The sequence below is a fragment of the Pagrus major genome, chromosome 5, assembly GCF_040436345.1.
Source record: "Pagrus major chromosome 5, Pma_NU_1.0".
NCBI classification, from domain to species: domain Eukaryota; kingdom Metazoa; phylum Chordata; class Actinopteri; order Spariformes; family Sparidae; genus Pagrus; species Pagrus major.
This window is the reverse complement of record NC_133219.1, coordinates 23106417-23217619: the sequence shown is the minus strand read 5'-3', so window position 1 is coordinate 23217619 and position 111203 is coordinate 23106417. Positions and strand designations below refer to the sequence as shown.

The window sequence follows — 111203 nt, the reverse complement described above, 5'->3', positions numbered from 1 at the left end:
TCATAGTGTGCAGGAGCCACTCTATCACAGCTGAAGGGCTTTTCTGTTGTCAATTAGGATCAACACAGGAACCACAAATGAGGAAATCGAGATGACCACATAACTCTCACAAACCATGAACAATGTCACTGCTTCTGAGGCACTACAAACCCCTGACTGCAGGGAGGTTCCTGAATGGTTTCCATTCCTTGTTGGTTACTGATTTAACCAACATGAAATGGAAACCATTATCCCATTGAATGTAAATGGTGTCACTCGCTGTGTGCCAGAATCAAACCAGCATTTTTCGGCGTTGCTGTAGAGACGTCTTAAATTAAAAAGCCAGCGCAGACAGCCACAGTGCACAGTGCTGGGAACTTAAAGTGCAATCTGTGCCAAGTCGCTGAATTATTATCTGAGCTCAAAACCCTAAATAACAGCAGCCTGCAAAGATCTGGCAGAGTCATTGAGTGTGTAGAGGGCCGTTGCTATAGGAAACCAAATGCATGCATAGTGGGCGGAAATGAGCAGATATAACCATGACGATAAAGGTTTTAGGGCACAACATTATATTACCCTTATAAAGTTACAAAACCAACAATAAAGTTAATGTAAATGTCTGGACACCTGTACAGGTTTTATAAAAAGAAAAAGTAAATATTTGTAAAGAAAATAAATTTAAAAAAATACTAAGAAAATACAAAACAGGAGTTTTTCTTAGTATCATGATGAAAATAACTATATAAATAAAATATCGCCATTTAAGGTACGCTAAGTGCTGCTAACTGTAGCTGCACCTAGCTCGTTAGCTCAGTTAGCCGTGTAGTGAGCGGTTCGGACATCATAATGTCAATGCTGCCGTTTATTCACATTCTGGTGATCATTTTGGTTGATTTTTTTAATGTTTTCTTACGTATCGCCCCTTTAATATGATCAAGAGAAAGTGGGGTTACAGCACACGTCTAAGAGCTTTTACACAGCAGTCAAACGAGAAAAATAGATGATAATACCAGCGAAGAATCACCGGTCATTAATAATCTGGGGCAACAATGTGTTTCTATATTATATAAACGTCTCCCTGAGAGGAGTGAGGTCCAGAGGGGCCTACGTGACATTTGGCCTTTCTTCATTACATTCAATATCTTTTATGTAAAGTTACTAAACATGTGGGTGATAATATATTTAATCAAAAATATGTTGACATTTACATTAAAAAAATTTCAAGAAATAAGTTCACTTTTGTCCTTTTGGAGTGTTCAGTGTGCCCCCTTGGCAGGAAGACAGGGGTCACTAGGAAAGACACTGTAGCATCAGAATGATTTTGAAGCTGTTATTTTAAGGTAAAAAAAGTTACATGATGTTGCTTTAAATGTCGATTACATTAAAAAGAAAAGAGCAGCGACTGTCCAACTTACTTGCTAAGACAGTTCATGGTGTGCCGGCAGTTCAACTCTTCATCAGGGCATCGATACATTTCGATTATTGCTTATTTAGCTATAAATATTTAATAGAGAAATAGTAAGATTTGAAACCAAGCTGCCTGCCATGTAGCCTGAGGACGATGCCCAATACGTCTCAAAAGTCTGTCTTCTCTATCTCTGATTAGACACAGTGATGTACAACGTGTATGTTGAGACTAATCTTGCTGCACCTGTACAGTGTGTGTGTATAAAGTATGCTATGACAAAACAAAGATTTCATCATGCACACGAACAAAGAGAAAAGGTGAGACACTCCTCCACTCATGCACATCCTTCCACAATAAAGACACAACTCAGTGGCATTTAGGTATTCTTTGTAATTTTAATTCCCATAATTTAGTTTAAATGCAGACATCTTTTTCCACTAAAATCTTAAATAAAACATTACAGTACGATATATGCAAATCAGAAGAGCTTTAAGATTTTGTAGAAGCAGGCTACAGTTTCTTTAGATTTTTTTATTCATTTATTTTTTAAACTGTTGAAGGACCGGACAGTTAGATAGCAGTAAACAGTAAAAAGACAACACAGAGCTGTAAAGCCTGCAGGCCAGCCAAGGAGCACATTCTATTACAAAACAGACCAGAAAACTAGAGACAGCACGCCACATCCAGATGAAGGTCTGAACTGATGCCCCTCCACCTCCGTGAGGTGGTGCTAGTTCCATAACAAACAGGAGAGGGCGCTATTACACCAGGGCAGGTGGAGCTACACGACCACAGAGTGACAGCACCTTCAAGAAGAAACCGTTTGTATTGCACATCCAGGGAGAAAGAAATGGCACGTTTCTGTTTCTCTAGTTTTTCCTTCGATAAAAACGTTACAAAACAGTTAGAATTGCAATAGAAGCACAGAAACTCCCTCAATGGCAATCACACCATTCGTCGATTCACACCGATCAGTTGAAAACGGACTGGTCTACAATGCTGTCCCTCTCTGCGGGGAGGGGAAGTGGCGGACTCCGCCATCTGGTGAACGCGTTAAAAACTAACAAACTTCCTAAAAAAAAAGATCAGCGCAAATTTTTACCTGAATTACTGGCTTTCAGGATACAATTTGATCTAAAAATGTGCTAATGGGAAAATGAGTTCAGTTCAGTTTTATCTGTAAATGGTGAGATAAACAGACTCAGCAAAGGTTTGGATCATTTAAAGGCCCCGAAAACCCTTTTTGTCAGTCAGCTTCTTCTTACGATGATCAGAACAAACCCACACAGATCTGATGAAGCAGATTAGCTGAGTTTGAGTTATTAAATCGTACCTATACACGTCTTCTTTTTTAACGTCTATTTAATTATTGCTTTTGAGTGATAAATATCGAATGTTATACAGAAATACGCAAGATTTGAAACAGAGTTTTCAGGGGCTACTTAAATATTTGCCACGTCTGATTAGCCGATTGATATAAATTCGAGCCGTAGTTGTCAGATATGGTTTAACGCTGCCATCAGAGGGCGATTTTCACTTTCCCTCCCCATCTTGAGCAGTGCATCCCTTTTGGCCTATCAGGACTGAGAATGCATGGAAAAAACAAAACAAAAAGAAACACAGCGCGAGTTACACAGGAGGAGGTCTGCCGAGCGCGGTGATCCAGCACGCAGCAGATATATCTGACGTGTGCCTCAGTCCATTTACACATAAACCTCACGACACACAAGAGCAACACATGTTCACCAACTCCAACCAGACGATACATAGTGTATTTAATTTAAATAGGCTCCTACAGTAACATATCAAACATATTTTTGAAGATTAACTAATAGATATTTTGTTAGCATTCAACAACACAAGGTTTTAGCTGCACACTCGTAGTAGCTTCTGTTGCGTGCTAACGAAATAATCAGTTGACATGGTCCTCAAATGTGACTATCAACTAAGCATCAGTTGTTTTTTAGCATTTCTAAAGAGAAATGAAGATACACTGAGAATTGAAAGCTAGCGAACAGAAGCTAATCTGGACGCTCTGGATGCTCCCTGTAAGACGACAAAGTGGCAACGTCTGGACGACAGTTTCCGTCAAGTTGGTGAAAGATGCAACATGTAAGAACTGGCCGGCTGCTGAATTCATACTCTGTAACTACTGTTAGCTTGTTAGCTCATTTAGCTGTGCAGGTAGCCAGACTACCTAGAGAGTGTTGGTGTTTACACCGCTAGTGCAAGAGCTCTGGACCGCTGGGAGAAAGAGGTTTTTTCCAGCCTGGGGCTAGCTAGTTAGCATGCTAACTTCATCAGACATCTCTGCAACGTCACTTCTTCACCTTCTGTTGAATGTTTTAAACTGAAACTCTTACATATTGCACCTTAAAGTAAAACTAGGTCATTTCTAAATGTATACTATTTGCTCTTGTGGCCACGGTGGCTGCTGTTACACCGGCTCACAATGGGACAATGGGGAGAAACATCTTTGATGTTTTGGGAAACAAGGCCAGACCTCTTGTGCATCAAAGATTCCTTTCAACACTGAAACTTCCTCCAGTCTCCTTTTACAAGAGTACAAAGAGAATTTGAACACACCGGCTCGGCTCGGTTCGGCCCCCTGTGTAACCCACAAGCCTGTGAAAGAGTAAAAAGGGTGTGAGCTTCAAGAGTGGTTACCTGCCAAAACAAGGAAACAAATGTCCTCACAGTCCAGTTATCAGTCACCAAGTGTAAGATTTAAGTTTCTCAACTAGATTCAATGAATTTGCCTTCGGTGAGCAGTCGTCCAGGTTTTAGCGAGATGCTGTCCTGCTCTCACAGCTCATGATCAAAGCGGTAGGGAAACAAAATTACAAAGTGTTTTCATCTAAAATTCAAAAATAAAAATGGTAATTTAAAAATCTGATCTATTGGCAACCGACACGTCAATCTACATGTTAAGAGGAACACACCGGGCCTTGGAGGGAAGCGTGGCACATGGCACCAGCGAGGCGAGACACCCTGTAATAAGACTGTTTTCTCAGTGTCACTGTGATCTCATAACAACTAGTCCCTGTCGCCCAGTTATCCCCCCGCAGTGTGTCCTCCGAAAGTGTCTGGAAGCTCGCCCAGGTTAAAACTCAGATATGGTAGAAAAATATATAGTCTTGATGAAATTTCTCTAGTCATTCTCTTCATTTACTGAATTGCACCCATACATGTAATGTTAAGTAGTAGCAGTGTAAAGTGACGGGGATCATGATTAGCACGACTACTACGACAAAGAAAAATGAGTCATATCGCGCGCACGCTTGCTCTCGCTCTCTCTAGACACTTCAGGTTATTTTTATTTTTTTTTTACTTGCACGTTAAAGTTCATGGTTAATAGTTCGTCTTTCATTGGCATCATTAGGCAACAGTTTTTTTTTTTTTCAGATACTCTACAATATGGTTACGATGTAAACACCACAGTACTTAATAATTTTACTGTATCTGCACAAAATAAAAACACAATGTTACAAGGCAAGTGGCTACTTAAGCATAGATTTGTTCATGAGAAGAAAACAAAAAAAATAGGAAACACACCACAAGAACGAAAAAGAAAGTTGCAACACCTGGCATCGAGTTTGTTCAAATAAAAAAAGCTTTAGACTTTGTTCATCTACAGGTCAGGTGACCCTGTTAAAAAGCTGGTGATGATCAGTACTAACCCCCCCCCCCCCGATACCATCTCATTCAAACATAAAGACCCCAAGACAGAGGTCTGCTCAGGCCTGAACCTGACTCTATGATATCTACCTAACCTTTAGCACTTAGATTGAAACACAGGTGATCAATACGCTAAATGCTTCTACAAACAACAACCAGCCCGTTTTTGAGGAGCTACACGTGTGGCTGGGGTTCAATCCCCTTTCTCTCCACCTCTGCATAACCGGCTGAGTTATAATACTACAGTTTTGATATGACACATAATAGCTGTCTGACACGACAAGGCTTTCGACTTTTTGGAGGCATCTCGAGAGCCGTGCCTCAGATTTGTCGCATGAGGGAGTATGAGACAGATAAAAACAAGACAGAACTCAGGGTGAGAGATCTGAACTGATCCGAACTTGGGACAGTGTAGAGGTCGATCATTGGCAGGGAGCCTTCGATATGAGGAAACGACTCCGGTAACTCAGCTTTAGAAAACAAAGGCATACGGATGAAGATATGTGAACACTTTTTGAGATGTTGTCAGCGTGTTTTTGTCTCGGATTTTTTTTTTTAGCGTTTTGGCTTCTGCCGCACCGAAACCACAAAAGAGCGACCGAAACGTTCTGTAGGAACATCTACACGTTCGGCTCGTTACTTTGAACGGAGACACTGTTTTTCCAGCAGCCTGTCGAGTGTGTGCGTTCATTGAGTGTCTGCGTGTACTCTGGGATTAAATATACTCTATAATATGACATCATGAAGAGGTGACGCACCCCTCCGACCCCTTTACGATGTTAAAAACAAACCATGATCCCCCCCGTCCCGCCCCCTCCCAAACTCTTTCAGGACAAGTATTTACAGTACAAATTACAGTATAATACATCATTAAAAAATATGAGATCCATCTTCTAAAAACATACAGGAGCTCTTGACAAAACAAAACAAAAAAAAAATCAACTCTTTAGCAAATCAGGTTTCTATGGTATCATGTGGAAAATAAAAAAAAGCAGAGTGACAGTCCCACCACCCTTCTCTGAGGCGTCCGTTCCGTTTGGCCCTAGTTGTACCTGGCTAGCATGTTCAAAATGACGTGATGGATGGGTTGGTTGACCACACGCACATCTTTGCTTCTTTTTTTTCTTTTTTTTTTACTTTAAAGCAAGCCGCAATACAACAAATCACACTCAATCCAGTATAACAATATGTACAGGTTTTTTTTCTGGCATTTTGGAACAGTAATAATAATAATAATAATAATAATAATAATAATAATAATAAGCACTTGACCAACTATGCTACCAGGCAGAATGATACACTGCAGGCGTGTTTGTCGGATCAGGTGTGCAGAATTAACCGCTTGATTATTTTTCGTCATGTGCTGTCTGGTTTTGTTTTTTTTTTTTGTTTAAACTCGTGATTTTGAGACAGATGATAACTGCCACTGCTTCTCCAACAAGCAGCATTGTTGTTAATCTCCCCGTTATTGTCATATGTACAGCAGATTGAATGGTTACGGTGAACACGGTGGTTACACGCTTTCTTATGCACCCGAAACGAGAATAAATAAAAGCCGATCAGAAACTCAAATGAGCCAAAAAGATCTCTGGACTACGGAGCCAGGCAGCATATGAACCAACCCCTCCTCACATCCACAGGACAACCAAGTCTGTCTGTAAACCTCTCAACTCCCGTCACCCCTGCCCTTTTCCCTCTCTTCACTTCGATCTCTTTTATCTGCAACCCCGACACTCGAGCTGTGATTTTTACCCAAGTTTCCCTCTCTCTCTCTTCGACTCTCTTCTTCTTCTTCTTCCCTCCCGGCCGTGCGCCCTCAGACGAAGGGCAGGATGCCGTAGACGAACAGGGCCATGACGGCGGCGCTGAACAGTCCGGCCACGGGCACCGTGACAAACCACGCCAGGAAGATGTTCCTGAAGAGGCGCCAGTCCACTGCTTTCTGGGAGCGGATCCAACCGACGGCCACAACTGAGCCGACCTGGCGGCCGCAGCCGGGAGGGGAGAGAGGACACAATCAGAAGCAGCACAGAACCAAAGTTTTAAAGAGGCAAACACAACGTGAGGAGCTGCAGGATGTTCAGGCTTTTTTCATATGTTTTGTGGTCTAACTGTTATATAAACTGTGTGTGTTCGCTCTTATGTGTCCGTCCAGCTCTGATGGACTTGACAGCTGATGAATGAAATGACCACTGGGCACTGGTGGAAGTGATGCAGTGTGCTGTGGCCTTTAACTCAATTAACAGTCAGTGGCGGAGTAAGTGCTCCGATTCTTTACTCAAAAATACTTCATTCAAAATACTAATCAAGTAAAAGTACAAAAGAATTAAAGGTGCACTATGTCACAATTTCATACTGTTTTACTTTGTTTATATTTGGCGGACCCTGCCACCTTTCTGGCTTCAAACAGTGTTCTGGGGACCTTATTTTCCTCTGAGAACAGCTTGTTTATTCTCATACTACTAATATAACTATCTATTATGGCTGGGTGATATTAAAAGAAACATTTCTATAATCTAGGCTGTCGATATTTAAAAAATCTCATCCAAACCACTTCAACAGAAAAGCCTGAACACGACCTTCAGCTCTTCAAGACCAGCTCGGTCCAAAATGTTAATTAGAGCAAGCCGATTGTAAAAGTTAAACACTACTTCAATTTTATTTTTGAGTTGTGGAAGTCTGACATCAGCAGTTCAGGTCTAACAAAAAGTCAGATGATTTTCCTCTTTGAGCTTCGAATAAAATTCTTAAAAATTCATCTTGAATGTTTTTTTTTTCTCATTTTCTGCTCATGTCAGACGTCCACCAATGAACTCTTCTCTCACCTTTTATTCAAGAAATCAAATCAGACCGCTGCTGACTAAGAGGACACATAAACACATTTGAGACGACACCTCGGTGCGTCGGAGCGGTATGTGCAGTGACCGGTTTCAGCTCTGTTTGTGACGAAGCAGGTGGGCGGGAGTTAACACTGTGCCTGCTCTTATACGGCCAGAGAAACATGAGACGGCTTCTGTCACACTCTCGACTAAATGTGGAAGGTCGGCTCAACACAGAGCAGTGCTGTTTGTAGTCCAGAGGTCAAAGTCACACTGGTGCTAGACCACACAAAAACATCTTCTGGACGACTTCGTGTTGAAAAATGTCTCAGATTCTCCCTCATTTGGATAATAAGCATTTTTCTAAAACTTTGTGGTCTTGATGTCTGTTTACAGCCAATTGTAGTATTTCAGGCATGCGACTGCAAAGCCTGAACTCAGTGCGACCTTGGTATTTGTGCTGCTGACTGCCTGTAGAGCTTTTTGAAACAACGGGTCATTGTACATAATCGCATCACGGCAGCGCCCCGCACACCACGGCCGGGCATCAATTTAGTTTCATCCGCACGTTGAGTGAAGAAGCCAAAAAAACGTTAAAGAAAAGTTCGACGAAACCAAATGGATGCCCGTCGCTGCTCGCGCACACTCGCATTCTCTCTCACAGCCGCCTCGGGGATGTTTACAGATGTTGTTGGTTGCTTTTCCAAAAAGGTCAGCGCCACTTTTAACGATGCTTACCAAAAAAAACAAGCTCATTAAAATTTTTTAAATACCGATCGTGCCCAACAACGTCTGTGGATCCCCTGCACACAACCACTAAATCGATCAAATCACCACCACAATTATATACTTCTAACCATCAGTAGATTTTGGCATAGCAGTAGATTATCTGAGGTTTTAGGGAAGAGACGAGGGTATTTGGAGGTGAGGAGTGAAAATAAGGAATGGATGGTGAAGTTGATGATGAAATTGATAATCAGCAATTAAATACCAGTTTTGAGTCTCGTGCAGTTTCCCTTCAGCAGACATGTTTGAAGTATTGATCTATCGAGTCTTATGCTTTTATGTTTTCACAGATGCAGACTTGTGTCACTGACATGATTGATTGTCAATAAGACGCCTGTGTTACGCTTAACTGTCTCCCCCCAAAACAGGCTACTGATTGGAAGGTAAAACATACTCTTATTCCCTTTCTAGCGGAGAATCAGATGACAAGATCTGTATACTCTCATGTTTGTGCAAAGCTACGCTAACTAGCTCCTGGCTGTAGCCTTCATATTCTTATCTGACTGACATGAGAATGGTCACTGCCAGGAGGTAAATGGGCATATTTACCAAATTGCAAAGTATACCTTCAAATATCTTTGTTAATGCTCAAGATTACATTTTTTGCAGAATATCATGATGTCACAGTAAAGTTGACCTTTTGGATATAAACCGTCATAATGTCTTCATTTAATCCTTTTAGACATGTGTGTCAAATTTGATCATAATGTTGAGTAGAAATGTGTTAATGTGCGTTATGAGGTCACAGCGACCTTTAACCTTTGACCACCAAATTCTAATGAGGTTATCCTCGAGTCCAAGTGGATGGTTGTGCCAAATTTTGAAGAAATTCCCTCAATGTATTTCTGAGATATTGCGAGAATAGCACGCCAGACATTACACCTCAGAATAAAGCATCCTAAAGTCTTTCAAAAGTACAGTTCAGTAGCTCCACAGTTGCTCCATATCTGATAAGCTCGCTTTGAATTTCATCAAATTTTCCATCCAAAGATCCCCGTAAGGACAAACTTGGAGGGTTTGCTACCAGAGGGAAACTGCAAGAGAGGTCAAAAGAGCAACTTAAGGAGTTGTGATTGGCTTTGGCGATTGACAGCTACAGGTGAAGCGATGAAGTAGAGCTCTGAGAGGGCTCTCTAGCACGGCTTCACTACCAATGACTCCAATACCTTGCAGTGGGTGGAGCTTATTGGGATGCCCACATTTGATGCAACAAGCACTGTTAGCGCACTCATTACTTCAATGCAAAATCCGCTGTGAAGACAGATGAGTGGAGAGACAGAGAGAAAGATGGAGACGGGGGTAAAAAAGTGGAAAACAAGTGTGACAGGTGGGGTCGGGCGGGGAGGAGGAGGAGGATACTGCCGGAGGGTGGGGGTGGGCACAGGAACCCACACATCAAACCATGCCAATGCTGAAAGGGCAAAACGGAAGAGAGTTGGTGGGTATGAAACAGGATGAGACACTGTGTTGATGGGGAGTGGGCAGGAGGGGTCCGATACTTCCAGTCTGGATCCGATGTTCCTGAAAAGAACAGGGGAGAGGGGCTGCACGCTGCTGCCCGGGGCCGTCTGGACACAATGTTTGATTGTCTTTTTAATGCAGTGAAAGTTTGGTGGGAATTAAAGGACAATTCTAGACAGATCTCCTACGGTCATAAAAACATGGATCTGATTGCAAGACTGAATTAAGTAGAGTGTGTCTTTCCAGCCCGGGGGCCCCGGGAGGCAGTGTGAGCGCCCTGTCCCCTGGAAGGTCCTGTAAGAAGGGGTTTGAGAGGCCAGCTGGAGCTGGAGCGGCCGCCCAGTCATCAGTCATACCTTGCAGTGTGTGGTACTGACAGGGATTCCGATATTGGAAGCCAACACGACTGTGAGTGCAGAAGCCAGTTCAATAGTGAATCCACTGTGGAGGAGGGAGGGGAGGGGAGAGGAGGAGGAGGAGGGGAGCAAAGAGACATCCTTCATTGTTTTGTCCGGGCCGTGCTGCTCAGGGCACCATAATCCAGCATCCGCATTTAAAAAGTACACTCGACACACACAGACAGACAAATATATGGTGATCACAATAAAGACAATATTTCTATAAGGTGTTAATGTTGGTAATTCATTGAGCGGTGAAGAAAAGTGGGGAAGAAAATCTTTAAAAAAAATGCACTAGCTGTTTGCTTGGGATAGAAAACTAGAGTCAAAGAAAGAGGAAAAGAAAACAGGTCGAGTGAGAAGGCAACTTGAATTTGAATCAGTAGCCGGTACTTTCTTTATTGCAGTTAAAGACTAAATAAAAACAGCAACCACTAAAACTCTCCCTCAGCACTGAGGTACCGTAAAGCTCTGGGGACAGACACTGCTGAATTTTAATTGGTCAAATCTGCAACATTTCAGTCCTGTCTGGGCTGTTCAAGGACCTCTGGTGCATCTCTCTCTCTGCTCATTTACTGTCAATGCTCCACTGAAAGCTGAGGGGAAAACGCCCTGAAGATTCTTATATAATATGTTTTTATAGTGCTGTGATAATCGCTATGAGTTTTTAGTACAGCTCTGGCCTTTTTCACAGCAGACATCTTGACTGGTCATAGTGGGTAGAGCTGCAATGACTACTTGATTAATTGTTAACTATCAGATCGATCTGAGTGATAGCAATATGTATCAGCACAGACGCGTCATCGATGGCAAGAAAACAGTTCGAGAAAGCGTTGGACAGTTTCATGTGTACGCATTAAATTGTCTATCCATTATTATCTTATGACATGTAGTCTCATTCGCCATTTCTCATGCTTTCAACCCAAAGTGTATGAATTCTCCATGTCTGCATGTTAAAGCGCTGCATGCATGCCGCTACATCAGGCCAATCAACCCGCACTAACCCCCCACCAGTTCATTAAAAAATAATCAATAATTAATTACCAACTATTTTGGGAATCAATTAATCACTTTGAGTCGTGTTTTTTAAGAATATCTGTCCAAATTCTGATTTCAGCCTCTTAAATGTGAATATTTAACAAAACAAGACATCTGAGGACGTCACTTTAGGCTTTGGGAAACAAACTGAGAGAAAATGACTGACAGATTTATCAATAATGGAAATAATCATTAGTCGCAGCTCTAATAGTGGGATGCTTTTCCTGCAGGTGGTCATTATATTAGCATAACTCAGTTCTACGAGGGTACGTGAGCCAGCATGCAAAGTGCGAGATCCCAAACCAGATCCAAACCTGTTTTTACTGCTTTGATACACAACACTCATTACGTGTTCACTGTGCCTGCTCAAACATATGCTCAGCCACAAACTAGAGACACACAACTGCACCTACACACACACACAACCACACACACACTTCCCTGTCCTTTCCTGTCCTTGCCCCCAAACAAACCTCTTTGTCAGACTGATGCATGGAAACAGACACTGGGAGGAAAGAGAGCCTTTAGAACAGTGAACCAGAGCAAATTTGTCTTTGAGTCCTGGAGTGAAAAGACTAAGCTGGTGATGGAAAGAGAAGATTAAGAGAGAAAGAAGGCAGAGAGAGAGAAAGAGGGGCCAAAAACCAGAAGAGAATGACGGGAGAGGGGAAAAATAATGAGATGGTGTGAGCGTGAGAACAATCGCGGGACTTAAAGGAAGAGGAGAAAGATTTAGAGGTGAGACGGTGATAGAAAAAAAAACAAAAACAAAAAAAACAAGACAAAAAGATGCAGTGAGGAGACGGAATGAGGAAAAAAAGGAAGAAGAGGGTTAACCACAAAAACAGAGATTTAAAGCAGAGGGTGAGGAAGGAATATGAAAACAGGAGGACAGACGGGAGAAGAAAAAGTGCAAAGAGAAGGAGTCAGGCTGGCGTCCCTCCCTGCGGTTGGAGAAGAGAGGCCAGGGTTCCCACTGTGGCTTCGCCCCTCCCTCAACCCCCCTGCTCTACTTCTCCTCATCCAGAATGCCAAACAACTTCCTGAAACCCTGTGTGATGTTCCTGCCAGGCAACAGAGCGCACACACACACACACACACACACACACACACACACACACACACACACACACACACACACACACACACACACACACACACACACACAACACACACAAAATAAATTGCTGGAACAATTAGACCTTAACATGTACGACGACCGGCAGGCATGGAGCCTGGCTTCTTTAAGCTGACACGAAACGCACAAACATCCTTGAGGTATGCACACACACACCCAAAAACACGCACACACACACACTCTTCAGCTTATGCGTGGGAAGATGGGAGGACAGCGAGAGAGAGAGAGAGATTGATCTGGAGGACAGAGGAGCAGCAGTCAGTGGTTCAGGATGCGTGATGTCTGCTGCTAAGGTTGTGGGACGAAGAGAGCCCTGGGGCTTCATGCGCTGTGGTCCAAAAGACTCCTTATTTATTCATAATTATTATGTAATAGGTCAGAGGGCAGAAGAAAAACAGAGGGTGCATCATCCCTACCTCATTCTCATCAGAGCAGGAAAGAATCTGTTCCAGCAAAGTTTGAGTTAGATTTAAAATTAGACTAGAAGACATCCTTTCACTCAAATCAAATATTTTGAAATGCGAAATCTTCACATTAAAGTAATGAAATCATGTGAAAAATAGTCTCCAATTACATACTTCACTTTATAGATGCAACCAACATGGAAGATCCAAATGCAACACTGTACTTGCAGGTCGCCCGTGTAGTAACAATGTGTTTTTGCCTGCAGCGGCAGCTCTGTTTGGGGAGCAGAGCGCGGTTAATCAGCGCACGCTCGACACAAACAGCCCTGATTAGTCAGACAAGTTTACTGTACCTGCAGGGAGCACTTGAGGCAATACAGCACTCTAACCCCGATTATACTGCCTTTGGTTCATGCATCGTACTGTCAGTTGAATTGCTTGAACATTTAAAGACAAAGTGTGTGCGTTCATACGGCTGCTGTGCACATGAACACTTACCGAGGAAGCTGTTGCACCCCACGGACTTGTGTTAGCGTGTCGAGGCTTTTTGGAGCAGGTCAAACCAAGCATGTTGGAAATGTTCACCTCCGCCACAAACAGTCGTTCGCTCTCTCGTCCACTCAACCATTTCCACACACACACACACACACACACACACACACACACACACACACACACACACACACCCTTCTCCCCGCTCCCCCGTGTGGTGGCTTTCTCACCTTGAGGGGGTGATGGGAGTCAGGTCTTTGCCCATGGTCTGGATGACGCGGCGGCCCCACACCCACAGGCCGGCGCAGATGCCTATACCGCCGTAAAACAGCAGCCAGACAGGAGTAGCTGCGTCCTGCATGACACCGCCCTGGTCATAGATCATCCACAGCGCCACCAGGGGCCCGATGGCATTACTGCAAAGGGGAGAAAAAAAGATTATAGTATTCATGCTGGACTGATCAGACATGAAGGACAACATGACGTCAAAGCAGCAGAGAAAAGCTGATTTCTGTATTTGTTGCTAATAACAAATTAGATTTTTTTGATTTGATTATCTAATAATCCAATAAGGCAAAAAGCTTCAAGGGAATGTGATTTGGCAGGTGCATTGGCTGTATGGGATGTTGTATGTCCTCTGTGAAGCTGGAGGCAGCACCTGACATCGTTTCCTCCGTGGGCGAATGAGCCGAAGCAGGCGGTGAGGATCTGCAGGAAGTGGAACAGCAGGAACACCTCAGACTTATCCTTCTCCTCGTTGTCCTCCTCGGTCATGTCGTCCAGAGGCACCGGAGCTGGAGCCCCTTCTTCCTCCACCCCCTCCAGCTCTGTCGCCAGCTTCATCTCCACCCCGCCCTCCTCTGCCTCGATCTCAGCCTCCGCCACGGCGTTACAGTACGATGAGTAGCTGTCGTAGCGTACCCTCTTCTTGGAGTAGGACACGCTGTTGCTCCTGCCGCCTCCCTCTCCCACCAGCTTTTCGCTGTCCTCGCGCGACTCCGTGCGCAGGAGCGGCTGGACGGGCATGCCGCATATGGCTGCCGTGTAGCAGGTGTAGCTGTTGTTGCGGCGCAGCAGGCGGTAATTGTTGTCAGCCGGGCCGGCGTTGGAGCCTGAGCGGTCGCTGTCGTCCATGCGGCCCAGGTGGATTTTGTGAAGCAGGTCTTTATAGAGACCCGAGTCCTTGTGCACGGTGTGGTACACCTGGCCATCGCTGCGCATGTGGCCATCGAAGCTGAAGCTGCCATTAGAGACGGGTGACTTGAGGCAGCCGTTGGTCATCGAGTGGGTCCGGCCTGAAGGAGAGACGATGAGGAAGTGTGTGTGAATGAATGACGTTCATCAAACCAAACAGTTGCAAATTAATACACAGTAGTAGCACATTTATAGTTTTACTCCAGTAAGTATACAAATAACCTCTGGGGGGCGCCAAATCACACAAAATGCCAATTTCTACATAATTCTGCTTTAATAGAATCATCAATTATTGTGTGAAATATGCTGCCTTTCATATTTCGCTTCCCTCTCAAAGCGCCTTTTCCTTGCAGAAGAGAGGAGGCAAAGGAATTGGAAGATCCTCCAAGATGGCGGAGGACGAATGATTTCCAGGTCACGGGGGTGAGAGGATGCGAGGCAGTATAAGTTAGCATAATGAAAAGCAGCGACAGAGCTACTCTAGACAAGAACAGATACAGTGATCTACAGCCACATCTCAAATCAAAAATAAAATCCTGGTTTTACCGTACACCCTGCCGTTCGGCAGGACGGTGCCTCCATTAGCCAGGTTGGTGAGCTCTCCGGTGGACTCGCGAGTGCTCCGTTCACTGCTGCCCCCCGTGAGCGGCAACACGGCCTCATCTGTGCCCTTGGCCCCCGGTAGCTCCTTAAAGACGGGGCTCTCCTCCTCCTCTTCAGGTATCTTGTCCAGGCTCTCGTCAGAGATCCGGGACAGAGCCTGCTCCTTCTTTAGACGACCTGGAGGAAATTAAACGATGACAGGTTTAGTTAACAAGGTCCTTGTGTACTAATTATGAGGAGAATACCACAACTTTATTTACATGACAAGGTTTCTATTCTATCAAATCTGAGTGATCATTTACAGAACAATCAAAATTTCAAGCGCTGGCAAAAAACACTCGGTTTATAGAAAGTAATCTGGAGGATTTCCAATTAGGGCGAGCTGATGAAATCAGGACACGAGTTTCACAAGTAAATCACCAACTCTGGCACACATCCTATGTTCTTTTCTTGAAATATAAATCATTTCAGGCATGTTTTTGTTGTATTGTTACTAACAATACTAATAATAATCAGTGAGAAACAGCCTGGTTTCCCGTCAGAGAAGGAGCAAACCACGCAGCAACATTCCACAAACAAAAGGAAAGCCATCAGCTGATCCGAACTAATCCCGGTGCTGATACACTTGATGCCCCCGCGCTCCTCAAAAACACCCCTCAGTGCAAACACATAAACTCAGCCACCACCTGTCTCATTTTGACGGCTGCAGTGACATCCAGATTAGCACCGAAAATATCAGTTATAATCCTCGCAGGCATTCAGAGGTCATGACACGGTTTAAGCAACAGGTGAAGTCGGCCTCACTCCAGTGCCGGGGGGGGGTTTGAGGGAAAGTTTCGAGAAAATGAATCTGTTTTAAGCCTCAATACCAGCACGTCTTTATTCTGTTACATATTACCAATTTACCAATTTGGAAATACTACCGGCACCTTCGGATCGGGGCTTAGGAGTTTGAAGTTTAGTCTTCTGGATTGCTGCAGTTAACAGGAGCTCTTATTTATCCGTGGTGACATTAAGTTGTATTTAACAGACTGGCTGCCTTGGTTATGTCCACCGCTCCCTCAGATATTCCACCTCCTGCTCTTTCCACTGTTTTATTTAACGTGTCATGTGCTTTGCTGCAGGCTGATTTTCCCATTAGGAAAACAACTCCCACCCTGATCTGAGAGCTTTCTACACTGCAGGCTATGATCTTAACCCTTTGCTTCTGGCCAAGCAGCAATAAATAAATAAATAAGTGGTCTAAACAGACCAACTGGGGTACTACACAGAGTTCACAGGGTTTTTTTGGTGGCTTTAGTGGCTCTGGCAGAGGCCAATGAGTAAACACATCCGCTGGCATCTCTTGTTTGGTGTCAGAGCACAGAGTGTGCAAGCAGAGGCTGCAGCGCTGTTGTGTTAGGCCCGGGTCAGAGCAGTGGGGTTTCAGATGGCGTGAGAAAGACTGGACACACACACACACACACACACACACACACACACACACGGACACACACACACACACACAGATACCTACTTGCTATTTTCCTCCTCATCCAGGGACATACGAATATCCAGACAAGACCTGCGCAGACTATCGACTCCGCTAAAGTGATGAGAAAGATGGCCCACACCGGCAGCATCTCCAACCCGAGCACTGCGATTAATAAACACAAACACACGTGTATAAGAAAATAACACCTCGCAAAGTATTATAATCTACTTAAACTCTTCTCATCTTCAAAAGGAATTTCGAGCAGGGTTAGCACATCACACACCCGTTTAGACTGAGATGATAATTTGATCATATGTTGGTGTCAGACTAAAAAAAAAAGACTTACATGGTGCTCCAGTATACAGGATGGAGAATGTGTTGATCCCAATCGTGGAGGCATAGAAGAGAGGCAGAGCTCGCAGCCCATTAGGGACACAGTCATCCTGTGTAGGAAGCACACACAGATTGTTATTACAGTTTCTGACACGATGATAAGAGCTCACATTTATGCATGTTGATCAACTTTTAGCTTCATTTCATGGTGATGTAATGAATCTTTGGTTTGAAAAATGCTGCAAATGAATGATTCCAGGTGAATCTGTAATCACAGAGCTGCTTGGGTTTAACGTGTATGAAGTTTTTTTTTGAGATTCAAATCCTGGGCTGCTGCTGCGAGGACACAGCCCCTGCACATGGGGCGCACACTCCACCAACTGAGCTATTGGGGCGCCCCGCAAAATCTTTTTCTTCTTATTATTATTATTATTTTTCTGGCCTTTCATTTGAAAGCACAGCTGAAGAGTGACAGGCAACAGGATGAGAGAGAGAGAGAGGGAGGGTGACATGCAGCAAAGGGCCACACAGGGCGAATACAGGGGCCACCGCTGCGACGACACAGCCTCTGCACAACTGAGCTACTGGGGCGCCCACCAAAATCACTTGTTGTACCTTTAATAGATGATAGAAATATGGAGAACTTGCATCCTGACCTTATTGCAGTGATTTTGTGATACTGATGACTAAATGTAACGCCCACTCCCCTTTTAAATATTTGTCAATTTATTAAACTTGCTCTTTCCTCTTCCCTCGTTAATCGCCCATGTGATGACGAAGCTGCAGTCGTTGTCAGCTCTTCATCGTGTCAAAGCGTCGCCGAGGAAGACAACGAGCGGTTAACTTCTCACTAAAAGCTTCCGACTGAAGTTCAGCTCAGGTCAAAGGTGTGAGCAACGTGCGGTTTATGAGGAGTTTGATATGCAGCGTGACCCGACCTCATTTCAACATACTAAACTGTCGTCCTGACTGTGCGTTTTGGAAAACACACCTTTAAATATAGTAGAAAGTATTATATTCCGATTTAGCTGATGCAAATAGCCTGCAGAGACAGAGATGAACTCATCCTGAATCTGACCCAGCTACACACCAACTCCACTCCGAATGACAAATCGTCCTATGAGTCATTCATACATAATCCTGCAGTCGTGACCTTAGGATGATCTACAACACTTTCCTCTTCCCGGTCTGCCAGAGATTGCCTGTTACATAACAACAGATCTGCGGGTGTTGCCAAATCAAATGGATTTTATCTGTGCTGGAGTTCTTCGGACAGGTTTGTGTCGACACGTCTGTGTCTGAATTCTGGTGTTTCAAACTCCCGGACCGACAGCTCGCTCTACATGCCGACAGTGTGAATGTGACGACAAGTTCAAACTGCATCATAAAATCATTAAATTATTCACGGACATCACGGGCAATAATCCACCGCATGGGAAGTCATTAAACCTTTATTTTTCACGGTCAGTATACCAGTGCTTTATAAACTAAATGTTAATATGGCACTGACCCAGAAACACAAAGAAGAACCTGAACATGTGATGAGGAAGGAGTGTGCTTATTTGCGTTTGTAATGTGAGCCCACCTTGTTGAGGATAAAGTGTCTGATAAGCATGAAGAGGAGTCCAGACATGAGTCCAGAGAGCAAGGGGGAGATGAACCACGATGCCACTGGAAGGGGAGGAGAACATGTGATCAGAAAACGACAGCAACGCACCAAAATCACCAAATCACGCAGTGATGCAGGATCACCAGGCAGCCCTGAGTGAGTCTGACAAATGCCCTTTTGTTCTTGCACATTTTTCCAAACACCGTCATCTGCACTTCATTTGTAACTTCCCAGAATAGTGGTGGAAGAAGCACTAGTGGATCTTGTACTTACGGAGAAGTAGCAACACCACAGCGTAGAAAAAACTTCATGCATTCAAAAATATTGAAAGTACTAAAAGAATACTTATTATGCAGAATGATGCATATCATATTATTGGATTATAATAATTGATGCGTTAATGTGTTTATCCCTTTATCGCTGAAGCTCGTAAACATGGAGCTCATTTTAATCACTTTATATTCCTCCATATCCGCTGGGTTGATTGTGAATTTCCACTCTGAGGATCAATAAAGCTTTATCTCATTCTATGAAATTACATCACAATTTATAATGTTCACAAAACCCTGCTTCCCAAAAAAGTTGGGACAATTATGTAATCCTTTTTGATATGTAGTGAGAAGACAATATATTTCATAGGTTTCTGTAAAATATGTGCTGATTCTGAACATGACGCCAGCAACACGTTTCAAACAGGTGGGGACAGGGGCAGGGGACTGCAGAGTACTGTCTTTCTGTTGGCTGCATTGCACGCTGCTCTACTGAGGCTCCTAACCGCGGAGCAAACGGTAACTCTTCGATCGCTCGCTGTGTAAAATTGGTCGAGGTAGCCGTCCTTGCTGACAACATAATCTGATGATTACTGTCTGTTTTAGAGAGCTAAACTCGACTGTAGCTGTGCTGCAAATATCTCACTGTGGCGATATTAAGTTTATTTTATACCCACAGCAGTACATGTATAGTGTCACTTTGTTGGCTTTACCAGCTGTTTGTATTAACTTTGACTGTATGTTTTGATCAAGATTATTTGACGCCTGCTAACTGATGCCAGGAGACAACAAACAAATATGACAACAGGATCGTTTTACTTAAAATATCAAAAGATATTTTGGCCTATGTAAGTGACTGAGTTGATGAAACACCAGATTATGCTAAAAATAAAGCATATTTCAAGGACTACATGTATGTTCTAATTCAAACCTTGAACCCATAAGCATTTTCCAAACTCTGAAGACCTTGTTCAAACTGCGTGTACTCTACATGAACATCACAGACACACACATAGGCCTCAAAGAGCTCAAAGACATTACCGATCTTGACAAGCTGCATCCACTGTACTCCCTTGGTGCCGATGGCCACCATGGAGAAGCCGATGGTGGCGCCAACAATGCAGTGAGTCCCAGAGACGGGCAGTTTGAGGAAGGAGGCGATTAGCTGCCAGACTGCTGACCCTGTTGAAAAAAAAAAAGGAAAAAAAACTCACAAATCTCAGCCATTTTTCATCCTTGAGTCGCCAGATCAAAAACGATTTCATGACAGCATGTGACATTTTCAGTGAGCGTCTGCACTCTGTTTCACTTTAGGCTTGTGCTGTGTGTAAATGTTGGCACACTGTGACCTGCCTTTAGAGTTTCTGTACAAACACATTATCCTCCATCACCTGTTTAACGTTGGAAATAAAAAAAAGAAGCTGTTCAATGTTTCGCCAACATTCACTTGTGGCTTTTCTGCTCCACCTGAATTTCCAGCGACACGGGAATCCCCTGTGCGTAATATCGCCTTATTTATTACCGTTTCCCAGCAGTCACTCTTTCATTAAGACGCCATTGTCTCGACGGGAGCCCCATTGTTTTCTGTTCTGCACGAATTCATTCACTGAGGTAATCTCAAGCTACCGTCGACACCCAACGACTGCTTGTTGTGCTTCACTGTAAAGCCACTGCGAGAGCGTTTTTTCTGTGAAGCAACTCGGGAGATGTTGACAATAACAATACAAAAACATCACATGAAGAGGTTCGTCTTAAAATAGACTCAATATTTTTTCACACTGTGTCAGAGCTGCTTTTAAACTTTTCAAGGACAAAACAAACTTTATAACATCTCTCGTAAAGACAAGTGGGTCGTAAAACAAGCACAGATGTTATTCAAGCGAACAATTGGCGAACTTCTACAAAAACAACTCGGCTAGAGTCATTATGTAACTTAGCAGTTTAGTTGTCAGGAAAACAGAGCTGTGTGTGAGCTCTGTACATCTGTAATCTTACAAATCTTACTGTGTGAATGCTACATGTATTAAGAAGTCACTATTGTGTTTGCCCTCAGGTCAGGATACGAAAGAAATGTGAGCGGTGTTTTCATGAACAAATGCGTGTTGACTGTGAAAAAGCAGAGTCTGTTACACAATAACTGAAATACATTAAATTATTAAAAGAGAAACATATTAGAGCTGAAATAATTCACTGATTAATCCATTAGTAGCTCGACAGGAAATTAATCTGCAACAGTTTAAATAATTCATCATTTATCAGTCATTTATTGAGCAAACCCTTCACAGGTTACAGCCTCTCGAATGTGAGGATTTTCTTGTTTCCTCTGATCTATAACATTGTAGCTTTAATATCTTTGGGTTGTGGACTGTTCTTCAGATGAAACAAGCGATTAAAAGTTGTCACCTTGGACTGTAGGGATTTTCACTACTTTTCAGACTCTCCTCGACCGTCATGGGGTTATGAGTCTCCAGTTTCCTGGAGGAATATTTTACTCTGCAGACTTTTCACATTCACACAGTGTTAATCACTGAGGTTTCCGTCGATTCATTTCAGCGCTGCAAGTGATGATTATTTTCATTTGCAGATTCAACTGTTGATTATTCTTGCAAGAGCCCAATGTGACAAATTCAAATGAGTCATGACTCGCTTACAGCGACTTAAAAACTCTGCAGATCCTCCCGTTTAGCAGCCTGTAAACAGCATTTTTTTCCCCCTTGAAAAAAATGACTTAAACCAAAAAAACGATAAATTAGTTGTGTTTCAGAAACAACAAGTCTTTCTTGCATGTCACAAAACAAAGTACAGCTTTTATTACCACATCTCAGACCTCGTCTCAGCAGTTGTCACCAGCCCGTTTCACTTAATAATGGAGCCGAGGAGCAGCAGTAACTCAATTACTCACTGCTGCAACTACTGTTTTACATTATTGAGTGATCTATCATTTCTTTTTATTCACTGACTTATGGTTTTGTTTAGAAATCGTGTAGAATTGTCCACTATGACTTCCCAGAGTCCAAGGTGGCATCTTTAAATTCCTTGTTTTGTCCAACTAACAGTCAAAAACCAAAAGATATTCAGTTCACTACCATTTATGACAAAGACGACGCAGCAAATCCTCCCAGTTACAACACTGAGATCAGAGAGTTTCTGGCACTTTTTCAGACCAAAATGATAAATCAATAGCTGCTGAAAATTCAGTCCGACTTACCGACCATGGCGCTGACCTCCCCTGCCATGAGTACGGGCACCGTTTCGTTGTACATGCTGACATCGATGATGCCCTTTCGAATCGTCTCGCCGACTTTGGCCCCCAGCAGCATCGAGCCCAGCGTCTCAAAGATGGATGCCAGGATGCAGGCCTGTTTCAACGTGACCACACCGGAGCCCACCGCCGTGCCGAATGAATTGGCCACGTCATTGGCGCCCACTGAGAAGGCCAGGATGAAGGCAATGATGAAGCCAAGAATGACCATCCACAGGAACGGTTCCAGATCCATCTTGATAGGATTTTACCAGACCAAAAATCCAAGTGGAGAAAAAACTAGCTTAAATATTCTTTTTTTTTTTAAAAAAGAAAGAAGTGCTCCGTGCGTTTGTAGCGGAGGACTTGGTAAGCCCGCTCCTTTTTCTTCGTCCCCTGGTTATAAAGAGTTCGAGGGGAGAAGCACAGCCGCTAACTAAGCGTTTGGAGCTCAGTCCAAAGATTGGAGACTAGTGATGGTGGGTGCAGGGAGCATTCCATAGCTTAGTGTGAGACAGTCTGTCTGCCCGGTCCTTCACCTGCAAGAGACACAAGAGACAGAAACAGATTAGTATCACGACTCATGATTACTCTTTTTCAACAGCAGTTAACATCTGGCAACACCTCCCTGTGACTTCCTCACAAAACCTAAAGACAAAGGAGGGGAGGGACCAGCAGAGAGAGAGGGAGAGAGAGAGAAAGAGGAGGAGAAGATAAAAAACACACCCAAACCTGAAGGATTCAGGATGACGACGCAGAACTGGATGAAAAAGCTGTGGGACGTCTCAGATAACCACAATAAGAAATCACAGTCTGCACTTCATGGGAATCAAATCAGACGCTTCCAGAGGGCCTGCTGACAGCGGCGAGACTATAAAAAGCCCAGAGTATCCAGAGTGAGAGGTGAGCAATGCTCCCGGCATCGGACTGGACTATTAACACCTTATCCCCTCACAACAGGGCAGCCGACGTCCCTGCCAAACCTGCTTTTGTTGCACAGGTTTACCTCTTTTCCACAAACCCAGGCGGCCCTTGACAGGAATATATAATTCACTGAGTTCCCTTAATAGACCACCACACTATTTCAACCACTTTCATCACCATCATGTCTGATGCAGTGATGCCAAGACTGATGATGACCAAATGTTTTACATTTGTTGTGCAACTAACAACCATTTTCATTGTTTATTAATCTGCTATTTTCTCGATTAGTTGTTCGATCTAAAAATGTTTCAGTGTTTCCCAAAGCCCAAGATGACGTCCTCAAATGTCTTGTTTTGTCCCCGACCCAAAGATATTCAGCTTCACGTCAGAGAGCAGTGAAAAAAAACTGAAAATACTCACATTTAAAAACCATGAAACTTCTCCAGTTGATTACTGACATTAAGACAGTTATTTTTTGGATTGCAAGTTTTCTTACATTGTTTGTTTGAAGGAACTTTAATATTTAATATTAATATTTTGTTTTATTTTGTGTTTCCACCGTCAAAACCACAAAATATTATGTCCAAAGTAGAATTATAAGAGAAATCTCCTCCTGCTTCTTTTTAAATTGGTTTACATCTGACTTACTGTGACTTTGCGTAAGGAAATGTAAACACGGACCCAGTGGCAGACGTTAAAAAAAAAGACTAAATAGAAATAGTTCATCTTCATGCCGATGGTCTCGTTTGCTCGTGTAGGTCATAAAGAGGCGTCAGTATTAAAATGAGAATGTTTTGTTACCAGTTAAAAATTCCTTGTAGTAGCTTTAAATATGCAAATAAGGCATCAGCTAATTAAATATGTGCTACAGAAATCTGAACTAAATTAAACTCCTCAATGAGTGTTTTCTGAAAGACGACAAGTTATGAGAGCATAATAGCCCAAAATCTCAGAAATCTACCAGTGCTTGAAAGAGATGATGTTTTCACCTGCAGTGTCTCCAGTGTGAACCAAGAGAGCGTTTCACTGACAACCAGGTGCCACATCACATTACCCTTCTGATCTGTGCTCGTTCAGCCTCAGTGTGACTGCTACAGCGCTCACTGGGCGACAGTCAAAAGGTTCACACCAGTGTTGTAACGAGATTTGCAGTACAAGTTCAAACTAAATCTAAGGCTTTGCTGCAGTACAAGATAAGAAAAAAAAAAAAATCTCAGTGCTTGGATTTATGTTAAGACTGCAATGCAGCAAGAACATCAGCAGTGATGCTTTACTGCTGCTGGAGGTGGGAACAGTTCGCAAAGCTGCACCGTTCAGGGTCAGGGAAGTCAACTGATAGTGTAGTAGTAACTTCTCTGGGTTCTCTTGCGTCTTTTGTAAAAAACAAACGTTTCAGCATTTTACTCCGCAGTCATAACGACAATGGATGCAACCCTTCAAAATCTGGGGGGTTTTAACAGCAAAGTAAATCACACGTTTCTCTGCAGACTTACTGAACAACTTTAGCCGTTCCTTTTTTGTGGACTTTAGTCAAACGTTTGACAGATGTTGAGGGAACATTTTCATGTAAATTAGCACAAGCCTGCTGCTTGTGTACGCCCTCAACTTCAGGGACATTAGCTCCTTAGCTCACCCTAAGAAATACATCTATAACTATTAAGATAATGAGCATGATTGTCCCGTGGATGGGTCAGTGGTGTAGATGATCATGATTTGAGAATACTAAAATACGATTAGTGATTAATCACTAACATACCCATTTGTAAACTGAATAAAAAAATAAGACATTTTTCAGGAAGTTAACTTCGTCCTTGAAGACGACTGTAACAGACGGGAAATGATGAATCGATTAATCAAGAAATAATAAACATATTAATGATGAAACGTTCCTGTGACTGTTGTAATAAGCGTGCTGGGCTCTGCACTTGTTGAGGTAAAACAGCTTCCCACGTCCCTGCTAAGTCCCACAAGGCTTATTTACATCACAACAATGACAACAAGCTCTGGAGGCAGATGATGAGGCCACCAACACTGAAAGCCTCTGGTGGTCCCTGAGAAACCTCTTCACCACAAACGACTCGGTCTGGCTTCTTTCTCCTCTTTTTTCTCCTGTCTGTGCCACATAACCAAAGTCATTTCATAGGGGTTAATGGCAGCACATTTCCTTCTATGGTTTAGCCAATTGTTAATGGGGAGCATTAAATGTAAACAGCTTGAAGGCCAGACGAGAACATTCTCTCGGCATGAACCGACTGTGTGCTCATCGCGTGGGGGCAGGCAGCTCTTTTCTAAATAGCCTGCGGCCGGTTACGGCTCCCTCCTCCCGACCAAGAGCTCCATCTGGAACAGTTGAGGTCAGAAACGTCTATCCTTTTGCCTTTGTTGAACCACAACACACACATTAAAAGACGATAATGATTTGTCTCTTGATCGGGTCCGTGCGAGACCTCCCTGACTCATCATACCTTAAGTGGCACTGAACATTATTACGTGGTTAACGGTTTAATAATCTAAAAATGTATCTGACACGTTACGTTTTCTTCACATCCCCAGCCAGTTCTCTTTTATCCAGAGAGCTCAGGGGGTGCCAAATCTCAAACAGACTGGGTAAAAATGATGTGATACTTGTCTGATGCCCGCGGGGAAATTCTCTTTTCACTAACCTCCCCTCCAGAAAAGGATCAGAGCGAAGGATCAGAGCGAGGGATCAGTGCCCCTGGACGTGAAGATTCAGTCTGAGACTGTCGGGCTGAGAGGTAACTGAAGTCATGAACTTTTTATTGTTCATCAGTGTGATGTGATTAAAAGGTTTGCCAAGTTAATAATTCATGACTAAAAATAACAAAACAAACCTAAGTGGGGGTGTCATCTTCATCTGAAGCTCTGAAATTCAGCTGATTTCTTAAGTGCATCATGTCACACAAGCAGAAACATTACATTTCATTAAACCTGAACCAATATACAAGTATTTCAAGGCTTTTGAGACATTTCCTAAATATTTTTTAAAACTCAATTTATAATATTTTGAATCAAATAACTTATTTTGACTCTCTACTTGTTTGAAAACCTCCAACACCTGAGAACTGCTGTACAAATATTACATTTGACAGTCAGTGTATTGAGGGTAGCAGACTTTGAAAGGACTATTGCGCTGCATGTGTAAATGTTTGAGCCGGGGAACACCTCCGCCACAAGACGACCACGCAGTCAAACATGGCCGGCCACCAAACAGAGCCGCAGACTGACTCCACAGAGGAAACGGTCAAACACGCCATCGATCGAGTGTGAGAAGGAGGCAGATGAGCATGAGTGACTCGAGAGTGGGTGTGCACACAAGTACCGACCCCGTTTAATCAGGTCTGCAGTTTTCTAAACCGGGAGAGTCGACGTGACAGCTGCAGCTGACGCTGACACCGACGCTGAAGCCGAAGAGTTGGTCCTGCTGGAATACACAAACACCAGCTCGCATACCGCCACACCCTGTTGTGCACTTAAAAACAATTTTCTCCAGTACAGTAAGAGGGGTCTGGTAGGAACCTGTGGAGTCATCCAATTGACTCAAACAGCTCCGACAAGGAAATAAAACACTCAACTAGTCTAAGGGGAATTTTAAAGAGAAACAATGTGCTCCAGCTTCAATAGCCTTCGTAAGGGTTACAGGATGTAGACCGTTTATGCAATGAAACCCAAAATGAAAATGCCTAAAAGCTCAGTTTGACCTTCATCCTAATAATCTGTGAAATTTTGATTTTAATAGATTCCCCTTTCTCGAGAACATCAATAGGCTTTTTAATAAGCTTCTACTTTAGCCTAAGTGCCACAAGAACTGCCAAATTTATAAAAATGATAATAAGCTAAACTTAATTTAATGCATTTAATGCCTCGGGGCAACTCCAGCGCCTCAACAACGGCAAGCAGGGGTATTCTTAATACTTAGAGAGCAATATGTAAGTATTTTGAGAAATGTCTTACTTGCTTTCTTGCTGAGGGTTAGGGTTAGGGTTAACGCAGGGGCAGACTGCACAGTAAGGCTGAAGATATACTTGCTTTTAACTGTCTGGGTACACATGAGGCATGGCTAACATATCCCGCGTCTGTTTGGAGGGTCGGTTGTTCACGTCCTCAAAAAATTAAAAGCTATGCGTACACAGGATCCAATATGCACATGTCTGGGGACGTGACAGGGTCAGGGGGTCAGTAAACACATCAGCAGCATGTCCCACCTAGTGGTATCCTCCAGTCACATGTGTCTACGCAAATGTGTGGTTCAAAAGCAAGTCCATCTCCGGCCTGAAGGTAAAACTACAGCAAGCAGCTGGTTAGCTTAGCATAAAGACTAGGAACAGAGGAAAACAGCTCGCCTGGCTCTGTCCAAACTTAAGCTAAGCTAACCATCCACTGGGTTTAGTGTCGTGTTCACCGTATAGACATAAGAGTGGTATCTATATGTTTTCATCTGACTCCGAGCAATGGAGCAAATGTTTCCCACAATGCTGTGTTTCTAGTGTTGTTTCATTTGCTGTGAGGTAGAAATGCTCTCTAGATATGTAGGGTTGTTCATTATTAATTATTTTTACATAGGCTGAGCACAGTGGGCAGAGTAAGGGACCTTGGGATCTTGCCATTTTGCATCTTAACAATACATTCAAATACAACACAGTACAATAGTTGTTTGCTTTTGGCCCGTGGCCCAGCATTAAGTTTGATTTACCCAGATGTCAAACTATTCCTTTAAGATGCATGCAAAACAGAAATAACTCCAGCTCTAGTTATTCCTTGTCGGATTCAAATCCAGGGCTTCTTACTCTTCATGCGACAAAAGTTGCGATAACTATTATTACGATCGCAACACCTCCTCCAAATGTGGCGGCTCCAGAGACAGAGGAACTACTTTAGCTTGTCCTTGGCCATCCTTGTCATCTGCAGACCACTCATCATCAGCCTGTGGACTTTACCCAGACTGCCACACACAGACACAAGCAGGCTGCATTCATACCCAAGCTGTTGAACTGAGTGAGGAAACGTCCAAACTGTGGTCAAAAGAACACCAGGCCTCCAAAACAAAAAACTGTCTGCTGCTCTCAACATCTGGTGCCTCAGCTGGCACATTTGAAAAACACATCAAAATGTCTGGTGCCCAGCTTCACCATGAGAAACCACAGCCTGGGAATGTTTATACATCGTCACAGATGAAGATGACCTAATGTCCTTGAATAGTGAGTGAGTCAACAACCCGGCCACGACTTGCTACATGCATCGATTTGTACATACAGCAACCGCTCAGAGAACACAGCATGAGCCAGAGATCCAGTTTCAGGTTCATGTGTGTGACTGTGATGCAAGCTGAGCAGAGCTCGTGTGAAATGCATTTCTTGCAAACAGATCGACATGACATGATCTTTAGTTTGTTGGAGGAACCATCTCAGGCTGCACAGTGACTTCTTCACACTGCTGGAATGAATGATTCATCGAGACCTTGAAACTCCTGAGAGTCCTTTGCAAGCAAAAACGTATAAAACCTTCACAAATTAATAGAGCAAAATAAAAAATGAGTTGCATAAACTGTTATGCAACCTGTGCGAAGGATATCGTTCCTCTTTATTCCCTACATACCGACAATAGTGAAGCTATTAAACATGACATGCACTAGATCTATACTTCAGTTCTCCTTCAAGGACGTATTAAACTCCAAAAACACCAGAAAACAAGCAGAGTCCTGCAGTGCCATGCTGCAGACTCACCAGCAGTGATTATAATGGCTCTGTGAGAATGCACCCCGTGATTATGTTCCTGTTTTGCTGGTCACTGGGATGCAGAAAAATAAACCGGAGACGAAACAGAAAAACGCAGAATTGCATGTGAAGAAAATTATTTGTGAGCTCGATCGATGTTTGACATGACATGCAGCCAACTCACCGACAGGAGGGAGAACAAACTACGTCTTTAATCCATGAGGAGGTTAATGTAAAGTTATTAATAAGACATGCACATACTTGATGTCAGCTGCTTTAGAATTCATTTTACTCTTAATTATCGTTCCAGAGTTTGTTTAAAAGACCACCATGGGATTAAAAATACTGGTGATGAGTCAGTTTCAAGCCGTTTGCTGGAGAACGCTGCGCATATTTATTCATTCTTGTTTCTGAGAGGGCAGCAGGTTAATTCGTCTTCATCTGGCCGGAGGCATCTGAGAACACAACGGGACGACTGTGAGTTTAGAACGTAACCAAACTTAAAGGTTTTGAGAGGATCCGTAAATAAGCTGACAGTGTGCAACATACGGCTTCCCTGTTCAGCTCAGGTGCATCATTTACAACAAGTGTGTCACGACTGCTGTCCAAGGTGCTGAACCTGAGACCACCAGGGGATGCGGGAGCTGCCTGAAGGGATTGCTGTTAATTACACTGCGACACAAGGATACCCACGATGTTTTCTTCATGTTAGAAGCATATCCAACAATATCTTAGCGTGGAAAAGGATACCTTGGATCATACTGCCTGAGTAATTCCAAACATTTATAACCGGATTTTAATTGATCATTTATCATGATATTCAAACTTGGTTGAAGATGGTCCGACGACTTTATAAAGAGTCAACTAAATGTTTTTTCCGAGGGGATGAAAGAGAGAGGCTATGGGAGGACGGGACAGCAATGCCACCTGCAGATAAAGAAACTGTGGCAGCAGTGTATAAACTAGAAAAAGCGGTGCGTCGACTAATGAGAAGGGCAAATTTCCCTTTTTATGATGACCTGGTAGCACTTGCCCAACAATCTCACCCATTAAGGTGGTTGAGTCTTTCACAGCCTCAACTTCAGGTGCTTCTACTGACAGGCCCGGTGCCACAGAAAACACTGTGGGGAGCAGCCGATCAGTTTTCTTACGTTAGCCTGTCATAACTTCCTGTAATAAGTCTGAAAGTCCAAACCTTCCAAAATAATGTCTTCACACTAGAAACGAACCTAACCACAGTTCAGTTTGATCCCGACCGAAACCACCGCTTTGGGTCAGACCGAGGTTCAGCTGTTTAGTGCGGACCGTGGTCCAGAGGAGGTTTCAAGTTTTCTAACTCCTTGGTGTTTACAACACACAAACTTTACTATCTGGAAGTGGCTCTTGCCCTGGAGGTAGAGCAGGTGGTCCACCGTTCGTTGGCGGGTCAATACCCGGCTCCACCTGTCCACACACTGAAAACACTGACCCCCAAACTGCTCCCAATGGGCAGGCCAGCACCTTCCCTGGCAACTGTGTGTGTGTATGAGAAAAGCACAAGTGCAGTCAGTTCATCATTCACCATCTTGTACTCAGCCTGAAATAAACTGTCCCATCTAAAAAAGCTAACCTAAATAAAAAACACTTGAAAGCGCCACACTCTGAGACAACATGCTCTTGAGGATTATTTCTGGCAGACACATTTTCTTCCTGTGGGTGTCAGGTGGCAAACAGCACAGATAATGAGGACACTGACACACAAAAGAAGAAAACACAACACGGGGACAGCGAGCCTAAATTAGGTCTTCATGTCGTCTGCGCTGGAGGACACATTTAAGGGACACTGTTTGATACATGTCGGGAATAATAACACTTCTACTGACAGCGTACTATCCGGCTGCATCACATCCCGAGCAGAGCGTTTTTACCTGTTACAGCATTGACCTCTGGAAGCAGACGCTGTGTGCCGTGACTGTAAAGACAAACTACTTACTGCGATCACTTCTCTAATTGTTTGCTGTCGCCGCTGTACAATGCTCATTAATCTGCCCGAGATGCCACTGCACCACAGCCACAGCTGGTGCAAAACACTGTGTCACGAGCTACAGTCTGCATTGACACGCGGCTGCTATCCACGCACCGATTCAACCCCCCCCCCCCTCCCTGCCTGCCTGCCTTCCTTCCTCATCAACTAACCCTTCCTCTCTAGGCACATGCTGAAAGGACCAGCGCTAGAACATACATGCAGCGTCAGATGATGAGTCACAGCAGCATCCTACCTCCGCTGCCTAATTGTTACACCTGAAGCATACGCAACTGCAGCCAGTACCTCCAAGGACACAGAACGCTCACATCTACCAGATGGATAACAAAGTTAACAAAACAGAGAGGCATCGTAAAGACAAAGAACTGAGAGGAAATCAGCCTGGAAATCAACTCCACTCACCTTCATGTCTCCTCACGTCAGTGGACGGTGAGAAAGTGGTGGAGATGAATGAATGTCAAAGACAAAATGACAGTGTTGGGGAGAAACACGGACGGACAGAAAAATCAGGAGAATAAAAATGGACCGGGAATAAAAAAAAAAAGGGGGAGGGCGGGTGAGCATGTGATTGATGGGGGAAAAAATGAAATTATGTGGAGAGAGTGGAAGAGAACAGCTGATGACAGGAGGAGAGGAGGAGTGAGAGGAAGGAGCAGGAGAGGCTTAGTGAGAAATCAGCAGGTTGTGGTGGTGTTGCAGGAGAGAGGAGGAGAGAGCGAGATAACAAGAGAGAGAGGGGGAGAGAGAGAGGGAGAGAGCGCGGCGCAGCCAGCTGAGTCTAGACTGCCTCTTAAAAGAAAGTATCCGCATTCACAGCGCGCGCCAGCCAATGACAACTGTCGGAGAGGAGAGAGCGTAGCGCTGACTGGCTGTGTGAATGCGGAGAGGTCGGGCAGATGGAGAGGAGGCAGCCAATGACTGCGGAGGAGGATAACCAACCGGGGGGGAGATGAGAGGGAGAGGAGGCGAGCATGTGTGTGGATGTGTTTGAGAGCCGGAGAAAAGCATGCCGACGGATCAAGGGCATTCGGAGCGCCAGCATTCCCTCGGTTGCTCTGGTCACAGATAGATCAACATGATACGCCGACATAAATGTTAATACACATGTTTCGAAGGAGAGCGACAGCCTGATAACTGAGGGAATGAGCTCCGGGTTACACAATCATCGATGATGCGGGTTAACTGCAAGTATTCAGCGCGATGAAACAAGAAGACACACTATCTCAAAACTGTCATTTGGCTCCGATCCACCCATCACTTTCTCTGCCACAATTGTCCCTTTCACAGACGTGCTTGAACAGTATGTCTTTATGTGACTTGGTTTCAGATGGCAGAGACGGGGAGCTTTCGTCGACACAATGATGGAGCAGAGTCGCTGCGGGCTCGCTGCTGACAAAATACAAAGCAGAGCCAGAGTCTTATACAGTATTTCATCAACCCTCACTGATATACAACGAAGGAAGGCAGCAACACTTCCAGCTCTTTAAATTGGTTATGACATCTTTATAAATGTTTGTTGAACTTTGGAAGAATTCACCAGAGATTTGGCTCAACCACACGAATCCTGTCATGCACTTTTCTGTCTTGACCTCCACACACACTGTTCAAACCGTATACTTAAAAAAACAGTAATTACTCACGTACACCTTTGAACGCCTGGTGCCACTGGGCAGTTCAGGTCCTGTTCCCGTCGCTCTCACAGTCTGTACAAGCACCAGAATAGGGGCGATAAATTCATTTGTCCGGTACCGTTCAGTGGTCTGATCTCGTGTTTGTTTGAGTTCCTGTGGTTTCTCCTCTATCGTCTCTCACTCAGTCTCTCCCCTCTCTGTCCCCCAACTGGCCCTGCCTGCTAAAAAGCCTATCTGCGTCAGCTGCACCTGCTGCCTCTGACTCTGTGCTTCGCAGCGGGGCGGCGCTGTCTCCTAGAACCAAAACACACACATACACACACACGCACAGTGTTGAGATCAGTCGGCCTGCACGGACAGGAGGGGGGTCGCTTAAGAATGACAACAAGGGCGCGCATGACTGCAAAGAGCATGTCGCTCTCAACACCGTCTTCAAAAGGTTCCCCACACATTTCCATAAATCCTCTAACCCATTCGGTTTTCTCTCCAACGCCGCAGGCCTGCATTGCAGCACTAAGTCAGGCTGTCAAGAGGCGAGTAACTCTGGTAATCCTTCAGATTGTTTCTGACGACCATTACAAGCACTCAGGCAATCCGTCAAAAATTCATGCAGGCCTGCAGCTAAATCAATAGTTCTCAGAAGACTTTTTTTGGCTGGTTTACCCTGGTAGAGATGAGCGATGATCATCCTGCTGACTTCTCACCATCGTTAAAGTCCCAGGGCTGCGGTAGATCATCTCGGAGCACAATCCCTCCTCTGAGACAAAATCGCCTTCTTAAGCTTCATGAATATTTATTTTCCCTTCATAGTTTATTTAGGTTTGACACAAGAACTGACAACACGTGGTGCCTAAGTCAGTTTCAAATGTAAATCAGGGTGTCAACGGTGTACTTGTGCATTTATGTTTGGATACACTTAAAATCTTACTTGTAGAACATCTGATTATACTGTAAACACACTGTGCAGTATGAACGCCCTTTTCAGTTAAAAATCTTGGCACTTCCCCTTTAAAAAAAAAGGTGCAATATGTAAGAATTTTATTTTAAAACATTAAAAAATAAAACTCAAATCATCAACAGACTGTGATACAATAACAGTTTTGACGTGATGTGAAAGACAATTATCAAGTTGCAAAGATATCTACTGAAGCTAGCGTGCTAATCACCTAGGACAGCCCCGTCTGTCTCGTAATACCACTTTACGCCACATTGAAGAGCCGATAGACAGTACAGCTCAGGCTCTGGACTGCTAACTGCACGGCTTACTAAGCTAACTAGCTAATGGCAACTACAGTTAGTAGCAGTTAGTCAAATTATACAGCTGTCCGATACTTGCATATTGCATCTTTAAGTGTTATCTTACATTCCAGTTTACCGCCCACTAAATACACACAATACTTTATCACCATTTCTGAGACCTCCGTCACATTATTCTATGATGTGAAAGCCACTTGGTGGTTTCCAGTGTCCTCTGTGGATTAATATGGCAGTTCAGTGAGCTCTTCGATCCAGTTTGAAGGGATGACAAAATCAGAGACACGTCAGTCTCACACTCCCGGACGAGCCTTTAGCAACGCTAAAGCAGATTGCGTTACAACAGCAAACAATCGAGCACCCCTCTGGCTGTCAGTGTTGAGTTAGCCTTATGTTTAAATACTCTTTTAAGGTCAGCTCTCTCTGGTTTCAGTGGAGACTGTGCGCAAGATTGCCTCCCTCACCCTGAAATGGCAAAGTGACTGTAGCGACTCCTCCCTGTTCGAGTGTCTGTACAAGTGTTTAAAGTGACTGAGACAGACGCGCTCTACTGTCCTTACACTGTTTGTGTTTTCTGGCGCTTCATAAAAGGGCCCATAAAAGGACACTAATCTACAGCAACACAACGACAGTAATAAAATAAACATAATGATTGATTCAAGACAAGGAAGTTCATATCGCCACAACAAATAGACTTGTTTTTTTCTTGTAAGCTAATACATCTGGGATTTGACACGATTCTCTAGAGACGTCCAGCTGAGCACTCACTCACACACACTCATAAAAACCACTAAAATAGCAGCGACACAAAGGACACAGTGCCCGATACAATATTAAGCTTTTAGGCCGGCAGAAACTATTAGTCATCTCTGAGAATAAACCATGCTCGCAACAGGGATTCTAATTGACCAATCAAAATGTGCCTCAAAGATTAATGTAGAGAGCCAGCGATTTTATTACCAACAGTAAGGGGGCTTGTTTTGTTGGCCGGCCCGTTACATCATAGGTCTACCAACACAATTAAGCTCAGTACCTACCAACAGTTGTGGCTTTTTCTGAGGCCGCAGTCCGTCTTTCTTCTCTTTCTCCCACCTGTCCCCGTGTTCCTGAGTGTAGGAGTCATCTTACCCTTGACCCTTGCTCTGTTTTCCTCCCCTCCCCGTGCTCGGCTTTATCCGGACAGTTCCAGTTCTCTTCCACGAATTAGCATCAGTACCCAATAGCAGAGTGTGTCTCTTTCACCCCCTGTCCTTCCTGCCCTTTCCCCCTCTGCTTACCCCTCTCGATCTCTCCTCATCTGAGGTGTGGAAACTGAGAAATGTTGATCTGGCCCTGTGCACGCAGAGTGCTGCCAGGACCTCCAACCTACCTACCTCTTTTCTCGACTGCTGAGGCTGGTAATCTACTGCTGGCATGCTCAGTGGTATTAAAATGTGTTACTGGGGCAAAGTGGGTGCCGGTATTAGTGAATGCTGATAAACGCAGTACGGATAATGCGAGAGACTTGGTGAGAAAGGACAGGTACCAACACGGTAAATTATGTTTTAGGCTACCTCCAAACTAATGTAGATAAATGCCCCCCGTCGTCTCCGTTTTGGCCCTCCGTCCACATCACTCTGTCGATGAAATCTTAATGAAAATGTCCTCCAACGTGGAGATCTTATAAGAGCTTATAAAAATAATGAATCCTCTGGTACGTTTTTATTTTTCATTGTCTTACAAAATTGAATCAAAGCAGAGTCAATGTGGCTTTTGATAGCGATTAAAGGATAAGTAGCCAAAAATGAACATTCAGTCATTACCTTATCCTCCCCATGATGGAAAGTCAGGTGAAGTTTCGTGGTCCACTAAACATTTCTGGAGCCTCACAGCAAAAATAGCGCTGCAGCATTCTCATGAACAACTTAAGTAGATGGGGAATTCTTTAAAAAGCTTAAAAAACAAACAAGTACATAAAAAGGCTCCATACAGCTCGTCCAGCGTAATCAAAGTCTCAGGAAGCTCCAAAGTGAGCTGAAAAGACATTCACACCCTTTCTATAGCTGAAATATTCCCCGTAGCTGCTACGCTAAAGGCATTAGCACACACACCTCACACAAACCAATGCAGGATCTCTGGGCTTCCAAAGACTTGGATTTTAACAGAAGAGCTGTATGAAGACACTTTATGTTTTTATTTGGTCCCCATCTACTTCAGTCACTACTAACAGAAAACTACCTTCTAAAGCGCAAATATAAAATACACTTCCACGTACTCTGAGGCACATTATACATGGTTTATTTTCACACTTTCTTTTTGAAAATGACCACAATGACTGAAAAGATTGATTGATACATATACTGCACTGAAATATTACTCATATCCATGTAGTTTTTTTAATTGTACTCGCAGTAAACGCAGCTCAAAGTGACTACATTGGCGTGTGCATGTGCTCCCTACGTCACAGCGTCACAGATTTGAGGGAAATGGGAAATAAATGAACTGATACATATATTATGTCTCTGTGTAACGACTGTATAACGGACTATTGCGACCTTGGATGGCTTCGTCCCCACATGTGAACAGATGAGTATGGAGAGAGAGGGAGAGAGAGGGAGAGAGAGGGAGAACACCCCCTCCTAAGCTGGATCTAGTGGCCTGTGCCCTCCTGCTCTTAATCCTGGCTTCCAGCACATGACCCAGCTAACAGTATTATGGAGTGCTTTGATTAGACCTGCTGCTGTGCGCACGTACTGGGAGACGTGGCGGCAGTGGGGGGGAATATGGGGTCCTTCGCTCTGCCACCACTTTGCAGGAATGCCAGGCCTCTGCACAGACACATATACATATCCACACACACACACTGTATTAAACATACGCTTAACCTCAGTGTACACATCCTACACACGGCGGAAGAAAAAAAAAAACGACACGAGGCTTGCCGGATTAGGCCTGCGAGTCAGTGAGTCAGCGGATTACCCCCGCTAGTTATTCTAGGTGAAAACTAAGAGTAATGCTCAAAAACGTGCTGCTAGCATTAGCCGCGGCCGCAGAAAGAGGTGCGAGAATGGCACTTAGGTAGGTCGCAACAGGGAGGGGAAGTTCACATGACGACTTCAGCAGTTGGCCTTAATCGCATCAAGGGGTCTCGAGCATTTAAGGAGCAGTGTTTTCTGCAGGAGAAAGGAGTTTCTGATGGTGTGGACTTTGACCTTTTTCAACTTTCAAGATCAGAATCAGAAATACTTTATTGATCCCCGAGGGGAAATTGCCTGCGTTACAGCTGCTCCCATTCAAAAGTCTTAAATAAGCAGAAAATAAAAACTATAAATAATAATAAAAATAGAATAAAAATATAAAAATTGTACATCTATATATACAGTGTAACAAATAATGCTACGGTTGAAATATGGGTTATTGCACATTATTTGTTGTAATTATTGCACATTAAATACAAAAGAGAGGAACAAAGCGTCCTCCTATTGACTCAGAGTGTCTGACACTCGGAGCGAGAAGGTGAATAGTTTGATGGCCACAGGCAGGAATGATTTCCTGTGGCGCTCTGTGGATCTTTTACATGTACAAGAACCTATATAAAACGCTGAAGGAAAGAAACAAAATTAAAAGTATAACAGTTCTCCTTTAATTGTATTTATACTATATTAATGCAAAGACTATCCTCACTAAAATAAAGGTAATGTTTTAGTGACACTAAGTTCTGACCGGTACTGGTTGACGCACCTTTATCACCCAACATTGTTTAATTAACAACACTTTCTGCTCTTACGACATCCTGATAAAGGGAGGGAAATAAAGCTGGTCATATTTGAAAACAATACTGTCGAGAGGAAACGGCTGCGGAATGCAGCACAGCGTGTCTTCACCGCGGGAGGTGAACTGTATGTCGTATTCACTCTGGGGAACATATTTCTGCTATGTCCTTACGATGTTTGTACAGCTAATAAAAGAGATTTGTGCGAGAGCCAAGATTTTAACGTCAAGTTGATGTCTGAGGCCGTCAAGGATATTATGTTGTGCAACAGCAGGATCCATTCGAGAGATTTCTAAACAACAAAAAGTCTTAAAAGACTCACAATGACAGAAGCTGAAGAGTCCACGGGCAGTTTTCCTGGCAGTCAACACATTTGTGCACCAACAAAATCAAAATCTTGAACGCAGAGTAAAAATATTGCTTGGCAGGAGAGCTGGAGCCCATGCTGCTACAACCGCTGCTACTACCTCTGGAGCATGAATGAGTTAATCTTAAAATCACACAGTACACACTGTGTGACCAGTGTTATCTATCACATGTTTGCCAGTTGTGTTGCACACTTACAGCACATGGTGCACAAACACAGATTGTACTCTTCAACTTGAAAAAGGAGCGGTGTTCATTTTTGCATTTGTGTGGCAAGTTTGCAAATCAGGTCACACCCTGGCAGGTTTTTCTGCTCCAGTACTCAACAAATACAATCTGTAAGGACAACTTTAAAATAAACTCTCCTCGTGTTTTATAACTCCACCTCTCTCTGTCCGATGAAATTCTCGCCTCCAAAGAAAAAACACACAATTTTAGACCGTTACAAAAATGTTTCAATACAGCTGTTGACTCCGGGCGGAGGTATTTTCGGGAACAGCATCGTTCGAGGCTGTGTCTGACATGTGCTACTTTATTTGTGTCTGAGTGCTGTCGCAGCATGCTCGACACTGAAGAAAACTCATTGTGACAAGTGGTCTGCTAGTGTTCCGGTGACGGAGGGTAAATGGGGAGGGGGGTCACCTCTAGTCTAATGCTCTTGCAATAAATGATTTCCTTGAGACTTTTCCACCCATCGCCTCAAATCAGAACATCATCTCGCCCCACCAGGAGGGGGCACAACGAGGCTCAAATCCCTGCGTTTCCCACGTGTATAGCTAGAATTTTAAAAGCGTGGAGTAAAGTGTTTCCATTGCTGTAAATGCCATTTCAAGTCTAAACTCTCCATGTCATGCGTCTGCCACAGCGAGAGGTTACTGCTGTCTCTTCCAGTTAGTCTTACTGCGCCTCCTGCAAGCTGTAGGCTGCAGTCGTGTTCATTGAAAACTTGCTGAGATATACTGCTGCCTCCACCATTTCAAAAACACACTCGTATCTCTTTATTTTTCTCTGCAGATGACTTTATAACAACCCAGTCGTTGCCGCTGCTTGAAACATAGCCCTATTATAGCAGAATTGAGTGTGCAGGGATCACTTTGTGTCTCCAATGAGATGCATCTTCTCCACTACGAGTTTCAATTTGCCTCTTTACTGCCACACATATGAACGTAATGAGGTAAAGATGAAGCTGTTGCAGAACAAAACAGTAAGAGCTTTCCACTGGCAAACACATGAGTGGGTTTAGCCTCTTTGATGGCAATTTATAACTACAATCTGTCTGACCGATATTGTGAGATGCCTGTGAGATGACTGTACCAAGTGTGACACAGACTAACCTGTCTACTTTAATACAATCAAATAAAATAATGCAGCTGTTTGTTGTTGAGGACCTCCCAGAGTTCAGTCTGAGTCCACTTCCAAGTAAACCTGCCTATAGCTGTATACTCAACATTCGGACGTTCCTCACACCTGATTCCTGTGACACTTGAATGGAAGTTTAAACTCGGGTTAGTCTACTGGTCTTAAAGAGAGAAAACATTCAGAAAATAGTCAAAATTGAGCACAATTGAATCTACAAAGTTAAATGTTGTCAGATAAAATATTGCTTATAATGAGTCTGACAGTAACATTAGCACAGATGATCGCTTTTTATAAAGCTATTCTGACAAGGTGGACAGTTTAAACTTATACATTCATAAAATGGTAATAAGTTTAACTGATTAGCATTTCTGCCCCTGACTATTGAGGGTAGCATCTTTAAATCGACTAGTCGTAATTGAGCACATCCCTCCAGGACGTCACTTAAAAGCTGCACTATATAGTTTTGGAAAATAAATTCAAACTCAGAAAGTTTATATTTATAATAATACTTATTCGATATGTTTCCATAATAAACAAGACAACCTCAGAGGAAAACTAGGTCCGTTTGAAGCTAGGAAGGTGTGAAACAGTATTTTTTCCCCATTTTCTCTTCCCCAAAACTACATAGTGCACCTTTAACAATATTTAAAAGTGGCTTTATATTGGCTGAAAATTTGCATATTTGGCCACATAGTAATAATGACAAACTGCTGATGACTCACATTTGAAAATGTCTTGACAACTGATCTACTGTCTGACAGCACTTTAGCTGCTTGACTTAACGTTAGCTTCACACGCCTTGACAGGACAGACGGCGTCTCAGCCCAAAATCCTGGAAGTCTCAATTCAGATCCTTTAAGGAATTGAGCTTAAAGCAATGACATGATGTGCTTGAAAGTTTAACTGAGAGATTCAGACATCAGCTGTCTACTGTCAATACGCCTGCCCCGCTGCCTGCTAGCTTTATGTACAAAGAGGTCACTCTGTCAGTCTTTTATGGAAAGCAAAAACACAAATCGTTAGCCTTAAACATTCTTGCCTGCATAAACTTTCACTTTGATAATCAAGACACTGTTAATAATAAGATAAGACCAACATGAAAAACCACCTTATCAAGCCACAAACAGGACGTGTTTATGTGTAAAGATTATGTTGACAGGTTTGTTGACTACCGTTCAGAGTGAAGCTGGGTAAGCCTTCTCAGCATTACCGGGGCGGCGGGTGTTGGTGGGGGGCTCCCTAACTGTAGATCCATAGCCCCGCTGGAATGTGTGAAACATTAAGAAGAAGTCACCGCCCGTTCAGTGCTGGGAACCCTGGAGATTTTTAACGATATTTAATCCTTGTCTGCCATCGTTTACTGGCCTGACATTACCTTGGAAAAGCATTTTTTTGCTGAAGGATAGGACCTGCGTGCACGCTCCACTTTCAGTGTTCTCCCCAGGGTTTCTTGTAGTACAGCAGTATTTTTGGTGCCAGTGCATTTTCCAGGCTCAGCTCCAGAGAGGTTCTCATTTCTATGTTTGGATTATCATAGATCCAAGGAGGACCGATTATACAATTTATCATTATTAAAAGGAGGGCCTGTATTAGACCACTAATCATATCCTCCACTCGCTTTGAACACCATGATTAATTCATCTTAAGGATGTTGCAGCTTGTTAAGGCGTAACGACATGATTCAGCGCAGTCGTCACAATGGTATTTTCTCAACACTGTGCAATTAAATGTCGCGTCGGTAAAAATTAAAAAGACATAATTCATTTAAAATACCTTCAGCTTGCAGCACATTCACACCACAGGACAAATCATTCAGTAAGAATATTAATTCAATTGAGAATATGTTACGAACCAGTCTGATCAGCGCCAGAGACGTTATATTAAACATGACATGTCACTTTCCGTCTATTCTACGGGGAAAATACATACATACTTCTGGATGTAGATTCTATCATATAACGTGTTGACACAGAAACACTTTCCCCGAAACGGCCAGAATGTGTGAGCACATGACCTCTACCTCATCAATCAGATTAGGTAATGTCACTGATCGGCACCGTGAGAAAAAAAGGGGCTATCGAGGAGAGCCTCAGAAGAGCTGAGGGTGCTTTAAGGGTTTTACTTCTGATTCTTTGATTGGGCAGCCAACTAAACTGTCACATGGCATGTCACAGTAACTACACTGTAACCCACTGAAGTGTTGTTTATGGACTAAGAAAAGCTCCACACTACAGTATCACTATCCCCTGATCTCTTGACATCCTGTCAACTGGCCTGACAGATGTGCGTCAGCCAAAAGAACATGGGTTTATTTTGAGTTTGCCACCTGAAAAACATGCAAACATTGCTTGACAAATGACAGATTTGTAGTAACAAGGAACTTACAGCACATACCTTCATTTCACTCTCCTCTCAAACAGAATCACTAACGCTCATACTTGCCATTGTTCTACCTAGCTCGCGAGGGTGGCCTCTGAACAGCTACCACTGGACTCCACCTGACAAACTGCCCCCACCCTCCGGCCTCGCTGCTTTCTGAGGTGTCACATATCCACCACTTGCTCGTGTTGCTAAAGGCAGTAGGGAGGAGGAATGATTTGGCTAGAAATAGCAGTGTCACATGAGTGTGAGCAGTGACCAGTCAGCCAGCTGCTCATCCTTACATGGAGCCCTGCCCCATCCGTACAATCAAACGCAAACAGGCGGTAGGTGAGGCTGCCAACACAGCAGCGAGGAGCAGCGCAGCAGACAGGTCGATCGTTCATCCCTGAGGGCCTGTCACACCTTTCACAGGTTAAAATGGACATGTGAGCTCACACCTGTTCAAACAGCAGGATTTTTGAAAAACCTCACACAGACAAAATAAACCACTGAGCCCCTTTTCCCACGAGAGAAAATGAAAAACACATGCCTTCTTTATAAGTTTATGCCTATACAATTCAATTTGTGACAATATTATTACGAAGAAGTTTATGTTCACACTTAAATCAAATAAATTGTCTCCATCAAACCGTATGAAAGATTGAGAGTGGTGAAAACAACGTTCTCCTGGAACTCCTACGCAAGGGCTGCGTGCCGTGCAGAAGATTCAGGTCTAATCGTTATAAACAAAGTGATTTCGCAAATGAATCACATTTTATTTTTACGATTTTGGCTTCCAACAGTTACAAGATAATCTAAGCGGTCGGTGCACTTTCTCCCTTCACTAAAAGCCCGACTCACTCTCAGCCAGGCTGCTGCACGTTTAGTTCAGCTCACCACGTGCTAATAAGACACTGTTGGTGAAAACCTGGTGAAGCTAGCCGATTTTGAGGCGCGTCCATCCCTGCTGTTACGGCAGCTCAGGACGAGAGTCGCATTTCAGCAATGCTCTCACATTTTAAACACTAGGGCTAAAACATGATGCAAAAATATGATTTGTGGGAATGATCATTTGTGCATTACGATTTTAATTTTTAGTTCATCAATGCATGATGTTTCTAAAGACTATCAAGTAATTGTCGTCACTATGATTTTTGCCATAATCGAGCACCCCTACGTTATATCATTGTCTTTAAACCTCCCACTCATAATGAAGCAACAACAGGGGAGAGAAGCAGTCCATGCTGCCATATTAAGTTATCAAAAAAATGATGTAGAAAACAATGTCTGACTTGTCTGAGTCACCCACACAGCTTTGCCGATCCTCCCCTGGGAGAAAAAGGGCCGACTCTATAGAAATTTGGAGGCAATTCATAGGTATTTACATGTTATTTATAGGTAACAGAGGCACAGGTTTGTCTCCACAGAGCCCAAAAATAACATGATGTTTACATGACACGACAGATCATCCCAAGAATAACTTTTCCCATGCTTCTCTCAGTAGTTCCTCAAGTGTTTTGCCATCAGAAGTTTTCCAAGACCTCGACCTGACCCCAAGCCTTTGCGGTAAATGGTGACTCATTAAAGTCAAGCACGACATAGGTGCCCCTGAACAAATGTACTCGAGTGAGAAGAACAGGAAAATAATGTCAATTCTACCTCCCATGTAGAAAACCACAATGGCTCACAGTTCGGCAGTAAGCTCGTCATTAGCATAGTTAACACCAGGCCAGCACCCAAACAAGAGACGCTCTGTGTGACAACGCTTTGATACAGACCCTGCCGCTTACAGAAGGCCACCAGAAACACTACAAAATGGCTCTCATGGCCTGAGTGGAGAGGACAAACACAGCCAAAAAACACACAATAGGTCAGAGTAAACGATGCAACTAGCACAAGCAGTCACACGCTAACTGGGATTATAAATGGCTAATTGTTTGCATGTAAATATGAGTTTCACTTTTACAGGAAGAGTCTAGAGGTTTAGTCTTTAAGGAGGCCATAACTTAAAGGAATAGAGGTTTTCCTCTATGCATCACCCACCACAATTTAAGTGAGGGTCGTTTGCTTCAAAGCAACCAAGATGGGGAGAACTACCGGGAAGCCTATGGCAGCCGGCGGGAATAAATGACTGAGTCGATGCTGTAAATGCTGATATTTGTCAAGTAGACGGAAGAAACCTCCAAAAATACCACAACCATGCTGTGAAGACAGTAATGAAGGACAAAGAGTTCGGGGCATTATGAGCTATTAAGGCTCACTTTTGGGTCAAAGAAGAATGCAGGATTTCGTGACAGGAGCTGACAGGAGGACAGGCAAGCATTATGGGGTGCCAACATTTTTTAAATCGCTTGTGAGGTTGCCACTGGGCAGGAGTTCCCCGAAACCAGCTGCATACATATATGTGTGCAAACCACAAGTATGTAAGTGTGTAAATGCGGCCTAAAGTATTTTTGTGTCCAGAAAACTTAGATCTGGTTAAAAACAGACAAAACCAGTGGTTGTAAAGTAGTCTAATTAAGACCTGAAATGGTTTTTGATTATTTTCCCAAGCTTTTAACGGTGCCCTGACCCTGAAGCAACGCTGAGAATAAAATCGTCAGGCGACTCGCGGAACTGTGATGTCTCAAACACTGCGATCCTGAAGTTTGTACCATTTTGTTTTAGGCGTATTCGTCCATCGCTGTTGGCTCACAACTTAATTAAGTGCGCGCTCTTCTCGGCTCCCTTGAACAACGACAGAAACAACCCTCGCTCCAGACCTTTCCTGCTCTCTCCTGTCCAGCGTGCTTGTTTTGACCTTTCTTAATACAAAATGAAAACACACGTTATCGGCACCGCATGATCAGTGACATGCTTAACGAGATTTTCAACAATAACATGGATTAAGCAACGCTAGTACAAGCAGACACACACACATGCACACACACACAGCATGGCGATTCCCACTCTCTCTGTGCTATCATGTGACTCAGACATAACAGTGTGATGATTGTGCTCCGAGGGCGAGGTGGGCCGATCAGAGAGACAGACTGTTCTCTGACTGTGACTCTGCCGGCCCCGATGCCAACTGCCCTTCCGCCCACAGGGATGCAGACACACCCACTGGCAGAAGGGCCAGCCTGCACGGTGCCCTACCGTCATGGAAACCAGAAAAGACTCCTATGCATTTTCCATACATTTCTTTTTCCTTTTCTTCCCGCTCACGTACATGCACAGCATCAAGGTCATTTCTTATTTGTGTTAGAAAATGGGAATTCACTTCAAAAATCTTTTGCATCCGGCAGCCAACTATACTTAAAAAACCTCAATATGAAACATAAATCCATTCATAAAAAGGCACCCATCAGTCATGCTTGCAGCTTTTATGTTATGCTTTGCTTCAGGCTAAATGCTAACACATCTTTGTTTACCATATTAGCATGGCAACATTTTCTGATTAGCAATGCTACATCTGATGATTGGAAAATTATTTGGTCATGTATTGGGGGAACTGCTCGAAAGCATTACTTTCATCTGATGACGTTCAACCTTTCGGCACTCTTCCTCCTGCAGGATAAAATGCTGCAGTCACCTGACTGGCATTTATGCAAACTGAGACAGGTGCTACAAATCAGGGCTATCAACTTCACAGGCCAATCCAAGGGAGACCTGAGACCAAACACGAGTCCGGTGTAGGAAAGGTCAGAGGATCATCAAAGTCATTAGGATTCATCCTCTAGGGATCATGAAAGTATGTACAAAATGGCATCTTAATCCATCTGATAATTGTTGGTATATTTCAGTCTGGACCAAAGAGGTGGACTGGCTGACATCGTCATCCCTAGGGGCCATGTCACTAGCATGACCGTAAATGTCAACAAAACAGTGAAAATTCCCATCTGAGCAGCCGAGGTGAGGAACTCCAACTGCTTGTTTTGAAAAAAAGTCCAAAGCTAGAAGCTAGACTGATAGCTGGGCAGACACTAACATACTGCAGACGTCTCTTTATTAGTGTATATGTCCTGAATCCAGTGAAAGAATGTCAACTAGATGTGACATTATTTAGAAATGCGGTCTCTGTTACCTCTGTCCATTGGTACACATCTACAAAGCATCAGTGATATCGGTGAGGTGAGCCGTCTGTACAGAGGCGGAAGGAAACTGCAAGACAACATCCTGCTGCCGTCTGCCAAAAGATTCAAAAAGTATCTGCTGCCAATGAGAAGTTTATATTTGTGACTTGATCATTCATTAGTTTGAGGTTCATTATGCAATCTTGTGTTGAATAATAACAAATCAATCTTGATTTGAACAATACTGGCCACCTTTACACCAAAATTAGTGCGTAAATGCAGGTTTTTGAAACACTAGTACACCTGTTAAAAATTGGCGGGTTGTCAAAGATCCAGAATTGGTCGAGCTATCACTAAGATACAAAACAAATACCCCTTTCACACTGGACAAAAACCCCCACTATTACCTGCTAACATCTGGCTGTTGTCTTAAATGTGAATATATACAACCTGCCTTTACCCGCCAACAAATGACTCCGCAGTAGTCGTGGGTTTTAATTGGCTCCAGCTCTGATCGGCCGTGATGGAAACACGACATCCGGGTAAACACGTTAATTTTCTACCCTTTTCAGGCACGATGCTGTGACATGGGTTCAAATTCAGGATGTTGGTTTGTTGACACTTCTCCATCCTTCCGTGACACAGTTGCAGTTGCTTCCTTAGTCAGTACCAAATTCTTGCCAACAGATAAGAACGAAGGGAGATGCTTCACTCCTTACTCATACCAGCCCCCGAGAAAGCGATAAGTCTAATTCAGAATGTTGTTGATATAGCCTGATGAAGAGAGTGGACACTAGTTTTGGTGTACAAATGGTAAAAGTGAGGCAGCAAATCCAGGATCCAGACTGTTTCTGAAAATCTGGCTCAGAATACATCTCTGCCATTATGTATCACACTGCAGATCTTGTCCCACAGTTTAATAGAGAAAACACGGCAAAAAAGTCTAAGCGACACCGTGCATAGAGGAAGATTGTCAAGTAATGTGGTGTGACCTGCCTGCTCATGGGAAGACATTTTTGTGACGGAGCAAGAGGCCTAAGGCAAATCTAACATCGACCTGGAACAAAAGGTGGAGTCACAGAGGGCAGACAGTTCTTAGAAACCGTCAACAGTCAGCACACGTGTACCGTGCAGCGAGATCACCTCCATGAAAACTGGTCTGACTCTGCTCTTTCAGCATCTTGTTGAACATGAAAACATTACACAACATACTTCTTCCGTGCATGTGAACTGCTCTTCCCTCCCCTCCCCTCCTTCCCCCGCTGACAGCCAGCTTCGACAACACACAAACTTTCAAAAAACACGAGCTGCCGACTCAACTGCTGTTTAAACACACACTGCTGCCGTGTGTCTGTTATGAAGCGTCTGGACTCATGGGTTAGCGTAAAAGAGAGCAGCTCTATTGACGGTGTGGCCGGAGCTGCGGCTGCACCCTGGCAATTTAGTGTGAATCACTCTGCCTTGATTTGTTTTTCTTTTTTCCGAGAGGATTACGCTGACAAAGGGAGGGTCAAAGTACAGAGAAAATATCAATTGAATCTGTCACTAATGTTGCCTGGAACCCACCTTAATTCCACAAGATAGCTGTAGAAAAATCTAATTAAGCCCCAGTCAAAGAATGGTGATATTCGTTTTCCCCCTCTGACAAAGCTGTCAGATGAGACAGCATCACTGCAGAGACAAGTTTAACTTGAATGTTTCTTGGAAAGCCGGTTTCTTTAGCAAATGCTTTAGCAAATTAAAAATTTAACTGTGTGGGTGCAGGAACTTGAGGAGCAGCAAATAAATTCCTGCGCCATTTAATTATCACTTAAGCACACTTCACAGACAGGTGGGTATGTTCTTTAACAATGTACAAGTGGGAGAGGCTGGCGACATGCTCCTTATCAGAGACGGTGGTCAACAGAGGCCCCAGACCGTGCCCTCATATGTTAGGATAAAGTAGACAAGGTGTGTAAAAAATAGGGAAGTCATTAATCAGTGTATCTTATCATTATACGCTTTCATATCTGTCCTACAACCTTTATGGCTAGACTAGATAGAGCAATCAGTGTGTTTCTGTTTACGAGCCCCTGCTGTGTAAAAGCACCTATGTTACATTTTCAAGAGAATAAAAAAAGAAAAACATGAGAGGTAGTGGCAGACCCCGGCAGTTTTCTTCTTTCTTATCGTAATATGCAGATTAATCATTAACTCACAGACCACATACTGGCTGCAGGAACGCTGGGAGCTTCCCCTGCCTATGTGAGCCATAGGATAAGATGTCATGAGCGTAGGGTAGGTGTAGCATAAAGAATAAGAGATGAAGACTGAGTTTGACAGATTGTAGCTTAGATAAAAGAAACACATGATGATATGCACCCATCCAATGACAATAACCACATAATAAATACTCACTGTACCAGGGCTCCAGACTGACTTGTCACACTGGTTGCAGTGGTGCGCCTAACTTTTTCATTTAGGAGCACCAGCTCATCGCTCAGGTGCACCCAATAACACATTTTAATTGAATTTCCCCACATATTAAGTAAGTGATTATCAACAGGAATACGGTGCAGTTAAGTGGTTTTCCTTGATGAGGGCTGACGTTGAAAGTTTTTGCTGGATTTCAGGAGCAATGAAAACTTTTAGTTGCACTTACGTACGTACAAAATAGTCGCGCTCTGGAGCCTGATAAACTTTAACTTTGTAGGGTCGGCACTACAGTGAAAGGCAACTAAGTACGTTTCTTTTGATACTGTGCTTAAGAACAATTTTGAGGTACCTGTGCTTTATTTAATTATTTACCATTTCCATACTTAATACTTCTACTCCAACCCATTTTAGAGGGACATATTGTGCTTTTACAAAATGCATTTATTTGCCTATAGTTAAGTTATTTACAAATTAAGATTTTACATAAATAAACAAAGAGTTTACACAATATAATACATGATTAAACATTAAATTACTCAAACAGTGTTAGTAAGTTGTTAAAATCAGCTGCCACAGTAACATGTTGCTCCCACAATAACGCATCGGTAATAATAAGAATAATATTTTGTCTGTATTGGGTATTTTACTTGAACTGTATGGTACTACATTCTGTGAAACACCTTGTCACTTTGTTTTTCAAAAGGTGCTATAGAAACAAAGTTTATTATCATTATTATTTACAGTGCTGTATTTCTCCTTCCACTCCAGTAAAACACTTATTTTGAAGGCAGTTCCTGTTATTCTTTCCTTCCCTCCATGTTGACAGTGTGTATGTTCCAGTGTTTGAGATTTTTGTTGTCGGAAAATAGTTATCTCTCAGCGTGGCAGAGGAAGCTGGTGGAGCCTGGAACATATTGTGTGGCACAGTAACCCCCTGGCTTGCTGCTGCAGGTGAGCAGATCATATTATTATTATATATATTATCATTTCCCTGTGCTGCCTGTCTGCCTGAAACAATTAAACCATCCAGTCAAACATGAGGGTAGACAACAAAAGCCTGAAGCTGGTGAAGGAGAGCCGGGAAGTGACCTGGGGCCACTTGTGAGATGTTTGGGACAGGGCTTGTCCCAACTTCTTATTGTTATTGGGCAATGGAGCGGCAGTGGCAGCGCACAGTGCGCATGCTCAGTCGTCGACCCGCCTTGTCGTCAAACAGTAAAGCTCAACAGAGTGAAATGAACTCGCGTGATTAACAGCAAAGTAATTAAAGCCTCGTTGGAAGCGGCGCTGCGGGCCAAGTGCTCGCCGTTTCTTGGCTTTTCCCAGTTTCCCACACTGGCTCAGACCGGTGAACACACCAGCAGACAGCCCGTCTGAATCACTGCTATTGTGGTTCTCTATCGGATGTGAAGTCACACACACACACACACACGCACACGTGTAGCAGCTCCATTCACTCACTCAGTGTGCGTGCTGGCGTGCGTGCGGTGGCAACAATATCGCGAGCACACAACGCGAAACGCAACATGTTCCGGTGATTCCTGTCAAAAAAAAATGCGTTAATACGAGTCAGGAGACTGCGTGTCCGGGAGCAGCTCATTTGAAAAATGATTTTTTTTTTTAAAAACGCACGGACATGTCTCATTTTACGCGCACACTTACCAGGCCCGTTCCTCCTCCGAATGCAGCCCCGCACAGACAGCTCACCGCAAAGGAAATGCGTGAGGAAAAGTGACTGAAGAAGATTGTAAAAAAAAAAAAAAAAGAGGAGGGGGTTGGTGGTGGGAGAAGACAGGGGCAAGCCAGACAAAATGTACTCACCAACGAAATAGGACACCACAAGGGGGGAAACGTGCCGCTCCTCTCCGCCTCCGCGCCTCTATATCTCTGCCTGTATGTTTCCCAGAAGCAGCGCTCCTCCGTGGGCTGCGTCGAAAATGTCACGGATTCCAGCAGAGGGCCGTGTCGTCCCGTCAATGGCTGTGGGTCTGCGCCTCCTCGACTCGGCAGGACTCTATGCGACCATGTTGCCCTGAATGTCGCCTGCTGCTGCCGCCGCTGCTGCTGCTGCTCTCATCCGGGCGTTTAGGGATTGAGCCGTCGTCTCAACGCTGCTTGGGATGACAGCTAGGGGATGAAGGAGGAGGAGGAGGAGGAGGGTAGCGTGAGACAGGGAAGGAGAGAGAGAGAGAGGGAGAGAGAGAGAGAGAGAGGGGGGGGGGGGGGTAGTGGTCAGTCTGCTGAGGGCATGCTGAGACCATATAGGGGGGAGAGGAGGGAGGGGGGGGGGGGGCATTTAATAGCACTATTTGCGTAAAAATATATCCAACTGGTCTCCGTATTTTCCTTCATGGATATTTATTCCCAGTTCGCAACTTTTGCTTTAAATGTCTTTCAGCAATCAAATAAAAGACAACCTGAGTGCACCTCCAGATCTAGTCAGGAGCAAACACACAGCTCCCCCTCCGCCACACAACAGCCAGCCCTCATCGTGGATCATTATCGTTATGGCGACTCAACAATAAAGGGTGTACTTGACCAGATCGTGCCCTGACCTCGCCCCCAGAAGGTAGAGACGTGGCTCGCGTGTGAAGGCTGTGATCACTGGGTCGGTGGTAATGTTTAATCCGTCAAAATGTTGCCCGTCTATTATGGCTGTGGCCACGTGCGCAAGGCATAAATGTGTTACGTAACCGGCGCAGCCAGTCAACAACAGTGGGTGGGAGAGAGGGGAGGGAGGAGGAGGAGGAGGGGTCGCTCGGAGGGTAATTAAACCGGCTTCAGCTGTAGGATATACGTTACAGCATATAGAGAGCAAAGGTAGGTTAGTCTGAGGCATTAACATGTGTGAATAATTCAAAATAAATAAATAAATTAGCAGTTTTCACCTTAATTTCCTTCATAATTTAATGGAAAAATCCACAGGTTAAAAATGAAATATTTGTGTCCATGTTGGAGTCCTGTTGTGTGTGTGATCTGAAAAATAATTCCCCTTTTGAACTTTATAAATGCTGCGTCTTGTTGAGACACGACTCCCCAGTCGGTGGTTAGGGCGGAACAACTGACTCCTCGCTGACTTTCACCCACGCCTAGCCACCTTATTATTTTATTCCACACTGGACTCAACAGTTGTGTAAAATGTTTTAATAAAACCTTTGCCACATTTCGCCAGACGGCACCAAAACAGTTATTCAGCCTGTTGGCCAACTCAGCTTACATTCACTCCAATGGGGCTTTTCCTGTCATTATAATCCTGTGACGTCTTGTAAGGGTCTGAGAGCAGATTTTCAGAAGTGACAGAGCTCTTTTAATGCTCACCCCTCTGAGGATAAAATAGAAGTTATTAAAAGGTTTTCGAGCATTTATATATAAGTTCATCCCCTGAAGGACTGACCAACGCTCACAAGCAGAAAAACACAATGTCAGAGAGCCATAATAATCCTGACATTAAACAACAGACTCTACAATGAAACTCAAGCATCTGTCCAACATCTCAGTTACAGTGTGGTTTAACTTACAGAGGTTTGTCAACAACCCGATAATCCTAAACCATATTACACCATTACAATAATCAATACACGATTTCTAATCACGCAAATTTAATTTAATTTTTTAATTTTTCTCTTTTTTAATGGACTAATGTAGTCTGAGAGTGCCCAGGTCAGGCCCAACCTGAGGGTTTTTTGCACCTCTCCATCCCATCTTTTGTTGCTCATGTGTGTATTAATCTGTATTATTTTGTATGTGTAAACCAATAAAACAAAACAAAACAAAACAAAGTTGTGGTTATCAGTTCAAGGCTGGACTTCTATTAGTATGGACATTTATCACAGAAGACCAGGAATTGCTTCCATACTTTCGTTCATTAATCAAGCCCTGAGCTGTCTCTTAAAGCCCACTCAGCTTCAGATGATCACTACCCAGCAGATATGTTCAGGAGGAGGGCTAGGTTTCTAATTGTAAAGAATGAGACGTCTTCTTCAAAGCAACGAGAAGGCTACAATATCATACGTCCAACACATACGCACAAAGTTGTATGACACAACTATATAAGACCACATGTTCATAAACCTGATCCCAGAACCGGTTTAAACTTGCACGAGACCAGAGTGATTGAATGAGGATTTGAGGGGATTGGTTACACCGATGACAGGGCTGGATCAAATTCTGGATGAAGATGGCGAGACTGCTTGTGGAAAGACGCAGCTGGACGTCACTGCGTCTGACTCACGTGGAGGTTGGTGTGGATCATCTCAATGGATGATGATTCCCAGGTCTCATCTGTGATCTCCTCCTCAAAGTTGTCCTCCTGTTTTGTCTCTCAAGTGTAGCAGCCCTGATCAGAACCGAACACTTTTCGGTGCCTCAGATGTTCTGTCTGCTCTTTAACAGCCGCGCAAGAAATATCACAGCTTCGTCACAGTTACAGGAAATTGATCCTCTTTGTTCTCGCTTTCCAGGAGCGTTCTCATACCAAGCTGAGTTTCGTTTGGCAACTGCACAATTTATTTTACGGTCTGTGTTGTTACAATAAACAATCACTGGACCAGAATATTTGAAATATGGTTGTTGTTGATGTTACTATGTTCTCAGTGACAATCAGATGTACATCATTTGATCTTTCCCTGGCATATATCATCTTCAACAGACATGTTTCTCAAAGACGTGTTTCTCAAAGACGTGTTTCTCAAAGACGTGCTTCTCAAAGACGTGCTTTCGGAGTTACGAAATGAACCTATAGATTGGCAAACAGACCTCGTATGTAAAAGCCATTAATAAGGTAAACTGCAGCTTTGCTTTTGTCACACAGGATAAAGCGTACATTCTCTGTTAGTCTCGTGTCAAGGCAGGCCTGGTTGGGAGGGGTGTTTACCACATTTTCTGAATACACTCCCACCTCCTCAAACAAACCTTTACTCTAAATGTGTCATAAGCTTCATGATTCAGAATAGTGGTGTTTCACATGCCAAGCTACATACACGAAGACTGTATTTTTGTTTAAGATGCGTTAAAGTTTTCTTCTTCACTCTCTCTTCCTTTAATGCCTTTCTGTACAAATTGTCCTAACTTTACTCCTCTATGACTTTTTAACACCCATATGCTGGAATCCAATTACATAACCTGCACTAAGACTGTCTCGTCCTCACCGGTACCGTTACCATAGTGTCAGCTGCTGTACATATATGTTGCTTACAAAGGTGATTGTAAAGATAGATGGCTCAACGTGAGTTTTGCTGGCTCACGAGCTGTGTGAACTGCAGCACAACGAAATGAAAACACACAACACTGACATGTTATCACCGTAGAGACACAGAGCAACATCAGTATTTCTTTCCGGCCACGTGATGAGTGAGAATTAATCTGTTTTTTAAGCTCCCCTGACAAGTTTATCATATATGGAGCCTTTTTCACAGTCGGGACGATCTGCATGTTGGCACAAGTAGTTCAGAGATGTAAATTAACAAGATACAGACACTAGACTTTCCTGCTAGATGTAAGAAATCATGTGAAGTAACTACTGTGAATTCACATGTGGCTTATTATCAGCTGTATAATAGCATTTCATGTGCGATGACTAGGCATATGACATATTACGTGCTGATAATGTTGTCGACTTTTCTGTTTGTTATGCTTCTGTTGAGAAAACTAAAACTTATCTCAGGATGGGGAAAAGATTGTGGTCTTGATAAAATATTGAAAAAGTGTTAAAGCATGAGACAGGATATGAAAGGGCCAAATGTCAGGGTCATGTGCTTTCTATGCACCTGCCTGAGCATCTATAAAGCACCTTTCTCTTTGTGGCATATTAATGTAATCTCTAGGAGACAGGCATTAATGGCATGACATGTTGTTCACTCGGTCAAACCAGCACACTTTGGGCCACAAATCCAGGTTATTTCTCCTCCTGTTTGTTCTGTTGAATCATTCACTCTAGATGTTCTGTTCATGATTTGTACATTATATTCTGAGTGGGCACCTGACGCTCATTTTCCCTAATTAAATTCCAGCATTTCTAAATAGACCTTAATGCAACAAATATTTGCTGCCATCTTGTGGTGAATCAGGATATAGCAGTCACACTCACTGCTTTTCATCTTGGCTGTCAAGTGAAATATTTATGTGGCCAAACTTTGATTTATTCTTCAATCTGCTGTTGTGAAATAGAAACCCAAATATGAAATAATTCATTGTCTAAATGTCACTTAATATCAGTGATGGAATGTAAAATAATGTACATGTATTCAAGTACTGTACTTCATTCTTTGCTAGAAAATTACTTTCGATACTTAAGTACATTAAAATCAGATACTTTAAGACTTTTACTCAGGTACTATTTGTACCGGTGACTTTCACTTTTACCAAAGTGATATTTTAACACTTATATCTTGAATTTGTGTGTCAGGGCACATTGTCCTGCTGGGGGGCCACTGCCATCGGGTAGTGTTGTTGTGATGAGGGGGTGCACTTGGTCCAAAACAGTGTTTGGATGGGTGGTGCATGTCAAGTGGCATTCACATGAATACCAGCACTCAAGGTTTCCCAGCAGAACATCGCATTGTGATGAGATGATCAATGTTATTCACGTCACCTGTCAGTGGTTTTAATGTTGTGGCTGATCGGTGTATATCAAACTGATATGTTGGATTCTTTATTCTGTACAAAACAGTTTGTGGTTTTTGGGGTTATGTAGCCTACCAGACTATTTTCTGGCTGGGCTCAGTGACTTCCTGAGCTAATCGGTGAGTTTTAGAGATGCTGTTAGGATGATTTTGTTACCTTAGGAGAGTGAAACCACTGTTTTATGTTAAGCTAAGCTAACTGGCTGCTGGTGGTAGCCTCCTATTTATATTATATATATATATATATATATATATATATATATATATATATATATATATATATATATATATATATATGTATATATATATATGTATATATATATATGTATATATATACAAATATATATATGTATATATATATATATATATATATATATATATATATATATATATATATTTACTTTTTATTGAAAAGACAACAGTTGACAAAGAATTCAGATAAACCAGCAGTAGCACATACAAAACAAATATAAACAAAAATAAAGCTACATAAGGACATCCAACAAGGAGAATACAAATAAATATACGTACAAAACATTTTATTGCAATTGGTGTGCATTGGTCTCTAAACCAATCACTTGTAAAGCACTTGGGAACTGCATTTTGATTTGTTTGAATAAAGTCTGACTGACTGATTGATGTTATACGAGCTGAAAAAAAGCAGTTCTGATTCTGATTCTGATTCTGATTCTGGATGTGTTTGATTGTTGTTGCGTGCTCCCTGCAGCCCTTTTTCTCAGGAGCTCATTGTCGTGTTATTCAGATCACACAATGAACAGTGAACCTGTGATCAGTCACAAGCATGTCCCCTCTGCACCACAATGAGCCAGGCTATGTTCAGTATGTGCAGCGTGTGCAGCTCAGCCTGTCATCCATCAGCTGTGGTGTCTGCACGCTGAGGCCCCCCCCCCACCCCCCCTCTTCCATTCTCCCTCTCGCGCACGCACGCACTACGCACACACACACACACATACAAACATGGCGGCCTCTGTTTCACCGCTACGCTCCTCCTTCAGGATTTGTAGCCCGTTAACGTTACACCATCACTGCTGCCGGGCCAAACTGCGGACGCACAGAAAATGCGAGAGTCAGCGGAGACACCTGCACCAGACGGCGACGAGGTAAACGGAAACACCGCCGCTCTCCTCCGTTAAATGTCCGGCGTTTTACTTTAGCGGAGGGACGAGCGACGCTTTCATCCGCCGGTGAGGGCGTGTGTGTGCCGTCACGTGTCGGAGGACGGTGATTGGCAGCGGGGGCTCACCGTTCATGGCGGAGAGGGACGCTTTGCTGGACGTCCCTGTAGCCGAGAGGTCAACTGCAGGTCCGGTAACCGCGGCCATGCTGTCGGTTAACGGCTCCGTGTTGCGTAACGCCGGTTGTAGCCAAACGTCTGAGCGCGGTTAGCTAGCGCTCACCTAGCACTCGTTTAAGCGTCTTAAAGGGTGACTGCACCACTTTTACACAGCCGGGTGTAGTGAAGGGTACGTGTCTTGTGGAGTACTGCTGCATACGTGAAAAAAAGTAGTATGAAGCCCTTTTGTGGCTCTGGAAGCTGCACGTAATCTGATAAACTGCCTCCAGTGATGTCACTCGAGGTGGATTGTGGGTAATGTATGCGCCAGGTTTTCAAAAGCAGTCCACTGGTCTGGTATTGCACTCCCGAAACCGCTGTTGGACTCGCGATGGCAGACATTTGGTCCAAGTCACAAGTAACCAGTGATGGGTAACAGTACTTTTAAAAGTAACTAGTTACTGTACTGTGATACCTACTGAGAAAAGTAATGCGTATAGTTACCAAAAATGAAGGTAAAACCCCTTTGCGACAAGCTGCGCATGTCTGTTATTGTCCAGACAGCGTCCAGACGAATATATTGACTCTACGGTCATTTTGTAGCCTTCTTTGCGGTCCACAGTCGGTCACTCCGCAGCCTGATAATAGGAATGACAGACATTTACAGCTCTTTATTTTGCTAACAATCTGACAGCGAACTGGACAGAGGCATACAGTATTAGGCACAGCTGTTTCAATGAAAACAATACAACACAGGCTCTTATATCTATAGTATATGATGTTTAAAAGTGCAACTGATGAACCCGTGAACTTGAATTTCACCGTGATGTTGTTCTTGTCCTTTTCGCCCTGCCATTCTGCTGTGATGTCATCTGTGTAACAAACAACTGATGTCAAACAAACAAAAAAACATAGTTTTACAAAAGGCAAAAAAGGCAGAGATTCATAATGATGTACCAGATGTGGATAATGAAAATACGGTTCACATAATCAAGTGTGACATTCAAACTTCACAGATGATGCAGTGGTGGTAACATGAGTATTAGTGTGTTTGGCTATTTTTTTCATTTTTTATGAATTTGATGATTGAAGATTTCACATCTGAGAAGTAAGAACCAGTGGCATGTTTCGTTCAAAATGACTGAACTTCATCACTTAATAAAAGTGTTGCTGATTAGATTACTATCAATCGACTAATTGTCCAAGCTTTATTTGAAATAATATGTCAGATGTCTTTTTGGTGTTATGCTTGTTTGTGATGTGTGAGCTGTGTATGTGCACTTATTCATGCCTTTATGATTTACCCCTCCAGACACCCGGCTGTGGTGATTTCGGGGACAGAGTTGGCTCGTCAGCTCCACAGAGAAATCCAGCGTGATGTGGAGGAGCTGGTCGCTCAGGGCAACATGAGACCCCACTTGGGAGTGGTCTTAGTGGGGGACGACCCAGCCAGTCGTACCTATGTTAAGAACAAGACCCGGGCAGCCAGCATCCTGGGTCAGACATGAGCTTTGCATGCATTCTTAACACTGTATGCATAATGTGTGTCATGCAGATCAGTGACCATCACATCAATCTACCTAACGCATTTCACATTTTACGCATGCATACAAATGCACGGATAAACACGTTTAATGTAATGTTTATGGCAACAGTTTGAACATGGAGTGTGTGGGATGTGTGTGTGCTCTCCAGGGATTTCCAGTGACACAGTGGTGCGGCCGAGCTCGGTCTCCCAGGAGGAGCTGCTGGAGCTGATTGACAAGATGAACCGTGACTGGAGGGTCAGCGGCCTGTTGGTGCAGCTGCCACTTCCCGGTAAACACAGGCGTCACAGCTGCACGCGAGTTTCCCTCACTGACATCAAAGTTAAACAAATGAGCTGGTCTGTACAGTTCAATATACAGTGATCGCATTTATGTAGCTCGTCTATAGTTATTGTTCCTTACATGACTGGCAATATTCAAAACATCAACATACTCTATGAAGTGGTGGTCAACAATTGGCTGGTTTGTGTTATATAATAATGATCTAATATTATTATTATAATAGATATTATGTACACATTTTTATATGTAATATCATTGAGTATCTGTCATTCTCCCTCGCCTCTGTAGAGCACATCAACGAGCGAGCAGTATGTAACGCCATCGCTCCAGAGAAGGATGTGGACGGCTTCCATATTGTGAATATCGGTAAGCTGTGTCTGGACCAGAGATCCATGGTGCCTGCAACTCCTGCAGCTGTGTGGGAGATCATCAAAAGAGCAGGTAAACTATAAAAAACCTATTCTGCTCCTTGGCTTATCCTGAAGGGGACACTGGAGATCTCTTGAATTGAATTAGATATAATGTCGTTATTAGTGTAACCTGTAACTTTTGTCTTTATCGCTACTTTAGTTTGGTCTGGTATTATTAATTTAATTAAGCCAGTTCATATATTACTCAATAGAGAACACATCCCAAAAGTGCAAGTTGTATTTCAGCCCTGTTAGCATAACTTGGCTCTGTAACGTATACTGTGTTCATATTTTACTTATCAAACCTCAGCACATGTTTTATCTTCAGTTACAATATTTTTAAAAGTCAACTGTGGAGACGGCGCTGCTTTCTGTTCACGTCTGGCCCAGTAGATGGCGCCTAGCAATCATTTACCCACCGACAAGGTCAAGTCAGGTTTATTTAAATAGCCCAAAATCTCAATCACATCGCCTCAATGGGCTTTACAGTCTGTACAGTGAACTGCATCTTCTGTTCTTAGACCCTCGATTTGACTAAGGAAAAAGTCCCCCCCCCCAAAAAAAAATCCCTTTTTAACAGGGGAAGAATATGGAAGAAACCTCAGGAAAAGCCACAGACGAGGGATCTATCAGGGCATGCAATAGATGGCGTGTGTACAGAACAAACTGACATTTGTTGCTTTACAAACCAGGCAGAGGGCGCTGTTGGTCGTGTACGAGCAGAGCTAAGCCGTCAATCAAACTGATGATTTGGTACGAGCAGTCATGGTCGCTGAGAGTCCTGACTGCAGAGGGAAAAAGTTTTTACACAGTCTGTCAGTAAAAGTTTAGATGACTTTTTACTCCCTTCCAGGATGTGGAGATAAAGAGTCAGTACAGTGTGGGAAGGCTCTATGAAAATGTTTTTTGGATGCAGTGTTAATAATGATCATGATACGGGCCCTCTATGCATGAGCGAGGGACCCTGACGACTATATTCACCATCAGCTGCTATCAGAGAATTTTTGCAGTTGCCACACCAAACAGTGTTGAAGTGGCTTTGGATGCATTCTGGGGGGTTGTAAAGTGTTATAATACACATTTTCTCCCTGCTGTACCGAATATTTATATAAATGAATAAAGTCCACATAGATGATCACTTTTCAGTTCAGGTTACATTGACTGATTACTAACTGACAACAGGACTGCACAAAATTCATATATTTAATACAGACTTCATCAGCTAACTGAGATATGGCCCTGCTATTTACATACCTGTCCTCCCACTATAATTCACTGTAATGACTGATGTGTCGGCTGACAATAGATGTGGTAAATGTCACTGGCGCGACACGGCGGTGCCAGGCTGTGGTGCAGCTGGCAGAATCACCTCCCTCCACATACCTGTGTGATCAGCCAAAGGTGAAACACAGCCCCAGGCTCTCTGTGACATTTATGTAAATTTTCAGTATTTTGTGGTTAACAAACGATTTTGCTCCTTGGAGGCTTAAGTTCTCCTTTGTCTCAGTTGATCAGTACAGTCAATCAAGCAAAATATATCTCAAGTATGTTCCTCTGAAAAATGTGTGCAGGTATTGAGACCGTGGGAAAGAACGTGCTGGTCGCCGGTCGCTCCAAAAATGTTGGAATGCCCATTGCAATGTTGCTGCACACCGATCGCAACCATGAACGCCCCGGGGGTAAGAGTGTGTGTGTGTGTGTGTGTGTGTGTGTGTGTGTGTGTGTGTGTGTGTGTGTGTGTCTGTGTGTGTCTGTGTCTATCTGTGTGTGTGCAGGCGAGTCAGCATTTTAAAATGATCAGAGTGCTGCTCTTTGTACGTAAATGATGTTGCGCCACCTTGACTTTTCCTGGAAGATATTTGATACTTGCAGCTTTGGTCAGGATGTGACCCACAAATGAATGCTTCATTGACTCCCACCTTTTTTAATGAAACAATAAATGCTGATGCACGTCCTGCTGGAAGAGATCAAAGAGGAAAAAACCAGGGAGTGTGAAGGAAAGGGCCAAACTGGGCGAGACTTTTGGCATTGTGCACTGTTAGCGGATGGATCGACTGTCCTTATAAGGGTGTAGGAAGAAGGGAGGGGATTTGGAAAGGCATAGAATGGAATTTGCTGTTAATATGAAGCAACACGATATGTTTCACCTGTCAAAGGTATAGCTGTATGACAGGTCAGATATGCACAAAGGTGGTAACAACTCAGCAGCAGCTGTATGCAACAATTTCTTATATAAAATTTTTATAAAGGAGTCGTGAAAATATCTCCATAAGTACAAATACTTACGGAGATTTTTCAGGTATCTGTACTTTACTTGAGTATTTATTTTTATAACTTTTTACTTTTACTCCCTAGATTTTAACACAAATATCTGTACTTTCTACTCTTTACATTTTCAAAATGCTCGGTACTTTATCAATTATTTTTATTTTGCGTCACGCTGCCTTCCCAACATCATAAGACCCATTTCAGTGTATATCACGCATGGTAGACGTAGCAAGATGGAGCGACGTTCAAGACGTAACAAGACGGAAACTGAGAAGGAGACTCCAATGGGGAGAAGAGGCGTCTTAGAGATCCGGCAGCTCTCTGCCTGTTTTTTCTTATTTTCTCTATTTTTTACCTACCCAAAATGTCAGTATTTGACATCCTGGGAATTAGAATCAACAATCAACTATCTCTCTCCAGAACGGCTTTAAAAGTTACTTAGTGTTGCTTTAAAGGAACTCATTTGAGGGAAAAAAAAGAAATGCTAAATTTAGTTTTTAAAACCGCCAACTTGCAGTGTTAAAGCTTATAAGCTTGTGTACACAGTGTACCCAGGTTCCCTTTGAAGCTACCATCAGATTTGAATAATTTACTATTTACAAAACCAGTTTAACCTGATAATATCTGACAGTCATGTCTTACTCACACTTTCCATCATTCATTTTATTTAAACTGGAAACCCAACAAGTGAAATCATGTCAAAATCTTAAAACTTGTTGAACTTGGATTTGTAACAAAGCCCAACAAGTATGATTTCTTATGCTGTTAGACTCTAGTATTCTTTGAAAGATGAAACTGTGTGAGACATAAACTGAGTGTGCACGAACACACAGTGACAAGGTTACAAAGATGATAAAGCCAAAAGCAAGCCACCTCTTATAACTGTTAACATATAATAACGAATATAACAAAAACACTCCGCCAAGCTGCAAAATATCCGAAAGAAAAAGATGTTTGAATCCAATTTTGTGAGATTTGAATGTTTCATTTTGAGGTCAGTCCTCTTCCCCCCTCGCCCACACACACACACACGACCCATTAGGTATGTGACCTGGAGGTGTGACGTGCTTTAACTTGCCTCTCCTTCCCTTTCATTCTTATCTTCCTTGCAGCCCTTGTTGTGTGATTCTCTCTTTTTTTACCCGCTCCACACCTGTACTCCTGGTCACGGTTATGACTATGCAGGATGTCCTTACCCATCTTAGATAAGATTAGGATTACTTTCATAATGTTGCTTTCCCTAATTGTGTAATTACTCACTACGTAAAGTCTCATTAACCCGCCGGTGACTGCCATGTAGTGCGGTGGAGGATGTATCACTGTTGTTTAATAAGTAATATATTAAACACACGCATTATACAAATACACACGTTTTTTTCTTTAATTTCTGTTTAAGCCGTGTGCTACTGAGGCGTGCAGATAGTTTAGATTATATGTGCTTTCTTTTTGAGATATCTTCCTCTGAATCTTGTGCTGCCAACTCAATCCAGTGGACGGGGATGGAATTTTGTTTGTACTGCTCGCAGCACTAAGAAATTAGATACCCCGAGCTGTTTTTCACAGGCTCGTAAAAACTTCTACACTTTTCTTTTTAACACTATCTCCTGCAGACTGAATGTACATCACTCACTGTCACCTCCTGAGCTGTGTCAGACAGATAAATCAAATGAAACAAACGTGCAGTTAAAGGTAGTAGTAGTAGGGTCAATATTAGATTGGATCAACTTTCTCGCTCACTCTTGTGAAAATTAACAGATCAAATTATGCAGTTTTAGTAAATCATCGAGATGCAAAATCATGAAGATGTAGAGATTCATCAACAGGTCCGAGTTTAAATGTTACCTTTTAAAGCTTTAGAGCTTTAAAGGCGCTCTTTGTTACAATTTGTAGCAGTTTACATATTAATCTCCTTTTTACCGGTCATATGTGAGCGGATTGTAATGTGACGTGAAAAAATGAGACCTTCTCTGTCTCTCTCGGTTGCCTGCACAAGCCTGTGGACGATTTGTTTAAGTTATTTAATGCTGCTGGACTGTGGATTCGTCTGTGAAGGACACAGACGGTATTTTCCACGAGAGTCCAAAGGATGTGACTTTATACACGTTCTCGAATGCCTCGTCTCAGTGCCTCTCCGCTAACAGAGAGCAACAGTAGCTAATGTCAGTTTAGAAATGTCAGCTAACGTGAACCAGCGACCCACCTCCAGCACAATAAAACATAGCCTCTTTAATTTCAGTATTTTTTTCATATAAAGGGCTGCTTGCTCCTGGTACTTTAACATGTGTGTGGAGGCAGTAAATGATATAGCAGCTGTCATTTTATAAACTGAAGATTGTCAAGTTTTGAAAATGTTGATAAACTTTATTTATTTAACAAGAGGTCTTTTTGTGATAGAGTGCCTTTGCTCTTTCACCCTTAAGATTAATGTCTAATTTAATAAAATGTCATTTTTGTACATTTTTCTGACAATAGCTGACGTTTTCTAAAGGGACAGTGACTACTTAAGTTTCAAAAGAGCTTGAAAAGTTTTGTCTGTTAATTATCCTGAGTAACAACGTTTGTGTTGCGTTTTTTTTAAATACGTGTTCACTGTTTTAAGCACCCGATATGAAATTTGATTCACCCACATTGTATGTGGCAGAAATCTCAGAGACGGTTATCTCAAAACATTGGCAAGCAAAACCATCTTGAAGTAGGTGAGATTTATTATTTGTTGTGATTTAGGTGAATTCAATTCAATTCAATTCAATTCAATTCAATTCAAAGGGGGCTTTATTGGCATGAAAGTTTTACAACAATGTTGCCAAAGCATCAAAACACAACTTGTCCAATACAATAACAACACAAACACAACACCAGATTGAATTCACTGTTTCCTCTCAGGAGATGCCACGGTGACTATTGCCCACAGATGTACACCGAAGGAGCAGCTGAAGGAGCTAACCAGCCTGGCAGACATCATCATTGCAGCTGCAGGTAATTTCACCCCAGGTTCACAACATATGAGTCAGCTGTAACTTACTCATCATTTTGAGTATTGATTAATCTGCCGATTCCTTTCTCAGTTAATTGTTTGCTCTATAAAATGTCAGAAAATAGTGAAACATTTCCATCACTATTTCCTTAACATTCAAGGTGACGCCTTCAAAACTGTCAAAAAGTCTAAGATATTCAGTTTACGAGAGAAAAGCAGCAAATTCTCACAACTGAGAACCTAAAACCAATGGATGTTTGGCAATTTTGCTTAAAAGAATTCCCTAAACAATTAGTTTTTTGACCAACTAAGAAATTAATCAGTTAGGCTTGGTGTTTCAGCTGTAGAAGACCAATACTGAAATAATGTCCATTAATTGCACTGCGTCGAAACGTAGAGCATCAATTTGTAATTTGGAAGTGCATCCTTCTTCCTTCCATATTATTTTTTTTAATCAGATTTTTTTCTTTTTTGAGTTTTGCAAAACAAAGGACATTTATAACAATCTGAGTAGTGTAGTGTTTTCATTTTCATTTTCAAATAACTGAATTAGCTTTTGTTGTTAACAGGATGATTTATAATGTGTGCACTCATGTTATTTTCCTTCAGTTTAATGAAACTTACTGAATTTTACTTTAAGGGAAGTGATTCTACCTTTTATGGTGTTACTAAAGTATACAGTCTTTAAACGAGTGTCGGATGTGATTTCATTATCTCGGAACTACCGTAGAGGGAATTCTCTGGCCTGGTAATGCAACCAGGAGGAGAGATTGTGAAAGTCCTTTCTTGCCAATACTTGAAGTGATGTCGACCAAATCTAAATAGTCAACACGGAAGTTTCTGTTTCACGGATTTAAACTTTTGTGAAGAACAATAGTGGACCGTGGCAGCTGGAATGTGCAACAATCAATCAATGCCAGGTAGGCGTTTCTGTTGAAAGTCTCTTAAGTAACCGGTTATGCCTTAGGGGGTGCTGTGTTGTATTTCCTTTATAATAAATGGGATTCTTCCTGATGACTAAGAGTGTCAGTTTCTTTTCCTCCAACTGCTTAAAGGAAGTGTGTCTACACTGTGCTATATGATTAAATGAACCCCAGCAGTCCACATTTGAGTGAAGTGTAGTTGTAGTTGTAGAAATTAGGTGTATGTTGGGGATTTAATTGCAGCATGTATACATACATACACTAGACTCGGGGTGTAGTTTGGGGTTAGCGTGTCACTGAGCTCCTCTGATGTCTGTGTGCTATAAATGCGCATTGATATTTTCTGAAGTTAAATCTGGTTCTTAATTGTTATTTGACTCAGACTTGCTCCCACTAATGAGTAGCTATAATTGCAGTCTGAGGAGTTCAAATTGACATCACTTCAAATGGAGTGGTTATCAACATAAACATACATGGCTTAATTATATTTGTTCCTTGTTGACAGTCAGCTGAGGTATCATCCTATTCTGCTATCATAATGCACGACAAGTGTGAGGTGAAGTGCTAATTGTCACGGTATTCCTCTAGAAGCTGTTAAAAGACAAGCATCGCCGCAGAAGACGAGAGAGCACGCTTAGTGGAACCTGCAGAACTTTTATCTCTGTCCTGATATGGGTTATTTACACTGGTATGGTGGTTGGGATAGGAATGTCATGGTGGATGCAGATGCCTTTTAACCAGCCAACCAAACCGCACTGAAAGAGTTGTCTTTCTGTCTTCCTTTTTTTGAGCTTTTCTTTTTTTGAGGCAGGGATTTGCATTTCCATAACAGTAGGGCTACTATCAAAGAAATCAGTTATTTAGTCATTAAAAGCTTTTTTTATGAATCACAAGAATAAGGAAAGGTTGGGTTTTAACCAGCAGTAACTTGACTCCCGAAACAGCTGAAAGCAAACACAATGAAACCGTAAAATGCAGCAGATATCTGAAAGTAGGAACAGCGACGCAGGAGAAAAGCTTAACTTCAAACCCCAAAGATTCAGTAAGAAGCTACAAAATATACAGGGAGCTGAACGCACAGAAACCTTTAAAAACACATTTCTCTCAGGTGTTCTGCACAGACATGAGTTGAGGCTTGGTCGGTGTGGCGGGCGTGTGTTGGCCCCACTCCGGAGCGGGTCCATGCGCCTCAACTCGGCGTTGTAAAGCTGGTAATGGAATTGCAAGTTGGCACAGCTCGGTTTGACTCGGCATGGCCAAGAGTGCGAGTGGAAAACATTCCCAAATTACTACAGAACATAAGGCCAGGTAGTTCTTCAGGACTAATGTTCACATCGCACAGAAAAGGGGAGGAATGAGGATGAGAGGCCCCCCATGGGCCCCCAAACAGATGACTCCAGCCATGATGTCCCTTGGTTTCACCACCATGATAATTTGCTTTCCTTGGTCTCTGTGCGTAGGTGTTCCTGGGCTGATCACGGCAGATATGGTGAAAGAGGGTGCGGCTGTTATTGACGTGGGCATAAACCGCATCCAGGACCCGAAAACGGGGAAACTGCGGCTCATCGGTGATGTGGACTTCGAGGGTAAATAATCAAAAAGTTTCTTCACAGGTTTTTCAGAAAGGGAGATTTCTGTAAAACTGGTCTTGGTCGTTGTTTGCGTTTCAGGAGTGAAGCAGAAGGCAGGTTTCATCACACCTGTTCCCGGAGGTGTGGGCCCGATGACAGTCGCCATGCTGATGAAGAACACTGTGACTGCTGCCAGAAATGCACTGATGCATTAAACACACACACGATGAAGCAGCTCAGTTTATTGAATGATAAACAGTAAAAATATCATATGCATACATACCTCAGTTCTCTTAGTTTTACACACACACACACACACACACACACACACACACACACACACACACACACACACACACACAGTTTGCCAAACATCTCACACACTTTTATTTAAAAATCCACAAGCTCAAGACTTCATACCTGCTGGGAAACTTACTTGATATGTACTTTGTTTATATTGTGAATTTGTTCATTTATTTATTTAAGTTATTTATTTCAGAGTTCACTTTTTAAGAATTTAGATTAATATTTTTTCTACTGAAGTTGTTTTGGTTCATTTTTGAACATCCAGATTCACTGGAAAATGAGTATTAAATAAAAAAACAAACAATGCTGTGCCGATACGATCTTTTCTCAGTTGTTGTTTTTGTTCCAATTTCTAGATGCACTTTTGACATTTGCCTTCATTGGACAGTCGACACTGCAGAGAACGAGACCTGTGGTAATTGTCCTTGGCTGAAATTGAACCATAGACGTTGGAGGTCATGTAGTACGGACCTTACAGATTAGACTGCTGGTATCAAAGGAGACATTGTCACAGCACAACACAGCATGCTGCTGATTAAAAAACCTAAAAGGAAATCTGTGAAATGCAAATCTGCAAACACAACCACTGTACATCTCAATATATTTCCAGTAGTTTTTCCATTCCAATTCCTGCTGACCAACGGACGCCTCACCACCAGCACCTCCAGGCACAACATGATCCCTCGCTGGCTTCACACCCACCTGATCTGCCAAACGCGTTGTATAATAGCACCCAGGAGAACTGCCGCTGGGTAATAAATCAAATTTCTTCATCCCATTCTTCCAGAGAAAGTGATTTTGCTGCCAGAAGAATTTCATGTGTCACGCATTCTTCCTGTAAAAAGCATCACTGACACTGGATGTCACAATCACTAAATGAAAACAAACGAATCCCAGTTTACGTACCTACAAGTGAAAAGCTATCATTGATGCTTTTTAGTAATGGTTAATAAATACAGTAATGCTTGATGTAGTTACAGGAATTGAAAAATGTTTGGGTTGCCAGGTTGTAGAAAGTTTGATCACTGGCTAGATTGTCTCCCATGTGTAGCAAGTTAGCCTGTGGTTAGTTATTACTAACGTGAATATGTTGTTTTTGATTAGTCACTTAGAGAGTTGAACTATGACTCTCACATTCATTTTACACAGATGTGCACTTATTCATCACACGTATCACTTGAAAAAGGAGAATGGGAATTTATTTTACAATTTTAAGCAAAGAGTTTGTCTAGCTGTTAAGATAATTAACATTCAAAGAGAACAGCGAAGTCAAGGTAGCTTAAAAGACAAGTGTCAATGATTTTCTACAAGCCATTAATGAAGATAATACAGCTCTTTTTCAGGTATGTTGTACTGAGATATAACTTTGGCCAGTGGGAAACATTTCTCTACACTGGAAGACCTTTCTTTGGGTGCCGTCCATTGAACAATGCTTCACTTCATCCTCACAGCTTCTGTCATGCGTGCCTCTGTCATTCTTATCTATACATCCTGTCCTCACTTGTTATGTTAAGTTAAAGGCAGCAAAAAATAATCTCCTGTAAAAACCCCAGTAAAGAAAATTGAGGCTTTCACAACATCTGTAATCAGCAATGAAGCAACCTCTTAAAACAGCAAAGGAGGTATTTGAGTGAAGCTATCAATCTGCCAAGGGTTTACGTGGGTTCAGAGGCTTCCAAAGAATAAACCACACTTATAAAGCTTCTGGGTAATCACGTGGTCCCAGCACCATCATCAACCTTTTGACTCTGTCTGTGCATGCAGAGAGTCCGCGCAAGAAAAAGGAAATGATGCAAATGAATTTTTTTGGAAGGAAATGTTTCTCATTTAAAAAAAAAAAGAAAATCTGCGGTTGATTGATTGGCTGGTAAAATCTTCTCGGTGATCGGGAGATGGTATATAAGCTGAGCAAAGAGCTGAAACACTCACTGCACTGAGCACTGAGCTGAGAACGTCAGACATCACAGCAACAGGAGACAAGATGTTTACAGAAAGACAGACACACCTGGAGAACGGTAAGTTTAGTTTACTCTGTGGTGTCAATTTTTGTAGTTTAAATTAGTTTGAAGGTGCATTAATAGTCCTTGATTATAGCAATAGTTTAAATGTGTTGTTTTGGTGATGTTATACCAACTTGCAGGCATTTTTTCCTCAGATTTGTGATCACATCAATGTAGGTTTTAGAGTAAAAAAAGACTCTTGCAGCAAAAAGACCCACAAGGCAGCAAAATAAATAATTTTAACAGTAAATTCATATTTTCTGTCATTTCCAGCCCTCCTCTCAGCAGTGGCAGTGCTGCTTCTCCTCACCACAGCAGGACAGTCTGCGATGCTGACTGACGAGCTGCAGACCACAGCAGCCCCAGTTCTGTCAAACTCTGCTGCGACCACACAGCCCGACAACAGTGAGTGCAGAGTTTTGTCTCAGCTTGAAGACGTTGAAGTGTTTTATCACTGATTTAACTGACAGCTGAGTTAGATAGATTATAATCTTTTGCACACAAGATTAAAGATTGTGCACGTTGTACAATTTTTCAGGACTTCTGAGTCTCCATAGAAATCCGTCTTGGGAATACGAGTATCAATTATTAATTAATCCATCACACAACAAATAATTGGTTGTTTTATCATTTATCCATCATTTTTGTACCCTTGTTAAATTATTCATTTATTGATTCTCACTTCATCTATCAATTAGTCAGTTGATTTTTTTAATGGCACAACTTACCCTCCATACTTTCATGTTGAAATGTGATCATTGCAGCTCCTCTCTCTCGTTCTCTCTGCAGGCAGCATGGAGGAACCTCTGGTTCTGCGCTCACACAGATCCTGTGGAAGCGAATATGCGAACTGGTGTGAAAACGGTGGAACGTGCATGTTCCCCCAAGACAGTGACAAACCTTCTTGCATGTAAGAAGCATTATCTCTCTGTCACAAACAAAGTCTGGCCTCCAGGCTCCCTGTGCCTCTTGTGTTTCTGTACAAACACTGCTTCATATCTACACATGTTGCACATGTTGGTTCGTGTTCACCGTTGGAATGCACTCACATATTTCCCCGTCTTCTCTGCAGCTGCACGTCCTCGTACGGTGGGAATCGCTGCATGTTCTTCACTGACCACACTTACTCTCTGCCTGAGGTAGAGCAGCTGATTGCCATCATTTTTGGGGTAGCCATGCTCATCTCTGTCCTGATCATCATCATTTACTGCTGCGCCTACAAGAGGTGAGTATCTGCAGGCTTTCTCCACACAATGGTGTACTTGTATGACGGAATAGGGGCATGTCATGTAAATAAGGGAGAATTAAAGCTTCAGAACATTTGAGATAAACATTTCTATGAACTTTTAGGGAAGTTCTTACATTATTTTCACTCATCAAGTCGTGGCATATTTGTCTGAGATGTCTTCATACCACGCACCTCAAGCAAAATGACCCATTTTCAGGTGTTTTCTCCTCAGTCTTCAAGTTTACATTTAAATCATAAAAAGGAGCTTTTCAAATTGGTATATTTACAGTCAGTTACATGTTTACATTTTTTGGCATTTTACTCACATCAAGAATAATAAGATAAAAAAAGACTACAGTGCTAATCCAGATGATTTTTCTTTTTCAGGTGTAAAAAATCAGCACAGCTAATCAAGTCGGCGCCGTCTGAGTCGTCAGTGTGACCCCTACAACTCGCTTTCCATCATCATCATCATCGTCATCATCATCTTCATCATTATCACCAACATTTTCAGTATTATCGTTCATTGGAAAAACAAATCACAACACTTCATCATATTGTGTAATCCCTCGCATTGACTATGATTTACAAAGTCATTTAGAAACCAAAGATTAAAGTGTGTCAGAGCCTGTCATGTTAAACAGAATCAGATACTTATCACCTCATCGTCCTTTAAAGAATGAGGAAGAGCAAATATGACTATTTATTGTAATATTAACTTAGCTTAAGTTAACTTATATTAAGTTAACGTATTTAAAGTGTTCCATTTATTTAATTTTTTGTAATAAATGAAAATATATATATATTTGTGTTGCCTGAATTTCTGTGGGTAAAAAGGTGGATAAACACACACACACACACACACGTTATCATTATCGTATTGGAGATAATGGAGATTTTTTTCTTAATTGTAATTGGTCAGGAATTGGCCTCAAGAGGTGCTTTTATTTTGGCAGGAGATACCATAATATAATTTATATAATATAATAATATTGAAATATAGATGTTTTTTTAAATTATACATGTCTTTTTTTTTCTTTTTAATCTGATTTCTAAAATGTGCTACTCTGCTACTCTCAGCACACAGTCTGCAAAGTAACCAGTAACTAAAGTAATCAAGTAAATGTGCAGCGTAGTGTAAAAGTACAATATTTGCCTCCAAAGGGCAGAGGAGTGAAAGTATAAAGAAGCTAGAAAATGGAAATAGTCAAGTTAAGTACAAATACCTCAAAAGTACAGTACTTGAGTAAATGTACTTAGTTACATTCCACCCCAGGTAATGGGTACTTTTACTTTTGACACTAATATTATTATGTATAATAACTACAATAATAATAATAATTACATTAAAAGAAATATCTCAGTACTCCTTCCACTACTGCCAAACACAACTAATGTCAGATGAAAATCTCTTCAAAATATCATAATTACTACTTTGGAATATAAGATTTTAAAATTTAAAATAAAAACATTGAAGCCATAGCTATTCTTTGACTACTGGTGCATGGTGTTTGGCTGAGTGAGCCACAGACAAACTGTAAAAGAGCTCTCCTAAAAATCTAATTACATAACATTTTCAAAGCATTTCATAAAGTCAGCATGTAGACGAGCTGCATGCTAAAGACCAAACAGTACAATTATATATTTGATCTGCTAGTTAATGTTGAAGATGAAACACAGAGAGCTTTTTTATGAACAGGCAACACTTAAAGTCACATCAATGAGGAAAGAAATGGCACAAAAATGATTATATGATAACTAAATGATATGTGACTGTTTACTGAAAAACAGCTCATTCATGTCATTTCACATCTTTATATTATTTGAGTAGTCAAATGTGTTTTTAAAATACTTAATTAGCAATATTTTTAAACAATAGTTATGACAGTCCTGAAATATTCTGACTTCATATTATAAATAAACATAATAATCTTTATAAATAAACAGAATGATTCATCCATAATAACCACTTTCACTTTTGAGACTTTATTTTTGCTGTTAACACTTCTGTGCCTTTACTTAAGTATGATTTTAATAATGGACTTTTACTTGTAATAGAGTATTTTTCACATTGTGTTTTAAATCACAAGTAAAGGACCTGAACGCTTCTTCCATCACTGTCTTTCTTCAATAGTACAAACTGTGAGTAAAGGCCAGACTCCCATCTGATTTTGCAGAAGTCCATGAGTGACAGGAAGATGAGTGAGACAGCAGCAGCCGCAGCCCTTCCTCCTGGTTTTTTAACTGGTGCCTTCAGGGTCCGTCTTTTTATTCGGACCTTTGATGTGTGAAATTGTCTGAACTACAGGAGTGTGTCACCACACCCAGACCGCAGGTTTGAGCCCATTGGTTTCCAGGTTTGTCTCCGACAGGAAGCGCATCGCCTGCCCTCTTCTTACCTAATAGTTATTTTGACAGTAAGTCTGAAGCGTCTCCAGACCAGCTCCTCTCCTCAGACGGTACCTGCGCCTCCTGCCAGCGGCTCTGAGATGGATCTGACCTGCAAACCTGCAGCGCTGCTCTCACTGATCGGTCAGTAGATCCTCTTTAATGTTTGACAGTCAGGCTCACATTGTGTTTGACTCTGCTGTAATTTATTGCGTCGATGAGGTCTGACGGGGTTCAGCTGTGGACTGAGATCAGCTCCACAAGCACAAGGAACCACTGAGAGCTGAACTTACAAGTAACTGAGTACATTTACGCATTTACCTGAGTGCAGTTCTGAGTATTGCTACCGAGTATTTTCAATTTATGTTACTTTATGCTTCTACTTCACTACATTTCAGAGGGAAATAATGTGTTTTTTACACCACTACATTTGTCTGACAGCTGTAGTTACTCGTTACTTTTCAGATTACAATGGATTAATGGATTAATCAAACAACACTCACAGGGGCCATTTATCTGCAAAACGAGTACTTTTACTTAAAGTACATGTAGCTGATGGTACTTCTCTACTTTTACTTGGTAATTTAAGTAACATTTTGAATGTGGGGTCTACTTGTCTTAGGGCATGGCACTGCTACTTTTACTTGAGTAAAGTATCTAAATATTTATACTTTTACTCAAACATATTGTACTCCTCTCACATTGTACTCTTTTTTTGCAGCTTGAATTGTGGAGGAAGAAGTCAAGTAAAAGTAGCAATACTCCATTGCATGTAAATGTAAAAATGTAACTTGAGTGAAAGTACTTAAGTAGTATTAGTTACATGTTCTTAAAGTATCAAAAGTAGAAGTAGCTTCCCAGTTATGCAGCAGAATGATACTGTCATTATCATATCATATATTATACTACTGGATTATTGTAAGTCAGTGGTGGAATCATAGGATGGATTTATAATAATAATGAGGTAATAATAGAAAGAAGTATTTATTTTTTCATAACTGAATAAACAAGCTGCTCTGAATATGGAGCTAAATCAGGGTCAAATGTTTTGTACTTGAAAAAGTAAAATTTGAAACTGAAATTTCAAGTTTTGATCTTGAATTTTGAAAAATACATCAACGTATTCAAAATAAAAATAAAAAAATAAATTCAGTTTCAAATCTTTTTTTCAGTTTCAGACTTTTGACCCTGATCTAGCGTGGGGGGCGTGGCATCAACTGAGAGGGGTGTGGCATCATGACAGACAGCTTAACCAAAAGGCTACAGACCTTCCCCTATCATGTTGCCTTCAGGGAACGTAGGATCTAAAACGATTCGGCTACGCCACATGATTGGCAGTGAAAAAACTACTGTCAGTGACAAACTTCCATTTGCACACCATGCACGAATATCCTGCACAGCTAAAACTGTTTTAATTTCCAAGGCTGTTTAGATGTGAGATGTGGAAGCTGTTTTAGACAGTACTGAGGACTAATTGTAGTACAGGAGCGACAAAATCACGCCAGATTGTGCACAGACACCCACACTTTAAGTACTGAAATGTCCGACACGTAAAGGATCTGATTTCCTCTGTTAGTACTTGTTAAGTCAGTCAGATGGACAGATATCCCCAGGTAAAAGGCCTGTTTCTTCAGGTCTAAGGTAAAGTGGAAGATTTCAGAGAAGAAACTTGCTTCATGCCTGTTTTAATGAGCTGACGTACATTGTGAGCGTGGAGCCTGAGGGATGCTGACAGACGCTGGCAATTAAACCACAAATGGATTATTATTTGAAAGCACATGTGGTCTGACTTAATCTGCCATTTACATCTTGTTTAGGTTCATTTTTACCAATAAAAAGCCAAATAACAAACATAAGAAGGTAACAATATATTCTATCTTATATAAACTGATGGAGGAGGTACTCAAATACTTTACCTACCGATACTACCATGTAAAAATACTCCATTACCAATAAAAGTCCTGCATTTGAAATCCTTTTACTAACGTGAAAAAAAGTACTTGTACTGAAGAAATATAAGATATGCTTAAGGTACATTTTACTGTTGGAACTGGCTGAGCTGCATCTAGTTTAAAATACTAAAATACTCCAGGGTGCGACTATATTGGTCACACATGCACCCAGAAACAAGTGAGGTTATCGCAGTTTCTTGTTGCATGTGATTTAAAAGAAGAAAGACATGTTTTTGCACCTTTTTCTTGTTTCATTTACACAATCTGTTAAGGAATTAAAATACAGTGTATTATTGGTCGCACCGTTAGGCACATCAGTGCAACCAGTGTGAAAAATGAGTCTGGAGCCCAGCCTTCAAAAATGTGCCTCATGTGTTGGACTTTTCTCTAATCTTTGTCCTTTTGTGGTATTGAATACTTCGGCCACATTTGGCATCGAGCAGATATATTAAAGGAACCACTGAGAAGGTCAGAGAGAAAATCAGCTTCTCACAACTCATCAGAAGACATCTGAAACGTCTAGACAGGACTCATTCATTCAAAACCCAATGATTGATAATCATCTGCAAACCGACCAGTAACTGCAGCGAGTGAAATAAATGTAACAGAGTAAAAAGTACATGTAGAGGAGTATTACTATGGCTGCATGATATGGTCCAAAAAGCACATTGCGATGTGATTAACATCATGAAAAATAGTAATATCATGATGATGTGACATCTGTTAGAGTCTGTATAAGTTATTTAACATCTGTAGATTTGCAGCGATACAGTATGTAATTAAAAGGCTGTTGTCACACATTTGACCTGTTTATCAAAAAAACTGCAGCCTCTATGATTTGGAGATTTTGATAATATTTTGATTTATTGTGCATTCATACTAAATGTGTGCATTACATGATTAAAAGTAGGCTACTTAGTTATTTTTTATTTTTTGACTATGAGGAGCTTTTTCATTTGGGATTTTTTTGTCTTCCCTATTTTTCGCTCATTGTTTAAATTGTAAATTTTAAAAGTTTACTTTACTTTAAAAAAGCCAAGAAACTGATCAGAATTTTCAAGTAAGAATTGCCAAGTAAAATCGACTAATAAACTGCAGAAAGTTGTGGAAATCCCAAAATGCCTCCTCCTTTTGTAACAATCCCGTCCATCTTCTACATTTATTCCTCCAGTTATCCATCACGATAGGAGCTGAGCCACTGATGACCTTTCCTGTAATATTGCTCTCCATTATGTGGGTCATATAAAGTCAGCTTGTTGTAGCCCTGCTCACCTTTACCTGAGGCACCAAACATTGGTGCAGCAGAATGTTGCAATTTTCAAACCGTCAAAGAGTCCAATTAACTTATGATTTTGCAAACTGTTGGAAAAATACAGGTGTAACTCCCATCCAAATTACCCCTCATGAGGTGAGATGAGTATCTGGATCCTGCTGGTTCTTGATGAGCCGGGGAGAGACAGTGAGTTAGTGATTAATGATATAAATGTGCACTTTACACCAATCAGCCACGTCAGAAACACCCAACAACCGGGCTGAGTCTTCTCACAGCAAACACCGAGGAAAATATCTCTGCAGCCATAACAACGGACAGACACCAGACAGAGAGCGATGGTTTTACAGCAAGTATAACCCGATTCATAACCAGTCATAACCAGACGCATCTTGCATCCACGTTCATGTGTTTTTCTGTCCTGCCTGCAGGAATGTGGGCGTCTGCATTATGGAGCTGTGCAGGCTGGTACAAGCATGTGGGCTGGGCAACACGAGCCACACCACATCACGTCCTGCTTGGAATAGTTTACACAAAGAACCTGGAAGCCAATCTGATGTTGCCTGCCAAAAAATGTTTTTTATTGTTTTTTTTACATTTTCCTTAATGTGTGCTGCCTTATCTAAACACACACATCAAACACAGATCAGTCCCCTCGCTCAGGTCAAATATCATGTTCAGCCAGTTTGTAAACATTACCTTGTCATGTGAAACTGACATTTGCACTTGTGAACTCTGTTTGTTTGCATGTCATCTGTGGTGCCAAACTAGGTCAATGTGGGAAAACACTTGTAAGATATGAATTCAGGGTTTTTCTCATCTGAAGTGGAAAAAAAAGTAGAAAGCCCCCTAAAATTGTTTAAATTAAACAATTTGAGAAGAGATAATCGCGTTCTCTCAACTGATCACAACTAAACCTGTGACAAGGGCTCACCTTCATTGTAAGGTGACTCACGACATGGGTTAAAGTCAACGTCCGTGAAAAACCTCCTCATCTTAAATCCACTGACACTAATGAGACAAATGTTCTCCGTTCAACAGGTGTCACGCTGCTGTGGCCGTACGTTCTCACCAAGAGCGTCTCATACAGCGCCTCTCTACCTGCAGGTATTCACCCAGACAGCTGTTGTGATTTCATTTCTTTTTCTACAATAACAAATCGCTTTATTTGTCAAGTATGATAAATGTGCAGGGATTGGTCTTTGAACTGTTTCCACAAACACATCATTTTAAGTGACAACCATAGATAATGTCAAGGAAAAGAAAGAATCGTGTGTTGTGACAGTAATGAATGAATCAAACCTAAATGAGACATTTAAGGAGCATTTTCAACTCAGTGTGAAGCCTACAATAGATTTGAGATATGAGAGGGTAAAGTGCTGTAAAGCTGAAACAGCAAGATGATGATTCTTCAATAAGTTGATCGCCTGGAAAAAAAGTAGCTATTCTGATAACTGATCAGTTGTTTGAGTCACGTTAAAATACCAAACAGTAGCTGGTACCAGCTTCTCCAGTGTGAGGATCTGTTGATTTTCTCTGTGCTATATTATTTGTAAACTTAAACTGTGTTTTTCACAATTTTCTGACCTTTCATAGATAAATAGATTATTCCATGCAATCCATCATGTTGGTAGAGTGATCAATAGTGAAAGGAAAGCATTAGTTGCAGCCCTTAATTGCTGACAATTTCAGCTCAGCCGTTTACTTTCTTTTCACAAAAGAAAGTCACAAAGTGCAAATAGAGGCACAATCTAATAAAAATACACCCCATTTAAATAAAGAGTAAGAGTAAAGTTACTGAATTAAACTGCAACTCACAGTAATTTTTATAATAATAATATATTTCTACTAGAAAATGGAACAACACAGTCACAGCATCAGGTTGCTTTTTTTATCGGCTTAATGAAACATGTGTCTGTCTCTGAACACGAGTCTGCATGTTGAACAAATGTGGATTCATCCCAGACGCTCAGCAGAGATCCACTCAGTGAAAATGCTGCTGTGAAAAGGTTTCCAACAGCTGCCTTTGTTTTTGGTTGTTTCAGGTCAGGGAGAAGCGCGCCCTCATGTGGTGAAGCGGTCGACACAGAACTGCGACAGCTCGTATGACAAGTACTGCTTCAACGACGGACAGTGCATGCTGCTGGTGGACATCAATGAACACCACTGCAAGTACGATCTTGTGTGTCAGTGTGTGTGAGTGTGCGTGTGTCTGCTGCTTGTAATCATCCTGTGTGATCATGAATGACTCGTCTCTTTGCGCTGCAGGTGCGAGAGGGGCTTCTACGGCCCCAGGTGTAGCAACCCGGAGCTCGTCGTTCAGCCAATGGGAGAGGAGCAGATAATTGTCGCCATTTTCTGTGTGAGTCTGCTGATCATAGGCCTGTCCGGAGTGCTGTACTTCTGCTGCAAATGGTAAGGCTTCAGACTGACAATCAATGTGTGTGTGTGTTTGTAATATCAATGACTTTTAATGTGACTTAAAGGATCACCCAAAAATTCAACAAAAACACAGTGTGCTCATCGATTACGAGGGTGACTCAGACACTTCCTTTCATCATGTAAAACTTGCAGGTGTAGCTCGTTTTACAAATGAAGCCCCTCATGACGTGAAGTCTGCCTCAACATCCTGTTTCATGCAGAGTCATGTCAAACCACAGACGATGATTGCAATCTCTTAAACCTGGTCACCAGTTCAGTTCATCTTAAGGATTTTTTAAGGATGGATGATGAGTCAATGATTTGGTTGTTCTGTGTTATTTTACAGGTATAAGAAAAACAAATTCCCACGTCAGCAGAAGCGGCAGGGATACAAAGGAGTCCAGACTGCTTAGAGGGCCACACACTCCCTGCATCCACCGCTGCTGGAAAAAGGCAAACCAGGATTTTCCCAGTTTCTTAGTGAAAACTTCAGCATCATGACGTTACCCGACGATCTTACACTCAGTGACTGGTTTACTGGATTGTTCCCTCTTGCAGTACTCTACGTCACGCGGCTTTGGATCACTTTATAAAGCAGGCAGATCAACACAAAGAGATTAAAATGTTCAGCCTGCTTTGTGTGCTGCTCCAGTGTTGCTTCAGCACCTGCTACCCTCATGTTTGAAAAGATGAATAGTGAGATACACAAAAGCAGTTTCTGTGGGTGAAACTATGACGGCGTAAAATTCACGGAGAAAGGCAACAAGCCGAAGCTTGGCATCACATTTGACTGAATTTGGCTGACAGTGACAGTCACATTGATGTAGCATCTTCACAGGCTCTTTTAAACCAGCCTCAGAGACAAATAAAAATAAACATATTAAAAATTATAATGATCACCTCTTAACCATTTAGCCGCCTTCATACAGTATCATACCTTTATGCCCGATATAGCTTGTATTTATTGTGACTTTTAGCCCTCTGTAGCTATGATGAATATCAAACCATTACTGTCATCAGTGTCATTAAACTGGCCACTGAGTATAACAGTTCTGTGTTTTATTATTTCTGTAGGCAGATAGTGTTCTCATTTTGATAATTTATTATAAAGTATTAATGTATACACTAGAATCTTTTCTTATTTTGGAAGCTCTGTTACTGCTACAAAAATGAAAACAACTTGAATTTTTTACTCCTGGATTCTTTTTTTGTTTCTTTTTATTGAAACGACATTGCTGTCCGAAGGCTACAACTGAAAATCTTCACATTTCACATTCTTTTCACGACTTGAGCAGTTTTCACATTTTTCTTCGGATGAAAACATCTCTCTCTACCAACACATTTCTGTAACTTTTGCAATGGCAGTATTACTGTAGCTGTACGTGTACCAGAAAAAAAAACATGTTTATTAAAATAAAAATAAAGCAAATACATTTCAAACTTGCAGCCTGTTCTCCCTTCATTTAAATACTGATTTTCAGCCCTGTAACTCTTTTCTGGACTTCATTTAGGACACAAATATGATTTTTTTTATAGTAAGTGCATGTAAAAATAAAGTGGATCCACTGAGCAACATTATTAAACAGTAAGTAAAAGTGAATCATCTGATGAGTCATTTAAGTTTCAAATGTAAGCTACTGTGGGACAGTTTGTATTGTCTTAAACTGTAGCTCTTTTATTTCAAGCTCTACCGAAAAGGCTTCATATATCCTCAAAGCCTCTAAAAAGCTTTTATTTGATTTGCAAATCATTGTATTGAATTTGATTTGTGTCTTACATAGTTTTTTCTAGAATAGGAGTTGTACTACTTAAATGAAGAGCAGCTGTTCTCGATTCACAGTTCCAGGGTAACTGCACGCTGGCTCGAAGGATGTGAGTCATTATTAAGATTACTATGCCTGTGCTTATCCTGCTATGACTAGTCAAAATGTATGCAGTGAGAAAGATCTACAAAACCTTTGAAACATGAAGGTCTAACACTGGCTAAAAAACAATGGAAGAACAGAGTATTTGATTCACTATCTAACCTGTTACTGTACTTTTTGAATATGATAAACTATGGTAGCAGTGGGAGCGTAAGACAAAACTGGGACCAAGAGTTTATTTGGAATTTCCTTCAAATTTGGTGCATTTGGTAATCTTTGTTAAAGAGACATACTAATTTCAGGTTCATAACATGCTTTAATGCACAAAAAACACATTGGTTTTCTCATACTGTCCAATGCAGTAGCACTATATTCCCCCTCTGTATGAAACTCTCTGTTTTAGCTCCTGTCTCTTTAAGGAGACACACAAACTTGTCAGGACCTTGACAAGATGTCAGGAGATGTCAAGTGTCATGACTCTACTTTTGACTCTACATTCATTTTTACTGACCCTTGGATACAATCACCTGAAAAGTATCAGTATTTTATGGTTGTACTTCTGTTGTACTTCTACTTTCACATCAAAAACTGTATTTTCTTTATTCCCAAATATCCACTTGACCTATTTTAGTGACACATTTAATCCAAAACACAGTATTTCATTATTAAATGGTGACAAAATGGCAAAAGCAGCTGTTTGTTTGGAGCTTATATGCCCGCACTAGGTCCTACAACAGCCAGTGTCGTGTTGACAAGTGACCCACTCTCTAGTCTTTCTTCTCTCTCCTGAGCTGCTTACACGCCAGCCTCCAGATGACTGATGCATCATGTAGCCAATGAGATTTCAAATCCAGCAATGTATAGTTTTTATACATTTTTTAAGCCCAAAACCAGCTTATAACCTTTCAAAATAGCCCCAGAAGGATTTCTAAAGACTTTGTGATTAAAACTTAAATATTAAATATATTAAAATTTAAAATAGCAGGATCAAATGCACTCACATAATGCAAATAAATAGTTATGCTTGTTGTAGGTTAGTCATGTCTGATCTAATGAGTGCAGTGTCCGGCGACAAGTTAATCAATAATCTTTGCTCCCTCATTAGTGCTTCAACCAGAGTCAATGAACCATTTTTAACACCTTGAGTAAGTCTTTATATGTTCTCTATGCTAATGAACAGCAATGATTACACATAAACATTAACTCACCCACAGATGCTGCTCTGTTTAGGACATACTTAAAAACACATAAGCATGCACTTACACACACAACACACCCTCTGAGCGGTCTCTGTTTTGTTCTAAATATAAAACCATTGGCTAAACATTCACAACAAAATCCAGGAAATGCTTCTCTAATCTCCACACTGTGCTCATTCAATGTTAAGACCTAATTACTGCATAAGTAATAGTAGGTTGCTCATGCAGTGAGTAATGTGGTTGGTGGAAGACCCATTAAGCACATCCTTGCGTGTCCTTTAACAAAACAAAGTGTCCACGTGTACCATGCACACATTTATTTTGTAACTTGAGGATGATTCATGTCATATTTTCACTGTTACATTTGTTTGACACGCTAGCAGCACGGCTGTAGGGATGGTAATGTAGGTTTGTCGGTCGGTCCACCACCACTGAAATATTTCCACAGCTTATTGGATGGATTAATGTGAAACTTTGTACAGACATTCATGATTCCCAAAGGGTGAATCCTAATGATTTTTGTAATTCTGTGACTTATTCTCTTACGCCACCAGCAGGTCAAAATTTCCATTCATCCAGTGATATATCTCATCATCTACTACATGAATTAAAAAAAAAAAAATCTACAGACATTGATGGTTCACAGAGAAGGAATCCTGATGACTTTTTACTCCAGCGTCATTTTGAGGTTGTTTGTGGCAGATTTGCGGAAACTCTCAGCAGGGTTGTAAAAAAGAAATATGTGTTTGGCTGTTTTAAAGATCTGGTAAGGTTTAGGCACAAAAAAACCCCTTGGTTAGGGTTAGAGAACATGGTTTGGGTTAAAACAGCACGTCCTCGTACCTAAACGACTAAATAGGTTGATTGCTAGAGAGATTGATAGAGAAAGTGCCTCCACTTTGTGCTGACTTTGTCGCTCTTGTCACCTGATTTCCTCCTTTCCTCCCCTCATAATCACTATGGCCACTAGAGGTCGCCACCTAACAATAAATGTCCGTATGGGTCAAACTAATGCTGCATTCCTGACAACGTTGGTGGTCGGAAATTCCTAGTCCGAGCTTTCCAGGTGCAAGACGCCAAAAGCGAGCAAAAAACTTGACTGACCATAAAAAATGATATCTCTTTGGCAAGTGTACCCAGACTCGAGCCCTCAGCAGTGCAGCCCTCTTGCATTATGGACTAAATAGAGGATGAAAAGCGACACATGACGTAACAAATGCCATTATACATTTTATACTTGGAAACATATCTATCCCTTTTATTCACTGGTCTTATACAAATACTGTAGTCTACAAATACACCCTACCCCCTTCCCATGGGTGCAGCCATTGTTGTGTGACGTCATACAACTGCTCCCTCGTGAAGTCGGGAACCTAAAGCCATCGAATACTTAATTGTATTTAATTGGTAATTACCACATATTAGCATGCTTTGTGCTAAACTGAGATGGCAAGCCTGCTAAACATTAGCATGTTAGCATTTTAGAAGTCACTGTGACGTCCCGCTAACAACAGTCGAATCTGGGTTGGCAACTGGTGTTTGATTTGCATTTGCACCTTGTTTATTTCTGTTCTCATTTTCAGCTTTAACTTAAACATTTAAAGAAATATAGTTGCACATGCAGTTTGGGTAAAAAACCTGAAAGTTATTGTAAACAAACATCTGGATCTGTGTTTGGGATTACCGTTTAACTCAAAGAAAGAACGAGAAAGTCGCACATTTATAACACTAACACGACAATAAACTGCATTCTTCAGGATGGCATTCACCTGACTGGCATCACACCAACTGGGACAGGTGTTACAAATCAGGGCAAACACCTCAAGAGGCCAAACACGTATCAACCGGTGCATACCGGAAAAATACATCATGGATTATCTCAAAGTACAGTATTATTCACCAGCCTTATAAGGTTGTTCTGTATCTGCAGGTGTGTTTGCACACTTAAAGCTTGCATCCAAGTCGTAGGTTATCCTTCACGTGTGCAATAATCCCCTTTATTGGGACAACTACTTTGTGAAAAAGCATGATTCAAAGTTTTATCCAAATAGTTACGGCTGTATTTGCGTGTCAGAAAGTTGTCTTCCTTCATGTCGTGAGCTACGTTGCGGTGTGTTTACAGTGGGCGGCTGTTATGAGGTGCTTCCCTCCAGCCTTGTGTCAGACTTTCCACATATTCGTATTACATATCCCCAATGCCATTACACATAATCCAAACAATTTCATTCCACAGCGCTTATAAACAAAAACGCATAAGGAGCTTGTGGTTGTTGCTGAGGCTGAGGAATGACATGGAAAAGTTCCCGGCATTCCTTGCAGGTTTCTATGGGATTCCTGCGGAGCACGAATGATGGGGCTGCCTCTGTCTACAGACACAACAACATTTTTAACACACCCTTCTGTAGCAGCATCCCCACCCATACCTTAAGGTCTCCTCATGGTTACAGCGTACTGAAATAATGACAGCATTTAATGAAACCACACACACAACACATCAGACGGGGAAAGACACCCTGTTGAACAAGACAAAACATACATGTAATATTAAAATAACAGATTTGTTTTAATCGTGTTTAAACCAGTGTGAAATCACACTGACTCATGACTCATCGCTCAGCAAAAACACAAAAATCAGAGGTGAATTTGCTGTTGTTTGTTCATGGAGTCATATCAACATATCTGGGATCCATTCTCACTGTTTACAAAATATCTGTACATGATACTATTTATCAATCACGTAAATCAGTTTTATGATTCTTATTATTGGTATCAATGCCATATATTTTTTTCATTGAGCTCTTTGTACCTTGAGTTAAGTGCAGACGTGACTCCTGATGCAGTTTATAAATAGCACAAGTCGTAAGTGTGTGTTGCCAAGCCTCGTAACTCCTCAAAGGGGGCACTATGTAGTCTTGGAGAATGAAATAAAACCCAGAGGTTTTAATATTTACAATATTAATGAGGTAATAAAACAAACTCAGAATTAATTATTTTCCATAACAGAATAAACAAGTTGTTCTCAGAAGAAAATAAGGTCCTCAGAATACTGTTTGAAGCTAGAAAGGTGGCAGGGTCCACCCAATATATGTAAAACAGTATGAAATTGTGTTGCCCTTCAAGGTCAGTTTGTTTAGCATAAAAAAATCAGTCAATAAAGATCTTTCTCTTCTGATTTAAATTTCTTCCCCTAAACTACATAGTGTACCTATAAGCCTATTAAACCCTCCTGTACCACTTTGAAAAATGCCCAAATTAAATAAAATATGAAAATATGATGAGCTTTTTTCATTTTCTGAGAAGTTTACATGGGTGTAGGTAGTCAAAATGTCTTATTACACTTAACATGAGACACAATAATCAAACAAGTAACGTTTTTAGACATCACATCTTATTTCAAGGCATCTTAACAATTTTCACACACACTTTGTATTCCTAGTTTCTTTTCTTATTTTTGAAGTGGCATTTTTTCCAATGTATGAGTTTGTTAGTATGTGTGTGTGTGTTACTGATGGACTAATGGGTACATGCTGTAATTGTGACCGTAGAGGAAGAGGTGCGGAAGCAATAACAGTTAAAGAAGCAGGAGCGAGTGTTTGTGTGTGTGTTAATGGTAACCAGAAACAAGTCAGAATACCTCAAACTGTTTTGTGTCTCAGTCTCGTTCAGACTTATTATTCCCCGACAGAAGCCTCGTCATTAGGCGCAAAATGTGTTGCCTGGGGCAGATTAATCACCAGACACACACACACACACACACACACACACACACACACACACACACACACACACACACACACACACACACAATCACACACAATCACACACCTCTTCTTCTAACTGTTTAAGCGTGCACATACATACACAAACACACTTAAACACACACACGCGCCTACACAGTTGCGTCTGTCTCTCTCTCTCACACACACACACACCCTTCTTACTCCTTGGAGTTGAGAGGCAGGCGTTGCTCTATAAAAGCTGCACCCAGCAGAGGTAAGGAGAGCAAAGCACAACTTCTATCAGCAGGGGACAAGCACACACACACACACACAGCTCTGACACACACACAGATTAGCACAGGCCTGTCATACACACCACACTCTCTTCCTGGGATATGAACACTCTCGTCCTCACCTGTCTCCTGTGCTTCGGTAAGTCTGGACTTGTGCCTATATTGTGTGTGTGTGTGTTAGTGTGTGTGAAGTGCAGACAGCAAATGTAAAATGGTTTGAGGACAGATAATCAGGGGCGTACGAAGGAAGAAATGTCTCTGCAAGTGAGGACTTGTCAGGCAGGACGAAGATATTCAGGTGTTTTAGAGAGATATTTGTGTCACATCTGACTCTCAAAATCTATTAATAGACCAAATTATTGTACACTGCCAAAGGTCAACATATTTCACATACTTCATTGAGTGATATAAATCATTGTTTTTGTCTATTGTGAACGATGTGTTCAGGTACAGTGCAGTTCTGGATGAGGACTGGTCTTACTGGTTTCAGTGCTAATACAATATGTGTCTAATTTGAAAGCTCAGATTGTTGTGAATGTGAATGGATGAGTCAGTTTGTAAAAGAGCCAAGATTTCAGAATACAGTGTTTAGAGAAAGTAACTAAGCAACCTTTAGGCTCCTGGTGAAGAAGAATAAATGCCATTTCATCAATTTCCAATTATATGTCTTCACCTTGGTTACTTTTTAAGCTGAATTGTATTTCATCTCAGGCAACAGTTCCTTTGAAAGAACGCAATAGAAAAAACACATGAAACTACACCATATGATTGAAACTTTGACCCTAATTGCTTCCCAGTTTATCATTTTGTTGATCTGTTATGAACTTTTTTTTCTGTGTGTCCTCTTGGTTTTACAGTAGTCTGCGGTGCTCTTGGTACTCAGGGATCTGGGACCGTGCTCTCCAGTGAACTAGCTGGGGTCACCGGGGGTCCGGCCTCTGGGGAGGGCCTCCAGCTGAGCGATGATGACGAGCTGGAAGTAGACGAGGAGCTTTCAGGAGGAGACAACGAAAACTTCAGCCTTCTAGGTACGACAGACAAACTCTTTTCTTCTTGGCCTTTTGAATTCCCCCTTTTAAATGGAGGTCAACTTGGGTTTAAGTTCATATGTTAGTAAATCTGTGATCAGCAAATGTTTTCTGAATACAAAAGAAAAGGGACAAAAAACTGAGCTAGAAGGTTAAAAGGTTTTCAACACATTATTTCTCCTAAAAGTGCAAAATAAAATACTTTTTTTCCCACTTGAGTCAGGTTTTAAATTAAATGAAACAAAGGATGCTTATCTTGCATTATCTTGATTTGTCATTAGTAAAAAAAAAACATTTAAGAAGGAATACTGATCTTAAAAAGATGATACATTTTCCAAACACACCCAGCCTGGCTATCCTGAAAAAAAAAAAATATATATATTTATATATATAAATATCTGAACCTTCAGTTTAAAACTCCTCTAAGTTTTAACTAAATGACACCATACACTTAATTACATTTGTCTCCTACAACAGACTTACATCCCAACAGAGATGAGAGAAGGAAGAAGAAAGGCAAAGGCAAGAGGAGGAACAAGAGCAGGAGCAAAAGCACTACTGCTTTCAACCCGGAGCACACGTTCCTCACCAACGGATACACGTCGACTCACAGCACCACAGATGATCCCTGCACCTCCATCTACCTGGGCTACTGCATTCATGGTCACTGCCAGAACATAGAGGGCCTGTCGGAGCCCGTCTGCATGTGAGTACAGCATCAGTTCAAATTGTTGACTAGATTCAGTACATCCTGTACGTGCGCACCAAGTTTAAACCTCTTTCAATTGACACTATGAGTTCAATATCTGATGTCATGTCTTGTCACTGGCTGATCAATTTGCTCTGTTAACTTTTCACTCTGCAGATGTATCAAGGGTTACGATGGGGAGCGCTGCGCGACCAAAACCCTGGGCGTTAAAAACACCCAGCCCAGTCAGATCAACCACACCGAGCTGGTGCAGACGGTCTTAGTGGTCATTGCTGTGGTCCTGTCAGTCATCAGCTGCACCGCCATCCTACTCATGACCTGTGCTCAGTGAGTATGCAAGAGACACGCAGCCGCATATACACACTACTACACATACTTTGATTTTAAAGAGGCACTAAAAGCTTTCAAAAGGCGGTGTTAGTGTTTGTGGGTGGGAAGCCAGTGGCGAAACTGGTGAAAACTCACAAGCGACGAGGTTTAAAGATGCAAGTGGTGACTTTATGTGTGCCTCAGTGGCAGTCTTAACCCTGATTTAGAAAAAAACGATAGGAAACAGTGAGAAAAGAAAATTTCTTAAGCAACATTTCCAATTGACCTCAGTTCAGTTTGTGAAAAAAATTTAAGAATCAAATTGCTCCAAACCCGTCGGTCAAGCTTATCGGCCTCCTGCAGTAAGCTGGCCACAGTAAAACTACACAGTTATTTTTACTTAAAAACCAGATCACAATATTCTGGTTATGATGTCAGCTATAATAAGGGAAGAGCCAGTGCCCTTGGTTTGGTACAAAAGACCTTGTATTCTTCTTTATTCTTTAAAGCCGTCATAGGTGAAGTAGTGAAGCTTTAAGCAAACCATCCACACCCTGGTGAATTTCAGTGTAATATAAATCACATCTGCAATCCACACATCCTGCCCAGGAACACTTCTTGGCATTCGAACACACTGACACATCAAAAAGCACATTAACACACCCAAACACACCCTCACTATACAGGTATTGCTCACCACCTTCGCAAATTGAACTCGACTTGTAGTGAAATCTGAAATTTCAACACAGATTGCATCACGTCGATTAATATACTGTATGTATTACTCATGATTTCTTTCAAATGACGATCTTTTACTTACTGTAATTGTGTGCCAAGTCATTTATTGTATAATTGCGGGTTCCTTATCAATATGTAACCAGATCACAATTGCTGGAATGTGGGACAAAGTCAATAGTCCATGAAACCATCAGCGGCGCAATTAAAGCTTTACAGCCACAGTCAGCCAAAGTGCTGTAGTGTGGAGGTGGAGCGAAAGTAGAACTTATTACTGTGAGAGTGAACTGCCTCCAGTTTCACTTCACAGCAAAGCAGAAAATAAAAAATGAAAAAAATGTTGTAACAGGGTTAATGTACAATGTACTTTATGGGCCCTAATCCTTGGAAATTACTGCCAAAATACAATAAAAACACACCTCGAGTTTCATTTGTCCGGGCAGGATCAAAGTCATGTAACTGACTCTGCTCTCTTTTCTGCGGTCATCTGATAATCATGAGTGCTACGCTCGGCTTTTGTACTCACGTTGAATCTCTTTTGTAGTTACAGGTCACATAAAAACTTCCTGGCATCCTACCTGGGAACTGGGGCGGAGCAGGAGAAGCTACAGAAACCCATCGGTGACGTTGTGGTGTGAGGGCATCAAGTTATGAAGAGGTAGGTGTTGTTGAGGTTTTGACCTACTTGTGAGTCCGCAAACACACTCTCACTGTACTTATTAGTGAGTTAATACTGCATTAAATCTATTCAATTCTGACACCGTGCCATTCAAAAGCACAATCATATTTTATCCCCCTTCAAGTAAGCCAGGTGCTAACCTCAGCTGGCTCGGCTGGTCGATGTCTCTAGTACACACGCTCAATAGGCCGCACAAGATGGAAGATCCGGGTATTTTCATACCCGGGGGAGTCGAGCTTTTTTGGCTTCAACGCGCCACTGAGCTGCTTTCATAGGAATAAATGGGGCTCTGTGTTCAGAATTAATGTAACGTCCTCGAGTCTGACCTGTTCATAACATATCCACTCTGTCTAGTATTTCCCTGCTGTTTTGGAGCCTGTCCTGGACTCTACTAGAGTTTTGGCTGACGTTAGCATCTCTATTCTGCTCTGTTGGATTTGTGAAAGCTTGAACTCCAGTAGCCTCAGCCAATGTCAAAAAAACATCAGTTAGTCGTCCCCGTTAACGTCTTTTCTCTTGTAAAGTTACCTAACCTGAGTCTTGCTTGTCGGTAAGCTAAACTAAGCAGCTAAAACATAAAATTTTTCCTTATAATACTTGTAATTCTGGGACAAACTACCGTGCTCTGGAAACCCAAAGCTTCCTCAAGCTGATGCAACATTAATGCCATTTCGTACAAGCTTGATCATGATGCTGTAATAAAAGAAATGTAATGAGGCGCTCCTGTGTTTCCGGTGACGATATTTTGGTGATATATTTCACGCAAAACTCTTGCTTAAGTCCTCAGAGGGCGGTGTCTGTCCTGCGCTCACGTGAGCCTTAAGCCAAACAGGAAAGAGTGGGCCCAGAGAGTGACAGAAGAGCCCGTCCGCCTGTTGTTGTTATTGAGTACAGCCGATTGCATCACGCAAAGAGGAATCCCCACTAGAGGAATTAACCTGGATTAGCCGGGGGGTGTTTCGGCCTGTCCCATCTCTGCGCTGCATACCAGCGTAAAGAAAAACCTCGGTCGTACACATTCACCAGTGTGTCGAAACAATAACAGTACTGACACACTGACACGACATGTGAAGACCTTGCTGTGAGAGCTTAGTGTGTGCTTACATGTGGCGAGATCTCACTGAGCATCACATGCACACACACGCGTGCAGACATTTAGACACAGACGTTAGCTGCATGACAAACAATGCAGGCATGCAGCATTCTCCTCATAACCTGTGTCACTCAGTGTCCTCCCTGAGAGAAGTTGTCTGGCTCACACATACAGTAAAGATTCACGCAAATGAGATCAATGCCAAACTGAAAGTTACAATCTCACTATTCTAAGCATTATTTTGATTCTTTGATGACTTGGGTCTCATTTCAGACAGTTCTGAGCAATATCATTTAAACCACTTTATTTCGGAGGTAAAACCAAAAGTGAACACACCCGACATCTTGCTAATAATCCAAACATGTTAAAGTTTAACCAGGATGTCTAGCTATAAATTGATGGATGCGTAGATTAATAATTTTACAGTTTCATTTTCTCTTTCAAATGATTTTCAGCTACCCTGGCGGTTTGTAGAGCTTCCATACCTCCGCCAAGGCCCATCAGTCCCCTTTAATTAAATCAAGCCTAATCCAATATCAGACTAAACATATTTGAATCTGCTAGATCTGGATTTTTATTTTGATCTGCATCCAACTGTACCAGCCACCTAAATACACCGGATGTTTTTCATCAAGATCCATGCGTTATTCCCTGAGAAATTAATGAAAATGTTGACAAACGCCCTATCTCGCAATATTAAAAGAAAATCCCTGAATCCATCTCTTTATCTGGATCCATACCCAAAGCTAATGAGCTCTATTCTGGGTTGAGACCCATCCTCCACCCAAGTTTCATGGAAATCCGTTCAGTATTTTTTGTGTAATCCTGGTGACAAACCAACAAACGGACACGGGTGAAAACATTACGTCCTTGGCCAAATTGCAGAATAAACTACAATAAACTTCATTAGTCAAATCTACATTTTTATACAACTTTATTTTGCTCCACTAAATTTTAAAGCATCTTTTTTTCTACATTAAAGATTTTATTTTGTACTGAAAACCAGAAAGCACACAAACACAACATACGCATAAAAATGACAGTGTTGGAAGTGTTGAATGAACTGTTGCATGCTTGATTTCTTTACTTTTATATGAAGTGCTTATTGTTTCTATGTTAGCATGTTTATTGACATCTGATTTCTCTCCATCTTTCCTCATCCAGCTGCCCGATTCAAATGCGACGCAGACCGGAGGAGTCTGAGGACCTGAGAGAGCAGTAGAGTGAATAGACTGCTTCAATAGATGCTGTAAAAATATAACAACACTGTCCTGTACTTGTTAGAATGTAATTTATTTAGTGTGATTATTTATGGCTTACGAGTGTATGACTGTTTGTATGTTGGACTATTGTTATGATGTCTCTTATGTGCGAATGCTGAGCATTCAGTCAATTTCTGTTCTGTAGGTTTGGTTTTATTTATTGCACTGCTGTTGTAATAGGTCAGAGAAACGCTCTTCATCTCACTCTGGAAAAGGGATGGAATTTGATCACCAATAAAGTGTCTCAGTGTTATATGAAAGTCTTATTTGTCTATGCATCTCTGCCTGAGTATTGTGTTTACATTCCCATCTGTGGATGCAGCCCATTCCTCAGCAGCCTGCTCGCACAAACACCTCGGCCTTTAAGCCAAACACAGATTCAGCAGACGAGAATAACCCTGAGGAACACAAACACATGAGAGACTGGAAAGTCTTTTTTTTTTCACTTAAGGTGTGTGTTACCAACGGAAACAACTAATTAATTTTAATAGTCAGCGTTTGGCTCTTGGAAGATAAATCAACTACACACACACAGCAACTGAACCGATCGCCGTGTTGCTATGACACTTCATTGTTTTTACCCGTTGAGTGACGTTCAAAGCTTTGTGAATGGGTAGAGGACGTACTGTTGCACAGGTGAACTGGGAAAAGAAGCTGGGGCGTGTCTCGTCTGAACTATTTTGGGAATGTCTTGGAAGTCAACTCCTAAAACAAATACAAACAGAGGCTTGAACATAATCAGATGGTTCAGGACAAAGGAGCCTTGAATAGACTGTTCACAATGAGGGCATCGCAGTTTCACTTAAACAGGGCGGTTTGTTAATGTGTAGCACACACTGAACTCAGGAGCAAGACAAGAAAAATAACTGAATAAACAAGCAGTTCTCAGAGGAAAATACGGTCCCCAGAACACTGTTTGAAGCTAGAAAGGTGGCAGGGTCCGCCAAATATAAACAGTATGAAAATGTGTTGTCCTTGAAGGTCAGTTTGTTTATTCAGATTATTAAGTCATGAACATGAAGAGAGTTTGTTCATTTAGTTTGTTTAGGCATAAAAAACAGTCAATGAAGATCTTTGTCTTCTGTTCAAATTTTCTTTTGCAAAACTACAAAATGCACCTTTACGGACATAACTACAAGAAGAAGATATTTCAAGCTTAAAGTTGACCTGAAAAAAAGAGTGTTAATCACCAAACAAACATCCAGCTGCCCTTTTAATGACACTGCACGCTGAAGATATGATTATTAGTTGGACTTGACTACATTCCTGGACCTGTTTAGAAGTGATCGGCAGGGAAATGTTAATTAAAGAATGCTGGCACTAAACAGTTTATGATTATATACAGTGTTTATGTGGTCATCAGTCCAGCATACACATATCACAATGACAGACAGATGCATGTGCATAATGCAGATAGATAAACATAGATAGTCATTTTTAATGTGTTTAAGTGGATATATACCCGCTATAGCTGTAAAGTCATAAAAATAACCTTATTCCATACTGTCTGATAATTGTATTCTCGATCAGCTTGGTTGTCCTTTTTATTGCACTCAAAATTTAGCCGAACATATTCGTTATCATTCGGAGCTTCTGGATCTCCTTTAATATATATAAAGTTACTTTTAATTGAACTGACTGGCCCATTGGGTCAATGAGGTTTAATTGTAAATTTGAACAATGACAGGTGCCAAATCTAAAAGGATTGGTAATTTGACACTCGATAATCACATGCCATGGTTGGAATTGGGGTTAACTCAAATGTAAAGGTATCTAAGAGGTCACCTGGAGGTCAGTGAGATTTCCAGTGAGAGGCTGAGAAGACTGTTAAAGGTGCAGCAGAATACCTGACTGAATACAGTTTTCAATTCTGTGAACTCTTTAGTTGGCTCTATCTTCCTCCGCCCTCATTCCATTCAGTGTTTTGATGTCGGCATCTAGTTTGTCGGAGAGATTTCAAAAGGGCTTTTAACATTTGTCATTGGATGTAATAACAAAACACGTAGAGATTTTGGGATCAGCACATCAGGCAGTCAAATCAATCAGCCCCACACTGTCTCTGATCTGTTATGGTTTTTATCAGGAATTTGACGCTACAAAAATGCGCGGAAATATCATGATTGACAGCTGAGCCCTGCTCGTGATATAATGATAATACTATAAACTATAACAACTGCTCTGACTCAGCTACCAGGATACAACCATTTACCATCACCGTTATAAAACGAGGTTTCACTCTGTGTTTGTGTTTGTGTAGAGTGGCGTCACTAATGAGTTGAGGAAAAGGCGAGGCAAGGTGGGCAACTCATCCAGCATCCACAGGTGATGCAAGCCCAGGTAAACATTTACTCTTGTGAGTGTGTGTGTGTGGGTGTGTGTGTGTGACGGTGATCTCCATGGTTGAAATGGCTATTAAAACATGCCAAAAACATTCATTGACACTCATGCATTCATCCATTTGACAAAATCAGTTTATAAGGGTGTGGTGAGCTTTGGTAGTTTCGGTGGCACTGAGGTGGGCCCGTGAGCTTTTGTGGGTGGCCATGGAAACAGAGTAAACACACAGGCAGATGGTTGGTCAGTGATAATTCACTTCAGCTCAAATAAAGGACCTGCTGGAATTTCCTGGGTGTGGTAACGTTTTCTTTCCTTCACCTTTACAAGGGAGCAGGTCAGTTGCCAAGCTAGGTATTTATTATTTTTTTAATCACATTCTCATCATCCTCAGTTGTGCTCAGTGCACAAGCTACACTGCAAATGTTAGCATGCCAACACCCTACAAAGTGTGTTAGTCCTGAGCTTGAAGCCTCACTGAGGTTTTTTTTATTGAATATCCTATAAATGAAAATAGTGAGCAATAATCATAGCTGTAGACAAGTACATACTGTGTATACTTTTCTTCATCTTTGTGGGGACCTTAGAAGTAGAAAGTAATTGAACACATTGACAAGAAATGGTGAGCTTAATAGGGCTAATTTAACAATATATATTTTATTTATGATTATAGTAATTAAGTTGCTTTTACTGATTACTTAAAAAGTGATCATATTAGGCTATGTAGAGCAGTGTTTTACCAACCTGTAGAGATCAGGACCTCACAAAGGGTCACAAGATGATTAGGAAATGATAAAAATCACATTAGTGCTTCACAAACTTATGTTGATCTTTTCAGACTTTCCACTAATCTCTGCTTTTATTTACTCAACCATTTTACCTGCACAGACTTAGACTGACTTAGACTGAGATAACCTGATGAACGTCTGCGCACCGAAATGTTGTTGTCATGAAACTTATTTGCAAGTGAAGTGGAGTTAAAAAAACATTCCAATAAAACTAAGAAAACAAAACAATGTTTGCTTAATATTATCTCATCATTCCCAACACGAGGTCCCAAGATTCAAATGAATCATCACGAGATGATTAAGAAGAGTCTAAAGCCAAAAGTTTGGAAACCGCTGCTGTAGACTTGTGTTTTTTTTTACTAGTCTGACTATAAGTTATGTGTAGATATTAGGTGTACCATTTTCACTGAATTATTGTAAATGTTGACACCAGGAAGATAGTCAGGTATTCATGCTGTCACATCAGCCAATGTGGAACAAAATAAGGAAAACATGAAACCAAACTTTTTACTATCTATGTATTTCTTATCAACAGAGCATTTTCATTTGTAGCCACCGTCATCATCTTGCCCACTTGCTGACTGAGGTCTCCGTTCTGTACATGTCTGCACAACTAAGCACAGCAGAGAGCACCACCTAGTGATGTAGCATGAACACTGTGTCTGTACCACATTACACTACCAGTTCATAGAGACTGGGTGTATAAAGGTAATCAGAAGGCTAAGCCGACTTCCGTGTGACACAATAAACCCACAAGAATTTAAAGTGGAGGGCAAATATCGCAGAAAGACAAAAGGGCTCCCTCAGCTCCCAGAAATGAAAGTGAACGACTGTATTTAAGATAAGAGAGACAAAGAAACTGATGAATAATCCTTCCGAGGCAAACATCAGCATTTACTGGAAGTGGACAAACTTGACGTGACTTCACTGTAAAGGTCTCCTTCAGTATTTCATTAAAGGAACTGATGCAGCATTGTGACATTTTGCACGTTTCCTGTTTGGGGTCTTAAGCTACGACGTGTGAATTTGTCTTGTGTGGTCTCAGATGTTCAAGAACTGAATGTTCTTTGCGTTGACAGCACTGAATCATGCAGGATGCAGTTTTAGCATCATCTAGAGATGACCTAAAGAAGTTGAAGAAAGGAAACGTGACTAAACGATGAGACATCAAAGGTTTTTTAATTTGAACACAGATCTCACACAACCTGAAACCACAGAACTGAAACATCAACCTGTGAGGAGCTATTGTTATGAAAATGCATTGTGAGAGGCAGAAAAAAAAACACATATTTATGCCCTTAAAACAGTTAAAAATGTCTTTGGTTTTGAGCTTTCAAACAGTAATAAGTTCATGCATGCAAATTAACCTTTGTCTCAAAGTATTTTCACAAGACTTGAGCTGAAGCCTCAATGCCAGTTTGAGCTTTTGGCGAAGGAAGTGGTAAATGTGTCTGGTTGATGGGGTGAATAACGTCACTTTGGTTTTTTGCTTTCATATAAACTCAGATAGCTCTGTGGTGTACATCTTGGAAAAAAGAATCATTTTTGTAATCTGGTCTGATTTTACTGCAGAAGTAGGCCGTTACCTCCTTACTCCTGCACTTATTGGAAGTCTATGGCTAGACTTTATATATGTATTCACATATTTGTGTTAAGCTGGAAAATAAAAGCACAAAAACAGTAGTTGAGCTTTTTATTTTATTTTATTTTTCTCCTTGGCTTTGGAAGTAATGCTTGATTATTACTGTAGGATAGTTCACCAGACATGCAAAAACGACTGCAGCAAAATCACAGCAATTAAAGACAAAGTTCAAACAATTTGTTTTTCTTTAGCTCTTAATTTTGGAAAGGCTAAAAAAAGACACACCCCTCCAATCTCTGTCATAACAATACAGTGTATATAATTAGGATAAATGGAATGTAGCATAAAAGCAGTGCAAAGATGGGCGTGGTGAACTCGGTCAAGAATACAGAAACAGGAAGGACTCATTATATTTCAGACTTCTTCATCGTCTTTTGGATCCAAGTGAGCTGCTTTTCTGAGAGAAAAGCGTAAACTCCAGGTTTATTAGCTACGCCACAAACCGGTCCCCCAAAAGAAGTGACTCCGACCAGCACTCCTTTGCACAACAGTGGCCCTCCTGAGTCCCCCTGGAGACAGAATAAATACATGACATGTCATTTTCAGGCACATACATAACAGTTAAGTGGTGATGATGACAGGCTGTTTACCTTCTGCTACACAGCATACGTACCTGACAGGTATCAGCCACCTTTTTACCACTTGATCCGGCACATATCATGCCAGTGGTGATATAAGGCCTAGCGCCATAATAGGTAGAGTTGCACTTTATTCTGTTGATCACAGTCACATTGGCAGACATCAGGGCATCTGACATTTTATTGACTTCGTTGTCTGTTTTCCCCCATCCAGCTACCAGACAGGGAGTGCCATCTGCTGGATATTTGATGGTCTTGCCCAACGGGAGCCATTTCACTGTTTTGGTTTTCTTCGCCGCCTTTTTAAGCTGAAATGATAATAATAAAAAATATTATCATTATTTCATTTTGTGTTTGTCACCTAAATAGATGATTAACTGCAGCCAAATAAAGTGGGCAAACACCTGGAGACTAACAAAGTACTCTCAAGATAAAGCAGACTGAAAACTTGTATCCTTTTTAGTATGTATTTTATTGTATTTTAACGTTTTTTTTCAATCTTTTGTACCTGTATTTACAATTACAGGATGTTTATGCAATGCCTCCTTCACCCTTCTACTGGACCTTTATATTATCTTTATTATCATCATTATTATTGTTAAAGGTAAAAAAAAACCCAAAACATTAAGCTCACAGCTACAGACATCAACAGCAGATCTGTCACTGGGAGGCCACTTAATTCAAGGCAAGCCATTTTATTTGTAAAGCACATTGCAACACTATATGAGTAGATCCTCCTGCTGAACAAAGACAGCAGCTAAGACATAGAACATACTCACTCGGGACATGGCCCATTGAGTACCTTAAAAGAGAGATAAGCCTAACTTTACATTGGCAAATATTTGATTTGGATCAAATTTGCTTTGCAGTTTGTATCTTTATATCCTGCCTAAACAAACTTAAGAAGCAAATATTGAGTTCAAACAAACTTCAAACATCTTGAGCCAATTTTTGAGCTTTTCTGTGAGGCAGTAATTCACTATGGTTACTGTGATGTCACCTTACCTTGAGCAACATGAGGTCATTGACATGAACCTCCGGTTCGTACCAGGGATGAGGAATCTGACGCTCAATTTGGATCCTCTGCCTGGAATCGTCTTTTGCACTATAGGAGTGCACCCCCAACAACACCTCCTTTTTCCCAGGGCTGCAATGAATGATTATTTTTAGTCATGATATATCTGCTGATTATTTGCACAATAAAAAATGATTCTTAGTTTAGTATCTATGTCAAAAAATTCCCAGAACCCAAAGAGAAGTCTTCAAATTGCTTTTGTTGTCCAACCAACAGTCCAAAACCCAAAGAATCTTCCATTACTATCATTAATGACAGAGAAGCAGCAAATCCTTAAGTTTAAGAAGCTAAACCAAGCAACATTTGCAAATGAGCAAATGACATTTTTTCTTGAGAAGTGACTAATTAATTATCAAAATAGTTTTCAGTTCATTTTCTTTCATTCACCTGATCAATAAGTGACTAAATGTTTTATCCTAGGAGTGCATAAACTAATGATAAAATTATGACTTTTAAATGAGCCGTACGCAGCAGCAGCACAGTGGGCAGCAGTCAGGACCCATTTTTGACCGATCAGTATCCCTCCACAGACTTGTCCATTCATCAGCAGAGCCATGAAAGGCAGCGAGTTGGGATCCACTTCTTTCCCATTAATAATCTCAGAGCCATGACCTAAAGCAGAACACACTCAGTTCATTGATTTAACAAAGGAGTGAATAAATGATCAGTAGTAAATGACTGTTCAGTCAAATAAAACACATCACTCTGCACCATCTGAACTGTAATATTGAACAACTACAATATATACTCACTTGACTGGACAATGAGGACGGCCACACAGGAGATAGAAACAATGAAACCCCTCAGGCAGAACATTTCTTCTTATCTCTGACTTTGATGTGATGATGAATGTGCTGAAAAACACCTCGATGCACACTTGCCTTTATGTGTTGAGCTCAGGATGTGGTCTGACCGTGGAAATATGAGTCAGCAAAATGGACGCAAGCATAACATGAGAATCTGTGGTAAGATTTTTTTTTTTTTTTTTTTGTCATTTACCAGTCATCATAACCATTTAATTCACAGGATGGGTGGTGGTGGCTTTTTTTACGTGAAGTAGCTCACATCGTCAGCGTGCCGACACTTCAGTATGGGTGGGCCAAGTGCGGAACAGCTACGACTGGAGGCTGTTGTCAGCCCCTTCGACTACACTTATGAGTGTCATGTCATGAATCAGTGGAATATATGAGAAAATGAAATATATAAGCTGACATGACACAGATGGTTGAGGTCGAAAGATCAAGAAATGAGAAAGTAACAGAGATGAAGGGTTAATTGCTGGAAGAATTGCATTAGATATATATGACGTGTAAGTATTCTGCATGAAATTGTCTATAAACGACCTTTGTTCAATATTTTATTGAGTTGTGTACTGGTCTACATAATTCCATTTCTTTTCCGACAATGTTAAAACCAATATTCACAACTTCCATATAACTTCCAGGATAGAGTCAGAGAGTGAGGAAGTAAATCAGACCAAACGTAACGTGAATAAAACTTAAACATTACCTCGTTCATGAACATTTGTGCCTGCAGTCACGTAGGTTTTCAGCTGCAATGGTGGTCTTTTAAGTGAGTTTGACTGCTGGATCGTTTTTGTTTATCCAACCCCAACAGTCTGATTACTTTACGGTACATTAGCTGTAAGCTAGCAAGTAATAACACGCAGACGATGTGTGTATCTGTTTTCTGCTTTCAGGTCAATGACTAAACTCAGCACTCACCAGAGACTCCAGTTCTCTCTTATTTGTCCCCTCTGCTCTCTGTAACGTTACTTTCTCCTCTAGATCGGCAGTCAACATTACAGTACATAAAGACCCCACAGTGCTGGTCACCTCTGCGGATCGTTGCCACAGTCAGATCCACTTTTTTTTCCCAAAGAGTTTTTTTGGTCCCACCAACAGTGAATGTCTCCAGAAAAGAGCAGAATCTGATGTGACTTTGGTTGTTTAATCATCCAAAATGTCTTTCTGTGCGCCGACCCGAAAAAATGTATACCACTCTCACATCTGTTCAGCCTATAGCTGGTTAGCCTAGCTCAGCTCAGTCCTAATCTTTGTGATAGCACCTCTAAAGCCCACTAACGAACATGTTATATCTTGTTTATTTAAGCTATCCAAAAACATGAGCATAAAATTACACAATTATTGTACAGATATGAGTTTTATCAATCTTCTCAACTCAATGTGCAGGTCTTTTCCTCTAATTTCCCTGCAAGTAGCAAAAAATAGTCGTCACGTCAATCATTTCACAGTATTTATTTATTCATATGACTCTTGGTTTCATTGCCAGCCACCAAAGAAAACAAAAAGTTGCTTACAGTACATTTATATTAGATAAGTTATAGTTCAACATCCCAAACAGAATGTGAATGCACCACAGATCTTGGAAAGGTTAAACCTAAGGGCTTGAGACGTGAAAACGGCAAGATTTGTGGCCACAAATACTTTATTATATATAGACTAAAACATGTTCGCGGTCTACGTAAATCCTCACTGAGTTTTAGACTTAGCTGATCAAGATTTCACTTTGAATCAGAATACTGTAAAAGATACTTTCCTTTTTTGAAATGCAAATTTTTGATTTTGGTCCAAAACATCCAAATCAGTGTGAACCAACAAAGGCCTAACTACATCAAGTATGAATTGTCAACACTATTATAATAATGTTTATATGTATCTACTAATTGCAGCAGCAAATTCATTTTTGAAATAACCTATGTCAGATTTTACTTGATGTAGTCATACCATTATGGGCCCAAACTTAAAATACTATATGAAAAAAAAAATACTGAAAACAAACAAAAAAAACAACAAAAAAAAGTGCAAAATAAAATAATACTAAATGTTTTTTTTGATTAACTGCATCCTAATGATTACCTTACTATGGCTTTTCTGCCACTTTCACATTAATGTTTCGCTTTTTGCCTCGATCTGAAATAAATGTTCACAGATTTAGCATCATTAAAATAATATTTTAGTCGAGGCTTCAGATCAGGTTTTTCGGTTTTAGCTTCAGCAATCTGGACTTTTTCACATTATTGGCCTTTTATTCCTTTTGAAATGAACTAACTAACTGACTGTGTGAGGTTTTTTGTGCAAAAAAATATGAAAAATAAAGAAAAAAAACATTTTAACTACTTTAACATTTCTTGGCTGATATAAACTCTGTGACCTACAGTTTAACAATGGAAGTACATTTAGAGAACATTTAACTCGTTGAACCTACAATACATCTTCATCTTGAGAGTAGGAGAGCTTCACAATATCGATCACACTATTTCCCATGTTATTCCAGCTTGAAGTAAACCACCACAATAATTGATAATGATAATCAAAATGAGTGAAGGTATGGCACTCACATTATGCCAGAAATTATTAAATGAGAAACTGAAGTCAGTTTTCTGCCAGTTTGGTGGAAAAATGGCTGAATATTACAATAAAATATGACACAAAATAATGTTAATCGGAAATAAACATGATGTGCCACCACAGGCTGGGTATAACGTAACAGTATAGTTGCTCACCAGAACTCCAAAAACCAATACATAGGATGTTTTGAGGGAGTAATAATTTTCCTCTACAGTCCTCATAATGATTGTCGTGTCATGTTTTTAGTGCCTTTTACTTACATATCACACTATTAGGCTGTTTGAGAACTTAGATGTTGCTGTTGTTTGAAAATTTGTTCTACTCCAGTACAGCCTCCTGTCTTTACGCTGCTTGTAGCATGCATGCTGTAAAGTTCATTCCCTCACTCCCCAAATCAATTCGCCAACTGAAAAACACCCCGAGATGTCCAGATTGAGTTATACCAAAACCAGGCTTTTACTTTGAAGCAGCTACAGGAAGTGGTAATTTGCATTTATATCACTGCTCCTTAAAAACTATACTAATAAAAACAGGCGTCAAAACAAGGCTTGAATCTTTCAAATCAATGCCGGGACTGGAGCGTTAAAAGTATAACAACATCCAAACAACAGCAACTTTTAACAGATGTAGCTACAAAACGGTAGGAAGATGAACGCAGCAACTTTTTCTGTTGCCTACTGAGGACTTTAGTTGATGAGAAGGCATCATAATGCTTTGGGTCTGCTTGCAGAAGCTAGACAACATGGCTCAGCACAGGTCAGCTCTGGAGACATCAGCAGAGTTAAAGCATATTATACCATGCTAGCAAAAAAATACTGTTATTGTTCATGCAAAAATAGAGGAGAATGGAGCATATCTATCACTCAACAGGTGAGTGGACCATCTGGTCAGTCTCTCAAACACTTGTTTTCTGACCAAACTGACCAATTGTGTCCGATTCTGTATTTTGAGATCTGCCCCAGGTAAGTAAACTTACCATTACATACCACTTGTTATATATTCATCTTGTTCAGGATATTTCATTTGTGAACAAATCATGCCATCCATGAACAAGGTTATTAAAGGAATAAATAGGCTTTTCCTGTCATCTAGACCTCAATCTCAAGGATTTTTTATGTGGGATCTAGAATACGTTTTCTCCCTTTTTTAACCAACTCCTCTGGTTTTCTGCGGAAACAGCTCAACAATTGTCTCCTCAGCTGAAAGCTCCACTTGTGAGACGTCATGAACTGACTCTGACTCTGACTCTGACTTCAGTTCACCTGGAGACGAAAAAAGAATGGCACATTAAGGACATGGGAGGATAAATATTTGACATGCTTGTATGTTCTGAGGAGTATTTTCAGTATATTAATTATCTTACACAAGCAAGGAGACTTACATTTTTTCAGGATACGATAAAGAATCCACAGTGGAGGAGCCAGAGACACGAGCTTGAGTGACTTCAAAATGACAATGATAACGTTGTGCTGACTGCCAGAGTCCGCTAAGGAAGCTAAGGAAGAGGAACGACAAATATACATCACATATAACTAAGTAACGCAACTTAACACAAACCATGAGAAGCATCACAAAGTAATCACATGTAAGTCCTTCCTACCTGGTTTGACTTGTAAAGCTGTAGGTTTACTTCGAAGCGTCATATCTCTACCAGTAACATTGTCAGGCCGACGAACAAAAGCGGAAATCTCTATGAAGTACTCTTTGGCTGATGTTAAGTAGGAGATGTTGATGCTCATGAAGGCAGAGCCGCCAGTGTAGGGGAAGACGAGCGTATCACACTTGTTGGTGCATGTGGTCACGTTGTAACTGTGAGGTGTCATCTGCATAAATGCGGAGATGTTCCAGCTGAGAATCACGTGATCAGAGCCCACGGAGTCCACCGCCACTGGCTGCGGGGAAACTGGACCTGTGAGGGAGAGTGAAAACAAGTCACCCTGTAGTTAGTTTGGTTCACTTGGACAGGTCATGTGATGAAGTCACAAGAGTGTTTCCTATAGCGCTGCCCCATATTTACCAGTTTCTAAATTGTACCTCCAAGAAGCATTACTCACCCTGACAGACAAACATGTGTGGTTCATCACAGTAGCGAGCCAGCAGCTTGTTGTCTTCCTTCAACATGGCCTCCAAACTCGCACAGTCAGCATCATTTTCCCTGAACCACTGACTATAGCTCAGCTCTTCCCCATTCACCCACTTCCAGCCACTGAAGGTGCTCTGATGCTGCAGGCCAAGCCAAAAGCTGACTTTGTTTGCAGCCGTGGCATTGAGGAGAGTGAAGTACTGCTCCTCTGTGCTCAGGACTGTAAGGTCCACATAGTGCCTCTGACAGAACTCCCGTGCTTGGAACCAGGACATCGGTCTCTGGAGCTGGAAGTTATGTGAGAGGATCTGGCCCACCGCTAAGTCATGGCACACCACTGAGTCAGGAGATATTAATGAAAGGAAACAGATGAGTTATTAACAGCTTCAGTACATTGTAATCCAGCTGTATTTCTGGCCTGATTTCCTGGTAAAAATGACCACAAAGTGACACAAAAATATTACAAAGACACCAAATGACAACAAAAACATATAAAATGGTCGGGCAGAGATGTAAAACAACTACAATGAGACACTAAACAACCACAAAGAGATGTAAAACAATTACAGACAAAAAACAACCACCAAGACACAAAGCAACAACAAAGAGATGCAAAATGATCACAAACAGACACAACAGAACCACAAAGTGACACAAATCAACCACAAAGAGACAAAAAAATTATCACAGAGATATGTAGACGACTACAAGGAAATACAAAATGACCACAAAGTGACCCAAAACCATTACAAAGACACAAAATGACAACAAAGAGATGCAAAATGACTGTAAAGAGATGGACAGTTGTATCAAGTGCAGTGTTAAAGTTCAAGTTGAATCATTTTTGTCAACAGTTACCCAGAACAGCCAGCCGCTGCAGGATCTGTGTCTCATAGGCAAACATACAGGAGAATCCGTGATTTTGTTTCTAAAATGCTTTTTCATTCCCTTTCCATCCAGACAATCTGCTGTCTGGTGTTCTCCAAATTCCTAGCAGTATACTTCCTCCTCATCTCTTCCTTCGTCTGCCTAATACTCCCTCTGCTTGGCAAGTTTATAGTCGGCTCACACCGTGGCGTGATGCAAGAGGTGGAGTAAATGGGAGTGGCTGTGCTGACTGCTCACCTGTTTCAGAGCGATCTCATGAATGACTTTCAAACAGGAATTTCAGACATTTTAGAAAAGTGTCAATTAATTTACTTTACTTTACTGAAAAACTCCATTTATGCCTCATCTACTTGGTAAAGATGAACTTTATCACTTAACTTTTGCACCACATTTGAAATAATTCATCTTTACTTCCTGATTGTCGCGGTGAACAGAAACAACTGATTGTGTCTGAACAGGTTGCACAATGTAACTGAACACCAGGAGGAAGCTGCTGATCTTTTATAGGACGGGTTAAAAAAATCCTGAAATGTAGCTCCGCCCTGAAATCTATTTTAAGAACAACCGTCCTTTGATTCTGACAATGAGTTACTAGAACAATCCACAGCTTCAAGGAAAAGTAAATATTCAAGGTGCTGAAGTGTGTGTGACCGCAGCCTTTGCTCTGTGTTACCTAAGATGAATGCTTGAAAACCGGGTCAGATGTGTCCACCAGAAGAACTAATCATGGTTATAACAGGTATGTCAGTGGATAAAGAACTGAAAAGGGATATTCAGAGTCTAAACAGCAGCAGTAAGGACACACACATGTTTAGGTGTTCTTGCTCTGTCCTGGCCTCATGCACAGTGTTTCAGAGCATCTGTGATTTATAATGAATTACTCTCTCAGTCCAAAGGTTACATACGTCACCCGTAGATGATGATCAAGATGGAGGCGGTTCAGGAGTTTGTAGAAACTTGGCAGCTGATGAAGGCCTCTCAAGGTGTTGCTTTTCTTTTCTGTTGTCATTTTCTTTCATTAGTTGCAACAATTGTGATTGTATATTCACATTCAGTATGTTGTTGGGTTTTGCCTCTGTTGATTTCTAGTTGCACTGAAGTTTACATGAGATGTGCAGTGCAAATCGTCTGAAGTTGTGAAGTTGTTAGAAATCGCGACTGTTTTGTATCCTGGTGGCCAATGAGCTCAGCTGTGATCAGGCAATACTAATAATCTGCTCCTTGACAACATTGCTGCCTCACCTCATGCCTCCTCCTTGGCCAGTCCTGGTCCACATCCACCTCTCAGCAACTATATTAACTTAGTAGTGTGTGGGCTATTAAATGTTAGATCTCTTGTCAGTTCTATGTTTTTCATGCATACTGAGACTTGGTTAAATCCAGGTGTGTAAGTTGATCCTAACCCTAACCCACTCCTGCTGTTTTCTGGTTGCGGAGGCTCTGCACTGACTAAGTTTAATGAGCTAACACAATAACAAAATGGAGCAAACGAGATGACTGATGAGAAGACAGTACTTTGGGTGAGTGAGTGAGAGGAGGCGGGGCTACGTGGGCACTGCAGCAGTGTGAGTCAAGAGATGGCGAGAAAATGCAGCTGGTACCCGTGTAACGATAATGTGGGAAATGAGTAGGCTACTGAAGCTACTTCAAATATTCAGAATCAATATTTTATCGGTATTTCGACGACCCTACGGCAGAACACTGATGAATTCAATCATGAGTCTGCAGCTAAACTTGCAGCTTCAAGAAAAGTGTCGTCGTGTCCTCTGTGGTGGCAAAGTGTAAACCTCACATGTTGCATCTACTCAACACTTCTGCACCATCAGGCATATCACATTAGTTGTGGGTCTGGGTCTTTTTTTTGTTTCTTTTAAAGGAAGTCTTCACCACAGGTAATTTTCCACAGTGTTATCTCATGTGAAGTCTTGTCACAAGCTGACATCTTTCAACGCACAGGGCCGGGGGGACTTTACTCTGCGTTCTACTGATGTCTAACTATCGCGTTAGAGCTGTCAAATAACTAAAGTAAACTCTCTTTAACAATAAGAGTACACTCTGGGAGGTGACACACATCATCAACATATGCCAAGCAAAAACACATGAGCCTGATAAAGAGGGAGCCAGAACATCATCACCCTTTATCTTAGAGACTGTAGACACGAACAAAGCCCTCCGACTTGATTTTAAGTGCTGCAAATAACCATGTTTATTGGGTTACATATCACAGCTGGCATGAAGGATAGGATAACATGAAACAAAACATTAACATCATTTTACAAGTTGCATCAATCCCTTTTGAATGAATAAATAAATTCAGTCCCATGTGTTTGATTTCACTGTGAGCTTCGTCGCAATTTCTTTTAAAATCTGGTGTTCATTATACACAAGACTTTACAGAGTAGATCAGTGAATTTGAACTGAGTACTGTCCAAAAAGGCTTCAGAGAGATGATCAAGCTTTAGTACAGTCATCCACAGTCAACAAGCTTCACATAATACAGTTGTTTGTATCTGACCAGAAGATGGTGTCTGTTATTTGAAGTATTTGCTGTATTATTTTCACATAAATGCCGTTATCCATATGTTATTTGCTTAAATGTAAAACTTATTTGATGTAAAAACAAAAAAAAGAATGAGGAATATATTTATAGTATTAATATGTTATTTTACCCAAACCCAGTTCTCACTCAGTTGTGGTGCATGAACTTTCTGAACGTGGCAGTACGTTTGATTGTGGTAAGATAGCTTGGTGTTGTGGCTAGTTCAGAGGAGGCGGCAGGAAATGTGCATTCTCGACACAGTGGCTTTACCAAGAAAGTCAGCTGCTTGTATGTTGACCAAGTGTTAATCCAACGTATGTGAATGGTGGAGTTGAACATTACTGCTGTTGCCATCTTGGTTTGTTGGAGCCAGAATTTATCATATTTGGACCAGATGTTGGAGCCTGGGAGGATTTCCTGAGTGGATCTGGCTGAGAACCTGAGGTAGTCGTTGTAGCCACAAGGTAGCCACATCCTAAAGCACACCCAGCTTATATTTATCTACCGTACAAGGTACCATAATTTACAAAACTGACATCTTGCTGTATTGTAGACTTAAAACAAAAGAGATTGAGACCATGAACTTATTAGGAGACTGTTTACTGAGTTTATAAATCAAGTGAGAAGTAGGGTTATTTCAATACTACAATATTACATACAATCTGACTTTTTTTTGCAACCAGCAAAAGCCAGGTTTAAGGCTCTTCCATATTTACAAATTTTACACAGGTCTGACCAGATGACAACGGCATCCACCACGCATGTTCTCCACGTTCAGTGCTGGTGGTGATTACATGTGCCAGATGTGAAAACGCTGGTCCGCTCCAGCAGAGAAAATCTGAGTACTGTCAGGGTTCAAGGCCAAGTGCAGGACTCGCTGAGAGTGACCTGAAAAACAAAAACATGGTTGAACTATGATGTTCAAATACGTTCTTTCGCATTTAAATCAGAGCTGTCTACATTTTTACTTTCACCATTTCAATGACATAATGAGCAGATGCTAACTTTGACAAAGAATTGAAAATGGAAAGGGTTACACGCCTGACCACAATGCTCGCTGTCATTGCCTTTCATGGGTTTAGTTTTACTGGCATGTCATTAGTTGCGCCACATTGAAATGCAGCGCTTTAGCAAAATGGAACATGCACACGTCAATGCAAAGGTGCACAGTCACTTGACATTAAGTTGTGAAAAAATACACAAACTTTAGACATTACAAATGAAACAGGAGTCTCAAAGATTCTAGTCATGTTTCTTTGCTTGGTGTGAAAAGTCAACTTCTCCTTCCGACCACAACCACAAACCAGGTACGTCACTCCCTCCTGCTTAGTTAGAAAAGACCCCCTTTCCTAAACAGAAAACGGCCAAGATGAACTCAAGAGTGAATAATGAAGTGAAACAAAAGAAATCAAGCTAAGAATCACCACCAGAGTCAAAGTCAATACCTCAGAAAACTGTGACGTCTCACACAGAACGTAGTGACTTTTGATGTGTGTAAATCATAGTTTCATGTTTACTGCAAGCCCACTACATGAATGACTCATAAGTGTAAAAAGACTATTAAATATCTCAGTGATAGATGGCAGAGCTGCAACTACGGTCCAACTGTCACACTATTTATTGATTCCTATGAGGGTGAATGTGTTAAACAGACTTTGTTGAGGGCTGTTCTCATGTTTCAGGTTCTCTAACCTGTGAGCTGGTAGGTTGGGCTGAGGGAGGGGAACTCCCAGGTCCAGCAGGCGACGTGGTGCTGAGGAAGGCCGTGACCTGTGACCAGATACTTTTCCGCCCATCGTAGAGAACAGATCTGCAATTGGAGTCATTAGGAATAGTCTGTTTGATATTCAGACACAGTTAAAAAAGAAATATCTCTGTTGCACTTCTGACTCTTGAGCACCTGTGAGTTTGTGTTGGCAGAGGTCACACAAGTCCCTGAATCTGTGTCCCAGATTCTCAGCTCGCCATCTTTCCACCCCCCGCCAGTAGCGATCATCTTTCTCTGCCATGGACACCAGCCCATTGCCTAGACACATACAGACAATGGTCACACGTTGTCTGTTTGTTTAAACAAACCACCCAGTGAATAGCTCCATGATAGACTAATGGTATTTATTTATTTTTAATCCTCAAGCACACTCACTGGTAGCTTTCCACTCAAGTTCTCACGAGCCAAGATTAGTCATCATCAAGTCATTCAACAGAACACACAGTTGCTCGCTATTTGTGATTGTGGTTGTGTCGATCCTAAAATCACCAAACATGTCATTCTCTGTGAATGATGCAGGTGTTCTTCTGCAAGCTACCATTAAAGTATCTTCACAGTGGCGGTCTCAGGATCACCCCCCCCCCCCCCTCCCCCCGGTACCCGCAAAACATCAAAATGAGCACAGATACTCTATTTACCAGTGTTTTCATTTCCCAATAAAGCCCCAATCATAAAGCACACACTGACCTTAACAGCGCTGGGCTGTTTCATTGTTGTGATTGGCTGACGTGACCTTGCGAGCCCTGTGATGTCACTATCCCACATACAGAGGAGGCCATCTGTGGAGCCGCTGGCCAGCCAGTCGCCTCCTGGTGACCACTGCAGGCTGCAGATGCCCTCCTCCTGGACAGCTGCACCTACCAGAGGTGTAGCAGCCCGAGGGTCAAGGTGATGGATACGTCCGAGAGCAGAGCCGCTGTAAGATTGTGGAAACTGTTATTCCCCTGCAAGAATACTGCACACTTGATTTTGATACAAACTGAGATGCCCTTTTAGTTCCAGCTACATATCCTTAAAGGGGCAATATGTAAGAATTTTAGTTGAGACAGAATGTAAATAAATAGCAGCTTTGACATCATGATCTCCTCTGGTCCCAGAGCTCCCAGTCCAAACCGCTAACTGCACGGCTAACTAGCTAACTTGTTATATTTTTGGGTGGAGAATTCTGACATATTGCACCTTGAAACCAATGTTCCCACATTCGGACTTGGAAGAAGTCATTCATGCACATATTTTCTTTCGACCTGTATATTGCAGCTCCCTGCATTCTGGCATAAACCAGAAGTCACACTAGCCATTAGCTCCCTGTTTGGTTTTCGAATAGATTTCAAGATTTTACTGATCACTTTTAAAGCGCGTCTGAAGCTATATCACAGAAATGTTGACAGCCCCCCCTCTACCTTCACCACTTACCTGCTGAGTAACTGCTGTTTCCAGGAAAGAGCTCTGACCGCAGACAAGTGTGATGACAGACGCCTCGTATTCTGCTTCTTCTCAACATCCCACATCTAAAGAAGTGAAGAGAGAGACAGAGTCACTGCAGACTGCTGATTCAACTGGGTGCTACACATCCCCTCACACAGCCCCCCTCTCCCTCCTTCATACCACAGTTCATATGAATCAGTATCCACTCATTTACTCTCCACTTGACCAAAGCTTTTACCTGTATGTCCCCTCTCCTGGTCCCGATGCAGAGGGCTCTGCCGTCTCTGCTCCAGCACAGACAGGAGATGGACCGACTTTGATGGCCCGATGCTCGTCCTGGTTCTGGGTCCAAACATCCCACCAGCGCACGAGTTTCTGAATTCCAAATGTAAACAGAAGAGCCCAGCGCTAACGCAATCAGACCATTAGAACTGCAGTCGAGAAGGTTAGTGTCTGAGGGGGAAGAGAGGGTAAAGCTAAACTGTGCCTGACAAACAGGATGAGTCTCAGCTGACAGCATTTATTTTTCGTTTTCTATTTTCTTGTTAAAACCACATATGTATTCACCACAAACAGAAGGCTTTGTTGACCACAGAAAAAAAATACAGAATAACAGGAACTTTACACTTTTAACCCGGAAACAGAAAAAGAACATCAGCTCAGTTTTCTTCTGTGAGACTAGCGCAGGATCAGTGTCTTCGCTTACAGTAGTCGTTTAGGAGTGACGGCGCCGCCAACTTCGTCGCTGGCTTTCCCTGCAGACTCACAGAAGCTTCATCCAGAAAAGCAAATGGCTGCAAATCCTCCCGTCTGTCATCAGAACCTTCAGTGGAAACATAAAACCACAGTTACACAACATACAAACACAAAGAATCACATCCAAACAAACACATCTTTGGTCTACTGTTGATGAGGACTGAAATCATTTTCACACATCCTTTCTCATTTTATCCACATCGTTACAGTGAATTAATCGTTATTGATTGCTGTGGAGTGGACACACACACACACAAATGTGGATGCTGAAACCAATAGACAACTGATAATCCCACTACAGATACTCCCACGGCCCTCTCGAAGTTTCTACCATTCATTCTCCTTTCCTGGTATGACATCATGCAGTTGCAACTCTAGCGACTCTACACATCATTCAGATAATCAGTAATTTCCCTGTGTGTGTGTTTGTATAGTGAAAGAACATTCATGCCACACCAGCCTGTTGAGCGTTTGCATGTTCTTGAGCTGCAGCTCTCCACACAAATCCCTGCAACACAAGGGTCGTTTGAGATAATGTTTATATTCATTTTTCATCAAATATGTTATCAAAAGTTACCATTAGCAGCGGTTGTGCACAGTTTTTAATGACATAGTTTGACTGTTTGTTGACTGAAGCTTCCAGAACACCAGATGCTTTCTTGTGTTTCTCATTATCTGTCATATTTTTCAACATTATTATTAGTATAGTCGTGTAAGAAAGAAAGGAGTCTAAAGACTGCTTTGTTTTTATCACTGTGCACATCTTTGTTTCCTTGTGGGCACATGACATGACATGCACACACAAAAATCGCACTACAGTGCCAAAACTAAAAGTTCTTTAAACAAACCTGTTCTGGTGCATTTTCTGTGGCAGGCCATCCCCAGGCAGTGATGGTGGGTGGTGTGACAGCTGTGCCACGGGGCACACCTCCTGCCAATGCTGTTTCTGATTGGGACATGATGACATCACAGAAAACATTACACTGATCTTCATCATAAAGCGGTGCGGTAATGAATCTGCTGATTATTCTGTGTATTCAACAACAACAACAAAAAAATCCTTTCCTTTTGACTGATACCATTGTAGGAGATTAAACTAATTCTGGAGGTGATTTATCAATTTATGTTCATTTATGCTGATAAATATTGAAATATTTTTGCAATCAGCCTTTAAATATGGTAATATAAGAGTTATGCTCAAGACACATACAGTCTAAATTATCAGGAGCTACTTTTACTGGCTCTTCAGTCGGGTAGTTCAGGCCAGTGGGTCCCAATCTAGAGGGTAGGGGCCCTTTCAAAGGGTCGTAAGGTAATCCTGAGGGGTTGTGAGATGATTGAGGAAATAGCAAACAAAGAAATAAACAAACAATGTTCTGATACAATAATCTGCTTTCGTGTTTTGGACTTATCTAT

General features: G+C 41.6%; 8 protein-coding genes across 12 annotated transcripts in view; 4 read left to right on the top strand and 4 right to left on the bottom strand.

The window, feature by feature from the left end:
• Positions 1–5878: 5878 nt before the first annotated feature.
• slc20a2 (solute carrier family 20 member 2) lies at positions 5879–50766 on the bottom strand. 5 transcript variants are annotated; one of them, XM_073466735.1, is made up of 12 exons: positions 50751–50766; positions 50017–50322; positions 22292–22863; positions 20125–20265; positions 18791–18876; positions 17219–17315; positions 16915–17034; positions 15342–15575; positions 14260–14896; positions 13832–14017; positions 10488–10572; positions 5879–7046 (listed from the first exon to the last, which is right to left on the bottom strand). In XM_073466735.1, the coding sequence occupies exons 3-12, from the start codon at positions 22578–22580 to the stop codon at positions 6882–6884; spliced, it is 2040 nt and encodes a 679-aa protein (XP_073322836.1). In that variant the 5' UTR covers positions 22581–22863; positions 50017–50322; positions 50751–50766; the 3' UTR covers positions 5879–6881. The 5 variants fall into 5 exon arrangements, with proteins under 5 accessions (XP_073322836.1, XP_073322837.1, XP_073322838.1 ...); XM_073466736.1 differs by lacking the exon at positions 50751–50766 and having other exon boundaries at positions 50017–50333; XM_073466737.1 differs by lacking the exons at positions 10488–10572; positions 50751–50766 and adding an exon at positions 9837–9921 and having other exon boundaries at positions 50017–50333.
• A 5020-nt stretch (positions 50767–55786) lies between these two features.
• mthfd2l (methylenetetrahydrofolate dehydrogenase (NADP+ dependent) 2 like) lies at positions 55787–66710 on the top strand. The gene is made up of 8 exons (XM_073465520.1): positions 55787–55936; positions 57422–57606; positions 57805–57927; positions 58227–58379; positions 59920–60027; positions 63500–63592; positions 65974–66099; positions 66184–66710. Exons 1-8 carry the CDS (start codon positions 55794–55796, stop codon positions 66297–66299), a joined length of 1047 nt encoding a protein of 348 aa, XP_073321621.1. The 5' UTR covers positions 55787–55793; the 3' UTR covers positions 66300–66710.
• Positions 66711–68736: 2026 nt separating this feature from the next.
• On the top strand, positions 68737–70262 carry epgn (epithelial mitogen homolog (mouse)). The gene is made up of 4 exons (XM_073465521.1): positions 68737–68795; positions 69180–69300; positions 69463–69615; positions 70006–70262. The coding sequence occupies exons 2-4, from the start codon at positions 69185–69187 to the stop codon at positions 70058–70060; spliced, it is 324 nt and encodes a 107-aa protein (XP_073321622.1). The 5' UTR covers positions 68737–68795; positions 69180–69184; the 3' UTR covers positions 70061–70262.
• Positions 70263–71801: 1539 nt separating this feature from the next.
• Positions 71802–78988, top strand: LOC140995648 (proepiregulin-like). The gene is made up of 6 exons (XM_073465728.1): positions 71802–71820; positions 71947–72150; positions 76270–76335; positions 77274–77400; positions 77497–77643; positions 77996–78988. Exons 1-6 carry the CDS (start codon positions 71802–71804, stop codon positions 78060–78062), a joined length of 630 nt encoding a protein of 209 aa, XP_073321829.1. The 3' UTR covers positions 78063–78988.
• A 5839-nt stretch (positions 78989–84827) lies between these two features.
• areg (amphiregulin) lies at positions 84828–88144 on the top strand. Its single transcript, XM_073465597.1, has 5 exons — positions 84828–84864; positions 85583–85744; positions 86231–86459; positions 86619–86789; positions 88051–88144. Exons 1-5 carry the CDS (start codon positions 84828–84830, stop codon positions 88142–88144), a joined length of 693 nt encoding a protein of 230 aa, XP_073321698.1.
• A 7229-nt stretch (positions 88145–95373) lies between these two features.
• Positions 95374–97814, bottom strand: LOC140996326 (granzyme K-like). Its single transcript, XM_073466693.1, has 5 exons — positions 97710–97814; positions 97425–97569; positions 96888–97029; positions 95918–96190; positions 95374–95813 (listed from the first exon to the last, which is right to left on the bottom strand). The coding sequence occupies exons 1-5, from the start codon at positions 97771–97773 to the stop codon at positions 95652–95654; spliced, it is 786 nt and encodes a 261-aa protein (XP_073322794.1). The 5' UTR covers positions 97774–97814; the 3' UTR covers positions 95374–95651.
• Positions 97815–99200: 1386 nt separating this feature from the next.
• Positions 99201–103428, bottom strand: LOC140996196 (uncharacterized). The gene is made up of 5 exons (XM_073466506.1): positions 103270–103428; positions 102383–102748; positions 101929–102237; positions 101710–101823; positions 99201–101590 (listed from the first exon to the last, which is right to left on the bottom strand). Exons 1-5 carry the CDS (start codon positions 103313–103315, stop codon positions 101475–101477), a joined length of 951 nt encoding a protein of 316 aa, XP_073322607.1. The 5' UTR covers positions 103316–103428; the 3' UTR covers positions 99201–101474.
• Positions 103429–106552: 3124 nt separating this feature from the next.
• Positions 106553–111203, bottom strand: part of LOC140995647 (cell division cycle protein 20 homolog B-like) — a 5753-nt gene continuing 1102 nt past the window's right edge. Inside the window, exons 3-12 of the mRNA XM_073465727.1 lie at positions 111026–111105; positions 110636–110733; positions 110244–110314; positions 109738–109854; positions 109270–109484; positions 109020–109114; positions 108294–108522; positions 107739–107864; positions 107531–107648; positions 106553–106726 (exon numbers count right to left, since the gene is read on the bottom strand). Of these exons, the coding sequence (XP_073321828.1) occupies positions 106629–106726; positions 107531–107648; positions 107739–107864; positions 108294–108522; positions 109020–109114; positions 109270–109484; positions 109738–109854; positions 110244–110314; positions 110636–110733; positions 111026–111105 (1247 nt within the window). The 3' untranslated portion in view covers positions 106553–106628. The remainder of the gene's footprint in view (positions 106727–107530; positions 107649–107738; positions 107865–108293; positions 108523–109019; positions 109115–109269; positions 109485–109737; positions 109855–110243; positions 110315–110635; positions 110734–111025; positions 111106–111203) is intronic.

Bases quoted from the DNA above. Each gene is read 5' to 3' on its own strand.
- LOC140995648 (XM_073465728.1), top strand. The intron at 76,336-77,273 runs GTATTCACCCAG...TGGTTGTTTCAG, and splicing joins CAGCGCCTCTCTACCTGCAG to GTCAGGGAGAAGCGCGCCCT. The intron at 77,401-77,496 runs GTACGATCTTGT...TTTGCGCTGCAG, and splicing joins ATCAATGAACACCACTGCAA to GTGCGAGAGGGGCTTCTACG.
- slc20a2 (XM_073466735.1), bottom strand. From the start codon at position 22,580: ATGGATCTGGAACCGTTCCTGTGGATGGTCATTCTTGGCTTCATCATT. The intron at 20,266-22,291 runs GTAAGTCGGACT...TTTTTTCAACAG, and splicing joins GGAGGTCAGCGCCATGGTCG to GGTCAGCAGTCTGGCAGCTA. The intron at 14,018-14,259 runs GTGCTGCCTCCA...TCCCCTTTGCAG, and splicing joins CACGGAGGAAACGATGTCAG to TAATGCCATCGGGCCCCTGG.
- epgn (XM_073465521.1), top strand. From the start codon at position 69,185: ATGGAGGAACCTCTGGTTCTGCGCTCACACAGATCCTGTGGAAGCGAA. The intron at 69,301-69,462 runs GTAAGAAGCATT...TCTTCTCTGCAG, and splicing joins AGTGACAAACCTTCTTGCAT to CTGCACGTCCTCGTACGGTG. The intron at 69,616-70,005 runs GTGAGTATCTGC...TTTCTTTTTCAG, and splicing joins TACTGCTGCGCCTACAAGAG to GTGTAAAAAATCAGCACAGC.
- LOC140996326 (XM_073466693.1), bottom strand. From the start codon at position 97,773: ATGTTCTGCCTGAGGGGTTTCATTGTTTCTATCTCCTGTGTGGCCGTC. The intron at 97,570-97,709 runs GTGAGTATATAT...GTTCTGCTTTAG, and splicing joins CGTCCTCATTGTCCAGTCAA to GTCATGGCTCTGAGATTATT. The intron at 96,191-96,887 runs GTAAGGTGACAT...TTATCATTTCAG, and splicing joins ATGACCTCATGTTGCTCAAG to CTTAAAAAGGCGGCGAAGAA.
- mthfd2l (XM_073465520.1), top strand. From the start codon at position 55,794: ATGGCGGCCTCTGTTTCACCGCTACGCTCCTCCTTCAGGATTTGTAGC. The intron at 57,607-57,804 runs GTCAGACATGAG...TGTGCTCTCCAG, and splicing joins CCGGGCAGCCAGCATCCTGG to GGATTTCCAGTGACACAGTG. The intron at 58,380-59,919 runs GTAAACTATAAA...AAATGTGTGCAG, and splicing joins GGAGATCATCAAAAGAGCAG to GTATTGAGACCGTGGGAAAG.
- LOC140996196 (XM_073466506.1), bottom strand. From the start codon at position 103,315: ATGTTTGCCTATGAGACACAGATCCTGCAGCGGCTGGCTGTTCTGG. The intron at 101,824-101,928 runs GTAGGAAGGACT...CCTCTTCCTTAG, and splicing joins AGCTTTACAAGTCAAACCAG to CTTCCTTAGCGGACTCTGGC. The intron at 101,591-101,709 runs GTAAGTCTCCTT...TTTCGTCTCCAG, and splicing joins TTATCGTATCCTGAAAAAAT to GTGAACTGAAGTCAGAGTCA.
- areg (XM_073465597.1), top strand. From the start codon at position 84,828: ATGAACACTCTCGTCCTCACCTGTCTCCTGTGCTTCG. The intron at 86,460-86,618 runs GTGAGTACAGCA...TTCACTCTGCAG, and splicing joins CTGTCGGAGCCCGTCTGCAT to ATGTATCAAGGGTTACGATG. The intron at 86,790-88,050 runs GTGAGTATGCAA...TCTCTTTTGTAG, and splicing joins CTACTCATGACCTGTGCTCA to TTACAGGTCACATAAAAACT.